This window comes from Anomaloglossus baeobatrachus (genome assembly GCF_048569485.1).
Source record: "Anomaloglossus baeobatrachus isolate aAnoBae1 chromosome 5 unlocalized genomic scaffold, aAnoBae1.hap1 SUPER_5_unloc_2, whole genome shotgun sequence".
Lineage (NCBI taxonomy): Eukaryota > Metazoa > Chordata > Amphibia > Anura > Aromobatidae > Anomaloglossus > Anomaloglossus baeobatrachus.
This window is the reverse complement of record NW_027441795.1, coordinates 1056587-1195763: the sequence shown is the minus strand read 5'-3', so window position 1 is coordinate 1195763 and position 139177 is coordinate 1056587. Positions and strand designations below refer to the sequence as shown.

The following is a 139177-nucleotide window of genomic DNA, read 5'->3' as shown; positions in this document are numbered from 1 at the left end:
AGGACCGAGCGCAGAAAGGGGCCGAGGACCGTGGGCAGAAAGGGGCCGAGGACTGAGGGCAGAAAGGGGCCGAGGACGGAAGGCAAAAAGGGGCCGAGGACCGAGGGCAGAAAGGGGCCGAGGACCGAGGGCAGAAAGGGGCCGAGGACCGAGGGCAGAAAGGGGCCGAGGACCGAGGGCAGAAAGGGGCCGAGGACCGAGGGCAGAAAGGGGCCGAGGACTGAGGGCAGAAAGGGGCCGAGGACCGAGGGCAGAAAGGGGCCGAGGACTGAGGGCAGAAAGGGGCCGGGGACTGAGGGCAGAAAGGAGCCGAGGACTGAGGGCAGACGGGTTTCCTCACTTCCGGCCTCTCATAGTTGGGGCGTCTGTATCTATCAGGGGAAAAGGAACAAAAAAACCTCACGATTCATAGAAATCAGAGAGAGAAAAACACCAAGAAAGTCTCAGAGCTGAAGGGGTTAATGCCGCCTGCCCCAGTAATGGGGAATCTCCACACACCTCCACCTGCAGAGCCGCACACTAGATCAGGGGTGGGGAACCTCCGGCCCGCGGGCCGCATGCGGCCCGCCATGACCTTTTATGTGGCCCCCGGGCAGATTCCCGGGGGAGGCAGTGCTGGTGCTGTCACCGCAGTTTGCTGCCGCCGGCCCTTTAAATCCACACATTGCTGTTTGTGCTGCAATGTGTTCTCCCGTCGGCCAGTGCCAATTGTGGGCGGGTCCACAGCAGCCTCATAGCTTCCAGCGTTGTGTGTCCGCCCCCTGCCCTCCGGAGATCAGTGCCTGCCTTCTCCTTCTGATGCAGTGTGTCCGGCTCCTGCACTCCGGTGATGTGAATGCAATGCTGCTGTGAGTCCAGTGCTGACCCTCTGCTGCTATGTGCCCTGCCCAATGCTTTGTGCCTCCCCACACCAGTTCTGTAAACCCTCTCCCCCAGAGTTGCATGAAACTCTCAGCGCAGTGTGGCCCCCAATATCCTGTGTGCACCCCTCCCCCAGTCCTGTGTGCAGCCCCCCAATGTCCTGTGTGCAGCCCATCACCCAGTAGTCCTGTTTGCACCCCCCCAATCCTGTGTGCACCCCTCCCCCAGTCCTGTGTGCAGCCCCCCAATGTCCTGTGTGCACCCCCACACAATCCTATGTGCAGCCCATCACCCAGTCCTGTGTGCACCCCCAGTCCTGTGTGCACCCCCAGTCCTGTGTGCAGCCCCCCCCAGTCCTGTGTGCAGCCCCCCCAGTCCTGTGTGCAGCCCCTCCCAGTCCTGTGTGCAGCCCCCCCAGTCCTGTGTGCAGCCCCCCCCGTCCTGTGTGCAGCCACCCCCGTCCTGTGTGCAGCCCCCCCCCAGTCCTGTGTGCAGCCCCCCCGTCCTGTGTGCAGCCCCCCCCGTCCTGTGTGCAGCCCCCCCGTCCTGTGTGCAGCGCCCCCCAATCGTGTGTGCAGCCCACCCCAATCGTGTGTACAGCCCCCCCCAGTCGTGTGTACAGCCCCCCCAGTGATGTCTGTGCCTCCCCCCAGTGATGTCTGTGCCTCCCCCCAGTGATGTCTGTGCCTCCCCCCCAGTGATGTCTGTGCCTCCCCCCCAGTGATGTCTGTGCCTCCCCCCCAGTGATGTCTGTGCCCCCAGCCCCGCGTGTGGTGTCTGTGCCCCCAGCCCCGCGTGTGGTGTCTGTGCCCCCAGCCCCGCGTGTGGTGTCTGTGCCCCCAGCCCCGCGTGTGGTGTCTGTGCCCCCAGCCCCGCGTGTGGTGTCTGTGCCCCCAGCCCCGCGTGTGGTGTCTGTGTACCCAGCCCCGCGTGTGGTGTCTGTGCCCCCAGCCCCATGCCCCCAGTTAATTAATTGCTTCACCCAATATAGCAGGGTCATTTAAACATTGATAATTTTGTGCAGCCCCCGAAGGTTGGTAGAAATTTCCAAATGGCCCCCCCGACAGAAAAAAGGTTCCCCACCCCTGCACTAGATATATGGCTGCTCTGTGCTTACAGGACCTGTGATGATGTCACATGGAGGGGAGGAGTCTGGGGTCACATGATCAGCTCCTCAGTGTAGTCCTATATTGTTGTGCACACTGGATGAGGTGCGGTGTCAGTGGATGGTTATAGTAAACCACTGTTGCGTATGTATGTGACCCCTGTTGCGTATGTATGTGACTCCTTCACACTCATTTCAATCTTTGCTAAATTGAATTATTTATTGATAAGTTCAGGTGAGGAGAAGATTTGTTGAGCGACTTTAGAAGAAAATTGTTTGGACCTGATCGGTCTTGAACACAAGTCGCTGAAAATATGTGTATGACGTATATGGAGCAGAGTCGCATGTGTACGATGTGTACGGGACAGTGCTGTGTGTGTATGATATCTACGTAGAGGAGCTGTGTATGTAACAGAGCCGTGTGTGCATGACCCCTATGTAGTGGAGCCGTGGGTGCATGATATGTATGTAGCAGATACCTTCTTTTCCCAGTTTATTAATCCCCAAAACACCCGTGCAGGTCCAACATAATCCACACGAGGTCCCACGACGATTCAAGCTCTGCTACATGTAGTCATAGCACGCGATCGTGGCACATGACTGTCCGCTGTGAGGTTCAGGCAGAAACTGAGCAGCGATCAGTTGTGACGTCACTCAGGTTAGTCGCGGACACAGCTTGAGGGTCTCCACCTGTGACCGCTGGTAACTTGACCTCAGATGACTTCAGTGACCTCACCGGAGTTCATTCACCGCTCATCACACGGCTCATTTAGTCTCTGCCTGAACATTACAGTGTACGTAGGAAATACTGTGGATAGAAGCGCAGAACAGGGTCTTATCAGGTAAGGTAACAAATAAGCCAAGGTAATTTCATTCACCTATAAGGGTTGTGCCAGTCACAACTCCTAAACGTACATAAAAGATGGTGAGAGCCGCAGCCCTGGAAAGCGAATTCAGTCATAACGTGGGAGAGATCGGGTGTATGCCGCGCTATCACCAGAAAATCAGATGTTGATTATTTCTTTATGCTTTTATTCAGGTTGATGCGTTTCAGAGAACTCTGTCTCCTTCATCAGGACATCAAGGAAAGATCAACAGTCTACTACAGAGGAAAGAACCTATATATATATATATATATATATATATATATATATATAAATACATACAGATAAGTCAGAGGACCGCCTGCTGTATTTCAAATACTGGAGGGACAATCGACTTATGAAATAACGGCAACGAGATTTAAAGCATAATGTATTAAAAGATGACTTTAAAAGTCCTGGAAGTAACAAATATCGCAACAATATAGAAATTACAAAACAAAAGGAGAAAATGAATAATGCAAAAATATTTCTTGGAAATATAACAGAATGCTGAGAGTCTAGAACTGTGGAATTTACTGGGGATCGTAGTAATACACTGGCTGGAGGCTCTATCCACAGCCCTATATAGGGGATCAGGATAAACAATGGGAAGAGAAGAAAGGTTATGGTATTTATTGAGTTAAAAAATGGGAGGGGGGTTGTGCTGAAAAACGAAATTGATGATGATATTACAGAGATAGAAAAAAATAAATAAAAATAATTTAAAAGTGGAATCTCACAATCGTGTATTATTTATTAAAATGAAAAAGGAGAAAACTGAAGAAAAATAAAAAATTGCGTGTGTATAGTGACGGGTTGTGCAAACATTGATATGCAGTGCGACTGTTCAGAGACCGCGATCAGGAAAATCCTTATGGGTAAGAAGTGCTGAGAGGTTTCATATAGTAGTGCAGACATAATATACAGTGTGTGTGCAGAGACCGCGTGCGGCAATCGTACATATGAGGTTAACGTACGAGAAGGAGTTCATATAAGCAAATAAAGCAATATGTGTGAAAATTAAACATTTTCTTATATAAGGGCCCTAAACAGACCCAGTTAGAAGCCATGGAGGTGGCGGTCCGCCTGCGGGTTTTAATGTGCAAATACAGATGAAGCCGCTCAGGAACCAATGAAGGAAAATCCATGGAGGAATGTACCGTATTTTTCGCTTTAAAAGACGCACCTAATTATAAGACGCACCCCCAAATTTGGTGAAGGAAAAGAGAATTTTTTTTTTTTTAATGTTAAATGGGGTCCATCTTATAATGCCAGTGTCCCTCTAACAAATCATATAGGGTATATGTCCGTCATAGCCCCCCATCCTAAAATTAGCCCCCTTAATTTGGATATGGCCCCCTTATATTGACTATAGCCCCCTTGTGATGGCACACGTTCCTCTGTGCTGCCTATGGTCCCCTATGAATTGCACACGTTCCCCTGTGTTAGATAGCGCCCCCATGCTGCCCATGGCCCCTATAGATCGCACAAGTCCCCCTGTGTTAGATATCGCCCCCATAGTGCTGCCCATGGCCCCTATATAGATCGCACAAGTCCCCCTGTGTTAGATATCACCCCCATAGTGCTGCCCATGGCACCTATAGATCGCACAAATCCCCCTGTGTTAGATATCGCCCCCATAGTGCTGCCCATGGCCCCTATAGATCGCACAAGTCCCCCTGTGTTAGATATCGCCCCCATAGTGCTGCCCATGGCCCCTATAGATCGCACAAGTCCCCCTGTGTTAGATATCGCCCCCATAGTGCTGCCCATGGCCCCTATATAGATCGCACAAGTCCCCCTGTGTTAGATATCGCCCCCATAGTGCTGCCCATGGCCCCTATATAGATCGCACAAGTCCCCCTGTGTTAGATATCGCCCCCATAGTGCTGCCCATGGCCCCTATAGATCGCACAAGTCCCCCTGTGTTAAATATCGCCCCCATAGTGCTGCCCATGGCCCCTATAGATCGCACAAGTCCCCCTGTGTTAGATATCGCCCCATAGTGCTGCCCATGGCCCCTATAGATCGCACAAGTCCCCCTGTGTTAGATATCGCCCCATAGTGCTGCCCATGGCCCCTATAGATCGCACAAGTCCCCCTGTGTTAGATATCGCCCCATAGTGCTGCCCATGGCCCCTATATAGATCGCACAAGTCCCCCTGTGTTAGATATCGCCCCCATAGTGCTGCCCATGGCCCCTATATAGATCGCACAAGTCCCCCTGTGTTAGATATCGCCCCCATAGTGCTGCCCATGGCCCCTATATAGATCGCACAAGTCCCCCTGTGTTAGATATCGCCCCCAGGCTGCTGCCCATAGTAAAATAAAACACTTTCCTTACCTCCTCCAGCGCTGATCTCCCTCCTGTCTCCCTCCGTGCTTCTCTTCCTTACTTCCTGGTTCTCGGTGCGGTCATGTGATCGGCACAGCAGACTGAGATCTCTGCGTGTCTGATCACAGTGGAAGCAGGAGACCGGTGAGAAATGCTGCAGTAGGTAAGTAAAGCTTTTTTATTTTAGAATGAGCAGCAGCCTGGGGGCCAAATCTAACACAGGGGGGGGCATGTGCCATCACAGGGGGACGCAGAGACATATAATATGCACCGCTCCCCAGCCCATCACTGTGGTGCGATTTCAGCACCACCGCAGATGGACAGCGGCTGTGCATATTATATGAGCGGGAGCAGGAGATCAAACGCTGCCGCCGCAGCGTTCACCTGCGCTCCAGAGCTGCCCCCACCTCCCCTGGACCCTGCAGTGTACATATATATATATATATATATATATATATATATATCTACACCCCCCCCCGTATCCCCATATATTCGGCTTATAAGACGCACCCCCTACTTTCCCCCAAAATTTGGGGGAACAGAAGTGCGTCTTATAAAGCGAAAAATACGGTAATTAATGAACATTTCTTCAGTTTTAAAAACAAAAAGCAATGTTAAAATAATTAATTTTAATAGCATTAAAGAATATTAGTTATTGGTGGGGAGTGTTGATTATTACCATATATTTATATTCCTAAAGACCCTGTTATACGCAACATCATATCTAACGATATTTCGTCGGGGTCACGGAATTCGTGACGCACATCCGGCGTCGTTAGCGACGTCGTTGCGTGTAACAGCTCCGAGCGAGTGTCAACGATCAAAAATACTCACCTTATCATTGATCGTTGACATGTCGTTCATTTTCAAAATCTCGTTGGTGGTTGTGGACGTAGGTTGTTCGTCATTCCTGAGGCAGCACACATCGCTACGTGTGACACCCCGGGAACGACGAACAACAGCTTACCTGCGTCCTCCGGCAATGAGGTGAGCATGTCGTTAATGCGGCTGTTCTCCGCCCCTCCACTTCTATTGGTCGGCTGCTGTGTGACGGCGCACGAACCGCCCCCTTAACAATGAGGTTGTTTGCCGCCCACAGCGACATCGCTAGGATGGTAAGTACGTGTGACTGTTGTTAGCGATATTGTGCTCCATGGGCAGCGATTTGCCCGTGACGCACAAACGACGGAGGCGGGTGCTTTCACGAGCGACATCGCTAGCGATGTCGCTGCGTGTAAAGCCCCCTTTAGTATAGTGATTCTAGCTGTGAAGGTTCAGAAAGCGAGTGCCAGAGCAAAGCATGAGTGCGCATGCGTGAGGGGTAACAGGTAAATCCAAAAGAGAGTTATTTGCCGCACCACCCCCCGTACACATCTGTTAGGACAAATCCAGGATCTGGACAGGGATCTCCATGTGGCTGGTACCACGGTGCCTGTCCGCAGCAAGTATGTGCTCAACGAAGAAGTCCAGATAAATAAACAGACGGCACTCACCGGAATCCAGCTAGAACATTTATTTAGTACGGTGCATAAAAAGGCAGGAGTAGAGCAGAAATCGAGCCCCCTCACGGACGACGGCCGTTTCGCATATGAATACGCTTCCTCGGGTCCATGTGGACAGGCATAGACCGGCGCCTTATGAGAGGGCTGTATCAGGTCTATGTCACTGCCATTAAAAACAGGTAAGGAGTGCAGTGAACAAATAGTGCAAAAAATTGACATACATACATATTATGTCAAGCAATAAAATACAATATGTTACAATTACAATCAATGCACAAATACAAACAATACATAAGGACATCTAGAGATGTACAATATACTTTCATAGAAAAACTGAGAGGTGATTCCTGTCATTCAGACCAAGGCTCCCCTGGGATTCATACTTTATAATGAGCCTAGCATCAGTCTATAGTAAGAGCCTGTGTAAATCACCCCCTTGAGGGGGGAGGAATACCCTCTCCATCCCTGCAAATCTCAGACTATTGGGGTCACTGTTATGTATACTACAGACATGCTCAATAAGCCGAGCGGAACCCTTTCCGGATGTTACAGAGTTAAAATGTTCCTTGAACCTTACATACATTGGTCTGATAGTTTTACCGATGTAGAAATGACCGCAACTACTTAGAACCGATTTTTATCGGATTGCCCGTATAATGTAAGTGACAGAACCTACACTGGCCGCACTTACAGTTACCGACTGGAGTGCTTTATTCCAGCCATGTGGCAGGCTGGGTTATCCTGTTTTTAACCAGAATATCTTTAAGATTATTGCACCTGCGGTAGGTAACCAGAGGTTTTGCAGCAGTCATTTCTCTTAGATCACAGTCCTGTTCTAATATGTGCCAATTCTTATACAGGGCAGTGTTTATTACTGAATCTAGGGGGCCAAACTTAAAATTAAAAATAAACCTACGGGGTTGTGTTTTCCTGTCTGAACGGTCAATGTAGCCACGGTCCCTTTCACGAGCATAATTCACAACACACTTATCAAAGGCGGTCTCTACTATCCTATCCGGATATCCTCTCTTTTTTAACCTCAACTTTAGGTCAGCCGATTGCTGCAAAAAAACCGCATCATTTAATAAGCCACAACCGAAGAAACTGGCTGTACGGCAATGCGTTTTTAGTATGGTTGGGATGGGCACTGTCGAAATGGAAGAGAGTATTTGAAGCTGTAGGTTTTCGGAACACCTTGGTTTGAATTACCCCCTCTACAATAGAAACTGTTACATCCAAAAAATTCAGGGACTGATCACCCAAATCATACGTGAACGACATATTCATTGCGTTGGTCCCATTTAAGTGAGCTACAAAATCAGCAAATTGTGTGGATGAACCATCCCACACAATGAATATGCCGTCCACGTAACGCAGGTAATATTTAATATGGCAGAGAAAGGGACTGGAAACGGCAAAAACATATTGGCTTTCAAAATACTCCCAAAAATGGGTTGGCGAGGGCACATGCGACGGGCGTACCCATCGCAGTGCCCCCGCATTGCAAAAACCATTTATCCAAGAAAGTAAAGGCGTTTTTGCTGAGTATAAAGCCCAAAGCTTCCTCCACAAATTTGCAGAATGTTATGCTTTTTCCACATTTTTTTAGAACTTTAACCACGGCCTCCACTGCCAAGGTCTGTGGGATGCGAGTGTACAAACTCTCCACATCGATGGAAGCAAGTGAAAAACCCTCCTGCCAGGTATATCCTTTTAACATAGAAATAAAATCCCCAGTAAGATGGTATATTAACCAATCCTGGATGTATAAGCCAGTCCACAGAGTGCGACAAAGGCTCCGTTAAGGAGCCTATGCCTTCCACTATGGGATGGCCAGGATGTTTTTCCTTGTTTTTATGTACCTTGGGAATGAAGTACCAATGGGGTTTGGTAGGGAATGTGGGAAGCAGCCTTTCCGCCAATCTAGGAGTCAAAAAGCCCAAGTGTAATGCCTGCTTTACACGGGACGACCGATCGTGCAATTTCACGATCGATCGTACCCGCCCCCGTCGTTTTGTGCGTCATGGGCAATTGATTGCCCGTGGCGCTCAAAGTCGTTAACCCCCCGTCACACATACTTACCTCCCGTGTGACGTCGCTGAGGGCGGCAAACATCCACTTCCTGGAGTGGGAGGAACGTTTGGCGTCACAGCGATGTCACACAGCCGCTGGCCAATAGATGCGGAGGGGCGGAGATGAGCGTGATGTAAACATCCCGCCCACCTCCTTCCTTCCACATAACCGGCGGGAGCCGCGGGACGCAGGTAAGATGCTGTTCATCGTTCCCGTGGTGTCACACGGAGAGACGTGTGCTGCCACGGGAACGATGAACAACCAGAGCAAAGTAAAATAAACGATTTTATGAAACCTAGCAACCAGTACACGACTCACGATTTGTGAGCGATACTGCCTCGCTAGGAGGTGTCACACAGGCCAATGTCACAAGCGATGCCGGATGTGCGTCACAAAAACCGTGACCCCGACGATCTATCGCACGATAGATCGTCTGGTGTAAAGCAGGCATAAGTATTTTTCCAATAACCGCTGCAACTGCTTTTTGTAACCTGTGGTGGGATCAAACAAAAGAGGGGTATATGTAGAGGTGTCCGATAGTTGTCGACGTGCCTCTTCTATGTAGTAAAACCGAGTAAGGAGAACAACATTGCCCCCCTTATTGGCCTCACGAAAGACGGTGTCCTCCCATCCCTGCATAATCTGGACGGCTTTCCATTCAGCTCGGCTCAGGTTATGTGCCAGTTCTGGGTGAATTAACGCACTGCGTCCTGAAAGAGATCGACCAAATTGCCCTGTGAGGACGGAGGACAAAAATTAGACCTAATCCCTTTAGAAAAGGGAAGAGAGGGAGTAGGATGGACATCGCCCATTTGGTCGGAATCTTGTTCTGTCAAACTTAAAAGGACCCTGGTGTCATTGATCGTGTCAGCTCCAAAAGCCTCAGTACAATCAAAAGTCGGCCGGTCAAGCCCCGCGGGTAGAAGAACCTCCGGGACGAGATCGGTGACTGAGGATTGAAATTTAAAATGCTTATAAAGGTGAATTTTCCTAATAGCTTTGAAAAAATCAACCCTAAAGATGGTATAATCAGGGGTAATAGGGGTAACAGGAGTTCAGGTCCGTGGGAGCCACACTGCGCATGCGTGGGGGTTAAAAGACTTCAGACCGTGGGAATTACCTCACAGCGTCTGCGCAGATTACGGAAAGTTCCCAAGCTTCAAACGAGAAGCCCTCCTGCATGACTAGTGCGAAGGACAGTGCCGGAATAACCACACACAGGACCCCATAATCACGCACCCCTTCCCTCAATTAGAAACATGAATCATTAACATCACTCATATACAATTTATAGTTATATAAATGTATAAATATAAACATTATTAAAATGAATCATACGGTATTTAAAAGTCGAGATCTGAATTAAAATAATATAAAATTAATATAATATAAATAAATAATAGAAAACCAAGAGATCTATTAAATTGAATAAAAATATATTGATGAAATTATATTTATAAAACAGATCTGTCACCTCATTTAAACCTATAGGCTTCAAAGTTTTTAATTTGTATATCCAGAATGTTTCTTTTTTATTTAATACCTCCAATCTATTAGGGGTATTAGGAGTGATCTGTTTGCTGGGGTCACCCTTAAAGCCATATTTTTTATTATGCACTACTGTACAATGCCTAGAGAGTCTGTGTAGTAAAAAACAGTTTTAATATTCTGCCTGTGGGAATGAAGTCTGTTGCAGAGTGTCTGAGAGTTCCTGCCCACATACTGTTTATTACACTCGCATGCAGTCTTTGAGAGGTCCTGCCCACATACTGTAATTACACTCGCATTCTATCAGGTATACAATAAAATAAGACTGGCATCTGAGACGGCCCTTTATCAAAAAATCTTCCGAACCAGAGGAAGAGCAAAAGGATTTCCTCTTATGTTGGATTGACTTACAGAATAAACAGTTTTTTGCAAAGCATCAATATCAGCCTGCTTGCAACACAGAGTTCACTGTACCTGTGGCGCCCCTGCAGCTTCAGGCACCACAGGGTACTGCACCTCATCTAGGGTGCAGTATTCATCTTGGATACAGAGGAGGTCATCACCGGTAAACCACCATAACACATCCAACACATAACATGGGAGATCTTTCACTGGCACTGGGCAAGGGTAGGTGCCGGGGGTGGCCATCATGAGGTATGGGACCTCCTGCCTACTAGTTCAGCAACCCAGGAGGCGGGGCACCTTTAGGGGAAGTTATGAGCTATCTCACACAGAATTCAGTTAGGCTGCTGTCACACATCCGGTTTGAGCCGTGCGGCTCAATCTGACTGTGAAACCTATGCAACGGATGCGGTGAAAACACCGCATCCTTTGCATAAGTTTTTTACATGCGGCCCGTCCGGTTTTTGGCGCTTGCGGCATGCTACTGAGCATGCGCAGTGGCAAAAACCGCATGCGGCGGCCGGATGCGGTTTTTGCCACATCGCGCCGCATCCGGCATCCATAGGGATGCATTGGGAAAAGCGCCGCATCGGCCAGATGCAGAGCAATGCGTTTTTTTTGCCGGAGCAAAAAACGTGCCAGGGAACGTTCCATCCGGCTGCCGCATCGGCTAAATCTACCGCATGCGGCAAAAAGTGGACGGAACGCAAGCCCATGCAGCACAATGTGGTGCCAATGCAAGTCAATGCTGGAAAAAACGAATCCGGCGGCAAAAAAAACGGTTTCGTTTTTTTCAGCAGAGCGCCGGATTGTGCCGCACTGTTACAGCCGGATGTGTGAAAGCAGCCTTAGCTGCAGGTCGGCACCCAGTAAGGGGGTCGAGAAGGCATCAGGTAGAGACGTCAGGAAAAAATGACAGAATAGAAAGGGGCCCATGGTCCGCAGCGGGAGGCACAACCCAGGTTCTTAGGAAGAAGGGGAATCCCAGGGTTCGCCAGGAGTGCAGGAACCACCTGTGATCCGTTCCATGGCCCAGAAGCTGGGGTGGAGGAAAGACCACTAAAAAGGACACACAGAAGGAAACACCAGCCTTGACCTCCGAACTATCCTGGATCGGCTGGAGCCCATACCAGCACAGCACGGCGCTCCAAAGGCGGTGTAATCTCAGTGAGTAAAGAACTTTGACTTCAACCTCTGTGTTGTTCCATCACTGCTGGCACTTCCATCATCGCGCCCCTGCGCCATAGGCTGCAGCCTTGCAGCATTGGGGTCCTGGGTTCTAGTCCCACTAAGGACAACATCTGCAAGGAGTTTGTATGTTCTCCCCGTGTTTGCGTGGGTTTCCTCCGGGTTCTCCAGTTTCCTCCCACACTCCAAAAACATACAGATAGGGAATATAGATTGTGAGCCCCAATGGGGACAGTGTTTCCAATGTATGTAAAGCGCTGTGGAATTAATAGCGCTATATAAATGAATAAATATTATTATTAATTATTATTATTATTATTATTATTATTAGGCGACTACTACTCCCAACATCCTCCCTGGGGCCTGAGCTCTGTCTGTGGAGAGCTGTACCATCCGAGCTACATGATCATCCGCCCCAAAGAAGACCTCCTGCAGCGGCGGCTAATACTTGGCCGTATGCCACAGGTATCACACAGGTACCACACAAACTCCACACACCATCCCCACTATTATTGACACCGCCGGGGTCACGGAACGGGGCCCGGCCGCTGTGACAACCCAAACCGACACCGGCCCAGTGACGAGTAATCCCCAAGAACCCGTGGGCATGTCATACCCGTGGAACTTCTCAACCTGCGGGGCGCTACAATATTTCTCAGGATTAAATTAACAAAGCTCCATAATACCTTTATAGTCATAACTGCGGTCAGAGTGCCACCATTGGGTCACACGCCGCAAGCACAAATTCCATATAAACATACAAAAAAAGGAGGAGAGGGAATTAATTGTGCAGAATATTTTATTTTCAAAAGCGGGGGAACAAAGGGGGTTCAGGTGAGAATATATAAAACATTGAGTGATTAAAAACATACAAAAATGGGAGCTGGGTGTGGGCATATAAAATGCATGATTCGCAAGGCTATACTGATAAAGGATGGGTAGATATCAAAAAAGTACTATGAAAACTGCAGGCAAGATACTAATTAAAGTGACAGATGACATCCAAAGTATTTCAATTAGGAAATAGGCAGTAAAATACCTGCATGTAAGACAATGATCTCTAAAGTGTTAAATGCATAAGTAGCCTAAGATACAGGGCATAATAGCCACCATTCAAATATGAATACCCACCAATAAAGTGCAGTTTTTGTAGATGTCAGTGATCGCGATTCTCCCTCCCTGATGAAGCTAACGGGGTGCACTTGTGCCCTGACAGCGAAACACGTGTTGGTGGGTTGGGGGGAACCTTTCTTCTGGGACCTGGCTGTTTGAGCGCTCATCACTGACATCTACAAAGGCAGATAGAGTTTGGAAGTGAAAGGGAGAGGAGTGAAGTGGCAGTTGAGGAGCCTGAAGTTGGTCCGGGTGTGTGGCCCGGACGGATCAGCAAGGTTGGCAGACGGTGGTGACCGACTGCAGGAGTGGCCTATTGGAGCTAGCCGTAAGGACCGTGGACGAGCGGTGGCCCGGCGGTACCGGACCGGTACACAAAGAGAAGCCAGCACCATCCGGCAGGGGCTTACGGACCCCGACAAGGCTAGGAGTCGCCGTGCAATTTGTCAAATCCGTTAGCGAAGGGAACCTCCTGGGTTTCCCAGCAGCCAAGTCCCGACAGAAGGCAACAGTCCAACCGAGAGAGGGAAACACAGTCACCGCCAAGGCTAAAGTTCCCAGGGCCAGAGCCTGCGGGCAAAAGGGGCTCCTTCAGCACATATCTAAGCTGGGGAGCGGGTTACCGGTGGGAACCCATTGGAACCGTACACATGACACAGGTGCAGGGAAAGGCAGTCACCATCAACCTGCCGGGAGGAGAAACACCGCAGCCGTCTGTGGGACCCGTCCATCCAGCCGTTTGTTTTACCGGAGCCTCTGTGTTCATCATTGGCTGAGTGAGTACCACCGTGCCGTGTGGCACAGCGCTGCCCGCGCGACCCTGCACCTCACCAGGCCCCGTAGCCCGCCTGCAATCCATCCCTACCCCCTCACCGGGCCCCGGGACAACCAACCTCTCTACCCACGGAGGGGAGAACCAACATTAAAGCTGCTCCCTGTCATCGCTCCCGGGATCCCCGTCCAGAGCAGCGGTGGTGTCACCAATCGCACCACAACCGTGGGTGGCGTCACGGCCAATATCAAATCCCCCTTTTCACTCACGGGCGAGGAACGCCGCTTGAGTCCCCGGGATCCGGCCCACCGCTCGAGCCACCACCGAGCAGCAGCCGCAGCAGCCGGACCCGAGCAGTGGGAGAGCGCAGCGTCCCCTTCTACGCCCGCGACAACTTGGCGTCACGAACAGGATCTTACCGCTCTGCCATCTGGTAGAGGTGCGCCTTGTGACCGCCGGAGGTGTCCGGCCGAAAAATTTGAGAAGCCATCTTGGCTCTGCCATCTCTAGCAGTGGAGGCGCAAAAGCCGAAACCCCGCCCCTGTAGAGGAGGAGCCGGAAAAAGACTAAGGGGGACTGAGGGCGTCTGGCCGCATGTAGCTCGCGGCTATACGAGCAGGGACGCCGGGACCCCGCGATCTGCTGAGCCCTGCAAAGGATGTCTGCCTCACCTAGCTATGCGGAGGCTACCGAGCCGGTGCCTGGAACAGCGGCATGGCTGAGGGCCCGAACGGCAGGGATCTGCCGACACTACCGAAGTCAGATATGCATACTGATGGAACAGTGGACCGCGGAGGTGGAAGGGGTAGCTGCAGTCGCCCGGGTGTATGGAATCGAAGCAATGATGGAGGAGCTGGTGAGTGACCCACGCCCCTGTGTCCCCGAGGGACCGGCCGTTGCGGCTGAGGGACCCGGTCTACCCCTGGCCCCCATGCCGCCTCCGTCTTCCTTGCCCGTGCACTGTGCTGCGCCTGGTCCGTCTGGCGTGCACCCCTTCATGGCAGTGGCTGAGAGAGTGGCGAGCCCAGAGGCTGCGGCAGCTGGCGGCGACCCGCCTGGCACAAGAACGGATGATAGCGACTCCGGACCGGACACAGAGCCTGTTTCCGAGGAAGACGAAGGGGTCGTTGCCCTGTGTGACATGGAGGCCACTTACATCCCCCAGAGCGGAAATAATGGGTACCGTGCGGCCCTTCCCCGTCGCGCCTGCTATGCGCTGGAGGGACTCATTCCCGTGTTCCTCCACCCGGGGCCAGCTGAGGATGATGAAAGCGAGCAGTGAAGTCGGCGGTCCTCCGCCTAAAAGTTGTCCCCGTTGGGACCACCAAAGTACCGTTTAAAAGTTTTGAAAATGATAAGTGAATGATTACCGAGATGTTACCTGATTTAAACCCTGATTAGCACCGGTCGTTGCCGGCAACTGTTGTCCCCGTGGGGACTGTGTGCAAGTTATGCGTAGGAACTACTACGGACAAGCCCGAGAACTGGCAGGGCAACCATGAACTTGTGGTCTGTAAATAAAAATGTTTTTATGGCTAAACCGTAACCGCCTCCGGAGAGGCTGATTTGGAGGATGGGCCTGGAGGGAAGTGATGGCCCAGACCCGCCACTATCGCATCCGGTGGCGATCCTCCGGGGGTTTCAGGGGTTCCCCATGGACGTGGGTCCCCTGAGAAGGACAGAACCCGCTCGGGTAACTTGTGCTGGACTGGGGTCAAGGGGTGCTGCCCATTTGCTTAGGGGCAGCATCAGGGCCAGGTTGCTTGGGTGGGAGAGAGCGGAAGCCATTACCGTTAGCAACGTTTAAGTATGTGCCTCCCGATGTGGGAAGATTGAAAAATGTTTTTATATGTTTTACCGTTTATCTTTTTCAGTTGTGAAAATAAAACCGGTGATGGACGGGCAGCCCGCGGACGGTCTGCATTTTTACTAAGGGGGAATGTGGCGCCCTGGGCAAGCCAGGACATCACAAGCACTACACCAACACACCCCACACTCCCGGTCAGGCACACCAAAGTCAGACAAAAACCCTTGTTGCCTTCCTCCAGGGGCTGATGTCCACACCAGGGGGTGGGCCAGGCGGTTGGTCCCACCCACCAAGGAGTTCACAGTCCTGGAGGCGGGAAAAGCAGGCAGATAGAGTTTGGAAGTGAAAGGGAGAGGAGTGAAGTGGCAGTTGAGGAGCCTGAAGTTGGTCCGGGTGTGTGGCCCGGACGGATCAGCAAGGTTGGCAGACGGTGGTGACCGTCTGCAGGAGTGGCCTATTGGAGCTAGCCGTAAGGATCGTGGACGGGCGGTGGCCCGGCGGTACCAGACCGGTACGCAAAGAGAAGCCAGCACCGTCCGGCAGGGGCTTACGGACCCCGACAAGGCTAGGAGTCGCCGTGCAATTTGTCAAATCCGTTAGCGAAGGGAACCTCCTGGGTTTCCCAGCACCCAAGTCCCGACAGAAGGCAACAGTCCAACCGAGAGAGGGAAACACAGTCACCGCCAAGGCTAAAGTTCCCAGGGCCAGAGCCTGCGGGAAAAAGGGGCTCCTTCAGCACATATCCAAGCTGGGGAGCGAGTCACCGGTGGGAGCCCAGTGGAACCGTACACACGACACAGGTGCAGGGAAAGGCAGTCACCATCAACCTGCCGGGAGGAGAAACACCACAGCCGTCTGTGGGTCCCGTCCATCCAGCCATTTGTTTTACCGGAGACTCTGTGTTCATCATTGGCTGAGTGAGTACCACCATGCCGTGCGGCACAGCGCTGCCCCCGCGACCCTGCACCTCACCAGGCCCCGTAGCCCGCCTGCAATCCATCCCTACCCCCTCACCGGGCCCCGGGACAACCAACCCCCCTACCCAAGGAGGGGAGAACCAACATTAAAGCTGCTCCCTGTCATCGCTCCCGGGATCCCCGTCCAGAGAAGCGGTCGTGTCACCAATCTCACCACAACCGTGGGTGGCGTCACGGACAATATCAAATCCCCACAATCAAATCCCCCTTTTCACTCACGGGCGAGGAACGCCGTTTGAGTCCCCGGGATCCGGCCCACCGCTCGAGCCACCACCGAGCAGCAGCCGCAGCAGCCGGACCCGAGCAGTGGGAGAGCGCAGCGTCCCCTCCTCCGACCGCGACATATTCTCACCTGAACCCCCTTTGTTCCCCCTCTTTTGAAAATAAAATATTCTGCACAATTAATTCCCTCTCCTCCTTTCTTTGAATATTTCTCAGGGTAGGGGCCCTTCTAAAAGTGATACCCGGATGAGTAGGCATAACTTCCTTTAAAATAGGATAATTTAATAACATGTTCCAATGTTTTTCCAAAAGTTTTCTAATAAAAACACAGTCATTACTGTATGTGGTAATGAAATTTGTTGTGAAATCATGTGAATTACTGGATTCAAAAGAAGCCGTTCTGGGTTTAAATTACCTTGGTTTATCTGTTACCTGGTAAGACCCTATTCTGCGCTTCTATCCACAGTATTTCCTACGTACACTGTGATGGTCAGGCACAGACTGAATGAGTCGCGTGATGAGCGGTGAATGAACTCAGGTGAGGTCACTGAAGTCACCTGAGGTCAAGTTACCTGCGGTCACAAGTGGTGGACCGTGGGAACCTGCAGCTGTGGCCGCGGCTAACCTAAGTGACGACACCACTGATCGCGGCTCAGTCTCTGCCTGAACCTCATAGCGGATAGTCATGTGCCATGATTGTGCGTTATGACTTTACAAGTAGCAGAGCTTGAATCGTCGTGGGACCTCGTGTGGATTTTGCTGGACCTGCACGGGTGTTTTGGGGATTAATAAAGTGGTAAAAGAGGGTATCCACTACATACACTTTGTGCACACATAGCTCCGTTACATACACATCATGCACACACGGCTCCGTGTGAGGGCCAGGGAGGACTGGTAGGCCCAGGAGGTGGATCCACTGGACCGAGCACCCCACCTGGAGGGCAGGGTACACGGTAGCTGGAGCACTAACATGGCAGGAACGAGGAGAACCAGGTCACCAGAGTCACGGAGTCCTGTAGGACAGTACAGGAACAGGTACAGGTACCAGGTAGCAAAGACAGGACCAGGTCACTAGGGTCACAGGGTACTTTAAGGCAGTAATACAGGAAACAGGAACAAGAGGACCTGAGCACCTAGCTCACAAGACAAGGCATAGAAACACATGTGATGATCAGGCCCCGCCCACATGGAAATGCCAGTCCTATATAGCCAGCACAGCTTCAGGTCATTTCCTGTTGCAGCAGTGCTGGGCCTATAAGACCAGGTGAGTGGGCGCGGCCCGGTCCTATACAGAGGCATCAGTCAGAGTCAGACTCCTGAGACCTGGAACAGGACTCAGGGGAGCGGGAGGCGTGACCGGTGGACGCATGGACTGGACCAGTGAGCAAGGAGCGGTGGTGCGATGGCGAGACTGGATCAGTGGGCATGGAGCGGTGCAATGCAGGTGCGACCGGATCAGTGGGTACGGAGCGGTGCCTGGATGGTGAAACCGGCTGAGTAGGTAAGGAGCGCTGCTGGGACACCGGGAGCGTGACAGTACCCCCCCCTTGAAGCCCCCCTCTCCGCGGACATGAAGACGCGCCGAAGAGAGGCAGCAACGTACTTCCGGGACAACCAGGACCGGGCCTCAGGACCGCAATCCACCCAATCGACCAGGAAGGACTGCTTACACCGGACCGTTTTCATGGCCACTATGTCCCGTATCGGGGAACTTTGAACCCATGTCAGCGGCAAGGGAGGCAACGGAAATGGAAGGACAGTCAGAAGCATGACTGGAATCTTGGACGACCGGGTCGAGCGTCTCGGACCGGGTACAGGATAGTGTCTCATCCTCAGTAGCCGGTGGACTCAAAGTCTCAACTCCAGAAGGCGGTGGAATCAATGTCTCAGATGCCTGGGGCAGTGGAACATCACTGGATAGCGTCGTCTCTTCTTCAGGATCCTGCAGCTTGACTGAGTCAAGTGCTAGGGGCTGAGGAACAGGCTGCAAGCAGGTTTTGTGGATCACATAGAAGGTGATGGTCTCTGTATGCGAAGTGCAAAACCTGGAGGTTCACGGGCTCGGTGGTATACCGGACAGGCTCGTAGAGCGGTTTGCCGTCTACGGAGGCGAACCAGACGGGTTTCTTCAGTGGAGTGACAGGGACCTGGTATTTGTCTACCGTGGCCTGGTGGATAAAGTTGCCTGCTGCCCCGAAATCGATGTGGGCCTCTGCCGAAAACCGGGTCCCCTCTGTCGTCACCTGAACCATCTGTTTAACTCGGACTGAAGGGATTCCGGTGGCAAGGGTGGCGGTTCCCACCATCCCTTGGACCTGGGGTCTACCAGGTTTCTCAGGGCATGTTCGAAACATATGTGACCCGTCACCACAATAGAACCACAGGCCCCGGGCGACCCGTTCTGCACGGCGTTGCTTGGCTTGGGTCAGACGGTCCACTTGCATGGGTTCTGGTGACGATTCGCGGAAAGGCAGGGACGAGGGTGCGGTAGGTTTCTGTGGGGGCAAGACGTGGCGAGGTGGTCGCTTCTTCCGGACTACCTCCTGGGCACGCTCCAGAAAACGGAGGTCAATCCGGGTGGCCAGGGAAATCAAAGCGTCCAAGGTGCGTGGAACGTCACGGCCGGTGAGTTCGTCTTTAATACGACCAGAGAGACTCTCCCAAAAGGCCGCCGTTAAGGCCTCATTGTTCCAGCCCAGCTCCTAAGCAAGCGTGCGGAACTGTATGGCACACTGGCCGACTGTTTGGGTCCCTTGGCGTAGCCGGAGGAGCGTAGAGGTCACTGCAGTAGTCCGTACGGGTTCGTCGAAGGTGCCCCGGAAGGCTCGTAGGAACTCCTGGATATCGGTGGTCATCGGGTCCTCGTTCTCCCACAGAGGGTTAATCCAGGCCAGGGCTTCACCTTCCAGGTGTGACATCAGGAATGCCACCTTGGCCTGGTCTGAGGCGAACAAGTGCGGGAGCAACTGAAAGTGCAAGGAGCACTGGTTCAGGAAGCCTTGGCAGGACTTGGGATCCCGTGCGTAGCGAGGCGGAGCAGCAAGGCGAAGTTGCGAGGCCGTGGAGACAACTGGTTCGGACCTGGAGACTGGTTGCTGTGTGTACTGAGATGAGGAGGCGGTCTGCAGTGCATATAACCGGTGGTCCACGGACGTCATGAACTTCAGCATCCGGTTCAGGGTTTCGCGCTGTTGCGCCAGCTCCTGGCGCAGCTCAGCAAGCTCTGATTTCTGTGCTTCAGCGGAATCCATGGCCTGATCATACTGTGAGGGCCGGGGAGGACTGGTAGGCCCAGAAGGTGGATCCACTGGACTGAGCACCCCACCTGGAGGGCAGGCTACACGGTAGCTGGAGCACTAGCGTGGCAGGAACGGGAAGAACCAGGTCACCAGGGTCATGGAGTCCCATAGGACAGTACAGGAACAGGTACAGGTACCAGGTAGCAAAGACAGGTCCAGGTCACTAGGGTCACAGAGTACTTTAAGGCAGTAATACAGGAAACAGGAACAAGAGGACCTGAGCACCTAGCTCACAAGACAAGGCATAGAAACACATGCGATGATCAGGCCCCGCCCACATGGAAAGGCCAGTCCTATATACTCAGCACAGCCTCAGGTCTCCTGTTGCAGCAGTGCTGGGCCTATAAGACCAGGTGAGTGGGCGCGGCCCGGTCCTATACAGAGGCATCAGTCAGAGTCAGACTCCTGAGATCTGGAACAGGACTCAGGGGAGCAAGAGCGGGAGCAGCAGGCGTGACCGGTGGGCGCATGGACTGGACTAGTGAGCAAGGAGCGGTGGTGCGATGGTGAGACTGGATCAGTGAGCACGGAGCGGTGCAATGCAGGTGCGACCGGATCAGTGGGTACGGAGCGGTGCCTGGATGGTGAAACCGGCTCAGTAGGTAAGGAGCGCTGCTGGAACACCGGGAGCGTGACACTCCGTTACATGCACAGCTCTGCTCCATATATGTCGTACACACATTTTCAGCGACTTGTGATCAAGACCGATCAGGTCCAAACGTCTTTATTTAAAAGTCGCACAACAAATCTCCTCACCTGAACTTATCAATAAAGAATTCAATAAAGCAAAGATCGAAATAAGAGTGTGAAGGGGTCACATACATATGCAACAGGGGTCACATACATATGCAACAGGGGTCACATACATACAAAACAGGGGTCACATACATACGCAACAGGGGTCACATACATACGCAACAGGGGTCACATACATACGCAACTGGGGTCACATACATACGCAACAGGGGTCACATACATACAAAACAATAGTTTACAATAACCATCCACTGACACCGCGCCTCATCCAGTGTCTGCACATTTAATATAGGACTACACTGAGGAGCTGATCATGTGACCCCTGACTCCTCCCCTCCATGTGACATCATCACAGGTCCTGTAAGCACAGAGCAGCCATATATCCAGTGTGCGGCTCTGCAGGTGGAGGTAGGTGCAGGGTATTATATATCTAGTGTGCGGCTCTGCAGGTGGAGGTAGGTGCAGGGTATTATATATCTAGTGTGCGGCTCTGCAGGTGGAGGTAGGTGCAGGGTATTATATATCTAGTGTGCGGCTCTGCAGGAGGAGGTAGGTGCAGGTTATTATATATCTGTGTGCGGCTCTGCAGGTGGAGGTAGGTGCAGGGTATTATATATCTAGTGTGCGGCTCTGCAGGTGGAGGTAGGTGCAGGGTATTATATATCTAGTGTGCGGCTCTGCAGGTGGAGGTAGGTGCAGGGTATTATATATCTAGTGTGCGGCTCTGCAGGTGGAGGTAGGTGCAGGGTATTATATATCTAGTGTGCGGCTCTGCAGGTGGAGGTAGGTGCAGGGTATTATATATCTAGTGTGCGGCTCTGCAGGTGGAGGTAGGTGCAGGGTATTATATATCTAGTGTGCGGCTCTGCAGGTGGAGGTAGGTGCAGGGTATTATATATCTAGTGTGCGGCTCTGCAGGTGGAGGTAGGTGCAGGGTATTATATATCTAGTGTGCGGCTCTGCAGGTGGAGGTGGGTGCAGGGTATTATATATCTAGTGTGCGGCTCTGCAGGTGGAGGTAGGTGCAGGGTATTATATATCTAGTGTGCGGCTCTGCAGGTGGAGGTAGGTGCAGGGTATTATATATCTAGTGTGCGGCTCTGCAGGTGGAGGTAGGTGCAGGGTATTATATATCCAGTGTGCGGCTCTGCAGGTGGAGGTAGGTGCAGGGTATTATATATCTAGTGTGCGGCTCTGCAGGTGGAGGTAGGTGCAGGGTATTATATATCTAGTGTGCGGCTCTGCAGGTGGAGGTAGGTGCAGGGTATTATATATCTAGTGTGCGGCTCTGCAGGTGGAGGTAGGTGCAGGGTATTATATATCTAGTGTGCGGCTCTGCAGGAGGAGGTAGGTGCAGGGTATTATATATCTAGTGTGCGGCTCTGCAGGTGGAGGTAGGTGCAGGGTATTATATATCTAGTGTGCGGCTCTGCAGGTGGAGGTAGGTGCAGGGTATTATATATCTAGTGTGCGGCTCTGCAGGTGGAGGTAGGTGCAGGGTATTATATATCTAGTGTGCGGCTCTGCAGGTGGAGGTAGGTGCAGGGTATTATATATCTAGTGTGCGGCTCTGCAGGTGGAGGTAGGTGCAGGGTATTATATATCTAGTGTGCGGCTCTGCAGGTGGAGGTAGGTGCAGGGTATTATATATCTAGTGTGCGGCTCTGCAGGTGGAGGTAGGTGCAGGGTATTATATATCTAGTGTGCGGCTCTGCAGGTGGAGGTAGGTGCAGGGTATTATATATCTAGTGTGCGGCTCTGCAGGTGGAGGTAGGTGCAGGGTATTATATATCTAGTGTGCGGCTCTGCAGGTGGAGGTAGGTGCAGGGTATTATATATCTAGTGTGCGGCTCTGCAGGTGGAGGTAGGTGCAGGGTATTATATATCTAGTGTGCGGCTCTGCAGGTGGAGGTAGGTGCAGGGTATTATATATCTAGTGTGCGGCTCTGCAGGTGGAGGTAGGTGCAGGGTATTATATATCTAGTGTGCGGCTCTGCAGGTGGAGGTAGGTGCAGGGTATTATATATCTAGTGTGCGGCTCTGCAGGTGGAGGTAGGTGCAGGGTATTATATATCTAGTGTGCGGCTCTGCAGGTGGAGGTAGGTGCAGGGTATTATATATCTAGTGTGCGGCTCTGCAGGTGGAGGTAGGTGCAGGGTATTATATATCTAGTGTGCGGCTCTGCAGGTGGAGGTAGGTGCAGGGTATTATATCTAGTGTGCGGCTCTGCAGGTGGAGGTAGGTGCAGGGTATTATATATCTAGTGTGCGGCTCTGCAGGTGGAGGTAGGTGCAGGGTATTATATATCTAGTGTGCGGCTCTGCAGGTGGAGGTAGGTGCAGGGTATTATATATCTGTGTGCGGCTCTGCAGGTGGAGGTAGGTGCAGGGTATTATATATCTAGTGTGCGGCTCTGCAGGTGGAGGTAGGTGCAGGGTATTATATATCTAGTGTGCGGCTCTGCAGGTGGAGGTAGGTGCAGGGTATTATATATCTAGTGTGCGGCTCTGCAGGTGGAGGTAGGTGCAGGGTATTATATATCTAGTGTGCGGCTCTGCAGGTGGAGGTAGGTGCAGGGTATTATATATCTAGTGTGCGGCTCTGCAGGTGGAGGTAGGTGCAGGGTATTATATATCTAGTGTGCGGCTCTGCAGGTGGAGGTAGGTGCAGGGTAATATATATCTAGTGTGCGGCTCTGCAGGTGGAGGTAGGTGCAGGGTATTATATATCTAGTGTGCGGCTCTGCAGGAGGAGGTAGGTGCAGGTTATTATATATCTAGTGTGCGGCTCTGCAGGTGGAGGTAGGTGCAGGGTATTATATATCTAGTGTGCGGCTCTGCAGGTGGAGGTAGGTGCAGGGTATTATATATCTAGTGTGCGGCTCTGCAGGTGGAGGTAGGTGCAGGGTATTATATATCTAGTGTGCGGCTCTGCAGGAGGAGGTAGGTGCAGGGTATTATATATCTAGTGTGCGGCTCTGCAGGTGGAGGTAGGTGCAGGGTATTATATATCTAGTGCGCGGCTCTGCAGGTGGAGGTAGGTGCAGGTTATTATATATCTAGTGTGCGGCTCTGCAGGAGGAGGTAGGTGCAGGGTATTATATATCTAGTGTGCGGCTCTGCAGGTGGAGGTAGGTGCAGGGTATTATATATCTAGTGTGCGGCTCTGCAGGTGGAGGTAGGTGCAGGGTATTATATATCCAGTGTGCGGCTCTGCAGGTGGAGGTAGGTGCAGGGTATTATATATCTAGTGCGCGGCTCTGCAGGTGGAGGTAGGTGCAGGGTATTATATATCTAGTGCGCGGCTCTGCAGGTGGAGGTAGGTGCAGGGTATTATATATCTAGTGTGCGGCTCTGCAGGTGGAGGTAGGTGCAGGGTATTATATATCTAGTGTGCGGCTCTGCAGGTGGAGGTAGGTGCAGGGTATTATATATCTAGTGTGCGGCTCTGCAGGTGGAGGTAGGTGCAGGGTATTATATATCTAGTGTGCGGCTCTGCAGGTGGAGGTAGGTGCAGGGTATTATATATCTAGTGTGCGGCTCTGCAGGTGGAGGTAGGTGCAGGGTATTATATATCTAGTGTGCGGCTCTGCAGGTGGAGGTAGGTGCAGGGTATTATATATCTAGTGTGCGGCTCTGCAGGTGGAGGTAGGTGCAGGGTATTATATATCTAGTGTGCGGCTCTGCAGGTGGAGGTAGGTGCAGGGTATTATATATCTAGTGTGCGGCTCTGCAGGTGGAGGTAGGTGCAGGGTATTATATATCTAGTGTGCGGCTCTGCAGGTGGAGGTAGGTGCAGGGTATTATATATCTAGTGTGCGGCTCTGCAGGTGGAGGTAGGTGCAGGGTATTATATATCTAGTGTGCGGCTCTGCAGGTGGAGGTAGGTGCAGGGTATTATATATCTAGTGTGCGGCTCTGCAGGTGGAGGTAGGTGCAGGGTATTATATATCTAGTGTGCGGCTCTGCAGGTGGAGGTAGGTGCAGGGTATTATATATCTAGTGTGCGGCTCTGCAGGTGGAGGTAGGTGCAGGGTATTATATATCTAGTGTGCGGCTCTGCAGGTGGAGGTGTGTGGAGATTCCCCATTACTGGGGCAGGCGGCATTAACCCCTTCAGCTCTGAGACTTTCTTGGAGTTTTTCTCTCTCTGATTTCTATGAATCGTGAGGTTTTTGTTCCTTTTTCTCTGATAGATACAAACGCCCCAATTATGAGAGGCCGGAAGTGAGGAGACCCGTCTGCCCTCAGTCCTCGGCCCCTTTCTGCCCTCGGTCCTCGGCTCCTTTCTGCTCTCGGTCCTTGGCCCCTATCTGCTCTCGGTCCTTGGCCCCTTTCTGCTCTCGGTCCTTGGCCTCTTCCTGCTGTCAATCCGCGGCCCCTTTCTGCCCTCATTCCTCGGCCCCTTTCTGCCCTCAGTTTTCGTCCCCTTTCTGCCCTCAGTTTTCGGCCCCTTTCTGCCCTCAGTCCTTGGCCCCTTTCTGCCCTCAGTCCTCGGCCCCTTTCTGCCCTCAGTCCTCGGCCCCTTTCTGCCCTCAGTCCTCGGCCCCTTTCTGCCCTCAGTCCTCGGCCCCTTTCTGCCCTCAGTCCTCGGCCCCTTTCTGCCCTCAGTCCTCGGCCCCTTTCTGCCCTCAGTCCTCGGCCGCTTTCTGCCCTCAGTCCTCGGCCGCTTTCTGCCCTCAGTCCTCGGCCGCTTTCTGCCCTCAGTCCTCGGCCGCTTTCTGCCCTCAGTCCTCGGCCCCTTTCTGCCCTCAGTCCTCGGCCCCTTTCTGCCCTCGGTCCCCGGCCCCTTTCTGCCCTCGGTCCCCGGCCCCTTTCTGCCCTCGGTCCCCGGCCCCTTTCTGCCCTCGGTCCCCGGCCCCTTTCTGCCCTCGGTCCCCGGCCCCTTTCTGCCCTCGGTCCCCGGCCCCTTTCTGCCCTCAGTCCTTGGCCCCTTTCTGCCCTCGGTCCCCGGCCCCTTTCTGCCCTCGGTCCCCGGCCCCTTTCTGCTCTTGATCCGCGGCCCTTTTCTGCCCTCAGTCCTTGGCCCCTTTCTGACCTCAGTCCTCGGCCCCTTATTGCCCTCGGTCCCTTTCTGCCCTTGGTCCTCGGCCCTTTTCTCCCCACACAGTATTATGTTCCCCCAGAATGTTCTCATTCTATGTTTCCCCTTATTATCTCAGGTCCCTACAATATCGGATCCTCTCAGTGGAGATCTTCTATAGAAGAGAATCCTCCTGATTGCCCCGTGAAGGATGGATATGGACAGGGACAAGATGGCGGAGAGGATATTACACCTCACCCTAGAGATGCTCTTCCGGCTTACTGGAGAGGTGAGAGATTCTGATGACGTCACATTACACCATTCTTATCTATGGGAATAACAGATGGACAGAACTGGAGAGGTGAGGACTCTGGAAATGTCTGGAGTGAGATTTCTTACTGTGTCTCTCCATAACCAGGATTACACAGTAGTGAAGAAGACCTCTAGTGAGCGCTGTCAGGCCCCTGTGTCTGAGGGATGGGGAAGACCCCTGAGCCCAATCACGGGGCCTCCACCTCACCCCCCGATACATGAGGACATCAATGACCAGAAGATCCTAGAACTCACCTACAAGATGATTGAGCTGCTGACTGGAGAGGTGACACTGCTGGGAATGCTGGGACATTATACAGTAACGCTATGAAGGGATCGGGGGTGACGGTATCATTGTATGTGTCAGGTTCCTATAAGGTGTCAGGACGTCACCGTCTATTTCTCCATGGAGGAGTGGGAGTATTTAGAAGGACACAAAGATCTGTACAAGGACGTCATGATGGAGGTTCCCCAGCCCCTCACATCACCAGGTAATAGACAGAACTAAATACACACGGCCTATAATTATCTGTATGTAAGGAATGAATTCAGTCCCTGTATGTGTCTCCTCCAGGTCTATCCAGTAAGAGGACAACACCAGAGAGATATCCCCGTCCTCTTCTCCCACAGGACTGTAAACAAGAAGACCCCGATGTTCCTCAGGATGTGTTTCCTCCAGCTCTATCCAGTAAGAGATATCTACTCATGTACTTTCTGCACTAATTTTGTGATTACATTTTTAGGTTTTCTGCTCTGTTTTTTTCAGCTGTATTTTCTTTGCTTCTGCTTCTTCTGCTGTTTGTTTCTAGTGCCTTCTCTATGTTGTGGTGAAGGCAACTCAAAGACCTGCAGAGGGTTCATGAATACCCTGTTTCCTCAAAAAGACGACCTACACCAAAAATAAGATCTAGCATGATTTTATGGGATTTTTGGCGAATGCTTGAAATATAAGCCCTACTCCAAAAATAGTTACTGTCAGGGCCAAGGTTGGGAAGAGTCAAACTGCACAATTTCTCAGGAACCCCATTTTCTTAGGGTCCCCATCAGTTGTATTCTGAAGTTGATTGTTTAAGGACCTTTGATGACTTCAGAGTCATGTGACATGAGGTAACCAAAGGTCTCTTAATTGCAGGAGTCTAAATTAATTGAATAGAACACAGGCTGGCATGCAGGACTGGCATTAGGGGAAATGGAGAGCAAACTGGGCAATTTCACGGGGCCCCCATTCTCTTTGCAGCCCCAGTGTTTATATACCGATTATAGGACTGCTTAAGGACCTTTTTGACATTACGTCATGTAAGCAAAGGTCTCTTAATTAATAAAGTCTAAAGCTGAAGAGGAGACAGGCCGGTGTGTGTGTGTGTGTGTGTGTGTGTGTGTGTGTGTGTGTTCATGCCAATTTTAACCAGCTTTGCCAAAATGGGCAGAGTTACAGCCGCACACTGAAATGCAAACGTTTTCAACTACTAAAGAAGATGTAATAAAATTATTGCTGTAGAGAATGTGAACTTCTGGCAAACTACCCTGGAAGGAATAGAGTCACCTACAGAAGGAGATTTGACACCCAGACCCTGATTCATCAAAGCAATTATGTCAGAATTCTGGTATAAATCACTTCAAAAGTTCTCAAAAATGTTTGTGCAACACAGAGTTGTGAAAAAAATTGTGCGACTTTTGGAGGTTTCACGCCAATTTTAACCAGATTTGCCATAATGGGCAGAGCTTGGCCAGAAGAAGGGTGTGATGCCACCGCTTCTCTAATTCATAACAAACTGTGGTTTTCCCTATGCCAGAAATCTCACTCCAGTCCCTGATGTCATTTTTCAGTGTACATCGTCGGTCTTGATGAATTGGAGCCCTAATGTTTTTCTGCACAGACTGCAAGACCCTGCTACCTGCTTTGTTTACAAAGCCTTAAGGTGACTTTACACGCTACGAGATCGCTAAAGCGATCTCGTTTGGGTCACAATATTTGTGACGCACATCCGGCGGCTTTAGCGATGTCGTTGCGCATGACACCTATTAGCGATTTTGAATCGTTGCAAAAACGTTCAAAATCCCTTATCGGTGACATGCCCCCCTCTTCCTAATTATCGTTGCTGCTGCAGTAACTATGTTGTTCCTCGTTTCTGCGGCAGCACACATTGCTACGTGTGACACCGCAGGAACGAGGAACCTCTCCTTACCTGCATCCTGCCAGCAATGAGGAAGGAAGGAGGTGGGCGAGATGTTCGTCCTTTGATTGGGCGGCCGCTTAGTGACGTCGCTGTGACGCTGAACGAACCGCCCCCTTAGAAAGGAGGCAGTTCACCGGTCACAGCGACGTCGCAGAGCAGTTATGTGCGTGTGACGCTGCCGTAGCTACTGCTGTAGAGGAGAAAGTATCGTTCGCTCCCCTTCTGCATATGCTGGCTGGACTATTTCATTAATGCCAGCTATAGTTTACCTATACAGGTCTGGTGAGGTGTTGTAATCCAGACTTAATGGTGGTTGTTGTGCATTATTACTGTGAGCTGTTGTGGTGTTAACCCTTGTTGTCTTTTTGTTGCTGCATTTCTGCTCTTGCTTTTCTCCTTAGTCTCTCACTGTTTATTTCTGTGAGTTTGCAATGTGTCCCATTTGTCATAATCTGTATTTCCATCAATCATACTCCTGCCCCTTCCTTTCCCGGGGGTGGGGGGTGGGTGGGTCAGAGATTAAATCTGGTAAGGAGAATAGTAAGGTACAGGACTCTGGCATCTCCACCTTCAGGGGTAATCCAGAGGTTAGGAATAGCTTAGGGTCCCCTATCGTGAGGGAAAGTATAGGAGCCCCTGTCCCTCATTATCCTGAAGTCACATTGTGAAAATCTATCAGATTATTTGTAATAGCACATTCCAGAGAACTGTTGCTAGTAATGGGAGATCCGAATTAATGAAGATGTAACTCTAAAGGGGGCTTTAAATGCAGCGACATCACTAGCGATGTTGCTCGTGAAAGCACCCGCTCCCGTCGTTTGTGCATCACGGGCAAATCGCTGGTCGTGGCGCTCAATATCACTAGGCCCCGTCACACGGACTTACCTGCCTAACGACGTCGCTGTGGCCGGCGAACTGCCTCTTTTCTAAGGGGGCGGTTCGTGCGGTGACACAGCGACGTCACACGGCAGCCGTCAAATTGAAGCGGAGGGGCAGAGACTAGCCGCAGGAAAGTGACGCCCACCTCGTTGCCGGAGGACGCAGGTAAGCTGTTGTTCGTCGTTCCTGGGGTGTCAAACGGAGCGATGTGTGCTGCCTCAGGAACGACAAACAATCTACGTCCACAACGACCAACGAGATTTTGAAAATTAACGACATATCAACGATCAACGATAAGGTGAGTATTTTTGATCGTTAACACTCGCTCGGAGCTGTTACACGGAACGATGTCACTAACGAGGCTGGATGTGCATCACGAATTCCGTGAACCCGACAACATATCGTTAGATATGTCATTGCGTGGAACGGGGCCTTTAGATGTCAAAATTGGAAAACAGATTCAGAATACATTTTTTCCTGATTTAATTTCTGATGTTATGATTTAAAAAATAAATGTACTTTCATTACATCATTAAAAAATAATAACATGCTGTTTATTTTTAGCAGATGACTGTATCGGGAGTTCAGATGGAAATAAAATATGTTCAGAATTTGTAACAGATGATGAAAGTATCACACATGATACATATGAAGAGCATGCTGTTGTCCCAGATATACCTCCAGTCCTTCCTCAGATGATAGATCTTTCCGATCTTTTCAAACAAGTCCAAAATTCTGATTTATCACAGAATTGTGAGCAAAATAAAAGTTACAGAAAGGATGTGGAACATGAAACTGCTCCTACAAGGGAGAAACTATTTTCGTGTTCAAAATCTGGGAAATGTTTTACCAGGAAATCACATCTTAATATCCATCAAATAATTCACACAGGGGAGAAGCCATTTTCATGTTCAGAGTGTAGGAAATGTTTTATTCGGACAGCAGACCTTGTTAGACATCAGAAAATTCACACAGGGGAGAAGCCATTTTCATGTTCAGAGTGTGGGAAATGTTTTATTCAGAAATCAGACCTTGTTGAGCATCAAAGAATTCACACAGGGGAGAAGCCGTTTTCATGTTCAGAGTGTAGGAAATGTTTTATTCGGACAGCAGACCTTGTTAGACATCAGAAAATTCACACAGGGGAGAAGCCATTTTCATGTTCAGAGTGTGGGAAATGTTTTATTCAGAAATCAGACCTTGTTAGACATCAGAAAAATCACACAAGGGAGAAGCCGTATTCATGTTCAGAATGTGAGAAATGTTTTATTCAGAAATCACACCTTGTTGTTCATCAAAGATCTCACACAAGGGAGAAGCCATTTTCATGCCCAGAATGTGGTAAATGTTTTACTAGTAAATCAGGTTTTGTTTACCATCAAAAACATCACAAAATAAACCATTGAATGTGGAAAATGTATTTCTTAGAAATCAGATCTTGTTAAACATGTGAAGAAGCCGCACAGGGAAGGAACCTTTTTCATGCTGTGAATAATTGAAATGTTTAACTGGTAAATCAAGTCTTGCCGACATCAGAAAACCAACAGAGCGGAGCAGCCATTCTTGTTTTCAGAATTTGGCAAATTTTTTTTATCATTAATCAGGTTCTGTTGTCAGATGATTCAAAGGGTTTTATTTAAAAATTGGCTATAATTGCTCAAGTAAGAGTTGGTGAGAGAACTATTTTCTCTCTTTTTAAACTTATCGTATTTTTCAAACCATAAGAATGTGGTCATGTCGCACTGTTAGGCCGGCTTCACACTTGCGATTAACTCGCATGAGTGCAATGCGAGAAATTCTCGCACTGCACTCGGACCAATGTTAATCAATGAGGCAGCTCCCATCTGCTATTTTTTTTCTCAGTCCAAATCGGACTGAGAAAGAAATCGCAGCATGCTGCATTTTGGTGAGTTTCCCGCGCGAGTCTCTCCAATGCAACTCTATGGGAGCGGGTAAATAAGCGGATGTCACAGGGACGGCACACACATCATCCTAGTGACATCCGTTTTTCTAAATACATTTATCGCATGTTTCAGAAAACACTGGTAAATGAGTGAGGTCTGACAATGTCGGTCAATCTATCTCTGTCAGTCGGTGTCTCCCTCTCGGTCTCTATTCTCTTTGTCGGTCGGTCTCTCGCTCTGGCTCGATATCTCTCTGTCCATGTCGGTCTCTCCCTCCCACCCCCTCTCTCATACTCACCGATCCACGATCACCAGCGTGGCGCTGCACGGCGTTCACACTGGCGGTTTCTCTTTTGAAAAAGCCGGCCGCTCATTATTCAATCTCGTATTCCCTGCTTTCCCTGCCCACCTGCGCCTATGATTGGTTGCAGTCAGACGCCCCCACGATGAGTGACAGCTGTCTCACTGCAACCAATCACAGCTGCCAGTGGGCGGGTCTATGTCATGAAGTAAAATAAATAAATAATTTAAAAAAAACGGCGTGCGGTCCCCCCAATTTTGATACCAGCCAGGGTAAAGCCACACGGCTGAAGGCTGGTATTTTCAGGATGGGGAGCTCCACGTTATGGGGAGCCCCCCACCCTAAAAATATCAGCCTGCAGCCGCCCGGAATTGCCGCATCCATTAGATGCGACAGTCCCGGGACTGTACCCGGCTCATCCCGAATTGCCCTGGTGCGGTGGCAATCGAGGTAATAAGGAGTTAATGGCAGCAGCTCATAGCTGCCACTTAGGTGGGCTTTGCACACTACAACATCGCAGGTGCGATGTCGGTGGGGTCAAATTAAAAGTGACGCACATCCGGCATCACATGCGACATCGTAGTGTGTAAAGCCTAGATGATACGATTAACGAGCGCAAAATCGTCGTAATCATATCATCGGTGCAGCGTCTGCGTAATCCATAATTACGCTGATGCGACGGTCCGATGTTGTTCCTCGCTCCTGCGGCAGCACACATCACTGTGTGTGAAGCCGCAGTAGCGAGGAACATCTACCGGCGTCACCGCGGCTTCCGTAGGATATGCGGAAGGAAGGAGGTGGGCAGGATGTTTACATCCCGCTCATCTCCGCCCATCCGCACCTATTGGCCGCCTGCCGTGTGACGTCGCTATGACGCCACACGACCCGCCCCCTTAGGAAGGAGGCGGGTCGTCGGCCAGAGCGACGGTCGCAGGGCAGGTGAGTGCATGTGAAGCTGGCGTAGCGATAATTTTCGCTACGCCAGCTATCACACGATATCGTACCTGCGATGGGGGCGGGGACTATCGCGTGTGGCATCGCAGCATCGGCTTGCGAAGTCGCAACGTGCAAAGCCTAAGACACAAAATTATTGAACAAGGGCACATCTCGCATCAAAATCTACGCCACTCCATAAAGCACAAAGAAAAACAAAAACTGGAGCATTCAAAGGGCTGATTATAAAACATCAGATTCTCTATTGAATATAAATATTAAAAATAGGTTTCAAATTATTGCAAATATATAATGGTGCTAATAAGAGGCAAAGGTGAAAGACCACATAATGATGGGGAGCAGAGGTAAAAACCACCATAATAGAGAGAAATAATCTGGACGGGGACCAAGTAAAATGAAGGAATAATCATAAGTGGCTAGCAGGTGAGGCGCCTCTATCCTGGCGTGGTATATAGAAAAACGTACAAGCCAAATCAGCATCCCACAATTAGAACAGGGCAGAGGCACTAAAAACCGCTAGTCACATGATACAGAGTAAATACAAGTCCCAGAACTTACACATAATAATGAAGGTGGTCACCAGAGTGTCCCACACCAGTAAAAAACGCCCTCCTACGCGCGTTTCGCAATACAGGTTGTTTATAGCTTCATCAGGGAAGGTGTGGAATAATGCCGTTCAAGGACCTTAAATAGGGAGTCACATGACCCCATTGGACCTGCAAGGACCTAGGAAATGCGTTCCAGCCAATCGGATCCCTGCTCGGACGCATGCGCACCACACGATAAGCATCACACGCCCCCCGGCCGCCCAATGAGAAGGGAAGCCCGGAGCCCAGAATGATCTGGACGCCAGGCCACCCCCACCCATCAGAAGGATGGCCAGGGGGCGGGCGAGGCCAGCGAGCGGCGTGCACGGGTCACAGGGATCAGAGGGCGGAACACAGCTCCACAGCTCCAGGCTGCAAAGCCTGCCTAAGTCCTAGGTTAATCATGGCAGATGTCTCCCCAAGATAACTTCCATGATTAACCTGTTAGTTAAAGAAAATAAACACACACATCCAAAAATCCTTTATTTGTAATAAATGACAAAAAACAACAACCTCTTTCACCATTTTATTAAAGTCCCCAAATAACCCTCCATGTCCAACGTAATCCACAGAAGTCCCACGACGCTTTCAGTTCTGCTACATCGGAAGCTGACAGCGGTCACAGACCACGACCGCTCTCTGTGAGCTCCCCGCAGCGACTGAAGTGAGTCGCGCTATCAGCGATGACGTCACTCAGGTTACCCGCGGCCACAGATCTCAGCGGGAGGACTTCTGCTGTGGCCGCGGGTAACCTCAGTGATGGCACCGCTGATAGCGGAGATCACTGCAGCCACTCACCGGTGACCGAAAATCTGGCCATGACACACAGACAGAGCCGCGGGATGACAGTGAAGTCGGGTGAAGTTCATCCGATTTCATTCTGATTGCGCGGCTCTGTCTGTGTCTGCTGTCAGCGGCCATTCAGCTCTGCTACATGGCTCTGTCTGTGTCTGCTGTCTGTGGCCATGTAGCAGAGCTGAATGGCAGATGACATAGCTGCTGAGAATACAAAAAGGAACACATACGCATCAAACACGGATTGCACACTGACTACAATCAAATGAAAAATCACAGAATCGCATTGCAGTTGCATTGCACACTGATCATAATGTGAACAGAGCTCATGCTACTTTCTAGCATGAGACTCGGACCGATTTTACACACATAAGTGTGATTCCAGCCTTATAGGGGGTTCTGCTGCTGACTCTGTTACAAGGGTAATATCCCCCAGTTTCTAGTGCAATGTGTTAGATGACTTTCCCTCTAAATAGTGCTTATAATTAGTGATGAGCGAGTATGCTTGTTACTACTCGGTACTCGCACGAGTATCACTGTACTCGGGCTACTCGGCGGGTACCGAGTAATTTCGCGATACTCGTGCTGTACCAGCCCTCATGCAGGGATTGGCTGGCAGACCACTGCAATGCCACAGCCCTGTTAGTTGTGGAATTGCAGTGATTGGCCGGCCTGCACAGCGTGACCGAACCTTTATACCGGCGGGCGCGCTGTGCTCTGCACACAGCCATCTCATATTCCATGCTTTCCACGCCCACAGGCGCCTATGATTGGTTGCAGTGAGACACGCCCCCACGCTGAGTGACAGGTGTCTCACTGCACCCAATCACAGCAGCCGGTGGGCGTGTCTATACTGTGCAGTAAAATAAATAAATAAATAATTTAAAAAACCGGCGTGCGGTCCCCCCAATTTTAATACCAGCCAGATAAAGCCATACAGCTGAAGGCTGGTATTCTCAGGATGGGGAGCCCCACGTTATGGGGAGCCCCCAACCCTAACAATATCAGTCAGCAGCCGCCCAGAATTGCCACATACATTATATGCGACAGTTCTGGGACTGTACCCGGCTCTTCCCGATTTGCCCTGGTGCATTGGCAAATCGGGGTAATAAGGAGTTAATGGCAGCCCATAGCTGCCACTAAATCCTAGATTAATCATGTCAGGCGTCTCCCCGAGATACCTTCCATGATTAATCTGTAAATTACAGTTAAAAAACACACACACCCGAAAAATCCTTTATTAGAAATAAAAAACACTAACAAAGTCCCTCATCACCAATTTATTAACCCCGACAAACCCTCCATGTCCGGCGTACTCCACAGTCCTCCAGCGTCGCATCCAGCTCTGCTACATTCAGGTGACAGGAGCTGCAGAATACACCGCCGCTCCGGTCAGCTTCACACAGCAACTGAGGTGAGTAGCGCGATCAGCTACTGTCAGTCAGGTAACTCAAGGCCACCGCTGGATCCAACGGTGCCGCGATTAACCTCAGTGACAGCAGCTGATCGCTATACTCACCTCAATTGCTGCATGGAGCTTACCGGAGCTGCGGTGAGTAGCGCGATCAGCTGAGCTGTCACTGAGGTTACCCGCGGCCACCGCTGCATCCACCGCTGGATCCAGGTAATCTCAGTGACAGCTCAGCTGATCGCTATACTCACCTCAGTTGCTGTGTGAAGCTGACCGGAGCGGCGATGTATTCTGCAGCTCCTGTCACCTTCATGCAGCACAGCTGGACGCGACGCTGGAGGACCGTGGATTACGCCGGACATGGAGGGTTTGTCGGGGTTAATAAATTGGTGATGAGGGACTTTGTTAGTGTTTTTTATTTCTAATAAAGGATTTTTCGGGTGTGTGTGTGTTTTTTAACTGTAATTTACAGATTAATCATGGAAGGAATCTCGGGGAGACGCCTGACATGATTAATCTAGGATTTAGTGGCAGCTATGGGCTGCCATTAACGCCTTATTACCCCGATTTGCCAACGCTCTAGGGTAAATCGGGAAGAGCCGGGTACAGTCCCAGAACTGTCGCATCTAATGTATGCGGCAATTCTGGGCGGCTGCTGACTGATATTGTTAGGCTGGGGGGCTCCCCATAACGTGGAGCTCCCCATCCTGAGAATACCAGCCTTCAGCCGTATGGCTTTATCTGGCTGGTATTAAAATTGGGGGGACCGCACGCCGTTTTTTTTAATTATGTAATTATTTATTTCACTGCACAGTATACACACACACACCGGCTGCTGTGTTTGGGTGCAGTGAGACACCTGTCACTCAGCGTGGGGGCGTGTCTCACTGCAACCAATCATAGGCGCCGAAAAGCAGGAAAGCAGGGAATACGAGATTGTTTAATCTCCGGCTTTTTCAAAAGAGGAAAAGCCACCGGAGTTTAGTGAACACAGCTGTGCAGCGCCGCGGCAGTGATCGGGGAACGGTAAGTAAGAGAGAGGGGGGAGAATGACCGACAGACTGTGAGAGGGGGACAGACAAGACAGAGAGAGACCGACAGAGCGAGACCGACTGACGGGAGATAGAATGAAAAAAAAAATGACCGACATCGCTAGTAAAAAGCACAAAACGTGCGTTTTGGACATCGGAGTGCCACACGATGTTTTACGTAAAATCTTTCATGTATTAATCTCAAAAAGTAACATACACCAGCTCTATCTCACTATTGGGTATGTGCCCTTAACATTTCCGCCATGAAAATTAATTTTGGTGTCATTTTGGAAGGTTTTCTGGTGAGTCCGTAAAAATGGCGTAAAACGCGGACAAAATTGTTCACAGCTGTGACTTTTGAGTGATAAATGTTTCAAGGGGTCTTCCCCATGCTGTTGCCATGTCATTTGAGCACTCTTCTGAGACTTTTGTGACATTTTTAGGGTTTCTACATGCTGCCGGGGGTCATTTCAGAAAAATACTCGGGTCTCCCATAGGATAACATTGGGCTCGGTGCTCGGGCCGAGTACACGAGTATCTTGGGATGCTCGGCCCGAGCCTCGAGCACCCGAGCTTTTTAGTACACGCTCATCACTACTTATAATAAATCTGTGGCTGCCTTTATTATTTTCTAAAACAGTGAAAAGTCGCAGATTAGTGAATTTTTTAAATATAATCCAGTACCAAAACTTTTTGAAGTGTCCCTAATGTCCCCCAAAAGGAACTTCTAGATTGTGAGATCCCACAACCCTCAGTGATCACCCTCACAGTGGAAGAGTGAGCTCTACGACCCCAGCTCTGCGGCATCCTTCTTAAGTACTTCAGTAAAACCTTAAAAAAAAGTTTGTGACAGCCCTGGATTAGTTGACAGAGCTACTTCTTGTGCTTAGAGCAGCCGCAGAGATTTGTGGGATCCCGCTCTACATACTAAGATCCCACAAAGTGGAAATTCGAGCTCCACTTTGCTAGTAAGTTGGGTATTTTGAGAGCCTTTATTAACATTTGTGAAAGGTTTTGATACTGGATTATATTTAGATAATTCACTAATCTCAGGTTGCCCACTGCTTTATTTACTACAAAGCGCAGCCCCAGATTGGAGATAGGAACTCTGAAGTATATCATATTGTATCTAATTGCATTTCAAAACTTGACTTTGTTAATAAATGCTTGTAAATGTATATTCTTCATGCCTGTCTTTCTCTATTGTTTAGATGTGATGATTTTGCCTGTGAACCTCTGGAGTTGAGTCAGAGCTGTAGGCATTTAGCACAAAAATAGTGAGGGGATGTCACAGAGTTGTCACGGCCGGCAGAGAATCCAATGGCAGAAGTGTTGGAAAATCCCAAAAATTTGCAGAACGTGTTGTTAACTGACAGTTCTCTGTTTCTGCAGCAGCGGACTCTATGACTCTGGAAAACTGTCAGTTTTTTTCTCTCTCAGTTGTGAGCCTCTGACTTCCTTTATAAACCTCACCCTTGGGTGCTTTGGGTGAGGTTTATAGTTGATCCTGTCTGTGATTTGCAGCAGTTGTCTCCTCTTTTTGTTCTACAGACTTCTGTGGTAACTACTCCTAAGATAAGTGTTTGAATTTTGCTATGTACCTGGGCTCAGGTGGTAGCATTTGTGTCTCCCCTGTATTGTTTCCTTTTGTCTCCCTTAGCGTCAGTTTGATGAAGAGCTCATACCTGCCATTCTTACTTAGGCCCAGATCAGGGTTTGCCTAGGGTGAGGTATTGCTGCTCGGCGATAGGTGCAGAACCTGTATAGGGTTGGTGAGGGCAGTGAGGGTGAGCTGTATTGTCAGGGGTCACCACTTCACTCTTTCCCTAGTGATAGGACATTATTTTCCCCTTCCCTTTGTATTGTAATATACAGCTGGTATAGCTTCTGTCCCCTGCCGTGACAGCGCAGAAGTGAATCGCATTCTGCATCCTAGATATGTGAAAGTTGTTAAGACAGTCTGGTCCCAGTTTATCAAAGCTTGTATGCCAAAAAAAAGTTACAGAAGCTGTGAAAATTCCCATAAATTTGGATCAATTCATAGTTCTCAAATTTTGGCAGATTTTGCCATTTCACTCCAAAATTGGCAGAGTTTGGGTGGGACGGGGGCATGACACCACAGCTCCTTAAATTCATGACGAGCTGTGGTGTTCCTATGCCAGAAATCTCACTCCAGTCCCTGATGGGAGTAATATTTCTAGCATAGCACAAGGAGGCACATGCTATTCTCCAAAATTGCAAGGAAAAAAAAAAAAATGCACGGTTTCGCTGCGCTGCTCAGAAAGGTAGTGATAAGGTTATTTGGGATGTAGATTTATTAATTATTTACATGCCACTACGCGTTTCGGGGGTACAACCTCCCCCTTCCTCAGGTAGCAGTAAAATGCAGGAAAATCAAATCTTAAATACACAAACTGGATGAAGAGAAAAAAAAAAAGAGAATCCTTATTCCCTTAATCAGATTGATTCCCCATCGGGGTGGGATCATTCAGACAATTAGTTGATTAGGAAGGCTCTCCCCTAGAAGATACCAATCTTTTGCATTCATAAAAAAACAATGGTATATACGGTTTTACAAAAAACAACAATACATAATGAAATAAAATGTGCATTAAAAACATTGATAAAAGACAATAAATGTGCATTTTGCCTCCATTTGGTGCAATGCATGTGTGATGCCATATTGGCAATATGGGGAGTGACTAAAAAACAGGAAGGTTACTGTTAGTTAAAAAAGCGATGATATAAAATCAATATAGAGACCCAACTGATTTTCCATGTGAATTTTCATAAAAAAGACTGTTTTGGATAAAAAATTCTTTCGGAAAGATTAAAAAGCTATATATGTAAAAATAAATTGGAAAGGAACTTTTGATAAAAATGTTGTTCCCCATCGGAGACTAAATTAAATTATTTGACTGGAGCTGACATACCAATATACGTTAAAAATAGGGTAAATTCATATGGAGAAAATTATATGGAGAAAATTATAATTAGTATAAGAATATAAAAGGGGTAAAATGGAGGATTGGAAAAGGAAGGAAAGATGAATCCAAAAGATGGAAAGAGGAAAAAAAAATAAATAAATATGAAACCAAAAAAGGGGAAGGAAAATGAAAAAAAAAAAAAAAAAAAGAGGAAAATGAAAACAGTTTGAAACCAAAATAGGGAAAAAAAAAAAAGGGGGAAAAAAAAGGGGAAAAAAGAGGAAAATGAAACCAAAAGAGGGAGAGAAAAAAAAGAAACAAAAACAAAAAAAAGAGGTATAATAAATAGTTCATTCCCTATGCAACAATGTGGGGATTGGGTGGTTAAATATTGAATTAATGATTTTCAAATATGAGTTTTCAAATTAAGGTTTCTTCTGTAATGGTATTCTGATCCCTCTTATTTAGACCTATTTTACTCGCTCCGTCATTATATTTAGACCTTCAGGATGTAGGGTGGCTAGTTTAAATATCTATATATATCTATCTATAATATATTTATACTAACTAATTATAATTTTCTCCATATAATTTTCTCCATATGAATTTACCCTATTTTCTATACCCTATACTCCCCATATTGCCAATATGGCATCACACATGCATTGCACCAAATGGAGGCAAAATGCACATTTATTGTCTTTTATCAATGTTTTTAATGCACATTTTATTTCATTATGTATTGTTGTTTTTTTGTAAAACCGTATATACCATTGTTTTTTTATTAATGCAAAAGATCGGTATCTTCTAGGGGAGAGCCTTCCTAATCAACTAATTGTCTGAATGATCCCACCCCGATGGGGAATCAATCTGATTAAGGGAATAAGGATTCTCTTTTTTTTTTTTTCTCTTCATCCAGTTTGTGTATTTAAGATTTGATTTTCCTGCATTTTACTGCTACCTGAGGAAGGGGGAGGTTGTACCCCCGAAACGCATAGTGGCATGTAAATAATTAATAAATCTACATCCCAAATAACCTTATCACTACCTTTCTGAGCAGCGCAGCGAAACCGTGCATTTTTTTTTCCTTGCATCTTTATCTCCCTTTGGGAGCTCACGGGGCTGCTGCAGCCAGAACCAGGATCGTACTATCCGTTTGAATCTAACACCAGGGGCCGGGGAATCACCGCATCTGTGATCACGGGACCATCCGACCCGGAGGAGGAGCTGCTATCAGACGCCGGTCCGGCGGCTGCACACTGCACGTGGAAACCCCGATCGTGTGAGCAGAGTCCTGCGGAGTCAGGAGGACTGGATCCCTGCTGACAAGGAGCGGTGAACTTGCGATCCCCCTTCAATACTACTATCAGTGTTGTACCTGACGTACAACACTATCAGGTGAGTGTGCACCTCACATTGTACATACCTCGGTACATTAAGATCCCACACAGGAGCGCCCGCTCTCTCTTTTTTCATTTCAGTTACAGGCTCTGCCTGAGGATCTGGGTATCCAAATTTTTGGAGGAGCAGCAAACTGTGTGGAAGTGCACCATTATCCTAATCTTCCAAGTGTGTGCACTGTGGAGGAGAATTACTGACTATTAACCCCTTCACGACCGCGGGCAGTAAAATTACGTCCTATTTTAACGTGACTTAACGACCAGGGACGTAATTTTACTGCCTAAACTTCATTTGATTGCCGTGGCCATAGCAACGGCTTTCAAATGATGTCCCCTGCTGTTTCTTACAGCAGGGGACCTTTGCTTGACCCCAGGGGGGGCGGCATCGCCACCCCCTATCGACGATCGATGTGATTGGCTGTTCAAATCTGAACCGCCAACCACATCGATCGCACTAATTTCGGCAAAAATAATGCCCGAATTAGTGCGATCCTGTGAGATCCAGCTATGAGATGCCGCAGCTGCAGCAGCATATCATAGGTGGACCTCAAACATGCCGCCCCCAGCCCCTGCAGCACTGATTGGAGCGATCGTGCTATGACGCGCAATCGCTCCAATCAGTGTGCAGTGGGGCGGTCTGATCTGCCGGTGGCCGCCCTCCCCAGGCCTGTGCTGGCCTGTGAGCCCTCCCCCAACATGTCTGCAGCGTGCAGTGGCTGGTACTTGTACTTGGTACCGCTGCTGCCGCCGATGTCACCGCCGCTCCGGCTCCACGTGAGTATTGCGCGCTCCCGTGATGGCCCCTGCATGCTCCCTGATGTGCCGCCCTGCTGCGATCTGCCTCCTGCTGCGATCTGCCCCCTGCTATGTGCTTCCCTGCTGTGATCTGCCCCCTGCCATGTGCTTCCCTGCCGCGATCTACCCCCTGCCAATGTGCTTCCCTGTTGCGATCTGCTGCTGCTGCACGTGAGTACTGTGCTCACTGTGCAGCCCGTGCGCGCTCCCGTGGTGCCCCTGCGCGCTGCCGTGATAGCCCCTGCCGTGCCCCCCCCCCGATCTGCTCCCCCCAACCACCCCCCCCCCCCCGACATCCCGATCCGCTCCCCCCGCGATCTGACTGCCTCCCCCATTATCTCTATTCTGCTTCTGCAGCTCCCTCTCCGGTCTCCCCCTCTGCTCTCCCCCCTCCCCCTCTGCTCTCCCCCCCCCCTCTCCCCCTCTGCTCTCCCCCGACGTCCTCTTACCTGTCTTCACCGGCCTGATCACATCTGCGTCCATTGCTGGGTCCTTCCTGGGCATTCTGCTGATCTGCCTGCTGCTCCTGTAAAGCTGTCCATCTCTCTGCCATCTGTTCCTCTGCAGCTCTTCTGGTCAGTGATCCTCCTGCTAGTCCTCTGGGTACTGTGAGTATAACTTTTTTTTTTTTTCCGTATCCCCTGTCCATTTTTACACCTCATCCGTCCGTGCGTCCTGCCAAGCGCTGATCAGGGATGCAGATAACGGATCGGCATCCCTGCTCAATTTTTGGCGTGACTTTTTTTTCCGTATCCCCGACGCTTTTTGTATCGCATCCGTCCGTGCGTCCCGCCAAGCGCTGATCAGGGATGCAGATAACGGATCGGCATCCATGGTCAATTTTTGGCGTGACTTTTTTCCGTATTCACGACGCTTTTTGTATCGCATCCGTCCGTGCGTCCCGCCGAGCGCTGATCAGGGATGCAGATAACGGATCTGCATCCGTGGTCAGTTTTTGGCGTGACTTTTTTCCGTATTTGCGACGCTTTTTGTATCGCATCCGTCCGTGCATCCCGCCAAGCGCTGATCAGGGATGCACATAACGTATCTGCATCCATGGTCAATTTTTGGCGTGACTTTTTTTTTTACGTATCCCCGACGCTTTTTTTTATCGCATCCGTCCGTGCGTCCTGCAGCGGCCGATCAGTGCACTGCGTCTGTGCGTTTGAAAAGTCAAATGGCGCTCCTTCTCTTCTGAGCCCCGCCATGCGCTCAAACAATTACTTTCCACCACATATGAGGTATCTGCGTACTCAGGAGAAATTGCACAATACATTTTATGGTGCATTTTTTCCTGTTACCCTTGTGAAAAAAAAAGCTACCTAGTTGAAGCAACCGTTTTGTGGTAAAAAAAAATTTTTTTCTTTTCACGGCTCAACGCTATAAACTTCTGTGAAGCCCTCAGGTGTTCAAAGTGCTCACCAAACATCTAGAAAAATTATTTGAGGGCTCTAGTTTCCAAAATGGTGTCACTTGTGGGGGAGCTCCACTGTTTAGGCACCATAGGGGGTCTCCAAACGTGACATGGCGTCCGCTAATGATTCCAACCAATTTTGCTGTCAAATGGCGCTCCTTCTCTTCTGAGCCCCGCCATGCGCCCAAACAATTACTTTCCACCACATATGAGGTATCTGCGTACTCAGGAGAAAATGCACAATACATTTTATGGTGCATTTTTTCCTGATAGCCTTGTGAAAAAAAAGCTACCTAGTTGAAGCAACCGTTTTGTGGTAAAAAATTTTTTTTTCTTTTCACGGCTCAACGCTATAAACTTCTATGAAGCCCCCAGGTGTTCAAAGTGCTCACCAAACATCTAGAACAATTATTTGAGGGCTCTAGTTTCCAAAATGGGGTCACTTGTGGGGGAGCTCCATTGTTTAGGCACCTCAGGGGGTCTTCAAACCCGACATGGCGTCCGCTAACAGGTGCAGCTAATTTTGCACTCAAAAATTCAAATGGCGCTCCTTGCCTTCCGAGCACTGCTGTGTGTCCAAACATTTGATTTCCACCACATATGAGGTATCTGCGTACTCAGGAGAAAATGCACAATACATTTTATGGTGCATTTTTTCCTGTTACCCTTGTGAAAAAAAAAGCTACCTAGTTGAAGCAACCGTTTTGTGGTAAAAAAAAAATTTTTTCTTTTCACGGCTCAACGCTATAAACTTCTGTGAAGCCCCCAGGGGTTCAAAGTGCTCACCAAACATCTAGAAAAATTATTTGAGGGCTCTAGTTTCCAAAATGGGGTCACTTGTGGGGGAGCTCCATTGGTTAGGCACCTCAGGGGGTCTTCAAACCCGACATGGCGTCCGCTAATGAGTGCAGCTAATTTTGCGTTCAAAAATTCAAATGGCGCTCCTTCCCTTCCGAGCTCTGCCGTGCGCCCAAACAATTGATTTTTACCACATATGGGGTATCAGCGTACTCAGGAGAACATGACAATAAATTGTATTGTGTACTTTCTCTTTTCTCCCTTGTAAAAATGAAAATTTTATGGCTCAAGTAACATTTTTGTGTTAAAAAGTAAAATTTTCATTTTTTCCTTCCCCATTGCTTTGGTTCCTGTGAAGCACCTAAAGGGTTAATAAACTTATTGGATGTGGTTTTGAGCAGTGTGAGGGGTGTAGTTTTTAGAATGGGGTCACTTTTGGGTATTTTCTGTCACCTAGGCCTCTCAAAGTCACCTCAAATGTAATGTGGTCCCTAAAAAAAATTATTTTGTAAATTTTGTTGGAAAAATGAGAATTTGCTGATGACCTTTGACCCCTTCTAACTTCCTAACGGAAAAAAAATTTGTTTCGAAAATTGCGCTGGTGTAAAGTAGACAAGTGGGAAATGTTATTTAGTAACTATTTTGTGTGACATATCTCTCAGATTTATGGGCATACATTTTCAAAGTTTGAAAATTGCGAAATTTTCAAAATTTTCGCCATATTTCCTAAATTTTCACAAATAAACGCAAAAAATATCGGCCTAAATTTACCACTGACATGAAGTACAATATGTCACGAAAAAACAATCTCAGAATCGCCAGGATCCGTTGAAGCGTTCCAGAGTTATAACCTGTCAAAGTGACACTGGTCAGAATTGCAAAAAATGGCCCGGTCATTAGGGTGTTTTAGTGGCCGGGGGTGAAGGGGTTAAACCGGACAGAGAACTACTATTCAGAATGGAATTCTGTAATAACAGGGATTCCATCAGGCATGTTCTCATTTCCAAATTTATCGGGTCCTGCGATCCTGAGCCACAGAATAGACTCATTTCAACGGACTCTGGTCTCTCTAAAGTATCTTTGATTATTATGACTGATCTCTTTCTCAAATTTGAGGACCAATCCAAAATTGAGATAATCCAAAAAATAGACACGTTATTCCTTAAACAGTATTTAAAGGAAAAAATTATACCCAGGGGTCTTAGAATGCCATTCACTTCATCATTTCCCCATGATGACAGCTTCACCAAGGAATGGGATGGATATATGTTGGATTGTTCTAGTGGCATGTTAAAACTCCTGATCTCCAAAAGGGATAAATTAGCTGGGACCGCAATGATCAATATTTTAAAAACCAAGGAGGAACTCATAGAATACTCTAACACACCTGAGTACAAGGGAATGAACTTAGCCTTAACAGAGAGACTAACTAAATTTGAGGGGACCTGATATCTAGAAAGGCAAAAAAACTAAGTAGGGATAGGCAGGACTATAAATCCCCTCAGGCACCTCCCTGGGACCACAGTAGAAAGTACATCAAAACTAATCCTAAGGTGGGACAGGGGGTCAAGGTCCCCAATGATGCACCCCAAAACAAAATTCCCTGGGTTCCACAGGTGGGGACAAGGAGGGGTAATTTTAGTAATTCTAATAATTTTAATAATCACCCGAGACACAGTGGTCCTCGTCACCCACCAAGGTTTAATTTTCGAAACTACAATAACTCAGAAACTAACGTCACACCAAATAGGGTCCGAACCCCCAGGGTCTCCCAGGACACTGTGTTGCCCAGGGCATCTGGGTTAACCATGGCCCACCTACCGATCGATGGGGGCGAGGAGAACACACCTGTATTAACCAGAGTGTTCTTAAATTCCAACAAACACAAAACCACTAATAATAATTTGAGGAACCATAATGTACCTATGAGACCCACTTACAGTAACATAGCGAAGGAACTACCAGATACATCAGAAACGGATGAGGCGGGAATTGACCCCGAAATTGTGGATCTAATGAATTCCTCCATCTTAACCGTTCATGGTACCCAAGAACTAACCAGTTCTGATTCCTCAAATTCCCAGAGAAATCAAATCTCTACCAATAGCGTTATACCCTCCCTATCCTTAGAGGATCCTATTCGGGTGCAGAGAGAACCAAACCACAGCACCATAGGAATAACCCAAATTAACCCAGGGGAACAAATTACTAAACAGAACCTCAATGTGTCCATCACCTCCCAGGGGGCCACCAATAAAAAGATTACTGAGTTTTTTCAATCAATACCATCAAAAGTTCGAATAAAAAGAAAAACAAGAGAAGAGGCTGCCGAGGGGGAGGTGGGAGTGAAATTAGGGATAAATCCAACCCCAATGAAAAAGCCAGCAACCCAACCCATATAGATCAACAGGACAAAGGGATTTTCAACCTTTCCAATTACCAGTTAAATCAAGGGGAAATCACACTATTGAAAAGAGGACTATCATTTTGTCCATCCAGCAACACCAAAAAATTTCGCCTTTTTCTGGATATAAATGAGTTTGTGCGAAAACTCACTCTACAGAGACACTTTATGATTCAATCCAAACAGAAGGGCCCAACTAAGAAAAACACTGATGGTGAAATATTGGACACATATGTACATGTACAGGTCAAAGGTCAAAGGGAACAGGAACTTCTATCCTCACCATCACAGGGGGAACAATATAGAAACGTTCCAGCAGCTATTACTCAAAGACATCAGAGAATTCCGCTGCCATTACAAACGAGACAACCTATCAGGGGAGGAAAGGATGGCTATAAATTCCCTCAAAAATAACCATAATTTGGTCATAAAGAGTGCAGACAAAGGGGGTGGGGTGGTGTTGATGGATAGAGACTGGTACATTAAGGAAGGGACAAAACAGCTGGAGGACAGTAAATATTATGAAGCCCTAGAAAAAGATCCATCTTGTGAGTATTTTCATCATTATAAAATCATGATTAAAAAGGCAAGTGAGGAGAGGATCCTAAACAAGAGAGAGAAGCAATATTTAGAGATCAAACACTACTCCTTACCTCATTATTATTTTCTCCCAAAAATTCACAAGTCCCTAACCAACCCACCGGGCAGACCAATAATATCTGGAATCAACTCCATCACGGCAAACTTATCACATTACATTGATTTATTTTTACAAAAATATGTGGGCCGACTAGACTCCCATCTTAGGGACTCTTTTCATTTAATCAGCCTTCTTAAAACACTCCCCGCAACTCCCAACTGCCTGTTCTTCACCCTAGATGTATCCGCACTATATTCAAATATAGACCATGGGCTTGGGTTGAAGAGTGTGGACTCCTATTTGGCTGCGGATAACACCCTCCCATCTCCACAGAGGGAGTTCATTCTACAATCTATTGAGTTCATACTAAACCATAACATTTTCACTTTTGAGGGCAATATTTACCGTCAGTTGAGGGGCTGTGCGATGGGGACGAGATTCGCCCCGAGTTATGCTAATTTATACATGGGGTGTTTCGAGTCCCTCCACATCGCACGGTCCCCTCTAGCCATGGGGAACATAACCTTCTATCGCAGGTTCATAGATGACCTGTTTTTTATTTGGTCAGGGTCCGAGGAGAGTGCGGTAACCTTCATCAACTCACTAAACCAGAATGAGTGGGGACTAAGTTTTACAGCCACCATCTCCCGAGACTCTATCCAATTCTTGGATCTAAATATCCAATTCAATGAAACATCCACCATTGAAACTTCAACTTTCTTTAAAAAGGTGGATGTCAACAGTTATCTAGAGTTTTCCAGCAGTCACCTTCCCACCTGGATCAGGAATATTCCGTACGGCCAATACTGGCGTATTAGGAAGAACTGTACGAATGTGGAATCCTTTAGAGCCGAAGCCAAAATATTACGGACCAGATTTAGGAGCAAAGGCTATCCTAGTAAAATATTGGCTGATGCCTTTCAGAAAAGTTCGAAATTGGATCAGGACAAGTGCCTGTCCAAGATTGAGGAAAGGGGCCTGGAGGAGAGTAGGGCAAACACTGGTTACAAGAGCTGCCTGGTAACCACTTACATTGATTCATACAGAAAGGTAAAGGAGCTGGTAAGCAGATATTGGTATATCCTGAAAAATGACAAAATTCTCTCGGAGATCCTACCCAATAAACCGAAGGTAGTGTTCCGTAGAAACAGAAATTTAAAAAGCATGATCCGAGTAAAATATTTAATGAGAAATCTACCGTGTCCCTGAAGGAGTCAGACATCAAAAAACCAGTAGGGAATTTCCGCTGTGGCCAACCAAGGTGCCTATGTTGTAAAACACTGAAACAAGGTACACATTTATTCAAGTCCAACATCACGGGGGAAGCATTTTCTATAAAGCAACACCTTACCTGTACCACCTCCTATGTGATCTATCTGTTGGAATGTCCCTGCGGCCTACAATACGTAGGTCGTACAACACAAATGTTACACAACAGGCTAAATGGTCACAGATACAACATCCACCATGGTCTACTTACACACAGTCTATCAAAACATTTTTTTGTGTGAACACAATAAGGACAGTGACACCTTTAAAATAATAATCTTTATTTCTATAGCGCCAACATATTCTGCAGCGCTTTACAATTCAGGAGGAACATATACATATCATATACATAAACATATACAGACAAGTAACAATTATAGAGGATACAATATTTAAAAGGAAAAATGGCAACCCTGCTCGTGAGAGCTTACAATCTACAATGAGATGGGGGGGAGGGGCAAGGTACAAGTATTTATTTAAAATGACAATCCAGCCAGCTCATGGGGGATAGATGATGGCTTCCTGGACCAGTTGGCCAGAGCCTTGAGATGCATTTGGGTGCCATGGAGTTTGACGTGGGGTTATGTTCTGAGAAGTTGTAGAGGGATTAGGTGAAATTAGTTTGGCTAGGGAGTGTGATAGGCCACCCTAAAAAGATGCGTTTTTAGGGAGCGTCTGAAGCTGAGTAAGTTGTGATTTGTCCTAACTTCTTGGGGTAGAGCGTTCCAGAGGTTTGGTGCAGCTCGGAAGAAGTCTTGGATTCGGGAGTGGGAGGTTCGAATTAGTGTGGATGTTAGTCGAAAGTCATTTGCAGAGCGTAGAGAACGGGTGGGATGATAGACAGAGAGGAGGGTGGAGATGTAGGAGGGTGCTGCACTGTGGAGAGCTTTGTGGGTGAGAACAAGCAGTTTGAATTGGATCCTGTGATATATGGGCAGCCAGTGCAATGACTGGCACAGAGCAGAGGCATCCGAGTAGCGGTTGGCCAGATAGGTGACCCTGGCTGCTGCATTAAGGATGGACTGTAGAGGGGAGAGTCTAGTTAGGGGGAGACCAATTAATAGAGAGTTACAGTAGTCAAGGCGAGAGTGGATCAGGGCCACGGTGAGGGTTTTTGTCGTTTCCATAGTGAGAAAGGGGCGGATTCTAGCGATGTTCTTGAGGTGCAAGCGGCAGGTGCGGGCAAGAGATTGTATGTGGGAGGTGAAGGAGAGATCAGTGTCAAGTATAACCCCCAGGCAGCGGGCTTGCGGCCTAGGACTTATCGTTGTGCCACACACAGAGAGGGAGATGTCAGGGTTAGGAAGGTTGGGAGATGGAGGGAAAAGCAGAAGTTCAGTTTTGGAAAGGTTAAGTTTCAGATAGAGAGCAGACATGGTGTTGCAAACTGCAGTCAGGCAGTCACTTGTGTTCTGTAGTACAGCGGGGGTGAGCTCAGGGGAGGAGGTGTATAGTTGTGTGTCATCAGCATAGAGATGGTACTGGAAGCCAAATCTGCTGATGGTCTGTCCAATTGGGGCAGTGTAGAGGGAGAACAGAAGAGGGCCAAGGACTGAACCTTGAGGGACCCCAACAGTGAGAGGGAGAGGAGAAGATGTGGAGCCAGCAAATGATACACTGAACGAACGGCCAGAAAGATAGGAAGAGAACCAGGAAAGAACAGTGTCCTTTAGGCCAATAGAATGGAGCAAAGAGAGAAGGAGATGGTGGTCAACAGTGTCGAAGGCTGCAGAAAGGTCAAGAAGAATAAGCAGAGAGTGGTCACCGTTACGTTTTGCTGTCAATAGGTCATTGGTCACTTTGACAAGGGCAGTTTCTGTTGAGTGTAGAGGGCGGAAGCCAGACTGTAAAGGATCTAGAAGAGAGTGAGAGGAGAGGTAGCGGGTGAGGCGAGAGTACACCAGGCGCTCCAAGAGTTTAGAGATGAAGGAGAGATTGGAGACTGGTCTGTAGTTGCTTGTGCAGGACGGATCAAGGGAAGGTTTTTTTAATAGTGGAGTAATAATAGAGTGTTTGAGGGAGCAGGGGAAGATACCTGAAGAGAGAGAGAGAGATTGAAGATTTTAGTTAGGTGAGTGGTGACTACCGGAGAGAGTGTCTGGAGTAGGCGTGAGGGGAAGGGATCAGTAGGGCAAGTGGTAGGACGAGAAGAAGAGAGGAGCCTGGAGACTTCCTCCTCTGTGACTGGGTCAAATGTGGAAAGTGAGCTGGATGGGATGTGGCGAGGGATGGGATTCACAAAGCTTGGTGACTGGGAGCTGATCTCTTGGCGGATGTTTTCTATTTTCTCTGTGAAATACGAGGCCAGGTCATCAGCATGAAGGTCTGTGATAGGGGTCTGTGCTTTGGGACTGTAATCATTGAAGAAATCATGACAGATAATATGGACAGATACTGGAAGCTAGTGGAGCGGGAATCCTTTTGGATATTTAAACTAGCCACCCTACATCCTGAAGGTCTAAATATAATGACGGAGCGAGTAAAATAGGTCTAAATAAGAGGGATCAGAATACCATTACAGAAAAAAAACTTAATTTGAAAACTCATATTTGAAAATCATTAATTCAATATTTAACCACCCAATCACCACATTGTTGCATAGGGAATGAACTAGTTATTATACCTCTTTTTTTGTTTTGTTTTGGGTTTTTTTCTCTCCCTCTTTTGGTTTCATTTTCCTCTTTTTTCCCCTTTTTTCCCCCTTTTTTTTTCCCTATTTTGGTTTCAAACTGTTTTCATTTTCCTCTTTTTTTTTTTTTTCATTTTCCTTCCCCTTTTTTGGTTTCATATTTATTTTTTTATTTTTTTTTTTTTTTTTCCTCTTTCCATCTTTTGGATTCATCTTTCCTTCCTTTTCCAATCCTCCATTTTACCCCTTTTATATTCTTATACTAATTATAATTTTCTCCATATAATTTTCTCCATATGAATTTACCCTATTTTTAACGTATATTGGTATGTCAGCTCCAGTCAAATAATTTAATTTAGTCTCCGATGGGGAACAACATTTTTATCAAAAGTTCCTTTCCAATTTATTTTTACATATATAGCTTTTTAATCTTTCCGAAAGAATTTTTTATCCAAAACAGTCTTTTTTATGAAAATTCACATGGAAAATCAGTTGGGTCTCTATATTGATTTTATATCATCGCTTTTTTAACTAACAGTAACCTTCCTGTTTTTTAGTCACTCCCCATATTGCCAATATGGCATCACACATGCATTGCACCAAATGGAGGCAAAATGCACATTTATTGTCTTTTATCAATGTTTTTAATGCACATTTTATTTCATTATGTATTGGTGTTTTTTGTAAAACCGTATATACCATTGTTTTTTGATGAATGCAAAAGATTGGTATCTTCTAGGGGAGAGCCTTCCTAATCAACTAATTGTCTGAATGATCCCACCCCGATGGGGAATCAATCTGATTAAGGGAATAAGGATTCTCTTTTTTTTTTTTCTCTTCATCCAGTTTGTGTATTTAAAATTTGATTTTCCTGCATTTTACTGCTACCTGAGGAAGGGGGAGGTTGTACCCCCGAAACGCGTAGTGGCATGTAAATAATTAATAAATCTACATCCCAAATAACCTTATCACTACCTTTCTGAGCAGCGCAGCGAAACCGTGCATTTTTTTTTTTCCTTGCATCTTTATCTCCCTTTGGGAGCTCACGGGGCTGCTGCAGCCAGAACCAGGATCGTACTATCCGTTTGAATCTAACACCAGGGGCCGGGGAATCACCGCATCTGTGATCACGGGACCATCCAACCCGGAGGAGGAGCTGCTATCAGACGCCGGTCCGGCGGCTGCACACTGCACGTGGAAACCCCGATCGTGTGAGCAGAGTCCTGCGGAGTCAGGAGGACTGGATCCCTGCTGACAAGGAGCGGTGAACTTGCGATCCCCCTTCAATACCACTATCAGTGTTGTACCTGACGTACAACACTATCAGGTGAGTGTGCACCTCACATTGTACATACCTCGGTACATTAAGATCCCACACAGGAGCGCCCTCTCTCTCTTTTTTCATATTCTCCAAAATTGGCAGAGTTTGGGTGGGACGGGGGCATGACACCACAGCTCCTTAAATTCCTGACGAGCTGTGGTGTTCCTATGCCAGAATTCTCACTCCAGTCCCTGATGGGAGTAATATTTCTAGCATAGCACAAGGAGGCACATGCTATTCATCAAACGCTCCAGATTCATGAAGAGGCACTTCATCCATCAAGAGTGGTCCCCGCATAAACTGGGCTCTTTATATTATAAAAACAATCCCTTTTGCAAAAGATAATTGTTGTAATAAAAAAAAAATGGAAGGATTGTATATGTCTAATATCCAAAGGGATTGTTTTTTTTGTGGGGCTACCCACAAATAGAGATGAGCGGACCCGTTGAAGTTCGGGTTCGGCTTTTTCAGTCGGACTTTATTTAAAGTTTAGTTCGGAAACCAGACTTGACCTGAACCCCGTTGGAAGCCACTGATTGGGCAGTTCGGGTCTCCGCCCACATGTAACTGGCCATTAACAGAGTATTTATTACAGGGGGAGGGATGACGGAGTTTTTTTCCTTGTACACAATACACCTATAACAATGTTTTTACCTCCCCGTGAAAGCCATTCACACTCTGCAAGCGGCTCGCACTGGGCTGAGCACTGAGTGTACCCGAGCACACCGATGCTAGATCAAGTGGTTAGGATACATAAAGCACCCGAACTCCGAACTCTAACACTGATTTTTTTACAAAGGCTGTATTTGGTACAAACACTGAACTTTACTATTCAGGTTCCCTCATCTCTGCCCACAAACCTTTATTACAGTTTAGATTATGGGTGTAGAAGAGACCAGAACTGAAAGGGGCCTATCTCTTGGTGGAGAGGAAGTAACATTTATGATACCTATGCTGGGGTTTTGTGAATTTAATGAGATTCTGTCACTAACTGTTTACTACTTAATTAAAAATCAGAATAATGTAAAGATAGTGTCACGCTAGGTACGGGGAAGTACCAAGTGAATGGCGAAAGGGAAACCCTGTGCCTAGGGAAGGGGGAGATTGTTACATAGTTACTTAGGTTGAAAAAAGACCTAGGTCCATCTAGTTCAACCTTCCTCCACCAGTTCTACATTTAGTCACTAAGTCATTTATAACCAACAATGTTGTGTGTACTGAGGAAATCATCCAGCCCTTTTTTGAAAGCTGTTATAGTATCTGCCATTACTACCTCTTGTGGTAGGGCATTCCACAATCTGACTGCTCTAACTGTACAGAACCCTTTCCTATTTAGGTGTCGGAATCGCTTTTCTTCCACTCGCAGTGAGTGCCCCCTGGTCCTTAGTATTGTTTTTGGAAGAAATAAGTCATGTGCCAGTCCTTTATATTGACCACACATGTATTTATACATATAAATGAGATCTCCTCTGAGACGTCTTTTTTCTAAGCGAAACATATCTAACTTTTTCAACCTGCCATCATATGGGAGGCCTTCCATTCCTTGTAATAGTCTAGTTGCCCGCCTTTGAACTGACTCTAACTTCTGAATGTCCTTTTTTAAAATGTGGAGCCCAAAACTGGATCCCGTATTCCAGATGTGGTCTTACAAGTGATTTATAGAGGGGTAACAATACATTGGGATCACGGGATCTAATCTCTCTTTTTATACACCCTAAAATCTTGTTTGCTTTAGCAGCTGCTGCTTGACATTGAGTGCTGCTGCTCAGCTTATTTGTAATGAGAATACCCAAGTCCTTCTCCTGTTCTGTAGTCCCGAGTTTACTTCCATTTAATGTATACGCAGCTATAGGATTACTCCGTCCTAGGTGCATTACTTTACATTTATCAACATTAAATCTCATTTGCCAAGTATCTGCCCATTCTGACATCTTATCCAGATCTTTTTGTAATATTGTACTATCCAGGTCAGTTTTTAATATCCTACATAGTTTGGTGTCATCGGCAAAGACTGACACTGTACTATCAATCCCATCCACAAGGTCATTAATAAAGAGAGTAAAAAGAATCGGTCCAAGCACAGATCCCTGCAGCACCCCACTGCTGACTATAGCCCATTTAGAGAATGTACCATTTATTACTACTCTTTGTTTCCTATCTTTTAGCCAGTTCCTTACCCAGTTGCATATTGTGTCCCCTAGTCCTTGCTTCTGGAGCTTTAGTATAAGGCTATTATGTGGTACAGTATCAAATGCCTTTGCAAAGTCCAAATAAATCACATCAGCTGCATTACCAATATCCAGGTTTGAACTTACCCCCTCATAGAACCCCAACAGGTTGGTTAGACACGATTTATCTTTCATGAATCCATGCTGTTTGTCAGTTATCATATTATTTTCTGCAATATATTTTTGCATGTCATCCCTTAAAATGCCCTCAAAAACTTTGCATACTACTGATGTCAGGCTTACTGTACGGTAGTTGCCTGGATCTACCCTCTTACCTTTCTTAAATATCGGTACCACATCAGCAATCCTCCAATCCTGAGGCACCAACCCCGTTACGAGTGAGTCTAAAAAGATGAGATACAGCGGTCTGTCGATTACGGAGCTCAATTCCCTCAATATTCGTGGATGAATGCCATCTGGCCCTGGGGATTTGTCAATGTTTAATTTACTCAGACGTAGGCGTACTTCATCTTGTGTTAAATTAATTATATCGGGTGGTGGACTTTGATTTTTCACTTGTTGAATGATCCCTGGTACAGTCAGTTCCTTGGTGAATACAGATGAGAAATGCCTATTTAATATCTCAGTCTTTTGTTTGTCCTCTATAACTAACTTGTTATTATATTTTAAGGGTCCGATACTATCCTTTGTTTTCCTTTTGGCATTAATGTATTTATAAAAGATTTTGGGATTTATTTTAATGTCATTGGCGAGTTTTGTTTCAGTAGCTAGTTTTGCTTGTTTGATTTCTTTTTTGCATTGCCTACTGATATCTTTATACTCCTGCAATGCTATTTCTGTATTCTCAGCCTTTAAGATTTTAAACGCCCTTTGTTTTTGTTTTATTATACTTTGTACAGTCTTATTTATCCATAGTGGTTTCTTTTTATTCCTGGACATTTTATTACCAGAGGGTATACGTTTTTTACAGGACTCTAGTAGTATATCCTTAAACTTACCCCATTTATGTTCGCTATCCCCAGTTACCATGACTCTGTCCCAATCTACACATTTAAGCTCTTCCCTTAATTTGTTGAAATCAGCTTTCCTAAAATTCCAGGTTTTAGCATTCCCCCTTTGAAATGTTCTATTGAATATTACGTTGAAGCTTACCATATTATGATCGCTGGTGCCCAAGTGCTCCCGGACCTGTAGATCTGAAATTGTATCCGGTCTATTTGACAGGACCAGATCTAGCAAATTATCTCCCCTGGTCGGTTCATCTACCATCTGAGAGAGGAAATGGTCTTGAATGGTAGATAAGAACTTACAGCTTTTAGCAGAACCAGAAGATTCTATGTCCCACTGTATGTCTGGATAGTTGAAATCCCCCATAATAAGAACCCGATTATTATTATTAGCTGCCTTTTCAATTTGTTCCAGCATTTCACCCTCTATTTGTTCAGGTATGTTAGGAGGCTTAAAGCAAACTCCAATTAGCATTTTTCCATTATTCCCCTCCCCATGTACATTTACCCATACTGACTCTACATTGTTGCTGTTCCCCTCAATGTCATCATACAACACAGGTTTTAGGTTAGATTTGATAAATATACACACCCCACCACCTTTTTGGCCTTTCCTGTCCTTCCTAAATGTACTATAACCCTGTATGTTTGTCACCCAGTCATGGCTTTCATCCAGCCAGGTTTCCGTAATGCCCACCACATCATAATCCATGGTTGACATAAGAGTCTCCAATTCATTCATTTTGTTTGCAAGACTTCTTGCATTTGCCAGTAGACATTTAATCCTATTAACACCTTTATTACTCCTAGCCTCCCTATGTTCCTTGTATGTCCCATCCCCCCCTAATCCTTCATTGACCCCTACCGTTTCCCTGTCTCTATCTGCTCTATCTATCCCCTTATTTGCTCCACTACCCTCCCTCCCCCCCGATCCTAGTTTAAAAGCTCCTCCATCCGTCTGACCATTTTCTCCCCCAGCACAGCTGCACCTTCCCCATTGATTGTGACTCCTGACTTAAGCCCGCTTTACACGCTGCGATCTCGCTAGCGAGATCGTTAGCGTGCGTGCCCACCCCCATCGTTTGTGCGATACGGGCATATTGCTGCCTGTCGCGCACAAAATCGCACACCCCCGTCACACATACTTACCTGCATAGCGACGTCGCTGTGACCGGCGTACCGCCTCCTTTCTAAGGGGGCGGTTCGTTCGGCGTCACAGCGACGTCACTAAGCGTTCACCCAATCAAAGCGCAGGGGCGGAGATGAGCGGGACGTAACATCCCGCCCACCTCCTTCCTTCCTCATTGCTGCCGGGACGCAGGTAAGGTGAGGTTCTTCGTTTTTGCGGTGTCACACATAGCGATGTCTGCTGCCGCAGGAATGAGGAACTACATCGTCCAAGCAGCAGCAACGATAATTGGGAATAGGGGGGCATGTCACCGATGAGCGATTTTGAACGTTTTTGCGATGATTCAAAATCGCTCATAGGAGTCACATACAATGAGATTGCTACAGCAGCCGGATGTGCGTCACAAATTCCTTGACCCCAACGAGATTGCTGTAGCGAAATCGTAGCGTGTAAAGCCACCTTTAGTCTACCCTGGGATCTGAATTCCCTCACCACCCTAGATAGATTCCACACCTATGCGCGGAGCCGGATACCTGACTCTAGCCTGACCCTGATCTTAGCCCTAAATAGGGAAAGGATGGGATGAGCTCTTCGTCAACACCACTAAGCACTAAAGGACACACAGAGATAACAAACAAGGGAAAACAACAAACAACTTATCTCTAGACGACTCAGTAAAAAGTTCAGTAAAGTGCAACAATGAACCTTCTGATGCGTGCAAGCCACCTGCTTGCATCCAGAACTTGTGAATGAACTGAATATCACCAGCACAAGTCCAGGGAACATGAGAGTATTTAAACCCAAGGGAAAATACAGCTTATTAGCAACTGAAGGGAAGAAGAGTTCCCTTAGGTCCTAACGGGAAAAGGATGAAAACCCAACAGAGCAGATACCTAGTACAATGAATACTGATAGCAGGAAAAATAGAAAGTCAGGGAGCATTTTACGCAGCCAAACGCTGTGACAGACAGGGACTCTGAAGTGTCATTTACTGGGCTGCTTTCTGTAGTTTTAATAAAATCACTGTATTACCACCAAGGGATTATCACTAGAGAACTAGTAAACCTTCTACCATGTATCGTCGATCTCCATTAGCTCTGTATAGCCCTGCCCCACCCATGATTGGCAGCTTTCTGTCTTTGCTTATTGTACACAGCTGCCAATCAGTGTTGTGGGTGGGTACACAGCAGCATTTCAAGAACTGGTAGATCTTAAGCAGATAAAACTGATGTTTATCAAAACTTCAGCAAGCAGCCAAGGAAGTGACACATCGCTGAAACCAGGGTCTCTGCCCCTACATCATGCTGTTCTGAGATGAGATAGCAAAACCCAGTGACAAATTCCATTTAAATGACTGCCAGATAAACATCTATTTAGCTAAACTAAGGAAAAAAATTAAGTCAGCTAAATGACAATAATAATCGTGCTAATTTTTTATTTATTTTGCTATTAACTTTTGGAAATGTAGTCTTTTGTGCTATCTATAATACTCTTCATTTGTCCCACAAATACCATAGATAAATACTCCTTATTCATGGACCTTCACACAATCATATGTAAATTAGCCCCTAAATTTCACAATGGTCCATAGTCCCCCAAACAGAAAAACGTTTGATACAAAACAGCACGCTGCTGCCCCCAATTGTCAAGATAATTATGCAATTGACCGACGCTTAACGGAAGAGGCCATGTCTGTTTCCACTACTAGGCCGATTATTGGGGAGCTCACAGTGAGGGTATAGGATATATACAACCTTTTCTATCTCATGGAATATATCTACATCTTGATACAGTCACTGCCAACTCCACAATAACAAAAGGAACTTTTGCTAGCTGCCACCACCAATCGCTTATACAGGCCAATTGGACACACGTTACAGGTAGCGTATGGCTTTGGGATGCAATATATAAAGTAAGAGGAATGAAGCTATTACATTTTAGCTAATTAATCGGAAAAGTAAGCAGTGTTCATAAAATATACAAAAGATATTACAAAGGGGAACAAAACAATACAGTATATACAATTACATAAAATTAAAGGGAATAACGAAAGAAAATTATAGAACCTGGGTCACAAAAATTGGCTTCAGATTTATGGAGGGAAGGACTCCAATGGAACGTGGAGCAATCCTACATGGCAATATTCCTTTCATTGAACGAGGATCATAATTGGCATTAGCTTTTTATTAACACAAGTTACACCCACATACTTCCCTTCTGGTGACTCATAACAGGGCTGGACTTCAGATAATTATAGGATGTATCTAAGTCTTAGAAAATTATGAGGGTCCCAACATTCTGATATCTTTGCCCCTGGAGGTCCCATTCGGGAGATATTACAATCATCTTTCCTATCACGATTCTATCTGTTCATAGATAGATAAAAATATCTATGCAATGTCTCCTATCTGGCCGATATCCTATTGGCGGGACCCCGGCAATCACCCATAGATGCGGAACGATGCTTTGTGTTCTCCACTATATCACAAATTTCAAAATATGACTTTCCTATCTATTATATTGATGCAGTTCATAAAACCTCAATTCATATTTTCTATAAGGAGAAACACAAGATTTTAATTTCTCTGCTATTTTTCTGTTCAACTGCTACTCTTATCTCTACCGGTCATAAATCTGTCCTTTTCTACATTCTTGTGCATTCAAGATGAGATTGGCCTTACATCTGCTAGAGGATTCTTTTTAGTTACCTGTTTTCAAAGGAGGGGGTCAGCTGCATAGGGGTCTTGTTGAGTCTTTATGGATTTTATAATTTCTATATGACACTGGACTACATATTGATGTTTTTCCAAAATCAAGCTTTTACCTCTTGAAAGCCAAGGTCATTTTTTTGGACACATTCCTCGACTTGGTGCTTGAAGAGTTCAATAAAATCGTGAAAATTACTATCATGATTCACGTATGACTCTGCTTGTGGAAAGCAATTATGTGTGTTTGTTTTACTGCTGTCTTTATTCTCCAGGGTTTGGTCTGATGGGAGGAGCCTATTCTGTTGTGCCTCATTCCGGGGGTCATTCTTCCTTATCTTGGAACTGTTTTCCTTGGTACGCTTACAGTGATAGTTCCTGCTCTGCAGTGTGCGCTTTTGGTTCCTGTGAGTCTGTTCTGATCCTGCCCACTACCCAGTACTCCTTTCCCTGACATTTGTCCTTCCCGTCTTGTCTTACCTACCTGTCTCCCTAACCCGCTCTCTGCTTTGTTATCCCGTCTCCACGCCCTCTATACTAACTTGTCCTCTCGGTTTATGACCCCGGCTTGCTATCTGACTATGGCTCTGCTCCCCTCCAGCTGCTGACGATACCTCCTGGCTTTCCGACCCTCGGCTTTCACTTGACTCCAGCTCCGCTTATCCCTCTGTACCTATGTGACTTCCTGGCACTGATTTTCGGCTTGATCGACCATTCTATTGCATCATTCTGCAGATGCTAGTGATCTCTAGTGGGCTTGCGCCTAACTACACTTAGAAGCACTACATTCTGCCTCAGTATTGGTTCCCCCTGGTGGTAGCATCACATTTACACTCCCATATACCCCAAATAACCTAAATAAAAAGCAAAAAGTTGCCCTAAAATCTTTATGAAACTATTAGCAGACAAGGGGGATGGAATAGTCATGCAAAACAGGGATGACTTTAAGGAAGCTGAGATTAATCTCTCCAACCCCATACACTAAAGCCCACTTTACACGCTGCAATGTATCTTACAATGTGTCGGCGGCGTCACATCGTAAGTGACGCACATCCGGCATTGTAAGGTACATTGCAGGGTGTGACAGCTACGTGCGATTGCGATTGAACGTTTAAACGTTCATCGCACACACGTCGTTTATTCCGCATGTATTGCGCGTCGGGTTGTTCATCGTACCCGGGGTAGCGCACATCGCAGTGTGCGACACCCCGGGAACGATGAACAGATCTTACCAACGTCCTGCGGCTCCCAGCCGGCAATGCAGAAGGAAGGAGATGGACGGGATGTTTACGTCCCACTCAGCTCCGCCCCTCCGCTTCTGTTGGCCGGCTGCCGCGTGATGTTGATGTGACGCCGAACGTCCCTCCCACTCCAGGAAGTGGACGTTCGCCGCGCACATCGAGGTCGTATGGAAGGTAAGTATGTGTGACGGGGGTTAATCATTTGTGCGGCACATTCAACAAAATTGAACGTGCCGCACATACGATGGGGGCGTTGCAAATCGCATACGATATCGTATGCGAAATTGCAACGTGTAAAGCTGGCTTAAGGGATTACAACTATAGATCCTTTTTCAGCATTTAAAACAAAATAGGCTCTCCTCATAACAAAAGCTTTTGAGAAAGGAATCTTAGAGAGAACCAACCACCAGGATTTTGCTATGTGTGTTTAAAATATTTTTATAGGATAATTTGAACATAAGGGTATATACAATACAGTACAATACAGTACATTACCATAAAAAAACAATTAAAAGTTTCCAATAACTTAGTTACTTACTCATATCTATATATATATATATATATATATATATATATATATATATATATATATATATATATATATATATATATATATATATAATTGCCTTATTCTGTCTGTCTTGCTCCAAAATTGTGTCCTTACGGTGACAAACAGCGGATTGGCCGCTCGCCTCGGCTCCTCCCCCCGCACGGATTGGCCGTTCGCCTCGGCTCCGCCCCCCACATGGATTGGCCGCTCGCCCAGGCTCCACCCCCACACGGATTGGCCTCTCGCCCTGGCCCCCTGCACGCATTAGCAACTCTGCTACGCCCCGCCCCCCTCACGCATTGCACGCTCGCTCTGGCCCTGCCCCCTGCACGCATTCCCCGAAACGACACGGAGCCCCGACTCCCAGGTGAGTGCTGTACCCCCGGGAGCCCACATCAGCGTACGCCGGTGTGGGCTCCCGTGCGAACGGGGGGCGGGGTACGCTGGTAACCATGTAATATTGTGTTGCATGGTTACCAGCGTACACCGGCTCCCAGGTGAGCGCATCAAGGTCCTGCAGCGGCGGAACACGCACGCACACACATAAGAACAGACACACACACACACACACACAATCAGATCGCATCCACACACTCACGACATCCCGTGATATCACTTGCTTCTCGGCGGCGATCCTGTGCGTTCAGTGACCTTCCAGGACCTGCCGGAGGATCACATGGCCAGAAGCATGTGGTATCTCCGGATGTTGTGAGTGTGAGCGCGTATGTGCGATATCCTCAGTGTGTGTGTGTGTGTGTATGCGATAGGATGTGTGCGTGTATGCGATAGGATGTGTGCGTGTCGGTAGAAGGCAGAGGAGCACGGCGTGCAGCACAGCTGCTGGGACTGCCCACCGGAGGGCACAGGCAGAAGTGGGGTGTGAGTGTATGCGATCAGATGTGTGCGTGTATACTGTCTGATGTGTGACTGTGGACCACGATGGGGGATGGAGCACGATGGGGGGTGCGCAGCACGGGGGATGGAGCACGATGGGGGGTGCGCAGCACGGGGGATGGAGCACGATGGGGAGTGCGCAGCACAGGGGATGGAGCACGATGGGGAGTGTGCAGCACGGGGGATGGAGCACGATGGGGGGTGCGCAGCATGGGGGATGGAGCACGATGGGGGGGTGCGCAGCATGGGGGATGGAGCACGATGGGGGGGTGCGCAGCATGGGGGATGGAGCACGATGGGGGGTGCACACCTCCCCCCAAAACACACACACACGGAACCAAAAACACCGCCGCACACACACCCACAACACCCAACACCCAAACACCGCGGCACACACAAATATACGCACATGCCGCACAACACACACATTGCACAAATCATACCTCCCACCAAAACACACACACACACACACCCCACACACACACAACGCTACAGACACACAGCGCTCCACAAACAATGCAACACACAAACAACACCGCTCTCACCCCCCGCCACACCCAGAACATGTACAGCGCCCTACACAAACACTTGGTAACTACACACAACAACATCATATATATATATAACAAAAATCATACATTAACTACACAATACATAAATTCTAGATTACATTATAATTCAGTTCTTGGATAAGTCGTGCTAAATATTAATGCGTAGAGTAAGTAGCAGAGGATTATGTAAAGTCTTGAATATAACTTTCTAAAGGTAGAGTACGGTATAATATATTCCTTGGAGAAAGGTCAACAGCTAGAAGGGGATAAAAAGTTATGTTAGTAATACATATCAAGCAATATTTAGCTCCCAATGTTTATTACGCTTGCCCAGGTCGAGATTAAACCTCAACTATGGGGTGTAACGATGTGGGGCCCCGAGTATATGGGGGCCACACGTCAGGTATCGGGATTAACGCACACCGGAACAATTTGTCTCTTTAACAGACCATATGGTTTATTAACAGCTCAAATAAACCATGCTAGGTCCCATAACAGAAAGATGCCATGCCTTGGCTTTATCCTCAAAGTCCAACACATAACGTAAAGTCCACACACTCTTGGACTTCCTCACACGTGTCACTGACCCTTGTCAGTACTTGGCTTTATCCTTAAAGTCCATTCCGGGTTACCTTCCTCAGAAGACGGCTAGTGTCCTTACCAATTTCCTCCTGGCTCCAGCCAGGCTTTGCACATGAACCTAAAAGCCCCTTCCTTCAGGAGAAGGTCTCCTGAGCAGAGCAAAACACCCTGCTTCTGCTCTCCCCGTCTCCAGCACACACACTGGAAGTCTAGAGTCAGTCTCTATCTAGACTGCCCTAGACACACTCCACCTAGGTTCAGAGACAGGATTGCTTTAACCCCTGGAGCCACACCCACAGGTGGTAAGGAGTGTGTAATCAGCATCACACACCCTTCCATGGCTCTGCATGTAATGCAATCCTGTGGAACCACAGTTCCCAGCCAACTTCACATTGAAGAGCACCCATGCTTCTGCAAAACATACCGGCCCTTTGTAATACAGCCGGTTGATACGTCACAGGGGGAAGAGAGTCCGGCCTTCAGGTGAAACGAACAGTTCCTGAATTAAGGTCCTTATTCCACCATTAAATGAAGAAGTACTAAAGGAAATTCCAAGAAAGAGTAGTGGTTCCAAAGTATAAAGTTAGTGGTGGAGTATCCATTGTAATCCTACAGTAGCCTTATAACTGGTAGATCCAGTAGGGCTGAAAGATTTAGTATTCTTTTCAGTTAAAAACTCCTAAGATTAAGATCCATATTTTCAGACTACAACTGATCAGAGACCATGTAAAAAGAATTCTTAATCAAGTGGAGCAGATATGATGGCCATTCTGATCAATGTTTATGTGAAAGCGTTGAAGTAACTGAAATCCTTCCTCCTGTGATGAAACAAAGGACTTGTTGTTTAAACATAGTTTGATAGTTGCGGACTGTGACCATTTATATTTTATTCCACTGTTGATAAGTTCTTTTGTGAAGCCCTAAGGCTATGTGCGCACAGTGCATTTTTCGCGGCGTTTTTCGGGTGTGTTATTGGGCTCAAAACTGCATGACTTTGCTTCCCCAGCAAAGCCTATGAGTTTTCATTTTTGCTGTCCACACACAACGTTTTTTTTAAGCTGTGTTTTTCAGCTTAAACAAAATGGACATGTCAATTTTTTCCAGCGTTTTTCTGCGTTTTCCCCCCATGCAATGCATTGGAAAAACGCAGCAAAACGCAGCTAAAAATGCAGCAAAATGCGATAAAAACGCATGCGTTTTTACCGTTGCGGTTTTTGCGCATTGTTGCAGCGAATGCGTTATTATGCGTTTTTAGCGGCCAAAGACGCAGCGTCAAAAAAACGCAGCGTGCGCACATAGCCTTAGAACGTTTCCTAGCTTGTAAAGTTGACTTACAAAGGTCTTTGAATAATGAAATAGAGTCGAAAGGTCTTGGGAGCTTCATTGAGTGTCTTGTTAGTGACAGTAATTTATTCCTTTCATAGAGAGAGGAGAAGGTGACGATTATATCCCTTGGGGTCTCCTTGGGGAGGTAAGAAGGTTTTGGAATTCTATAGGCATCAGACACAAGTTCGTTATTTGAAAGATCTGGAATCAGTGTGCTTGTCATTGTCTTAAGGTAATATTTTAAGTCAGATGGGATTACCATTTGTGGAAAGCCTCTTATTTTCAGATTTTTTCTTCTAGCATAATCCTCAGAATTTGCCTTTTGCATTTTTAAAGTTGAAATGTCTTTACGTATTAAATTGATGGAATTATTTAAATCTTCTTTTTCTTGTTGTATAACCAGAATTCCATTATCCATATTTTCAGTTTTCCTTTGGATATTATTAATTTCCATAGATAAACCTGTAATCTGTAGGGCAAATATTTGTTTGATAGAGGCCAGCATTTCATTGAATATTTTCTTAGCAGATAATTCTGTGATGTGGCTGTCTGAGCAGTCGGCATCATCACAGTCCAGTATTATTGAATCCACAGTACAATCGCTTGGAGGGTAATTACCATCCTCTGCAGACAATCCTGATATATAAGTGTTTGGAGAGTTGACATCGTCTTCTGTACAATTGCTTGAGGGGTAATTATGATTTTCAGCAGACAGTTCAAACCTGTGTGTCTGTGCAGTAGGTATCATCACAATCCAATATTTTACAGTCTTTTGTACTATTGCTTGAAGGGGAATTAAAATCCTTACCAGACAATTCAGAAATATGGGTATCTGGGCTGTAGGCATCATCACAATCTAGTATTTTAGAGTCATCCGTAATGGAGTCTTTGTCTGGGTTGATGGTACGTTTAATTGTATCGCTCATGTTTTTGAGATGTTTATCTATATTGTCATGAAAGGCTTTACATAACTTTATTAAATATGATCTGGTGATTAGAGAGTTAGCAGCAGGGATATTACTTAATGATAGAGTCTTTTTCCCATAAGGAATCCTTTGAACTCATAAAGCCGTCTCTTGTGAATTGAAGATTCTCAGAGCTATTAGATGCAGTTGCATTTCCTTCAGATTCATCAACTGGTGAAGGGGTGGAAATTTCCCTATTAGTCTTGGGTTCCTCTATGTTAGCTGCATCAGATATATTAGTGTGGTAAACTAGTTTTGTATATTTGTCGTCTTCTTCTGAAGTTACTCTTGCAGGAAGAAAAGGAGCTATCTCCTGTAGATGACAGCCCATCCAGTGGTCCTCTCCTTGTATTTGAACACTATCATTATTTTCCTCATGGGAGGGTGAAGCTATTTTGATCTCCACAGCTTTTATATCTGCAGCCACTGACTTGTGTTTTTGTATATCTATTTCCTGATGCAGGGGTGTTGTAGGCTTGGAAGGAGATAGTACTGAGCCTCTTGGTGGATTTTGTCTCCAGGGTATCTTATAATCCTGGTTTTGGGTAAGTACCGCATGTTTTTCTGTTTTGCGTTGACTGCACTTTTGTTCCAATGTCATCGATTTAGTATCTGTGTTACATGCTGTGGACGTGGATCAAGAGTTCAAGACTTCCTTACAGGTCTTAGATGAGAGCCCAATTTTTGCAAGTGCAGGAGGGTCCGAAGGGCTATGCCCTAAAAAATTAGATGCTTGTTACTGCCTGCTTTTGTCATTTTGATGAGGCACAAGAGGGGTATTTGTTTTATGTGTAGTGTTTCTTCTATTTAAGGTGGTTTTATTATTTTTCGAAACCCCAGGCATTTTCTTTAAGTTGTTCAGTACCACATATGTTAATGTAGTACTCTTTAGTTATCTATATAACTTAATTTGGAGGTAGAGCAGGCATTTAGAAGATACTGGTCTGCTCCGGTTCCTCACAGGTAAGGAGCCTCCTGTATATAAGAGGATTTCTTCAGTTGTCTCAATCAGAACAGCCTCCACTGAGGATCGTATAAGTACGGCACCACAGATCCACTGCCATGTTACAGCAGCAGGTATAATGTGTGAGGAGTAACCATGGCAACCTCAGCACAGCAGCCCGGCCTCTTCCTCTTCCTCACACCCCGGATGCTGTTCAGTCACAAATTCCTTAATGACAATTTATTAGGAGATTCTTATTCTTTTGGTGTGAAATGAATAAAACTTTTATGTGCTTGAGCTTGGTGACCGAGTGATTTATTTGGTGTTACAGCCCTCACATACTCTATGATGACAGGAGTCCAGGGATATCAGCGGTGCTGCAGCTTCCCTCACTGCCTGGAAAGATGATTGATATCTAATCTATTCCATATCAGAAACAGTTGGTTTTAGGGTCTTCAGATCCCCCAACAGTGAATCAAAGATTAGCAGTAGTGAGTTTCTCCTATAAGGTCCCTGAGGACCAATTCATTGGGGGAATCAGTATTCTTCAGTGCTTTCGCTTTCAGGGGACTCCCAGGCCTTGAATTGTGTCACAGACCTGCCGGGAATAACTCCCTATATCTTTCTTATCTACCTCAGGAAATTGATGAGGCTAGTCTCTAAATGATCACAGGATATTCCTATGTCTGATGAAAAAGGATTTGATCAGTGTTTTCTTCTTTGGGTAGATTTATTTATCACTTGAACTTACTGACTCATAGAGCTCGGTCACCTAGCGTCCATCTTGAACGGCCGCAGGCTACGCCCCATTCAGGATTTTGCTATATGAAGTAAAGGCAGTGCCATACTGGCACTAGGATGCTGTATCCCAAGCAATGCCCAGGGTTCATTAACCAATGCACCCTGCATTTTAAGCTGTTGGGTCAATCGTTTTCTTCAGACTAGTCCAAAGTGGTGTTTCTGATTTCGCACCTCGGTGGAGAAGCTGTCTCCTGGGTCTGTACCTTGTGGGGAAAAAATAAGCCAATTACTAATGACGTCATAGAATTTCTGGAGCGTTTTTGAGGAACTGACGCAGGTCATCTCGTCTCCACCCTTTTGAATTAAGACGGAATGATCAGGCACTGGCGAACACCTTTTGGGAAGGTTTTATCTAAGAGAACCAATGATGTACTGGCTGGTCTTGATATACCTACTACCCTGGATGATCTTATCTCCTTTGCCATACGTTATAGGAATGTTCCAAGGAAGTCTTCTGTGTGAAGAAAGCTATCCGCCTGGCTCCATCCTTCCAAAGGCCATTTGATTCTCAGGTTCCTGTTTCTGCTCCTGTTCCTGAGCCTACAAAAGTAATCAGTATCAAAACATCTGATCTACATTGTGAAAATCTCCAAATCGTGGTACTGTGTTTAGGAGCAGAGCACCTTGTCCAAACCTGTTCTTTGAAGCCGGAAACCTATTACCTGGAATTGGAAGGAGGGATTACCCTCGGCAAAAGCAAGCCTTCTTCCTATTCCTCGTTCCAGTCCATGTCTGCATCGTTTGGAGACGTTCAGCTCCCTTAGACTGCTCATCTGGACTCCAGTTCTATTGGGAATTTTGTTCAGCGAACTGTGGTGGAGCGTTAGCAGATACCAATTCGACACCTTCTGAAGGCCTTGTTGGTGTCATGCGTGGATGGAATGCTCCTATCCGAACCCAGATGCTTCATTCCTCAGCAAGTGTAATTATGCATTGGAGATAAACATTCGGAGAAGATCCACTTTCTTGTGCTTCCAAACTTGTCTTTTTTCTAGGTCTGCCTAGCTCCATGCTCTTGAGTCTCGTCTTCCAAATTACGATCCTTATCCATTTAGCTTAACATTGCAATGGCCTTCTGTTCGGAGAAGAATCCTTCAGATCCATTAAACATTGTAAATATATTAGAGTAATTATGACCTGAAAGATTTCTATCCTTATCAAAAAAATGCCAGGGACAAAATTTAAGCCTCTGGCCAGGACATTAATCTGCTCAACTGATGAAACTGTGGGTGTCAAAACCAAAATATTACGTCACGTCAAAGCCTACAGATGCTCAGTGTGCAGCATAACAAAAAGGTAACAACGGAAATGGTAAAAAAGGAAGGCCCTGATGATGAGGAGAGGGGTCCTCCTGCAACTCGCATGAATCTGTACCCTACGCTCCCTAACATCTTTATACGGGTCCTCCCCCACCCGACATCATCACGTGCCTAGACCTTCGCTCGCCCTGACCTCACCATGGCTAGTGAGAAGGCCGACGAAAACAGTAGTCTCACCACTGCACTAATACAACACAAGGTAAAGGAGACAAAGGGAAAATAGAAACAAAAAGGAAAAACACTTCAAACTCTTCCAATGCAGCTAAACATCACAGCTGCAATAGTCAGAACTCCTCAGCTTCATCCAGAGACAGACTCCTTCCATAAAGGTCAGCATAAAATGAGAAGCTATAACCGGTGTCAGGTGGTAAGATACATGAATATTTCTAACAAAGGGGAGTGGTCACAAAAGAGATGAACCTGAGATTAAGGCTACAAAAGGACAGCCAGAATGGAAAGAGTTCTTAACTCCTACAGCACTAAAAAAAAAGTAGATTCGCTCAAATCAAGTTGTACACCTATGAACAACCGGTGCTGTGACCTTCTGATCCCAGACTCACCAGAGGTCTCCCCAGAGCGGGACACTCTCATGACACATTATCCATAAATTCATTCATATTCAAGTTCATTTTTTCTTGTTCCGTATTGGATATCTTGTCATATCCTTCTTATTGGTTCTCCTTCCTCCTCTTCATTGTCTGATTCTGAAATTCTCTGAATGACGTATTAGAATGAACATTTTCTCTTCGATAATCACATTTATCAGGATTACAGTCTGAAGATTCCAGATCTGTAGATCTTTGCAGCGTCCGTGCAATAGTTATTGTGAGGGATTTTCTATAAGATTTACAGAACTTTTGTGAAAGAAGGTGTTTGCCCGACATTGCGCTATGGGCCAAATGTCTATCATGGTGCAAAGAAAGGCGGCAATCGATGTCCCCTAGAAGTGGGACTCCTGGGACAAACAGGGGACAAATTTGGAGTTTGAAAATGTGTGATCAGTGTTGGACAGAAATAAACTCCATTTTAGTATAGGTTATTACTTATGTTGTGCTCTGATCTGGAGGAACAGGAATTGTGAGCACTTTGGGAATGTCACAGAATGGATTGATAAAGGTATAACTAGATTGTGCCCATTATTTAGAGGAATGTGATATGTGCATTGTGTAATGTTCAGCAGAGATTTGGGTAACAGAAGAATGACTTTCACTATCTGCAATTATTATTTTACTTGATAAAGGATAAAAATAAATGGTATTCACTGATAAAGGGGAGAATAGATCAATAGAGAATTAATCAATAGATGTAAGGGGAAGAAAGATTCAGAGTTGTCACAATTTTATCCATCATTGTTGGATATTTGGATGACATCATCCACTTGTTACACGCCTGTCCCGTGTCTGGGATCTGCTCCCTTCCCCCGCTCTGCTAAACTTTCCTGTGCTCCACGTTGGGCTTTGTAAGTAGCCGGACACGCTCCATGTGCTGAGCTTAACTGGCCTATATAAGACTACCAAGATACACCCCTGTGTCCTGGTATTAGGACTATTAGTCTGTGCACAGCGACCTGTCTGCAGTCTCCAGAACATCTCCAGACTATCTGTGGCCTCCAGCACCTCAGCTACCAATCTGCCTGTGGCTTCCAGTATGTCTGCCCCTGTCTGAGGTCTCCAGGACGTCTGCGGCTTCCAATACCTCAGTTACCTGTCTGCCTGTGGGTGTCAGTACCTCTGCAGCCTGTCTGCAGTCTTCAGGGCTTCTGCTGTATGCCTGTGACTGGTAGTGCCTCTGCTACTCGTCCCAGGTCTTCCAGGATATCTGCTCCATGTCCGTCCACTGCTTTCAGTCTCCTGTCTGCCTACAGCTTCCATTACCTCACTTTGTGAGCCTCTGACAGAATCCAAGACCATGGTTCCCAATGGCGCAGCTATGAACTGTTTTGGGGGGAGTCCGTTTGAGGGGGTCCTGTCACACCCCTGTCCTGGGTCGGGGCTCTACTCCGTACACCCCGGTCTGCTAAACCTTCTTGTGCTTCACATTGGGTTTTGCCAGTATCCAGCGTGCTTCATGTGTGGAGCTTCCGAGGCCTATATAAAGCCGATCAAGACATAATCCTGTGCCTTGTAGTAAGACTGTTATTATGTGCACAGCGACTGTCTGTGGTCTCCAGGACGTCTCCTGCTGCGGCTTCTTCTGCTCCTCGTCCCCGATCTTCCAACAACTCTGCTACATGAGCCCCTGACAACACTTATAAATGCAATTAAAACTGGGAACACATCAGACATCGTACACACATGGCTCCACTCCGTACACCTCGTACACACACATTGCTCCGCTCCGTACACCTCGTACACACACGGCTCCACTCCGTACACCTCGTACACACACGGCTCCACTCCGTACACCTCGTACACACACATTGCTCCGCTCCGTACACCTCGTACACACACGGCTCTGCTCCGTACACCTCGTACACACGCGGCTCTGCTCCGTACACCTCGTACACACGCGGCTCTGCTCCGTACACCTCGTACACACGCGGCTCCGCTCCGTACACGTCGTACACACACGGCTCCGCTCCGTACACCTCGTACACACACGGCTCCGCTCCGTACACCTCGTACACACACGGCTCCACTCCGTACACCTCGTACACACACGGCTCCACTCCGTACACCTCGTACACACACATTGCTCCGCTCCGTACACCTCGTACACACGCGGCTCTGCTCCGTACACCTCGTACACACGCGGCTCTGCTCCGTACACCTCGTACACACGCGGCTCTGCTCCGTACACCTCGTACACACGCGGCTCTGCTCCGTACACCTCGTACACACGCGGCTCCGCTCCGTACACCTCGTACACACGCGGCTCCGCTCCGTACACCTCGTACACACGCGGCTCCGCTCCGTACACCTCGTACACACGCGGCTCCGCTCCGTACACCTCGTACACACGCGGCTCCGCTCCGTACACCTCGTACACACGCGCCTCCGCTCCGTACACCTCGTACACACGCGCCTCCGCTCCGTACACCTCGTACACACGCGGCTCCGCTCCGTACACCTCGTACACACGCGGCTCCGCTCCGTACACCTCGTACACACGCGGCTCCGCTCCGTACACCTCGTACACACGCGGCTCCGCTCCGTACACCTCGTACACACGCGGCTCTGCTCCGTACACCTCGTACACACGCGGCTCTGCTCCGTACACCTCGTACACACGCGGCTCCGCTCCGTACACCTCGTACACACGCGGCTCCGCTCCGTACACCTCGTACACACGCGGCTCCGCTCCGTACACCTCGTACACACGCGGCTCCGCTCCGTACACCTCGTACACACGCGGCTCCGCTCCGTACACCTCGTACACACGCGGCTCCGCTCCGTACACGTCGTACACACGCGGCTCCGCTCCGTACACCTCGTACACACGCGGCTCCGCTCCGTACACCTCGTACACACGCGGCTCCGCTCCGTACACGTCGTACACACGCGGCTCCGCTCTGTACACCTCGTACACACACGGCTCCACTCCGTACACCTCGTACACACGCGGCTCCGCTCCGTACACCTCGTACACACGCGGCTCCGCTCCGTACACCTCGTACACACATGGCTCCGCTCCGTACACCTCGTACACACATGGCTCCGCTCCGTACACCTCGTACACACACGGCTCCACTCCGTACACATCGTACACATCGTACACACGCGGCTCTGCTCCGTACACCTCGTACACACACGGCTCCACTCCGTACACCCCATACACACACGGCTCCGCTCCGTACACCTCGTACACATACGGCTCCGCTCCGTACACATCGTACACATACGGCTCCGCTCCGTACACATCGTACACATCGTACACACGCGGCTCCACTCCGTACACCCCATACACACACGGCTCCGCTCCGTACACCTCGTACACATACGGCTCCGCTCCGTACACCTCGTACACACACGGCTCTGCTCCATACACCTCGTACACACACGGCTCCGCTCCGTACACCTCGTACACACACGGCTCTGCTACATCCACACTGTAAACCCCTCCTGACCCCACACATAAACTTCCCCTCATCCAGCACCATGACAACCAGCACAGCAGAGTCCTGCATACACTGAGGAGCTGACCATGTGACCCCTGACTCCTCCCCTCCATGTGACATCATCACAGGTCCTGTAAGCACAGAGCAGCCATATATCTAGTGTGCGGCTCTGCAGGTGGAGGTAGGTGCAGGGTCTCTATTATTTTGGGGTCATCATCATCATTATTATCATTAACCCCTTCATGTCCAGTTCCAGACCAGTTTACTCCGGTTCTTGATCAGGCACATTTTCATAGGAAAGGGGAGGAGTCAGCACTGCTTGATCAGACATGTCAGTTGAGAGATAAATCCATGTGACATCAGATGTGACAGAAAAGTCCTCCCCAGGTCCAGCTTAGTCACCCCCTGTCACTCCCCGGTCCTCCCCCGGTCCTCCCCCGGTCCTCCGATACCTGCTGCTGCTCCGGTCCCCGAGATCCCTCTTCATCCTCTCACCCGGCCCCCTGCACACAGTGACACTGAGCTTACTGCAGCTCACACTGCTCTCGGCTGGACCCGTGGAGTGTGAGTGCAGTATTCTCAGGTCACAGCTCACATGGAGGGTCTGCTCTTCCAGAAAATGGGGGAAAGGGTTAAATGACCTTGGTCACTAATCTGACCCCACCATTATATAGTGATGTCTCTCATCAGATTCAGGTCACTCCAGCCCGGCCCAAATGGGTTCTGGGCATCAGAACTGGCAGCAAAGTGAGCAAATATCACCCAGATGTGAATGAGTAACTGGGGTTCTGTAAAGTTCTCTTCCGGCTGATGTAAATGGGTTTCTGGCTATAATTAGTAATCACAAAGGGAAAGCCGCCATTGTTCTCTGATTTCAGTCTATTCTCACATTATTATGGCTTTACCTATACAGATCAGTGGCCCAAGGACATTTAACCCTTTCCATAACGCCCTTCACATCCGAGCTCCGCACTGCAGGGGATTAGATTTTTGTCATTTTTTATCTTTGTTGCTAAAAACCATTTAAAATTTTTTTTAAAAAAATTGACAAATAAGAAACCGACTTCAGCCTCGTCATAAAATCAAACAAACAATAAAGACGACGACAAGAACATGAAAATAAAGCAGAGGAGATCACGAAAAGACACAGAAATTACTTGAATATCCGTCAAGGAAAACTATTTTCCCAGATCTTTAACCCCTTTATGACAGCCTTACGGATTAAAACGGCGGCAGAAAAAGGAACTTATTCTGATCCGCTGTTTTAAAATGGCGGCAAGAAAAAGAGTGTATACCGCCCCCCAGCGTCTGAAAATCTCCGGGGTTTCAGCTGCTGGGGACCGTAGCAGAGACCCTGGAGATCAAGATTCAGACTGTTTTTTCCGCTCCCCGGTCACGTGATCACTGGTATACGCTGGAGAATCGTGATTACATTGTAGAAAAAAGAAGGGTCGGTAAATAATGATTTATCTCCCACCTGATCGAACATGTCACATGAGAGATAAATGTCCTCCCTCGCTGCCCCAGTGTGGCAAAGTGCCCCCCACCCTCGGTCCACCTCGCCCTTCCCCCTCATGATCACCTAACATGTCCACCACACGTGTTGCACACCGGCTTCACGCGTCCTCCTCCACTGATTTCTGACTCATCTGACATGTCCCCAGTCCCCGGACATATCAGATGAGGCAGAAAAGTCATCCCCAGGTCCAGCCAGTCCATCCCCGGTCCCCTCGGTACCTCTCTTGCAATGTCGATCTCCCGCTACTCCTGCTTCTCCTTGTTATCAGAAGAAATGTCAGCCGCATGCGCAGAGCAGCTCTCAGCCATCTCTGCACACAGTGACCCTGAGTTTACTGCAGCTCACACTGGCGGATTGTGGGAGTGTGAGTGCAGTATCCTCAGGTCACTGCAGCCACGCACCTCACATGGAGTGCCTGCACTCCAAGAAAATGAAGGATACGTTCACTGAGTGTGCCCCCTATATTCTGGAATGAGGTTACTGCAGGTCACTCTGTTGGACCGGTGTAGTATGAGTGCAGTATTCTCAGGTCACTGCAGCCACACTACTCACATGGAGTGCGGCTGCTCTTCCAGAAAATGGTGGATACCTTTCCTGAGCAAGCCCCCCATATTCTGGAGGGTCCAGAGTCATCATGGAACCTCCAAAATGGATTACGGCTGACCGGATTTTTTTTTTTGTTTCAATAAATTGGTGAAAGAGGGAATGTATTGGGAAGTGTTTTTTCAAATTATTTTTTTGGGTCATATTTATTTTGTTACTGACTGGGTTCATAATGTCGGTTATCTAACACTTTGACATCACTAACCGCTGGGCTTGATGCCAAGTAACATTACACAGCTGGTGTCAACCCAATTTACCACCGCACCAGGGCAACTGGATGAGCCTGGTCAAAGCGCCAGGATTGGAATATCTAATGGATGCGCCACTTCTGGGGCGGCTGCGGCCTGCTAATTTTAGGCTGGGAATGGACAAATAACCTTGGTCCTTTCCACCCTGAGAATACCAGACCACAGCTGTCCACTTTACCTTAACTGGTGATCCAATTTGGGGGGGACCCCATATTTTTTTTTATTATTTATTTATAAATAATTTAAAAAAAAAACTGTGGGGTGACCTCCAAATTGGATCACCAGCCAAGGTGAAGCTGAGAGCTGGAGTCTGCAGGCTGCAGCCGTCTGCTTTAGCCTAGCTTTTTTTTGTTATTTATATTCTCATATATATATATAATATATATATATATATATATATATATATATATATATATATATATATATATATATATATATATATATATATATATATATATATAACAGAGGGAACCCCACGTTGTTTTAGCAAATTTTTTTTTTGGCTAAATACAAGGTTAAACATTAGGGATGAGCAAATATATTCGCCACTATTCGGTATCCAGCGGATAATGGGGTATTCGAGGTATTCGGTATCCGACGGCTAATATGGTATTCGCTCCGTTACTTTCATTTTCATTTATGGACTTCCTGGTGCCTTTTTCCAGCCAATGAACACATCTGACGTTGCTTGCCCTCACAGTAACGCCGCAGCCATCTTTGTTGTGGTGTTACTGTGATTGGCTTGGCCGCACAGCGCCATAGGGGCTATATAAGGCTGCGACCATTTTGTGAACACGCATTAATTCCTGAGCTGCCGGTGTAGCTAGACTGTACTGTGTGCGTGACAGCGTTTCTCCAGCCAACTAATACTAGTCCTTCTAAGGGCTGAAGATATTTAGCATTAGCTGCTAGCGGCTGTGTAAATCATAGAAACAGGTATAGGGACAGTGCAGTGCGTTCTATGAGATAGTGTTCCTGCTGCATAATCCAAAATAGTCTTTGTAAGGGCTGAAGACAGTGTCCACTGTGTGCTAGCAGCTGTGTAAATCATAGAACACGGTATAGGGACAGTATTACTGCATTGCTTAGGTGACAGCCGTTCCTGTTTTAAACTGGCAAAAAAAAAATCCTCTTATTAGTGGTGCATACAGTCTGTTACTGCAGTGTGTGATATAGGGAGAGCTTATTCACAGGCAGGGAGAGATTTAAAGCTGTCCTGACATCTGCTACTAATAATCAATAATCTCAGCACTGCTACATCCCTTGTGTCTGTTATACTAGCAATAGGTATTACAACAAGGTCCCAAAATTGTAAAAGCAACGTATTCAGCTGTAGTAAAGTGCCTGTCAGCCACCATCTTAATTCACAGTCTGAGTGTTAAGGGTACTTTACATGCTGTGACATCGCTAGCGATCTCGTTCGCGATGTGAAATTCTAGATCACAAGTGTGATCTTTCGAGATCGCACATGCGTAAAATGACCTATGTGCGACCTCGAAAGATCGCACTTGCGATCTAGAATTTCACATCGCGAACGAGATCGCTAGCGATGTCGCAGCATGTAAAGTACCCTTTACCAAATTTTAATTAATACTAGGTGTCAATGGCACTACTTCTGCCTGAAGCAAAATACTGTTATAGCACCATCCTGGTGGTGGTGTCTTCAGATCTTACAGAACCTACATAGTGTCCTGCTCTTTCTAAAACACAGTCTGAGTGCCAAAAACCAATACTAAAAAAAAATGTTGTCAAACCCTGTTTTCTTTTGGGGCTGAAAGACATTCACAACATCTTTGTCGACTCCTCCAAGTGGTACTTTGTCCAATAAAGGTATCTTGCGGTTTTTAGACTTACAGAATCAGCCAACGTGGGAAACTATTAACACAAGTTTAACAACCCGGCATCAGTGTTGTTCCACTGCCTGTAGAAAAGGTCACGTTACAGTATTCACCTTCAAATAATCAAACCAAAAAAATGGGAAATAGAGGGGGTAAGGGCCGTGGATGTGGTGGTAGTGACAGTGGTGGTCGCCCAAGCAGTGTGATCGAGCCAAAGAAAAAGGTTCCTGCTTTATCTACTTACTGCTGCCTTCCTATCCCAATTTACTTGTCCACGTGGGAAAGCACTCTTGGGCCCTGAACAGTGCGAACAGGTAACGAGTTGGCTAGCAGAAAATGCCTCCAGTTACTTGTCGAGTAGCTAATCCCAAGGGTCCACACAGACAGACTTGAGTAGCCCAGAGGCTGGCCCATCGAATCCTCAGCCTGGTCCTCCTTCCTCACAACATCAGTATTCTAAGGAAACATATGACATCAAAGCAGGTTAGTCTGAGGAACTGTTTACGGGACCCTTTGACCTTTCTTGCCTCTCACCGCGCAACACCACTAACGCAGGTGAGGTCGTGGTGTGCATTGATGCACAGATCTTTGAGCACCCAAGACCAGAAGAAAGCCATGTTGTTGGCCGTGACATGCTGTGCAATCAGGTGGAAGTGTTGGAGGATGATGAGACACAGTCGTCCTCAGGTCAGCCTGAAACCTCCATTCCCGAAGATGTTGACCTTTAGGAATTTGGAGACGACCTGGTCGATGATGAGGTGACTGATCCAACATGGACAGGTGGCATGGATTGCGAGAGCAGCAGTGCAGAGGAGCATGCGCCCATATTCCACAAAAAGGCTGTAAGACAAAGGGTTTTGACCACTGCCAGAAGTCAATCAACTGTGCACATGACACCACCACCTATGGCATCTCAGAGTCCAAGGGTCTGTGCACCACCTCAGCCATCTCAGAGTCCAAGGGTCCGTGCTGCGATTGTGTGGGAGTTTTTTTTCCAAGAGTCCTTCGGACCAAGTGGTTGCCATTTGTCAAATCTGTCAGACCAAGCTTAGCAGAGGCAGAAATACTTCCAGCTTGGGTACCTCCAACATGAGAAACCATATGTTAGCCAAGCACACCACTAGGTGGTTGACAGCTCAAGGTGAAAAACACGATTTCCAGACTCAAAACTCTGCCATTTCCCCTGGGCTGCCAGCTTCCCAAACTGGTGTGCAAGAAGGTGGCGCTGATGCCTCTTTCTCCCAATCTGATGTTGGCCAAACTCAATCATCAACGACCACATCCTTCTTCGGTGTCCCAGCGTTTTATTCAGTTGTCCATACCACAGACCTTCGAAAAGAAGCGAAAATACCCCGTTACGCACCCAAGGGCAGAAACCATAACTGTACACATTGCACGATTGATAGCCCTTGAGATGTTGCCATATCGGCTTGCGGGAACAAAGGCTTTCTGCGACCTTTTGGCGGTGTTAGAACATCGGTACTCTGTGCCTAGCCACCACTATTTTTCTCGTTGTGCCGCCCCCGCGCTCCACAGTCACGTCCGTAAACATCAAATGGGCTCTCACCAATGCCATAACAGGAAGGTCCACTTAACCACAGACACGTGGACAAGCGGAAGTGGACAGGGACACTACATCTCACTGACGGCACACTGGGTGAAACTGGTGGCGGCTAGTACAGAGTCTGAGCCGGCAACATCCCATATAGTTCCCACACCAAGAATAGCGGGGCCCACTTCAATCACAGTTTCAGTAGTCTCCTACACAGCAAAAACTCCCTCCTCCTACTCTTCATCTGGCTCCTGTGCATCCTCCTCAACATCCGCCGGTGGCCAACCGCTGACATCATTCCCCAGCTGGGATCTCTGCAGCACTGCCTCGGCTAAACGGCAACACGCTCTACTGAAGCTCATCTGTATCGGTGACAAATCGCACGTTGCACCTGAGCTTTTGAAAGCAATAACTGAGCAGACAGATGAGTGGCTTCAGCCGTTGGACCTCCGTCCAGGGATGGTAGTGTGCAATAACGGTCGTAATGTGATGGCGGCTTTAAAGCTTGGAAAGCTTGTGCACGTTCCTTGTATGGCCCATGTTGCCTGGCACGGTTTTTTGTGCGGCAAAAAAAACCGCATCGTGCCGCATCCAGCCAATGCGGCGCATTTTTCAATGCATGCCTATGGACGCCGGATGCAGCGCAATGCGGCAAAAATCGCATCTGCCCGCCGCATGCGGTTTTGTCTACTGCGCATGCTCAGTAGCATGCCGCAAGCAGCAAAAACCGGACGGGCCGCATGTAAAAAACTTATGCAAAGGATGCGGTGTTTTCACCGCATCCGTTGCATAGGTTTCACAGCCGGATTGAGCCGCACGGCTCAAACCGGATGTGTGAAAGCAGCCTTAGGGAGACAGAATGTATTCTTAGCAGTGACACACAAAGGTTCCCAGTTCAGAGTCTGGGACACATGGCACAGTTCATGTCACACTGCATTTCTCATGACTGTCGGTTAGTCCACATTTTGGCAGACAACAAATACTGGTTATGTACCTTCCTTGACCCACGCTACAAAGACAAATTTGCTTCGCTACTTGTGGAGGCAAATAAGGATTCTACTACGGAAACATTCAAGAGGGCTGTAGTGGAGCAGTTGATGAAACGATTACCCTCAAATCATGCTGACGTCAGAGGTAGCGTGTCATCTCACACAACAGGATTACAAGAGAGGGCTACGCATAGTAGGAGCAACACAGGCGGGGGACTAATGTGCAAAAACTGGTCCATGTTCCACAAACCGTCAACTTCGAATCAGATAACGGTTGGGGGAACTATGACAAGGAGGGAACAGTTAAGTAAGATGGTGAGGGACTATGTAGGTGACCATATTATCGTGCTTTCTGAGTCTACAGTTCCCTTTAACTATTGGGTTTCCAAGCTCAACACTTGGCCAGACCTCGCCTTATACGCTTTGGAAGTGCTAGCTTGCCCTGCTGCGAGTGTGTTTTCAGCTCAACGGGGTCAATAATAACAGATAGTCGCACACGACTATCCACGGAAAGTGCAGACAGCTGGATGATAGTCGGCCAGGGGCGGGTAGTACTTCAACTAATGGTGCCCAGAGTCGCTGCATGCACAGATGGATATCTCAGCTCAAGCTCTCATTAGCGCAGGCGCCGACTCTGGCCGCCATTTCTTTGAAGGCCCAGTGCAGAGGAGAGCAGAGCCCAATGCCCCAGGACAGAGCAGAGCCCAGTGCCCCAGGAAAGAGCAGAACCCACAGTACCAGGACAGAGCAGCACCGCAGCCCGCAGTGAGTATCTGGGTCTTCCTCTGAACCACTGCAGCATCGCCTACTCCAGCACTGCCCCTGCCTCCTGTGACCACCACTGCCACTCCCCTCTGGGAAGACACCACCGGATTATAAAACGGACCCTATGTTTTTTTTTTCGTTTTTTTTTCTCTAAATTTGGGGTGCGTCTTATAATCCGGTGTGTCTTATAAAACGAAAAATACGGTATATACCCTGCCCCCCCTACAGTGACTGACAGGCGCTCAGCATTAGAACCTGCTGTCAGCCATGACCGAGAGCACGTATACAACCACAGATCACTGTATACTGAGCAATAACTAAAACCTCAACGGAGCCATCTGTATGACTGAAAGCCGGACACTATTATATTATATATTTATGACCACATGTAAATATTTCTTAGCTATTTTGTAACACTTATTATTTTGTATATGTGGCTGTTTTCTTTACCTGATTGGAGCTAATAAGATTTGGATTGACAGTGGTATCTTCCTATATTTCACACATTTGGGGGGTAGCGGGCTAGTTCTGTATTTAAGTATTTGTTATTTTCATCTTACTTCCTTTATAACTGGGGCTGATATAATGAATCAGCAGTGGAGATGAGCGTTGTTTGAGGTTCGCCAATTTCATGTTCGAGTGATTTTGGGGGTGCTCGAGATCGAACTCGAACGCTCGACAGCTCGAGTTACGTTCAATAACGGTTCGATCAGCAAAAAGCCTAGCTAGTTACTAGCTGGCTTTTCACTTTAATAGTGTGAGTCACTCTGTGATTCACACTATTATCAAATTTTAGCGTATAGTGTGCGGGGGGGACGCGTTTAGATCTGTGCTGCTGGGAGAATGGCGATCGCCATTTTTTTTTTTTCCTAAGCGTGCGTGCAGTGGGGCGGCCCAGCATGTCAGCCAATCCCAGACACACACACAGCTAAGTGGACTTTTTGCCAGACAAGCAAGGGCATGTGTCATAGGTTGTGAATGTCACATGTCCTTGCATTATAAATACGGCCATTTTCCCTCACGGCGCCATTATCTGCCTTCTGCGTGTGGGTGACAGTCACCGCTCACGCAGCTCCTGTCGCCGCTTCTGCAGTGTACGCTACACACACAGCGCTGTACAGATTAGGGACAGAAGTTTATTTCAGCCCTTTTCAGGGATGATTTCCTGGGGCTCAGAGCCATAGCTGACTGGCAGGTCCGTGGAAATGCTGTATACAGCTTTAGATAGCATCTGTGTACCTAAGCTCAGGGAATTCCTTGCTGCATTTCATCATTAGGAGGGATAGAAAGTGAGGCTTCCTTTCCTGTCCACTGACCCACAGAACCCAGCCACTGTACCCACCTGCCCACTTTTGCCACGCTATTTTTATAGCAAACAGTGCTGAAACTTAGTGGCATTCAAAAAGTGGCTGCTATACTCCATTGTTGTCCCACTGATGCCAAGCAAATTCCAGCACCTCTGCATTCTACCCTCCTGCCCATGTTTGCTACGCTATTATAATAGCAAAAAGTGCTGAAACTTAGTGGCATCCACAAAGTGTCTGCTATACTAATTTAGTGTCCCACTTGTGCCAAGCAAGTCCCACCACCTCTGCATTCTACGCTCATGCACATTTTGCTACGCTATTTTTATAGCCAACAGTGCTGAAAATTAGTGGCATCTGCAAAGTGTCTCCTATACTAAATTAGTGTCCCACTGGTGCCAAGCAAGTTCCACCACCTCTGCATTTTACCCTCATGCACATTTTGCTACGCTATTTTTATAGCCAATAGTGCTGAAATTAGTGGCATCCGCAAAGTGTCTCCTATACTAAATTAGTTTCCCACTGGTGCCAAGCAAGTTCCACCACCTCTGCATTCTACCCTCCTGCGCATTTTGCTACACAATTTTTATAGCAAACAGTGCTGAAACTTAGTGGCATCCAAACAGTGTCTGCTATACTAAATTAGTGTCCCACTGGTGCCAAGCAAGTTCCACCACCTCTGCATTCTACCCTCATGCACATTTGCTACGCTATTTTAATAGCAAGCAGTGCTGCCAGTTTTAGGGCCATAGTTGCATTGTCAGGGATAGTCAGTGTTGGTTCTTCAGCTGTCAATAAAGCTAGACCACCTCTGCAATCTACACCACCTCTCAATTTTTGCTACCACATTTTAAGTGGCTAATCTTGTTGCTATCAAAATGAGTGGCAAAAGGACAGATGCTGGTGGAAAGGGGAACAGGCGTGTTGGAAAAGGAAAAAAAGTTTGTGTCCGTGGGGAAGGTGGCAAAGCTACATTAACATCTGCTGAAGATAGGCCATCTACCAGCAAAAGTAAGATGTCTACTACTTTCTGTGGACAATCCGATGTGCTCCCTTTTTTACGGACCCGAACAACTGCAACAAAGGTAGATGATGCACAAAAAAAGAACATGCTTGAATGGATCTCAAGTGCCCTCTCTTCCACCTCAACTATCACATCAATAAAAAAAAATAGTCCTCTGAGTTGTCATCCCAATCACACTTGCTTTCTCCCAGCTCTCAAGTCTCCACCCTCCCTGTACAGTATGGTGTAACTGAGATGGCTGAGTCTGCAGAGCTATTCAGTCACACTATAGCCTGGGAATCAGAGGTCTGCTCCCAAGCTACAGTGAGTACAGACCAGGAAATGTTCTACAGTGATGCCCAGAAGCTTTGTGACTCAGATTCAGGCCCTGATGACCAAGTTTCTGAGCATAATGTAGACCCTTATTCACAAACTGTAACACCTGTTGGTGGAGACAATGAGGAACATACTGATGACGATGAGACGCAGATACCAGATTGGGATGACAACTTAAATATTCGGTCAGGGCAGGAAGAGGCTAGGTCTGAGGGCGAGGGGAGTGCAAACAGAACGCTTGATGATGAAGTTCTAGATCCCACTTACTGTCAACCCACAGTCAGGCACTTGAGGAGGTCAACAGAGGCGGTGGAGGAGGATGCAACTGACGACAAAGTTATCTTGCGCCTTCCTGGACAGAGTCAAAGTACTGGTAGCACATCTACAACTGCATCCTCAGCCACCACTCTGCCTCTGAGCACAAGTCGGGGTGGCTCTGCAGGTCGCATGTCCTCTAAGCCTTGCCTAGCCTGATCCTTTTTTGACCTTGCAAAGGATCTCCCAAATCATGTGATCTGTAAAATTTGTCGGGAATCTATACGTAGAGGCAAAAAGCTCACCTGTTTGACAACTTCTTCCATGAATCGTCACATGAATACCAAGCATAATTCCCAGTGGGAAGCTCACTGTGCTGCAATGCGGCGTAGCGTAGCGGGCCAACCACCGCCTGCCCCTTCCAGTGCATTTGTGCACTCTTCATCTTCTATGACTGTGGGGACAGCTGTCACACCTGGTTTTCCACGCACTCCTTCCACCACTGTAACCGCAACAGGCAGTTTGCTTGGTAGGTCGTCAGTTGGTTTGGAAGGGTAAACAAGTGCGGGTGTACAGCTCTCTCAGACATCGATAGCTCCAACTTTGGATGAAGGCAACATCATGTCTCCACCTGCACTTTCCTCACAAACCTGCATTTTTCCAGGGACACACTACTCACCACCGTCTCCACTTAGCAGCGAGATCTCTGTCCCTCAGATGTGGACAAATAAAAGGCCATTTCTTCCAACCCATGACAAAGCTAAGAGGTTGACTTTATCCCTCTGTAAGCTCTTGGCTACCGAAATGCTGCCTTTCCGCCTGGTGAACACAGAGGATTTTCGAGACCTTATGTCCGTCGCTGTGCCCCAGTACCAGATGCCCAGTCGACACTACTTGTCTAAGAAAGGTGTGCCTGCGCTACACCAGCATGTCGCACACAACATCACCGCTTCCTTGAGAAACTCTGTGTGTGAACGGATGCATTTCACCACCGATACTTGGACCAGTAAGCATGGACAGGGGCATTACATGTCGCTGACTGGGCACTGGGTAACTATGGTGATAGATGGAGAAGGGTCTGCTGAACAAGTCTTGCCGTCCCCACGACTTGTGCGTCAATCCTCTGTATGTAGAAGTTCCTCCAACGCTTCTGCCTCCTCAACCTCGTCTGGGTCCTCCACCTCCGCCCCAAGCCTGCCCGGTCAGGCCACCAGCGTTATAACTGCGCAGAAGGAATCACGCACACCTCCTTACTATGCTGGCAGCAGAGCGCAACGGCATCAGGCGGTCTTTAGCTTGAAATGTCTTGGAAATAAGAGTCACACAGCGGCTGAGTTCTGGGCAGCTCTGCGGTCCGAGTTTCGTAAATGGTTGTCTCCACTCAACCTGCAGCCAGGTAAGGCCGTGTGCGACAATGCTGCAAACCTGGGTGCGGCCCTTCGCCTGGGCAAGGTGACACACGTGCCTTGTATGGCTCACGTGTTGAACCTTGTTGTCCAGCAATTTTTAACACACTATCCTGGCCTAGATGGCCTTCTGCACAGGGCACGAAAACTGTCTGCTCACTTCCGCCGTTCAACCGTCGCAGCTGACCGACTTGCATCACTCCAGAAGTCTTTCGGCCTGCCAGTTCATCGCCTGAAATGTGATGTGGCGACACGCTGGAATTTGACTCTCCACATGTTACAGCGACTGTGGCAGCACCGCCGAGCACTGGTGCAATACGTCATGACATATAGCCTGGGCCAACGAGATGCAGAGGTGAGGAAGATCACCCTGATGGAGTGGTCTCAGATCAAGGACCTATGCACGCTTCTGCACAGTTTCAACATGGTGACGAATATGTTTAGCGCTGACAATGCCTTTATCAGCATGACAATTCCAGTCATTTACATGCTAGAGCACACGCTAAACACTATTCGGAGTCAGGGGGTGGGACAACAGGAAGGGGAGGAAGTACAGGAGGATTCATATGCGCAAGGGATAACAACATCACCAAGGTCCAGACGTTCATCATCACCAAGGCGGCAGGCATGGGAAGATGGGGGAGAGGGATTAACAAGGGCGCATGGTAGCAGGCAATATGTTGAGGAAGGTGCAGGAGAACATGAAGAAATGGAGGACGAACTGTCCATGGACATGGAAGACTCAGCAGATGAGGGAGACCTTGGTCAAATTTCAGTTGAAAGAGGTTGGGGGGAGATGTCAGAGGAAGAAAGAACGGATAGCACCTCTATGCCACAAACACAGCGCAGACTTGATCCGCATGGATGCGCAAGACACATGAGCGCCTTCTTGCTGCACTACCTACAACATGACCCTCGGATTGTCAAAATTAGAAGTGATGATGACTACTGGGTTGCCATACTATTAGATCCCCGGTACAAGTCCAAATTTGGTGAAATAATTCCAGCCATAGAAAGGGACGCACGTATGCAGGAGTATCAGCAGAAGCTGTTACTCAATCTTAGCTCGGCTTTTCCACCAAACACCAGTGGTGCACGGCGTGAATCTCCCAGTTGTCACTTGACAAACATGGGACTGTCTCGTCATCAACAATCAAACCGTGCCAGCAGCACCGTATCTGTTGCTGGTAACAGCAATTTTATTGAATCGTTTCATAATTTTTTTAGACCATCCTTTGCAAGGCCAACAGAGACAAGAAGTCTGACACATAGTCAATGGCTGCAGAGGATGATACAGGAGTATCTCCAAATGAACATCGATGCCATGACTTTGCAACTGGAGCCTTGCTCATTTTGGGCTTCAAATCTTGAAAAATGGCCTGAGCTCTCCACTTACGCCTTGGAGATCTTGTCATGTCCAGCTGCCAGCGTTGTCTCAGAACGTGTCTTCAGTGCTGCTGGGTGTGTGCCGACAGATAAGCGCACACGTCTGTCCAGTGACAATGTGGACAGACTAACGTTCATCAAGATGAACAAGTCATGGATCCGCAAGGACTTTACTACCCCTGTGTCATCCTGGGGAGAGTAAAGGCTTGTGGATTTGGAATGTGCTTGATGCAAATGTACCTGTCAAGTTTGCAACTGGGGCACAAGTTATGCCACTAAAGGGGTGTCTGTGTGGCCCAATTTTTGGAAAAAAGGGAGACTCTGCTTGGAGTAACCTTTGCTGTGTTTTTAAAAACGAGCCAAGATGAACAAGTCATGGTTCAGCAAAGACTTTGCTACCTAGGCCGGTGTCATCCTGGGGACAGCTAAGGCTGGCGTATTTTTGAATGTGCTTGATGCAAATCGACCTGTGAAGTGTACAACTGGGGCATAAGTGCTGCCACTGAAGGGCTGTCTGTGGGGCCCAATTTTTGGAATTAAAGGAAACTGTGCTTGGAGTCCGCTTGCTTGCATTGCTTTTAAAAATGATCCAAGATGAACAGATCTAGGATCTGCAAAGACTTTGCTACCTACCCCCAATATCAGTCAGCAGCCGCCCAGAATGGCCGCATCCATTAGATGCGGCTGTTCTGGGACAGTACCCGGCTCTTCCCGATTTGCCCTGGTGCGTTGGCAAATCGGGGTAATAAGGAGTTATTGGCAGCCAATAGCTGCCAATAAGTCCTAGATTAATCATGTCAGGCGTCTCCCCGAGATACCTTCCATGATTAATCAGTAAATAAACACACACAACTGAAAAATCCTTTATTAGAAATAAAAAACACTAACAAATTCCCTCGTTCTCCCATTTAATAAGCCCGACATAGCCCTCCATGTCCGGCGTAATCCAGGATGGTCCAGCGTCGCTTCCACCTCTGCTGCATGGAGGTGACCGGAGCAGCAGCAGACACCGCCGCTCCTGTCAGCTACACGCAGCAAATGAAGACAGCCGCGCGATCAGCTGATGATGTCACTGAGGTTACCTGCGGCCACCGCTGAATCCAGCGGTGGCCGCGAGTAACCTCAGTGACAGCTCATCTGATCGCGCGGCTCACCTCATTTGGTGGCTCTGGCAGCTGAAAACATCGATTTTCCCCTCTTGCTGCCGCCGCTGATAGACCCGTCCTCCACGTGTTCCCCGAAGTACCGTGTCCCCAGCGTGCACGCACAGGGGAGATGATGGACCCCTCTCGCTGCCGCCGCTGATAGTCCCGTCCTCCACATCATCTTCCCTGTGCATGCACGCTGGGGACAGTGGTACTTCAGGGAACACGTGGAGGACGGGACTATCAGTGGAAATTTTGGAAATATTCTTACCAATTCAATCAGCTTCCTTACATTAATCTGCATACGTTGATACCAGGTCATGTCTTGTGCTGCACTCCAAAGTACTGCTTTTACACTATTTAGCATGGAACAATGGGGTTTCCACTTGCCTGTTACCTCACTTCCTGACAAATCACCTGCTTTTTTGGTACCAAAAATGCAGGTAAAATGCACCACTTTTGATAGCATGCATTTTTCCTGCGTTTTTGATGCCCTCATTGATTTCAATGGGTGACAAATGTTGACAAAAACGCAGGAAGAATGAACATGCTGCATTTTTTTTGTCACAAACTTTTGACAAAAAAAACGCTGACAAATAAACTGCAGTGTGCGCATGACAAATCTGACTTCTCATAGACTTTGCTGGGAAGTCAAATGTCAGAAAGTTCTGCTGACAAAACTGCAGCCAAAAAAGCAGCAAAAAAGCAGCAAAAAAAGCAGCGTGCGCATGTAGCCTAAGGCTGGCGTATTTTGGAATGTGCTTGATGCAAATGTACCTGTCAAGTTTGCAACTGGGGCACAAGTGATGCCACTGAAGTGGTGTCTGTGGGGCCCAATTTTTGGAAAAAAGGTGCGACTCTGCTTGGAGTCCCCCCTGCTGTGTTTTTAAAAACGAGCCAAGATGAACAAGTCATGGTTCAGCAAAGACTTTGCTACCTAGGCCGGTGTCATCCTGGGGACAGCTAAGGCTGGCGTATTTTTGAATGTGCTTGATGCAAATCGACCTGTGAAGTTTACAACTGGGGCACAAGTGCTGCCACTGAAGGGCTGTCTGTGGGGCCCAATTTTTGGAAATGAAGGAAACTGTGCTTGGAGTCCGTTTGCTTGCATTGCTTTTAAAAATGATCCAAGATGAACAGATCTGGGTTCAGCAAAGACTTTGCTACCTACCCCGGTGTCATCCTGGGGACAGCTAAGGCTGGCGTATTTTGGAATGTGCTTGATGCAAATGTACCTGTCAAGTTTGCAAATGGGGCACAAGTGCTGCCACTGAAGTGGTGTCTGTGGGACCCAATTTTTGGAAAAAAGGGAGACTCCGCTTGGAGTAAAGCTGGGTTCACACATAGCGACAGCGACAATGACATTGCTGTTACGTCACCATTTTCTGTGACGTAACAGCGACCTTGTAAGTCGCTGTTATGATCGCTGCTTAGCTGTCAAACACAGCGACGCAGCAGCGATCATAACGTCGCTACATGTGCAGAGAGCAGGGAGCCGCGCACACTGCTTAGTGCTGGCTCCTTGCTCTCCTAGCTACAGTACACATAGGGTTAATTACCCGATGCGTACTGCAGCTACATGTGCACAGAGCAGGAGCCGGCACTAGCAGCAAGAGCGGCGGAGGCTGGTAACGAAGGTAAATATCGGGTAACCAGGGAAAGGTCTTCCCTTGGTTACCCGATGTTTACAGTGGTTACAGCTTTCCGCAGCTGCCAGACGCCGGCTCCTGCTCCCTGCTCGCTTCATTTCGTCGCTCTCTTGCTGTCACACACAGCGATGTGTGCTTCACAGCGGGAGAGCGACGACGAAAAAATGAAGCAGGACATTCAGCAATGAGCAACGACCTCACAGCAGGGGCCAGCTCGTTGCTGGATGTCACACACAGCGACAGCGACGGGACATCGCTGCAACGTCACAGAAAATGGTGACGTAGCAGCGACGTCGTTGTCGTCGTCGCTGTGTGTGACACCACCTTTACCCTTGCTGTGTTTTTAAAAACGAGCCAAGATGAACAAGTCATGGTTCAGCAAAGACTTTGCTACTTAGGCCTGTGTCATCCTGGGGACAGCTAAGGCTGGCGTATTTTTGAATGTGCTTGATGCAAATCTACCTGTTTAGTGTACAACAGGGGCACAAGTGCTGCCACTGAAGGGGTGTCTGTGTGGCCCAATTTTTGGAATAATATTAGACTCTGCTTGGAGTCCGCTTGCTGTGTTTTACATGATTTTAGAAGGGCATGCCATGCCTATATCTGTGCCTCGTCCTCTTTTTCCTTGTCCAGCTGTTTTGTTTTCGCAGGAGTATATGTCCTTGTCAGTTTCCCATGTGTTTGTGTTTTCTTGGGAGTTGTTTGTCACCTTTTGGACACCTTTGAGGGTGTTTTCCAGGTGTTTTTAGGTGTTTGTTATTGCCTCCCATTGTTTCCTAAGAGGTTCGAGAGGTTCGTCGAACGGTTCGTTGAACGGTTCGTCGAACGGGGCACCGCTCGACAAACCGAACCAAACTCGAACTCTAGGGGGGTGGCTCATCTCTACTCAGCAGTTACCACATAACCTCTGTGTATGGGGGAGAAGGCACCATCAGCTTTTTCTACCCTGTTTCCATGAAACCCTGAAAATAAGCCCTAGTAGGATTTTGGGGGCTTTTTTGAGTATACTTAAAATATAGGCCCTTGTTCTGTCCTCCCTACAGGGGCGCTGAGGTGTGTGAAGCTTGACAGGCAGGTAAACCTTTATCTACCATAGGTTAATAAGGAGACTGTTTCTTGAAGTCTGTTTTTATTAAGCATTGCTAAATGTGTTTGGTGAAACTAGAACCTGAACTTGACATAAACTTAATTTGAAGTCATTAATTGGGCAGATCGCGTCTCCACCCACATGCAGCACATTTCATGTAGAAATTTGTTTCCTACTCAAATGATATCTTACCTCCATTATTATCTGCAGTATTTTACATATCGGCCAATATCCTTTCCATTTAGGTCCTTATAATATCGGATCCTCTCAGTGGAGATCTTCTATATAAGAGTATTCTCCTGATTGCCCCGTGAAGGATGGATATGGAGAAGAACAAGATGGCAGAGAGGATATTACACATCACCCTAGAGATCCTCTTCCGGCTTACTGGAGAGGTGAGAGATTCTGATGACGTCACATTACATCATTCTTATCTATGGGAATAACAGATGGACAGAACTGGAGAGGTGAGGACTTTGGAAATGTCTGTAGTGAGATTTATTACTGTGTCTCTCTATAACCAGGATTACACAGTAGTGAAGAAGACCTCTAGTGAGCGATGTCAGGCCCCTGTGTCTGAAGGATGGCAAAGACCCCTGAGCCCAATCACAGGGCCTCCACCTCACCCCCCGATACATGAGGACATCAATGACCAGAAGATCCTAGAACTCACCTACAAGATGATTGAGCTGCTGACTGGAGAGGTGACACTGCTGGGAATGCTGGGACATTATACAGTAACGCTATGAAGGGATCGGGGGTGACGGTATCATTGTATGTGTCAGGTTCCTATAAGGTGTCAGGACGTCACTGTCTATTTCTCCATGGAGGAGTGGGAGTATTTAGAAGGACACAAAGATCTGTACAAGGACGTCATGATGGAGGTTCCCCAGACCCTCACATCACCAGGTAATAGACAGGACTAAATACACACGGCCTATAATTATCTGTATGTAAGGAATTAATTCAGTCCCTGTATGTGTCTCCTCCAGTTCTATCCAGTAAGAGGACAACACCAGAGAGATGTCCCCGTCCTCTTCTCCCACAGGACTCTAACCAAGAAGATCCCGATGTTCCTCAGGATGTGTTTCCTCCAGCTCTATCCTGTAAGAGATGTACTCATGTACTTTCTGCACTAATTTTGTATTTACAGTGCCTACAAGTAGTATTCAACCCCCTGCAGATTTAGCAGGTTTGATAAGATGCAAATAAGTTAGAGCCTGCAAACTTCAAACAAGAGCAGGATTTATTAACAGATGCATAAATCTTACAAACCAACAAGTTATGTTGCTCAGTTAAATTTTAATAAATTTTCAACATAAAAGTGTAGGTCAATTATTATTCAACCCCTAGGTTTAATATTTTGTGGAATAACCCTTCTTTGCAATTACAGCTAATAATCGTCTTTTATAAGACCTGATCAGCCGGCACAGGTCTCTGGAGTTATCTTGGCCCACTCCTCCATGCAGATCTTTTCCAAGTTATCTAGGTTCTTTGGGTGTCTTATGTGGACTTTAATCTTGAGCTCCTTCCACAAGTTTTCAATTGGGTTAAGGTCAGGAGACTGACTAGGCCACTGCAACACCTTGATTTTTTTCCCTCTTGAACTAGGCCTTGGTTTTCTTGGCTGTGTGCTTTGGGTCGTTGTCTTGTTGGAAGATGAAATGACGACCCATCTTAAGATCCTTGATGGAGGAGCGGAGGTTCTTGGCCAAAATCTTCAGGTAGGCCGTGCTATCCATCTTCCCATGGATGCGGACCAGATGGCCAGGCCCCTTGGCTGAGAAACAGCCCCACAGCATGATGCTGCCACCACCATGCTTGACTGTAGGGATGGTATTCTTGGGGTCGTATGCAGTGCCATCCAGTCTCCAAACGTCACGTGTGTGGTTGGCACCAAAGATCTCGATCTTGGTCTCATCAGACCAGAGAACCTTGAACCAGTCTGTCTCAGAGTCCTCCAAGTGATCATGAGCAAACTGTAGACGAGCCTTGACATGATGCTTTGAAAGTAAAGGTACCTTATGGGCTCGTCTGGAACGGAGACCATTGCGGTGGAGTACGTTACTTATGGTATTGACTGAAACCAATGTCCCCACTGCCATGAGATCTTCCCGGAGCTCCTTCCTTGTTGTCCTTGGGTTAGCCTTGACTCTTCGGACAAGCCTTGCCTCAGCATGGGTGGAAACTTTCAAAGGCTGTCCAGGCCGTGGAAGGCTAACAGTAGTTCCATAAGCCTTCCACTTCCGGATGATGCTCCCAACAGTGGAGACAGGTAGGCCCAACTCCTTGGAAAGGGTTTTGTACCCCTTGCCAGCCTTGTGACCCTCCACGATCTTGTCTCTGATGGCCTTGGAATGCTCCTTAGTCTTTCCCATGTTGACCAAGTATGAGTGCTGTTCACAAGTTTGGGGAGGGTCTTAATTAGTCAGAAAAGGCTGGAAAAAGAGATAATTAATCCAAACATGTGAAGCTCATTGTTCTTTGTGCCTGAAATACTTCTTAATACTTTAGGGGAACCAAACAGAATTCTTGTGGTTTGAGGGGTTGAATAATAAATGACCCTCTGAATAAACTTTTCACAATTTAAAAAAAATAAATAAAAAAAGAAATAACATTCATTTTTGCTGCAGTGCAATTCACACTTCCAGGCTGATCTACAGTCCAAATGTCACAATGCCAAGTTAATTCCGAATGTGTAAACCTGCTAAATCTGCAGGGGGTTGAATACTACTTGTAGGCACTGTACATTTTTAGACTTTCTGCTCTGTGTTTTTCAACTGTATTTTCTTTGCTTCTGCTTACTCTGCTGTTTGTTTCTAGTCCCTTCTCTATGTTGTTATGAAGGCAAATCAAAGACCTGCAGAGGGTTCGTGAATACCCTTTTTCCCTGAAAATAAGACCTACCCCAAAAATAAGCCCTAGCGTGAATTTGCAGGATTTGTGGAGAATACTTGAAAAATAAGCCCTAGTCCAAAAATAAGCCCTAGTTACAGTCAAGGCCAACAATTTTTCAGGAACTCCACTGTCTTAGGAACCCCATCAGTGTTATTCTGAGACCTCTGATTCCTTCAAACTCATGTGACATGATGTAGCGAAAAGTCTCCTAATTGCAGGAGTCTAAAGAACTGAAAAGAAGACTGGCTGGCATGCAGGACTGGTGTTTAATTGAAAGGGAGAGCAAACTGGGCAATTTCACAGGGCTCCCATTTTCCTAGGGGCCCCAGTGTTTATATGCCGATTATAGGACTGCTTAAAAACCTTTTTGACATCACGTCATGTGAACAAAGGTCTTAATTGCAGGAGTCTAAAGGTGAAGAGGAGACAGGCTGGTGTGTGTGTGTTCACGCCAATATTAATCAGCTTTGCCAAAATGAGCAAAGCTCAGCCAGAACAAGGGTGTGATGCCACCGTTTCTCTAATTCATACCAAACTGTGACATTCCCTATGCCAAAAATCTCACTCCAGTCCCTAACTTAATTTTTCAGTGTACATCGTCACAATTGTTGTCCCGGACAACCCCGTTATATATCTGGCATCTGTCTGTAACTATTTTATTTTCGGAAAAAAAATCTCTTTGAAAATGTCTATGTTGTGGATCAATGTTGCAAGGAGATTTCTGCAGGTTTTGCCAACTGTCATGGCGGCGTCAGGATCTATGGAAATTATAGATTCTTGTACGTTGCATGTTAACTTCTCTGATGTCTGTGAGCAGCGCAGGGAGACGCAGGCGTCGAACCACAAACTTGGGCAGGCTAACAAGAGTTATTCTCTGCAGGGCTGCTTGTTAATGTCTGTGATCACATGCTTTAGAGGAGAAAGTATTATTTGCTCTCCTCCTGTATATGCTGGCTGGACTATTTCATTAATGCCAGCCATAGCTTACCTATACTAGTCTGGTGAGGTGTTGTTGTGCATTATTAGTGTGAGCTGTTGTGGCGTTAACCTTGTTGTCTTTTTGTTGCTTTTCTCCTTAGTCTTTCACTGTTTATTTCTGTGAGTTTCATCAATGTGTTTCATCTCTCTTAATCTGTATTTCCCGTCTGTCTTATTCTGTGTTTCCATTATATTCCTGCCCCTTCCTTCCCCGGGGGATTACAGATTAGATCTCATCAGCAGAATAGTAAGGCACGAGCCTCCAGCATCTCCATCTTCAGGGATAATCCACTGGTTAGGAATAGCTTTGGGTCCCCTAGCGTGAGAGACAGTATTGGAGCCCCCTTTCCCTCATTATCCTGCTGTCACATTGTGACAATCACATTATTTACTGTAGCACATTCCAGAGAATTGGTACTAGGAATGGGAGATCTGAATTAACAAAGAAGTAACAGAAGACAAAATTGGCCAACAGATTAAGAATACATTTTTTCCTAATTTAATTTCTGATGTTATGGTTTAAAAAAATAAATGAACTTTCAAGATAATACATTAAGAAATAATAACATTGTGTTTATTTTTAGCAGATGACTGTATTGGGAGTTCAGATGGATCTCTGATATCTTCAGAACTTATAACAGATAAGGACTGTATCACACATGATACATATGAAGAGAATGATGTCCCCAATATACCTCCAGTCCTTCTTCGGAAAGCTCTATCATCCGATCTTTTCAAACAAGACCAAAATTCCAATCATCAAAAAACTCTCACTGGGAAGAAGCCATATTCATGTTCAGAATGTGGGAAATGTTTTATTCAGAAATCACACCTTGTTTTGCATCAGAAAATTCACACAGGGGAGAAGCCATTTTCATGTTCAGAATGTGGGAAATGTTTTATTCGGAAATCATCCCTTGTTACACATCAAAAAATTCACACAGGGGAGAAGCCATTTTCATGTTCAGAGTGTGGGAAATGTTTTATTCAGAAATCATCCCTTGTTACACATCAGAAAATTCACAAAAGGGAGAAGCCATTTTCATGTTCAGAGTGTGGGAAATGTTTTATTCATAAATCACAGCTTGTCATGCATCAGAAAATTCACACCGGGGAGAAGCCATTTTCATGTTCAGAGTGTGGGAAATGTTTTATTCATAAATCACACCTTGTTTTGCATCAGAAAATTCACACAGGGGAGAAGCCATTTTCATGTTCAGAGTGTGGGAAATGTTTTATTCATAAATCAAACCTTGTTTCGCATCAGAAAATTCACAAAAGGGACAAGCCATTTTCATGTTCAGAATGTGGGAAATGTTTTATTCAGAAATCACGCCTTGTTTTGCATCAGAAAATTCACACAGGGGAGAAGCCATTTTCATGTTCAGAATGTGGGAAATGTTTTATTCGGAAATCATCCCTTGTTACACATCAAAAAATTCACACAGGGGAGAAGCCATTTTCATGTTCAGAGTGTGGGAAATGTTTTATTCAGAAATCATCCCTTGTTACACATCAGAAAATTCACAAAAGGGAGAAGCCATTTTCATGTTCAGAGTGTGGGAAATGTTTTATTCATAAATCACAGCTTGTCATGCATCAGAAAATTCACACCGGGGAGAAGCCATTTTCATGTTCAGAGTGTGGGAAATGTTTTATTCATAAATCACACCTTGTTTTGCATCAGAAAATTCACACAGGGGAGAAGCCATTTTCATGTTCAGAGTGTGGGAAATGTTTTATTCATAAATCAAACCTTGTTTCGCATCAGAAAATTCACAAAAGGGACAAGCCATTTTCATGTTCAGAATGTGGGAAATGTTTTATTCAGAAATCACGCCTTGTTTTGCATCAGAAAATTCACACAGGGGAGAAGCCATTTTCATGTTCAGAATGTGGGAAATGTTTTATTCGGAAATCATCCCTTGTTACACATCAAAAAATTCACACAGGGCAGAAGCCATTTTCATGTTCAGAGTGTGGGAAATGTTTTATTCAGAAATCATCCCTTGTTACACATCAGAAAATTCACAAAAGGGAGAAACCATTTTCATGTTCAGAGTGTGGGAAATGTTTTATTCATAAATCACAGCTTGTCATGCATCAGAAAATTCACACCGGGGAGAAGCCATTTTCATGTTCAGAGTGTGGGAAATGTTTTATTCATAAATCACACCTTGTTTTGCATCAGAAAATTCACACAGGGGAGAAGCCATTTTCATGTTCAGAGTGTGGGAAATGTTTTATTCATAAATCAAACCTTGTTTCGCATCAGAAAATTCACTAAAGGGACAAGCCATTTTCATGTTCAGAATGTGGGAAATGTTTTATTCAGAAATCACGCCTTGTTTTGCATCAGAAAATTCACACAGGCGAGAAGCCATTTTCATGTTCAGAATGTGGGAAATGTTTTATTCGGAAATCATCCCTTGTTACACATCAAAAAATTCACACAGGGGAGAAGCCATTTTCATGTTCAGAGTGTGGGAAATGTTTTATTCAGAAATCATCCCTTGTTACACATCAGAAAATTCACAAAAGGGAGAAGCCATTTTCATGTTCGGAGTGTGGGAAATGTTTTATTCATAAATCACAGCTTGTCATGTATCAGAAAATTCACACCGGGGAGAAGCCATTTTCATGTTCAGAGTGTGGGAAATGTTTTATTCATAAATCACACCTTGTTTTGCATCAGAAATTTCACACAGGGGAGAAGCCATTTTCATGTTCAGAGTGTGGGAAATGTTTTATTCATAAATCACACCTTGTTTTGCATCAGAAAATTCACACAGGGGAGAAGCCATTTTCATGTTCAGAGTGTGGGAAATGTTTTATTCAGAAATCAAAACTTGTTATGCATCAGAAAATTCACACAGGGGAGAAGCCATTTTCATGTTCAGCGTGTGGGAAATGTTTTATTCAGAAATCACACCTTGTTTCGCATCAGAAAATTCACACAGGGGAGAAGCAATTTTCATGTTCATAGAGTGGGAAATGTTTTATTCGGAAATCACAGCTTGTTTTGTGTTGTAGGGATAGCACCGATATTAATTAGTATTGCCAATAAGCAGGCTTGCTAATAATGTAATATGAGCTAACACCTGATATTAATTATAATTATCAGATTTGACTAACAATAATTAATATATGACTTAACATAAAAACCCACTTAATGTTATCTATTTTTTTTGCTATATAATATTATATATACCCTCGGCGACTAACTGAGATGAAACCGTGTACTAATAAACAATATTTATTAAACACACTCAAAAGTCTACAGTATATATATATTGCTACTCAGTACCGCCACAAAAAGCACAATATCCAATAACACAAAACCCACAATATTCTATAAATTTCCACCCACGTCACACATACAGAAATGTCCACCCGAATTCCTATCACTAACTATCCCTTTGGAGATATGGAGATTTTTTTTGGCTAAATACAAGGTTAAACATTAGGGATGAGCAAATATATTCGCCACTATTCGGTATCCAGCGGATAATGGGGTATTCGAGGTATTCGGTATCCGACGGCTAATATGGTATTCGCTCCGTTACTTTCATTTTCATTTATGGACTTCCTGGCGCCTTTTTCCAGCCAATGAACACATCTGACGTTGCTTGCCCTCTCAGTAACGCCGCAGCCATCTTTGTTGTGGTGTTACTGTGATTGGCTTGGCCGCACAGCGCCATAGGGGCTATATAAGGCTGCGACCATTTTGTGAACACGCATTAATTCCTGAGCTGCCGGTGTAGCTAGACTGTACTGTGTGCGGGACAGCGTTTCTCCAGCCAACTAATACTAGTCCTTCTAAGGGCTGAAGATATTTAGCATTAGCTGCTAGCGGCTGTGTAAATCATAGAAACAGGTGCATACAGTCTGTTACTGCAGTGTGTGATATAGGGAGAGCTTATTCACAGGCAGGGAGAGATTTAAAGCTGTCCTGACATCTGCTACTAATAATCAATAATCTCAGCACTGCTACATCCCTTGTGTCTGTTATACTAGCAATAGGTATTACAACAAGGTCCCAAAATTGTAAAAGCAACGTATTCAGCTGTAGTAAAGTGCCTGTCAGCCACCATCTTAATTCACAGTCTGAGTGTTAAGGGTACTTTACATGCTGCGACATCGCTAGCGATCTCGTTCGCGATGTGAAATTCTAGCTCACAAGTGTGATCTTTCGAGATCGCACATGCGTAAAATGACCTATGTGCGACCTCGAAAGATCGCACTTGCGATCTAGAATTTCACATCGCGAACGAGATCGCTAGCGATGTCGCAGCATGTAAAGTACCCTTTACCAAATTTTAATTAATACTAGGTGTCAATGGCACTACTTCTGCCTGAAGCAAAATACTGTTATAGCACCATCCTGGTGGTGGTGTCTTCAGATCTTACAGAACCTACATAGTGTCCTGCTCTTTCTAAAACACAGTCTGAGTGCCAAAAACCAATACTAAAAAAAAATGTTGTCAAACCCTGTTTTCTTTTGGGGCTGAAAGACATTCACAACATCTTTGTCGACTCCTCCAAGTGGTACTTTGTCCAATAAAGGTATCTTGCGGTTTTTAGACTTACAGAATCAGCCAACGTGGGAAACTATTAACACAAGTTTAACAACCCGGCATCAGTGTTGTTCCACTGCCTGTAGAAAAGGTCACGTTACAGTATTCACCTTCAAATAATCAAACCAAAAAAATGGGAAATAGAGGGGGTAAGGACCGTGGATGAGGTGGTAGTGACAGTGGTGGTCGCCCAAGCAGTGTGATCGAGCCAAAGAAAAAGGTTCCTGCTTTATCTACTTACTGCTGCCTTCCTATCCCAATTTACTTGTCCACGTGGGAAAGCACTCTTGGGCCCTGAACAGTGCGAACAGGTAACGAGTTGGCTAGCAGAAAATGCCTCCAGTTACTTGTCAAGTAGCTAATCCCAAGGGTCCACACAGACAGACTTGAGTAGCCCAGAGGCTGGCCCATCGAATCCTCAGCCTGGTCCTCCTTCCTCACAACATCAGTATTCTAAGGAAACATATGACATCAAAGCAGGTTACTCTGAGGAACTGTTTACGGGACCCTTTGACCTTTCTCGCCTCTCACCGCGCAACACCACTAACGCAGGTGAGGTCGTGGTGTGCAGTGATGCACAGATCTTTGAGCACCCAAGACCAGAAGAAAGCCATGTTGTTGGCCGTGACATGCTGTGGAATCAGGTGGAAGTGTTGGAGGATGATGAGACACAGTCGTCCTCAGGTCAGCCTGAAACCTCCATTCCCGAAGATGTTGACCTTTAGGAATTTGGAGACGACCTGGTCGATGATGAGGTGACTGATCCAACATGGACAGGTGGCATGGATTGCGAGAGCAGCAGTGCAGAGGAGCATGCGCCCATATTCCACAAAAAGGCTGTAAGACAAAGGGTTTTGACCACTGCCAGAAGTCAATCAACTGTGCACATGACACCACCACCTATGGCATCTCAGAGTCCAAGGGTCTGTGCACCACCTCAGCCATCTCAGAGTCCAAGGGTCCGTGCTGCGATTGTGTGGGAGTTTTTTTTCCAAGAGTCCTTCGGACCAAGTGGTTGCCATTTGTCAAATCTGTCAGACCAAGCTTAGCAGAGGCAGAAATACTTCCAGTTTGGGTACCTCCAACATGAGAAACCATATGTTAGCCAAGCACACCACTAGGTGGTTGACAGCTCAAGGTGAAAAACACGATTTCCAGACTCAAAACTCTGCCATTTCCCCTGAGCTGCCTGCTTCCCAATCTGGTGTGCAAGAAGGTGGCGCTGATGCCTCTTTCTCCCAATCTGATGTTGGCCAAACTCAATCATCAACGACCACATCCTTCTTCGGTGTCCCAGTGTTTTATTCAGTTGTCCATACCACAGACCTTCGAAAAGAAGCGAAAATACCCCGTTACGCACCCAAGGGCAGAAACCATAACTGTACACATTGCACGATTGATAGCCCTTGAGATGTTGCCATATCGGCTTGTGGGAACAAAGGCTTTCTGCGACCTTTTGGCGGTGTTAGAACATCGGTATTCTGTGCCTAGCCACCACTATTTTTCTCGTTGTGCCGCCCCCGCGCTCCACAGTCACGTCCGTAAACATCAAATGGGCTCTCACCAATGCCATAACAGGAAGGTCCACTTAACCACAGACACGTGGACAAGCGGAAGTGGACAGGGACACTACATCTCACTGACGGCACACTGGGTGAAACTGGTGGCGGCTAGTACAGAGTCTGAGCCGGCAACATCCCATATAGTTCCCACACCAAGAATAGCGGGGCCCACTTCAATCACAGTTTCAGTAGTCTCCTACACAGCAAAAACTCCCTCCTCCTACTCTTCATCTGGCTCCTGTGCATCCTCCTCAACATCCGCCGGTGGCCAACCGCTGACATCATTCCCCAGCTGGGATCTCTGCAGCACTGCCTCGGCTAAGCGGCAACACGCTCTACTGAAGCTCATCTGTATCGGTGACAAATCGCACGTTGCACCTGAGCTTTTGAAAGCAATAACTGAGCAGACAGATGAGTGGCTTCAGCCGTTGGACCTCCGTCCAGGGATGGTAGTGTGCAATAACGGTCGTAATGTGATGGCGGCTTTAAAGCTTGGAAAGCTTGTGCACGTTCCTTGTATGGCCGATGTTGCCTGGCACGGTTTTTTGTGCGGCAAAAAAAACCGCATCGTGCCGCATCCAGCCAATGCGGCGCATTTTTCAATGCATGCCTATGGACGCCGGATGCGGCGCGATGCGGCAAAAATCGCATCTGCCCGCCGCATGCGGTTTTGTCCACTGCGCATGCTCAGTAGCATGCCGCAAGCAGCAAAAACCGGACGGGCCACATGTAAAAAACTTATGCAAAGGATGCGGTGTTTTCACCGCATCCGTTGCATAGGTTTCACAGCCGGATTGAGCCGCACGACTCAAACCGGATGTGTGAAAGCAGCCTTAGGGAGACAGAATGTATTCTTAGCAGTGACACACAAAGGTTCCCAGTTCAGAGTCTGGGACACATGGCACAGTTCATGTCACACTGCATTTCTCATGACTGTCGGTTAGTCCACATTTTGGCAGACAATAAATACTGGTTATGTACCTTCCTTGACCCACGCTACAAAGACAAATTTGCTTCGCTACTTGTGGAGGCAAATAAGGATTCTACTACGGAAACATTCAAGAGGGCTGTAGTGGAGCAGTTGATGAAACGATTACCCTCAAATCATGCTGACGTCAGAGGTAGCGTGTCATCTCACACAACAGGATTACAAGAGAGGGCTACGCATAGTAGGAGCAACACAGGCGGGGGACTAATGTGCAAAAACTGGTCCATGTTCCACAAACCGTCAACTTCGAATCAGATAACGGTTGGGGGAACTATGACAAGGAGGGAACAGTTAAGTAAGATGGTGAGGGACTATGTAGGTGACCATATTATCGTGCTTTCTGAGTCTACAGTTCCCTTTAACTATTGGGTTTCCAAGCTCAACACTTGGCCAGACCTCGCCTTATACGCTTTGGAAGTGCTAGCTTGCCCTGCTGCGAGTGTGTTTTCAGCTCAACGGGGTCAATAATAACAGATAGTCGCACACGACTATCCACGGAAAGTGCAGACAGCTGGATGATAGTCGGCCAGGGGCGGGTAGTACTTCAACTAATGGTGCCCAGAGTCGCTGCATGCACAGATGGATATCTCAGCTCAAGCTCTCATTAGCGCAGGCGCCGACTCCGGCCGCCATTTCTTTGAAGGCCCAGTGCAGAGGAGAGCAGAGCCCAATGCCCCAGGACAGAGCAGAGCCCAGTGCCCCAGGAAAGAGCAGAACCCACAGTACCAGGACAGAGCAGCGCCGCAGCCCGCAGTGAGTATCTGGGTCTTCCTCTGCACCACTGCAGCATCGCCTACTCCAGCACTGCCCCTGCCTCCTGTGACCACCACTGCCACTCCCCTCTGGGAAGACACCACCGGATTATAAAACGGACCCCATGTTTTTTTTTCTTTTTTTTTTTCTCTAAATTTGGGGTGCGTCTTATAATCCGGTGTGTCTTATAAAACGAAAAATACGGTATATACCCTGCCCCCCCTACAGTGACTGACAGGCGCTCAGCATTAGAACCTGCTGTCAGTCATGACTGAGAGCACGTATACAACCACAGATCACTGTATACTGAGCAATAACTAAAACCTCAACGGAGCCATCTGTATGACTGAAAGCCGGACACTATTATATTATATATTTATGACCACATGTAAATATTTCTTAGCTATTTTGTAACACTTATTATTTTGTATATGTGGCTGTTTTCTTTACCTGATTGGAGCTAATAAGATTTGGATTGACAGTGGTATCTTCCTATATTTCACACATTTGGGGGGTAGCGGGCTAGTTCTGTATTTAAGTATTTGTTATTTTCATCTTACTTCCTTTATAACTGGGGCTGATATAATGAATCAGCAGTGGAGATGAGCGTTGTTCGAGGTTCGCCAATTTCATGTTCGAGTGATTTTGGGGGTACTCGAGATCGAACTCGAACGTTCGACAGCTCGAGTTACGTTCAATAACGGTTCGATCAGCAAAAAGCCTAGCTAGTTACTAGCTGGCTTTTCACTTTAATAGTGTGAGTCACTCTGTGATTCACACTATTATCAAATTTTAGCGTATAGTGTGCGGGGGGGACGCGTTTAGATCTGTGCTGCTGGGAGAATGGCGATCGCCATTTTTTTTTTTTTCCTAAGCGTGCGTGCAGTGGGGCGGCCCAGCATGTCAGCCAATCCCAGACACACACACAGCTAAGTGGACTTTTTGCCAGACAAGCAAGGGCATGTGTCATAGGTTGTGAATGTCACATGTCCTTGCATTATAAATACGGCCATTTTCCCTCACGGCGCCATTATCTGCCTTCTGCGTGTGGGTGACAGTCACCGCTCACGCAGCTCCTGTCGCCGCTTCTGCAGTGTACGCTACACACACAGCGCTGTACAGATTAGGGACAGAAGTTTATTTCAGCCCTTTTCAGGGATGATTTCCTGGGGCTCAGAGCCATAGCTGACTGGCAGGTCCGTGGAAATGCTGTATACAGCTTTAGATAGCATCTGTGTACCTAAGCTCAGGGAATTCCTTGCTGCATTTCATCATTAGGAGGGATAGAAAGTGAGGCTTCCTTTCCTGTCCACTGACCCAGAGAACCCAGCCACTGTACCCACCTGCCCGCTTTTGCCACGCTATTTTTATAGCAAACAGTGCTGAAACTTAGTGGCATTCAAAAAGTGGCTGCTATACTCCATTGTTGTCCCACTGATGCCAAGCAAATTCCAGCACCTCTGCATTCTACCCTCCTGCCCTTGTTTGCTACGCTATTTTAATAGCAAAAAGTGCTGAAACTTAGTGGCATCCATAAAGTGTCTGCTATACTAATTTAGTGTCCCACTTGTGCCAAGCAAGTCCCACCACCTCTGCATTCTACGCTCATGCACATTTTGCTACGCTATTTTTATAGCCAACAGTGCTGAAAATTAGTGGCATCTGCAAAGTGTCTCCTATACTAAATTAGTGTCCCACTGGTGCCAAGCAAGTTCCACCACCTCTGCATTTTACCCTCATGCACATTTTGCTACGCTATTTTTATAGCCAACAGTGCTGAAATTAGTGGCATCCGCAAAGTGTCTCCTATACTCTATTAGTTTCCCACTGGTGCCAAGCAAGTTCCACCACCTCTGCATTCTACCCTCCTGCGCATTTTGCTACACAATTTTTATAGCAAACAGTGCTGAAACTTAGTGGCATCCAAACAGTGTCTGCTATACTAAATTAGTGTCCCACTGGTGCCAAGCAAGTTCCACCACCTCTGCATTCTACCCTCATGCACATTTTGCTACGCTATTTTAATAGCAAACAGTGCTGCCAGTTTTAGGGCCATAGTTGCATTGTCAGGGATAGTCAGTGTTGGTTCTTCAGCTGTCAATAAAGCTAGACCACCTCTGCAATCTACACCACCTCTCAATTTTTGCTACCACATTTTAAGTGGCTAATCTTGTTGCTATCAAAATGAGTGGCAAAAGGACAGATGCTGGTGGAAAGGGGAACAGGCGTGTTGGAAAAGGAAAAAAGTTTGTGTCCGTGGGGAAGGTGGCAAAGCTACATTAACATCTGCTGAAGATAGGCCATCTACCAGCAAAAGTAAGATGTCTACTACTTTCCGTGGACAATCCGATGTGCTCCCTTTTTTACGGACCCGAACAACTGCAACAAAGGTAGATGATGCACAAAAAAAGAACATGCTTGAATGGATCTCAAGTGCTCCAACAAGTGCCCTCTCTTCCACCTCAACTATCACATCAATAAAAAAAAATAGTCCTCTGAGTTGTCATCCCAATCACACTTGCTTTCTCCCAGCTCTCAAGTCTCCACCCTCCCTGTACAGTATGGTGTAACTGAGATGGCTGAGTCTGCAGAGCTATTCAGTCACACTATAGCCTGGGAATCAGAGGTCTGCTCCCAAGCTACAGTGAGTACAGACCAGGAAATGTTCTACAGTGATGCCCAGAAGCTTTGTGACTCAGATTCAGGCCCTGATGACCAAGTTTCTGAGCATAATGTAGACCCTCATTCACAAACTGTAACACCTGTTGGTGGAGACAATGAGGAACATACTGATGACGATGAGACGCAGATACCAGATTGGGATGACAACTTAAATATTCGGTCAGGGCAGGAAGAGGCTAGGTCTGAGGGCGAGGGGAGTGCAAACAGAACGCTTGATGATGAAGTTCTAGATCCCACTTACTGTCAACCCACAGTCAGGCACTTGAGGAGGTCAACAGAGGCGGTGGAGGAGGATGCAACTGACGACGAAGTTATCTTGCGCCTTCCTGGACAGAGTCAAAGTACTGGTAGCACATCTACAACTGCATCCTCAGCCACCACTCTGCCTCTGAGCACAAGTCGGGGTGGCTCTGCAGGTCGCATGTCCTCTAAGCCTTGCCTAGCCTGATCCTTTTTTGACCTTGCAAAGGATCTCCCAAATCATGTGATCTGTAAAATTTGTCGGGAATCTATAAGTAGAGGCAAAAAGCTCACCTGTTTGACAACTTCTTCCATGAATCGTCACATGAATACCAAGCATAATTCCCAGTGGGAAGCTCACTGTGCTGCAATGCGGCGTAGCGTAGCGGGCCAACCACCGCCTGCCCCTTCCAGTGCATTTGTGCACTCTTCATCTTCTATGACTGTGGGGACAGCTGTCACACCTGGTTTTCCACGCACTCCTTCCACCACTGTAACCGCAACAGGCAGTTTGCTTGGTAGGTCGTCAGTTGGTTTGGAAGGGTAAACAAGTGCGGGTGTACAGCTCTCTCAGACATCGATAGCTCCAACTTTGGATGAAGGCAACATCATGTCTCCGCCTGCACTTTCCTCACAAACCTGCATTTTTCCAGGGGCACACTACTCACCACCGTCTCCACTTAGCAGCGAGATCTCTGTCCCTCAGATGTGGACAAATAAAAGGCCATTTCTTCCAACCCATGACAAAGCTAAGAGGTTGACTTTATCCCTCTGTAAGCTCTTGGCTACCGAAATGCTGCCTTTCCGCCTGGTGAACACAGAGGATTTTCGAGACCTTATGTCCGTCGCTGTGCCCCAGTACCAGATGCCCAGTCGACACTACTTGTCTAAGAAAGGTGTGCCTGCGCTACACCAGCATGTCGCACACAACATCACCGCTTCCTTGAGAAACTCTGTGTGTGAACGGATGCATTTCACCACCGATACTTGGACCAGTAAGCATGGACAGGGGCGTTACATGTCGCTGACTGGGCACTGGGTAACTATGGTGATAGATGGAGAAGGGTCTGCTGAACAAGTCTTGCCGTCCCCACGACTTGTGCGTCAATCCTCTGTATGTAGAAGTTCCTCCAACGCTTCTGCCTCCTCAACCTCGTCTGGGTCCTCCACCTCCGACGCAAGCCTGCCTGGTCAGGCCACCAGCGTTATAACTGCGCAGAAGGAATCACGCACACCTCCTTACTATAAAAAGGAAAAGAACTGGAGCATTCAAAGGGCTATTAATAAAACATCCAAAACTTTATTATAAATGAATATTAAAAGTAGGTTTCATTTATTACAGTATGTATAAAGGTGCTATTAAAGAACAAAGGTGAAAGACCACATAAGTATCGGGAGCAAAGGTAAAAAACCACCCTGATAAAAATAGACGGGGACCAGGAGTAGTAGGTGACCTTCCCTGATGAAGCCAGACATAACCCGTGTTGCGAAACGCGCGTAGGAAGGCTCCTTTTTCCTGGTGTGGGATGCTTTGGTGACCACCTTCATTATTATGTGTAAGTTTTGGGACTGTAATTTACCTTTTTTCATGTGATTGGCTGTGTTTTGGTGCCTCTGCCCTAATCTATGGGTCTGACGCTGATTTGGCTGTATATATTTTCATATACTGTGTCAGGAGAGAGGCGCCATACCTGCTGGCCACTTATGAATATCTACCTACTACTCCTGGTCCCCGTCTATTTTTATCAGGGTGGTTTTTTACCTTTGCTCCCCATACTTACGTGGTCTTTCACCTTTGTTCTTTAATAGCACCTTTATACATACTGTAATAAATGAAACCTACTTTTAATATTCATATATAATAAAGTTTTTGATGTTTTATTAATAGCCCTTTGAATGCTCCAGTTCTTTTCCTTTTTATGTGTCTCATGGAGTGGCGTTGATTGATGCGAGATGTGCCCTGGTTCAATGATATTGTGTCTTACACCTCCTTACTATGCTGGCAGCAGAGCGCAACAGCATCAAGCGGTCTTTAGCTTGAAATGTCTTGGAAATAAGAGTCACACAGCGGCTGAGTTCTGGGCAGCTCTGCGGTCCGAGTTTCGTAAATGGTTGTCTCCACTCAACCTGCAGCCAGGTAAGGCCGTGTGCGACAATGCTGCAAACCTGGGTGCGGCCCTTCGCCTGGGCAAGGTGACACACGTGCCTTGTATGGCTCACGTGTTGAACCTTGTTGTCCAGCAATTTTTAACACACTATCCTGGCCTAGATGGCCTTCTGCACAGGGCACGAAAACTGTCTGCTCACTTCCGCCGTTCAACCGTCGCAGCTGACCGACTTGCATCACTCCAGAAGTCTTTCGGCCTGCCAGTTCATCGCCTGAAATGCGATGTGGCGACACGCTGGAATTTGACTCTCCACATGTTACAGCGACTGTGGCAGCACCGCCGAGCACTGGTGCAATACGTCATGACGTATAGCCTGGGCCATCGAGATGCAGAGGTGGGGCAGATCACCCTGATGAAGTGGTCTCAGATCAAGGACCTATGCACCCTTCTGCACAGTTTCGACATGGCGACGAATATGTTTAGCGCTGACAATGCCATTATCAGCATGACAATTCCTTTACATGCTAGAGCACACGCTAAACACTATTCGGAGTCAGGGGGTGGGACAACAGGAAGGGGAGGAAGTACAGGAGGATTCATATGCGCAAGGGATAACAACATCACCAAGGTCCAGACGTTCATCATCACCAAGGCGGCAGGCATGGGAAGATGGGGGAGAGGGATTAACAAGGGCGCATGGTAGCAGGCAATATGTTGAGGAAGGTGCAGGAGAACATGAAGAAATGGAGGACGAACTGTCCATGGACATGGAAGACTCAGCAGATGAGGGAGACCTTGGTCAAATTTCAGTTGAAAGAGGTTGGGGGGAGATGTCAGAGGAAGAAAGAACGGTTAGCACCTCTATGCCACAAACACAGCGCAGACTTGATCCGCATGGATGCGCAAGACACATGAGCGCCTTCTTGCTGCACTACCTACAACATGACCCTCGGATTGTCAAAATTAGAAGTGATGATGACTACTGGGTTGCCACACTATTAGATCCCCGGTACAAGTCCAAATTTGGTGAAATAATTCCAGCCATAGAAAGGGACGCACGTATGCAGGAGTATCAGCAGAAGCTGTTACTCAATCTTAGCTCGGCTTTTCCACCAAACACCAGCGGTGCACGGCGTGAATCTCCCAGTTGTCACTTGACAAACATGGGACTGTCTCGTCATCAACAATCAAACCGTACCAGCAGCACCGTATCTGTTGCTGGTAACAGCAATTTTATTGAATCGTTTCATAATTTTTTTAGACCATCCTTTGCAAGGCCAACAGAGACAAGAAGTCTGACACATAGTCAACGGCTGCAGAGGATGATACAGGAGTATCTCCAAATGAACATCGATGCCATGACTTTGCATCTGGAGCCTTGCTCATTTTGGGCTTCAAATCTTGAAAAATGGCCTGAGCTCTCCACTTACGCCTTGGAGATCTTGTCATGTCCAGCTGTCAGCTGTCCAGCTGTCAGCGTTGTCTCAGAACATGTCTTCAGTGCTGCTGGGTGTGTGCCGACAGATAAGCGCACACGTCTGTCCAGTGACAATGTGGACAGACTAACGTTCATCAAGATGAACAAGTCATGGATCCGCAAGGACTTTACTACCCCTGTGTCATCCTGGGGAGAGTAAAGGCTTGTGGATTTGGAATGTGCTTGATGCAAATGTACCTGTCAAGTTTGCAACTGGGGCACAAGTTATGCCACTAAAGGGGTGTCTGTGTGGCCCAATTTTTGGAAAAAAGGGAGACTCTGCTTGGAGTAACCTTTGCTGTGTTTTTAAAAACGAGCCAAGATGAACAAGTCATGGTTCAGCAAAGACTTTGCTACCTAGGCCGGTGTCATCCTGGGGACAGCTAAGGCTGGCGTATTTTTGAATGTGCTTGATGCAAATCGACCTGTGAAGTGTACAACTGGGGCATAAGTGCTGCCACTGAAGGGCTGTCTGTGGGGCCCAATTTTTGGAATTAAAGGAAACTGTGCTTGGAGTCCGCTTGCTTGCATTGCTTTTAAAAATGATCCAAGATGAACAGATCTAGGATCTGCAAAGACTTTGCTACCTACCCCCAATATCAGTCAGCAGCCGCCCAGAATGGCCGCATCCATTAGATGCGGCTGTTCTGGGACAGTACCCGGCTCTTCCCGATTTGCCCTGGTGCGTTGGCAAATCGGGGTAATAAGGAGTTATTGGCAGCCAATAGCTGCCAATAAGTCCTAGATTAATCATGTCATGCGTCTCCCCGAGATACCTTCCATGATTAATCAGTAAATAAACACACACAACTGAAAAATCCTTTATTAGAAATAAAAAACACTAACAAATTCCCTCGTTCTCCCATTTAATAAGCCCGACAAAGCCCTCCATGTCCGGCGTAATCCAGGATGGTCCAGCGTCGCTTCCACCTCTGCTGCATGGAGGTGACCGGAGCAGCAGCAGACACCGCCGCTCCTGTCAGCTACACGCAGCAAATGAAGACAGCCGCGCGATCAGCTGATGATGTCACTGAGGTTACCTGCGGCCACCGCTGAATCCAGCGGTGGCCGCGAGTAACCTCAGTGACAGCTCATCTGATCGCGCGGCTCACCTCATTTGGTGGCTCTGGCAGCTGAAAACATTGATTTTCCCCTCTTTCTGCCGCCACTGATAGACCCGTCCTCCACGTGTTCCCTGAAGTACCGTGTCCCCAGCGTGCACGCACAGGGGAGATGATGGACCCCTCTCGCTGCCGCCGCCGCTGATAGTCCCGTCCTCCACATCATCTTCCCTGTGCATGCACGCTGGGGACAGTGGTACTTCAGGGAACACGTGGAGGACGGGACTATCAGTGGAAATTTTGGAAATATTCTTACCAATTCAATCAGCTTCCTTACATTAATCTGCATACGTTGATACCAGGTCATGTCTTGTGCTGCACTCCAAAGTACTGCTTTTACACTATTTAGCATGGAACAATGGGGTTTCCACTTGCCTGTTACCTCACTTCCTGACAAATCACCTGCGTTTTTGGTACCAAAAATGCAGGTAAAATGCACCACTTTTGATAGCATGCATTTTTCCTGCGTTTTTGATGCCCTCATTGATTTGAATGGGTGACAAATGTTGACAAAAACGCAGGAAGAATGAACATGCTGCATTTTTTTTGTCACAAACTTTTGACAAAAAAAACGCTGACAAATAAACTGCAGTGTGCGCATGACAAATCTGACTTCTCATAGACTTTGCTGGGAAGTCAAATGTCAGAAAGTTCTGCTGACAAAACTGCAGCCAAAAAAGCAGCAAAAAAAGCAGCGTGCGCATGTAGCCTAAGGCTGGCGTATTTTGGAATGTGCTTGATGCAAATGTACCTGTCAAGTTTGCAACTGGGGCACAAGTGATGCCACTGAAGTGGTGTCTGTGGGGCCCAATTTTTGGAAAAAAGGTGCGACTCTGCTTGGAGTCCCCCCTGCTGTGTTTTTAAAAACGAGCCAAGATGAACAAGTCATGGTTCAGCAAAGACTTTGCTACCTAGGCTGGTGTCATCCTGGGGACAGCTAAGGCTGGCGTATTTTTGAATGTGCTTGATGCAAATCGACCTGTGAAGTTTACAACTGGGGCACAAGTGCTGCCACTGAAGGGCTGTCTGTGGGGCCCAATTTTTGGAAATAAAGGAAACTGTGCTTGTAGTCCGTTTGCTTGCATTGCTTTTAAAAATGATCCAAGATGAACAGATCTGGGTTCAGCAAAGACTTTGCTACCTACCCCGGTGTCATCCTGGGGACAGCTAAGGCTGGCGTATTTTGGAATGTGCTTGATGCAAATGTACCTGTCAAGTTGGCAAATGGGGCACAAGTGCTGCCACTGAAGTGGTGTCTGTGGGACCCAATTTTTGGAAAAAAGGGAGACTCCGCTTGGAGTAAAGCTGGGTTCACACATAGCGACAGCGACAATGACATTGCTGTTACGTCACCATTTTCTGTGACGTAACAGCGACCTTGTAAGTCGCTGTTATGATCGCTGCTTAGCTGTCAAACACAGCGACGCAGCAGCGATCATAACGTCGCTACATGTGCAGAGAGCAGGGAGCCGCGCACACTGCTTAGTGCTGGCTCCTTGCTCTCCTAGCTACAGTACACATAGGGTTAATTACCCGATGCGTACTGCAGCTACATGTGCACAGAGCAGGAGCCGGCACTAGCAGCAAGAGCGGCGGAGGCTGGTAACGAAGGTAAATATCGGGTAACCAGGGAAAGGTCTTCCCTTTGTTACCCGATGTTTACAGTGGTTACAGCTTTCCGCAGCTGCCAGACGCCGGCTCCTGCTCCCTGCTCGCTTCATTTCGTCGCTCTCTTGCTGTCACACACAGCGATGTGTGCTTCACAGCGGGAGAGCGACGACGAAAAAATGAAGCAGGACATTCAGCAATGAGCAACTACCTCACAGCAGGGGCCAGCTCATTGCTGGATGTCACACACAGCGACAGCGACGGGACATCGCTGCAACGTCACAGAAAATGGTGACGTAGCAGCGACGTCGTTGTCGTCGTCGCTGTGTGTGACACCACCTTTACCCTTGCTGTGTTTTTAAAAACAAGCCAAGATGAACAAGTCATGGTTCAGCAAAGACTTTGATACTTAGGCCTGTGTCATCCTGGGGACAGCTAAGGCTGGCGTATTTTTGAATGTGCTTGATGCAAATCTACCTGTTTAGTGTACAACAGGGGCACAAGTGCTGCCACTGAAGGGGTGTCTGTGTGGCCCAATTTTTGGAATAATATTAGACTCTGCTTGGAGTCCGCTTGCTGTGTTTTACATGATTTTAGAAGGGCATGCCATGCCTATATCTGTGCCTCGTCCTCTTTTTCCTTGTCCAGCTGTTTTGTTTTCACAGGAGTATATGTCCTTGTCAGTTTCCCATGTGTTTGTGTTTTCTTGGGAGTTGTTTGTCACCTTTTGGACACCTTTGAGGGTGTTTTCCAGGTGTTTTTAGGTGTTTGTTATTGCCTCCCATTGTTTCCTAAGAGGGTCGAACGGTTCGTTGAACGGTTCGTCGAACGGGGCACCGCTCGACAAACCGAACCAAACTCGAACTCTAGGGGGGTGGCTCATCTCTACTCAGCAGTTACCACATAACCTCTGTGTATGGGGGAGAAGGCACCATCAGCTTTTTCTACCCTGTTTCCATGAAACCCTGAAAATAAGCCCTAGTAGGATTTTGGGGGCTTTTTTGAGTATATGTCGCGGGCGGGGAGGAGGGTGTCAGCACACCGCGCTCACCCCTTCTGCTCGGGTCCGGCAGCTGCTCAGTGGTGGCTCGAGCGGTGGGCCGGATCCCGGGGTTTCTCGAGCGGCACTCCTCGCCCGTGAGTGAAAGGGGGTTTTGGGATGTTGGGATAATGTCCGTGACGCCACCCACGGTTGTGGTGATGTGTAGCACCACCGCTGCTCAATGCGGGGATCCCGGGGATGGTGATGGGGAGCAGCCAGGTGTTGTGTTGCCCCTCCGTGGGTAGGGGTTGGTGATCCCGGGGCCCGGTGATGGCTTGGGAGGTGCAGGGCTTGGTGGGCGCAGGGACGCGGGGACAGCGCTGTGCCTTGCGGCACTGTGGTACTCACTCAGCCTGAGACTTGGACACAGTTTGTACGGTAAACCAAACGGCTGGTAGGACGGTCCCACAGACGGCTGCTTTGCTTCCCCGGTAGGTGACGGTGATGTCTCTCTTCCTTGCACCTGTATGTACGGTTGGTTGCGATGGGTCCCCACCGGTAACCCGCTCCCCGGCTTCAAGCTGGGCCGGAGGAGCACTACACTTTGCCCGCAGGCGCTGGCCCTCAGAGACTGGTGCCCTGGCGGTGGCGGTGCCTCTGTTGTACAGGTTGGACTGTTGCCTTCAATCGGGACTTGGTTGTTGGGGGAATCTACGTCCCCTTCACTGACGGATTCGGCAAATTTGGCGACTCCTAGCCTTGCCGGGGTCCGAGAGGCCCCTGCCCTGGTGCTGACTGTCCTTCGGAACACTGCTCCAGACCACCGGGCACACAGCCAACGGGGTCCTTCCAGGAACTTCCAAACGGTCCCCCTCCGGACAGTCACCGCCGTCGCTGACCTTGCTGTTCTAGCCCTACACAAAGCTGGGCTCTCAGGCTTGGCACACTCTCTGCTCTGTCACCACTTCTTGCTTTCCTCCTTTTCCACTTTTCTTTCCTTCACTTTCACTTCTTTGTTTACTCTAGCCCTGCCTGGGCTACTCCTCCACTCCTTCCACTTCCTCCTCCCTGAGCTTTCTGCCTGATAACTTCCTGCCTCCAGAACTGTGAGCTCCTTGGTGGGCGGAGCCAACCGCCTGGCCCACCCCCTGGTGTGCATCATCAGACTCCTGGAGGAAGGCAACAAGGATTTTTGGTTCAGCTTAGGTGTGCCTACCTGGGATGTGGGGTGTGGTGGTGTTGTGACCTGTGACCCCTGGCTTGCCCAGGGCGACACATTCCCCCTTAGCAAAATGCAGACCGTCCGCGGGCTGCCGTCCTACACCGGTTTTATTTTTCTGTAAAAAGGGGATAACAGGGTTAAACAAACAATATTCACATTTTTAATAACTTCTTCCCAAGACGGGAGGCACATTTACTTTTAACGTTTCAACGGTATACGGTCACGGTTTCCGCTCTCTCCCACCCAAGTAACCTGGCCCTGATGCTGCCCCTAAAACCCATGCAGCACCCCTTGACCCACAGTCCAGCACACGGTACCCGAGCGGGATCTGTCCTTCCCTCCAGAGGGTAGCCACCGGTTCCTTTGGTGGCTGGGCCCTGGCCTGCTCTGCTCAGGGCCCTCCCTCCAACCTGCCTCTCCGGAGGCGGCATGCGGAAACGGTAACGGTACCCAACATATTTACAAGCCACTAACGTTTGTGGTTGCCCTGCAAAGTTCACGGGCTTGTCCATGGATAGTTCCCATGCATTTTTAAACGGTCCCCACGGGGACAACGGTGCCGGCTTCAGCCGGTTACAATCACACGGTGAATCAGGTGAAAACTCGGATAATTATCATTTTCATTTATCATTTTCAACTTTCAAACTTTGCAAACAAACAACCACTCCTTTACATTTGCGGACCCCTTTTACTCATAGAACGGTCTCCCTGTACCTAAGTGGGGGCCTACCTAGGTTGGAACGGGTGGACCTTCGGAGCCCGGTGTCAGTGGTGCTAGATAGTGGGGTAGAGGGAACAATCGGTTCCTCCTCCCTGCTATAGTGTGGAGCAGGCGGAGGTGCAGGGGGGCTGGGTGCAGGTTCATCCCTGGGCACTGGCATTGGTTCTGGCTCACGGTTGACCGCTTCCACTACTTCTTCATCCACGGGTTGTGGGAACAGTATCACTGGAAGGATCACCGCGCCGTTCTGTGTAGGCCAGTTTGCTGGGAAGTCACTCATTACAGTGTGGATTACCTCTGCTGCCTTCTCCACTGGTGGAGGAACCGGTACTTCAGCCTCTGCCTTCAACGCTGGGGGGCATTTTTTTAGATGGTCCCGGGAAACTGTGGCCAGGGTGCCCCCTTGGTCACGACTGATCTGGTAGGTCTTCCCATCTCCCCATTCGGTGGGTTGTATGACGTAAGGGACTTGCTCCCACTGATCATCCAGCTTGTGGGCTTTTCTCTTTCGTTTCAGCACCACATCTCCTGGCTGGAAAGGACTTGCGGGCGCCTTCTGATTGAACCGGTGCTCTTGCTGTTCTCGACTTCGACTGAGGTTTTTCTCCACATACTCCTGGATTTGCCGGTACTGTGCCCTCCTCCGACTTTCCCACTCTGCCGTTGAAGGGAGTGCTTCCGGGGCCTCCAACCCCATCTCCAGATCCACCGGCAGGCGGCCAGGCCGAGCCCTCATCAGATACGCTGGGGTGCACTTCGTCGAGCTGGACGGGATATTATTGTACATGTCGACCAAGTCGGGCAACTTTTCCGGCCACATGTTCCGTTCTTCCAGCGGCAGCGTCTTGAGGAGTCCCAGGACCAAGTGGTTCATTTTCTCGCACATGCCGTTGGTTTGGGCGTGGTACGGGGTGGTCCGAATCTTCTTGCAGCCGTACAACTGGCAGAATTCGTGAAACACTTCTGCTTCAAAAGCCGGGCCTTGGTCTGTCAGCACCTTCTCGGGGTACCCGTGGGGTCGGCAGAAATAAGCCTGGAACGCTCGAGCAGCGGTTCGACCAGTTAGGTCCTTAACGGGGACGACCACCATAAATCTTGAATAGTGGTCTACCATGGTCAATGCATAGGTGTACCCACTTCGGCTAGGGGTGAGCTTGACATGGTCCAGGGCGACCAGCTCCAGCGGCTGATGGGTAACGATGGGATGTAATGGTGCCCTCTGGCTAGTCTCGTCCTTTCTCCTCAGTGTACAAGGACCGCACTCTCGGCACCAGGCTTCCACCGATTCCCGCATCCCACTCCAATAGAACCGCTCCCTCAACAGCATCTCCAGCTTTTTCCACCCGAAGTGGCCAGCACCATCATGGTATGCCCGCAGGACAGTAGCGACCTCAGCTTGAGGAACGATCAACTGGCATATTTTCTCATGGGTTTTTGGGTTGATCAGCTCACGGCACAGCCTCCCTTGGTGTAGGTAGAGCCGTTTTCGTTCTTTCCACAAGCGTTGGGCTTCGGCTGGAGCGCTAGGGTCCATTCCCATGGCGCCCTGTTCCACCAGAGTCTTGACAAGGCGGACAGCCGGCGCTTGGTCCTGGGCGTTCTGCCACTCTTGACTGGGCCGCGGGTCCAGATCCACCCTTTGCTGACATACTTGTACCCTCTCAGTAGGCGGCTGGTGAAACGCAGGCAGCTCAATCTCCTCGAGGTCGTCATCCTCACACCCCTCTTCTGACAAATGGGGCATCCGGGAGAGTGCATCTGCATTGATGTTGACACGACCAGCTCGGTACTTTATGGTGAAATCATAGTTGGCTAACCGGGCTACCCACCGCTGCTCCAGCGCGCCCAACTTGGCCGTGTTCAGGTGAGTCAGCGGATTGTTGTCCGTGAATGCGGTGAACTTTGCTGCCGCCAAATAGTGCCGGAACCGCTCCGTGATAGCCCACACCAACGCCAGTAGCTCGAGCTTGAAAGAGTATAGTTCTCAGGGTTCCTTTCAGTCGGCCGGAGTTTTCGGCTGGCGTAGGCAATCACCTTCTCCTTTCCATCCTGAACCTGGGAGAGGACCGCTCCTAGCCCCACGTTACTGGCGTCCGTGTGGAGGATGAATGGGCGCCCGTAGTCAGGGTACGCCAGGACCTCTTCTCCGGTCAGGGCCGCCTTCAGCTGGCAAAAGGACTCCTCATGCTTGTCCTCCCACGACAGTGGGGCTCCGACGGGTTTGCCACCTTTGGTCTGTCCCACGAGGAGATCTTGCATGGGGGCGGCCATCTTCGTGTACCCCTTTATAAAGTGCCGATCGTACCCCACCAGACCCAGAAACTGCCTTACTTCTCTCACTGTAGTGGGCCTCGGCCAGCTTTGGATGGCAGTGATCTTCTCAGGGTCGGGGGCGACACCATCCGCACTCACCACGTGCCCTAGATATTGCACCCTGGGTTTCAGCAGGTGGCATTTTGAGGGCTTCAACTTCATCCCGTACTTGGCAAGGGACGCGAACACCTCGGCCAGGTGGTCCAGATGGGCTTCATACGTCTGGGAATAAACAATCACATCATCCAAATACAGCAGGACGGTCTCGAAGTTTAAATGTCCCAGACAGCACTCCATCAGCCGTTGGAAGGTCCCGGGGGCATTGCACAGCCCAAACGGCATGCTATTGAATTCGCAGAGCCCCATCGGGGTGGTGAAGGCGGTCTTCTCCCGGTCCTCTGGGGCCACGGCCACTTGCCAGTATCCGCTGGTGAGGTCAAGGGTCGAGAAGTAGTTTGCAGTTCTTAGTGCAGCCAAAGATTCTTCAATACGAGGCAATGGATAGGCATCTTTATGGGTTATCTGGTTGATCTTCCGGTAGTCCACACACATCCGCATGGTACCATCCTTCTTCTTGACCAGTACCAACGGAGCGGCCCAGGGACTACAACTGTCCCGAATAACCCCTGCCTCCTTCATATTTTTCAACATATCTTTGGCACACTGGTAATGTGCAGGGGGAATAGGTCTATACCTCTCTTTGATAGGGGGATGGTCACCCGTGGGAATGTGGTGTTGGACCCCCTTGATCTGCCCAAAGTCTAGGGGGTGCTTACTGAAAACCTGTTCGTACTCCTGCACCACCCTGTGTACCCCTGCCCTGTGATGTGTAGGGGTATCATCAGTGCCCACATGTAGCTGTTGGTGCCACTCCTTGGTGTCCCCCTGGGGTGGGGAAGTGCTGGTGGTAGGTGGGAGTGTGGATGGACTGGCTTCCTGGATAGTGTGAGGGTCCAGGGTGAGCAGCTTGGCGATGGTGGCATACCGGGGGAGCCTGACTTCTTCCTCCCCACAGTTCAACACTCTCACAGGCACTCTCCCTTTCTTCACATCTACCACCCCTCGGGCGGCTACTACAGTGGGCCAGTGCTCGGAAGGCATGGGCTCCATCATCGCAGGGTAGTCACGCCCCTGAGGCCCTACACCAGATCATCATTTCACTCCTAGGGGGCACAGTCAATGGAGCAACATCCATCACTCGCACTCCACCAATCTCCCCTCCGGTTGAGCTTACATGCTGGCGGTACATCAGGGCGCGGATCTCACGCTGCACAGCCCTCTGCCGGCTCCCCGCCGCCGTGGCGGCTAGCTGTTGCAATAGGTTCAACACATCAGCTATGCAATGTTCCATCACATTGGTTCCCAGCACTATTTTCGGGTTATGATCACTAGGTTCATTCATGATCACAATCATACCCTGGTGCTGCAGTTCAGCTTGCCCCACTGTCATAGCCACCTGTTTATACCCCACCTGGGTCAATGGAAGTCCATTAGCGGCAATCAAATTTATACTATTGTCTGGCGGCGCCAGCTCGTCTGTGGCCCAATATCGCTGATACAACGTGTACGGTATGGTAGTTACCTGTGATCCAGTGTCCAAGAGAGCCATCACTGGTATGCCGTCCACAGCCACGGGGATGATGGGGCGGGCCCCGACATATCGGTCTCGCCAGTCCGGGGGGCCACGGTGTTCTACTCCTGAGGATTGGCCCGGGGCCCCAGGGGTTGCTCGTTTAACGGGCACTGTCGGTAATAATGGCCCGGCTTACGGCACTTGTAGCAGATTGGAGGTCTGCTCCGCGGGTTGTTAGCGCTTCTCCGCTGCATCCAGGGAACATCTTCAGGACTGTCAGCAAGCTGTATCTGTGCTGGAGGCTGAGATCTGGTCAGAGGTTGTAGCGCAGCAAGGATCTTGGCAAGGTCTCCGTCCAGGCGACGGACCTGGGCTGCCAGTTCTTCCACTGTGCTGCTCGAGGCTGCAGGTATTAAGGAGGTTGGTTTGGCTGGGGCCGCCACAACGGGAGCTGTCTCGACGGGCCACGGGACGGGTTCCAGAACTTCAGCAGCTGGGGGCTGTAGTGCTTTGATAGCCCGCTCCTTTAACACAGCAAAGTCCACATCAGGGTGTTCCAGGGCCCACAGCCGGAGTTGTTTACGATCCTCAGGGGACCTCATCCCCTGCGCAAATTGCTCCACTAACATCTTGTTGCTATCCACCTCATTAATAGGGTTCACCCGCTTCAGCGTGCGGAGGGCGGTCTGCAGACGTAGAGCATAGTCCCGAATGCTATCCCCAGCTCGCTGCCGGCACTGGTAAAACTGCATCCTCAGCTCGGCTTCAGTCCGGGTCTCAAAGGCAGTCTGTAGCTTCTCAAAGATGGTCGCTACAGAGAGCCGGTCCCCCTCGGCCCAGGTCTCCGCTTCCTGCTCCGCCGCACCGGTTAACTGGCCTAGCACTATCGCTGCACGTTGCTTATCAGTCAGGGGGTACAGCTCTAGCAACGGGTTAAGCTTTTTCCGGAAGGCCTGTAGGGCATCCGGTTTCCCATCATACTGCGGTAGCCAGGCAGCTCCGGGCGCATAGGGCAAGGAAAACGGCATGACCTGAGCGAGCGCGGGGGCCGCGGCACCTCCCGCCGGTACGGCTGGGACCTGGGCAGGCCCATTCCCATCCGCGGGTGCCGCTGCGGCTGCGACCACCGCTCCTCCAACGGCTCCGTCGGGCGCAGACATCTTGTTTCCGTCCCCCTTAGCTCTTTCCGGCCCCTCCTCTCTCGGGGCGGGGTTCTGGCCTTCGCGCCTCTACTGCTCGAGAAGACGCTCGAGCGGGAACTTTTCGCGCCAAAGATGGCGGCTTCTGAAATTTTTCTGCCGGATACCTCCGGCGGTAACAAGGCGCACCGCTACCAGACGGCAGAGCGGTAAGATCCTGTTCGTGACGCCAAGTTGTCGCGGGCGGGGAGGAGGGTGTCAGCACACCGCGCTCACCCCTTCTGCTCGGGTCCGGCAGCTGCTCAGTGGTGGCTCGAGCGGTGGGCCGGATCCCGGGGTTTCTCGAGCGGCACTCCTCGCCCGTGAGTGAAAGGGGGTTTTGGGATGTTGGGATAATGTCCGTGACGCCACCCACGGTTGTGGTGATGTGTAGCACCACCGCTGCTCAATGCGGGGATCCCGGGGATGGTGATGGGGAGCAGCCAGGTGTTGTGTTGCCCCTCCGTGGGTAGGGGTTGGTGATCCCGGGGCCCGGTGATGGCTTGGGAGGTGCAGGGCTTGGTGGGCGCAGGGACGCGGGGACAGCGCTGTGCCTTGCGGCACTGTGGTACTCACTCAGCCTGAGACTTGGACACAGTTTGTACGGTAAACCAAACGGCTGGTAGGACGGTCCCACAGACGGCTGCTTTGCTTCCCCGGTAAATGATGGTGATGTCTCTCTTCCTTGCACCTGTAAGTACGGTTGGTTGCGATGGGTCCCCACCGGTAACCCGCTCCCCGGCTTCAAGCTGGGCCGGAGGAGCACTACACTTTGCCCGCAGGCGCTGGCCCTCAGAGACTGGTGCCCTGGCGGTGGCGGTGCCTCTGTTGTACAGGTTGGACTGTTGCCTTCAATCGGGACTTGGTTGTTGGGGGAATCTACGTCTCCTTCACTGACGGATTCGGCAAATTTGGCGACTCCTAGCCTTGCCGGGGTCCGAGAGGCCCCTGCCCTGGTGCTGACTGTCCTTCGGAACACTGCTCCAGACCACCGGGCACACAGCCAACGGGGTCCTTCCAGGAACTTCCAAACGGTCCCCCTCCGGACAGTCACCGCTGTCGCTGACCTTGCTGTTCTAGCCCTACACAAAGCTGGGCTCTCAGGCTTGGCACACTCTCTGCTCTGTCACCACTTCTTGCTTTCCTCCTTTTCCACTTTTCTTTCCTTCACTTTCACTTCTTTGTTTACTCTAGCCCTGCCTGGGCTACTCCTCCACTCCTTCCACTTCCTCCTCCCTGAGCTTTCTGCCTGATAACTTCCTGCCTCCAGAACTGTGAGCTCCTTGGTGGGCGGAGCCAACCGCCTGGCCCACCCCCTGGTGTGCATCATCAGACTCCTGGAGGAAGGCAACAAGGATTTTTGGTTCAGCTTAGGTGTGCCTACCTGGGATGTGGGGTGTGGTGGTGTTGTGACCTGTGACCCCTGGCTTGCCCAGGGCGACACATATACTTAAAATATAGGCCCTTGTTCTGTCCTCCCTACAGGGGCGCTGAGGTGTGTGAAGCTTGACAGGCAGGTAAACCTTTATCTACCATAGGTTAATAAGGAGACTGTTTCTTGAAGTCTGTTTTTATTAAGCATTGCTAAATGTGTTTGGTGAAACTAGAACCTGAACTTGACATAAACTTAATTTGAAGTCATTAATTGGGCAGATCGCGTCTCCACCCACATGCAGCACATTTCATGTAGAAATTTGTTTCCTACTCAAATGATATCTTACCTCCATTATTATCTGCAGTATTTTACATATCGGCCAATATCTTTTCCATTTAGGTCCTTATAATATCGGATCCTCTCAGTGGAGATCTTCTATATAAGAGTATTCTCCTGATTGCCCCGTGACGGATGGATATGGAGAAGAACAAGATGGCAGAGAGGATATTACACATCACCCTAGAGATCCTCTTCCGGCTTACTGGAGAGGTGAGAGATTCTGATGACGTCACATTACATCATTCTTATCTATGGGAATAACAGATGGACAGAACTGGAGAGGTGAGGACTTTGGAAATGTCTGTAGTGAGATTTATTACTGTGTCTCTCTATAACCAGGATTACACAGTAGTGAAGAAGACCTCTAGTGAGCGCTGTCAGGCCCCTGTGTCTGAGGGATGGCAAAGACCCCTGAGCCCAATCACAGGGCCTCCACCTCACCCCCCGATACATGAAGACATCAATGACCAGAAGATCCTAGAACTCACCTACAAGATGATTGAGCTGCTGACTGGAGAGGTGACACTGCTGGGAATGCTGGGACATTATACAGTAACGCTATGAAGGGATCGGGGGTGACGGTATCATTGTATGTGTCAGGTTCCTATAAGGTGTCAGGACGTCACTGTCTATTTCTCCATGGAGGAGTGGGAGTATTTAGAAGGACACAAAGATCTGTACAAGGACGTCATGATGGAGGTTCCCCAGACCCTCACATCACCAGGTAATAGACAGGACTAAATACACACGGCCTATAATTATCTGTATGTAAGGAATTAATTCAGTCCCTGTATGTGTCTCCTCCAGTTCTATCCAGTAAGAGGACAACACCAAAGAGATGTCCCCGTCCTCTTCTCCCACAGGACTCTAACCAAGAAGATCCCGATGTTCCTCAGGATGTGTTTCCTCCAGCTCTATCCTGTAAGAGATGTACTCATGTACTTTCTGCACTAATTTTGTATTTACAGTGCCTACAAGTAGTATTCAACCCCCTGCAGATTTAGCAGGTTTGATAAGATGCAAATAAGTTACAGCCTGCAAACTTCAAACAAGAGCAGGATTTATTAACAGATGCATAAATCTTACAAACCAACAAGTTATGTTGCTCAGTTAAATTTTAATAAATTTTCAACATAAAAGTGTAGGTCAATTATTATTCAACCCCTAGGTTTAATATTTTGTGGAATAACCCTTGTTTGCAATTACAGCTAATAATCGTCTTTTATAAGACCTGATCAGCCGGCACAGGTCTCTGGAGTTATCTTGGCCCACTCCTCCATGCAGATCTTTTCCAAGTTATCTAGGTTCTTTGGGTGTCTTATGTGGACTTTAATCTTGAGCTCCTTCCACAAGTTTTCAATTGGGTTAAGGTCAGGAGACTGACTAGGCCACTGCAACACCTTGATTTTTTTCCCTCTTGAACTAGGCCTTGGTTTTCTTGGCTGTGTGCTTTGGGTCGTTGTCTTGTTGGAAGATGAAATGACGACCCATCTTAAGATCCTTGATGGAGGAGCGGAGGTTCTTGGCCAAAATCTCCAGGTAGGCCGTGCTATCCATCTTCCCATGGATGCGGACCAGATGGCCAGGCCCCTTGGCTGAGAAACAGCCCCACAGCATGATGCTGCCACCACCATGCTTGACTGTAGGGATGGTATTCTTGGGGTCGTATGCAGTGCCATCCAGTCTCCAAACGTCACGTGTGTGGTTGGCACCAAAGATCTCGATCTTGGTCTCATCAGACCAGAGAACCTTGAACCAGTCTGTCTCAGAGTCCTCCAAGTGATCATGAGCAAACTGTAGACGAGCCTTGACATGATGCTTTGAAAGTAAAGGTACCTTATGGGCTCGTCTGGAACGGAGACCATTGCGGTGGAGTACGTTACTTATGGTATTGACTGAAACCAATGTCCCCACTGCCATGAGATCTTCCCGGAGCTCCTTCCTTGTTGTCCTTGGGTTAGCCTTGACTCTTCGGACAAGCCTGGCCTCGGCATGGGTGGAAACTTTCAAAGGCTGTCCAGGCCGTGGAAGGCTAACAGTAGTTCCATAAGCCTTCCACTTCCGGATGATGCTCCCAACAGTGGAGACAGGTAGGCCCAACTCCTTGGAAAGGGTTTTGTACCCCTTGCGAGCCTTGTGACCCTCCACGATCTTGTCTCTGATGGCCTTGGAATGCTCCTTAGTCTTTCCCATGTTGACCAAGTATGAGTGCTGTTCACAAGTTTGGGGAGGGTCTTAATTAGTCAGAAAAGGCTGGAAACAGAGATAATTAATCCAAACATGTGAAGCTCATTGTTCTTTGTGCCTGAAATACTTCTTAATACTTTAGGGGAACCAAACAGAATTCTTGTGGTTTGAGGGGTTGAATAATAAATGACCCTCTGAATAAACTTTTCACAATTTAAAAAAAAAAATAAAAAAAGAAATAACATTCATTTTTGCTGCAGTGCAATTCACACTTCCAGGCTGATCTACAGTCCAAATGTCACAATGCCAAGTTAATTCCGAATGTGTAAACCTGCTAAATCTGCAGGGGGTTGAATACTACTTGTAGGCACTGTACATTTTTAGACTTTCTGCTCTGTGTTTTTCAACTGTATTTTCTTTGCTTCTGCTTACTCTGCTGTTTGTTTCTAGTCCCTTCTCTATGTTGTTATGAAGGCAAATCAAAGACCTGCAGAGGGTTCGTGAATACCCTTTTTCCCTGAAAATAAGACCTACCCCAAAAATAAGCCCTAGCGTGAATTTGCAGGATTTGTGGAGAATACTTGAAAAATAAGCCCTAGTCCAAAAATAAGCCCTAGTTACAGTCAAGGCCAACAATTTTTCAGGAACTCCACTGTCTTAGGAACCCCATCAGTGTTATTCTGAGACCTCTGATTCCTTCAAACTCATGTGACATGATGTAGCGAAAAGTCTCCTAATTGCAGGAGTCTAAAGAACTGAAAAGAAGACTGGCTGGCATGCAGGACTGGTGTTTAATGGAAAGGGAGAGCAAACTGGGCAATTTCACAGGGCTCCCATTTTCCTAGGGGCCCCAGTGTTTATATGCCGATTATAGGACTGCTTAAAAACCTTTTTGACATCACGTCATGTGAACAAAGGTCTTAATTGCAGGAGTCTAAAGGTGAAGAGGAGACAGGCTGGTGTGTGTGTGTTCACGCCAATATTAATCAGCTTTGCCAAAATGAGCAAAGCTCAGCCAGAACAAGGGTGTGATGCCACCGTTTCTCTAATTCATACCAAACTGTGACATTCCCTATGCCAAAAATCTCACTCCAGTCCCTAACTTAATTTTTCAGTGTACATCATCACAATTGTTGTCCCGGACAACCCCGTTATATATCTGGCATCTGTCTGTAACTATTTTATTTTCGGAAAAAAAATCTCTTTGAAAATGTCTATGTTGTGTATCAATGTTGCAAGGAGATTTCTGCAGGTTTTGCCAACTGTCATGGCGGCGTCAGGATCTATGGAAATTATAGATTCTTGTACATTGCATGTTAACTTCTCTGATGTCTGTGAGCAGCGCAGGGAGACACAGGCGTCGAACCACAGACTTGGGCAGGCTAACAAGAGTTATTCTCTGCAGGGCTGCTTGTTAATGTCTTTGATCACATGCTTTAGAGGAGAAAGTATTATTTGCTCTCCTCCTGTATATGCTGGCTGGACTATTTCATTAATGCCAGCCATAGCTTACCTATACTAGTCTGGTGAGGTGTTGTTGTGCATTATTAGTGTGAGCTGTTGTGGTGTTAACCTTGTTGTCTTTTTGTTGCTTTTCTCCTTAGTCTTTCACTGTTTATTTCTGTGAGTTTCTTCAATGTGTTTCATCTCTCTTAATCTGTATTTCCCGTCTGTCTTATTCTGTGTTTCCATTATATTCCTGCCCCTTCCTTCCCCGGGGGATTACAGATTAGATCTCATCAGCAGAATAGTAAGGCACGAGCCTCCAGCATCTCCATCTTCAGGGATAATCCACTGGTTAGGAATAGCTTTGGGTCCCCTAGCGTGAGAGACAGTATTGGAGCCCCCTTTCCCTCATTATCCTGCTGTCACATTGTGACAATCACATTATTTACTGTAGCACATTCCAGAGAACTGGTACTAGGAATGGGAGATCTGAATTAACAAAGAAGTAACAGAAGACAAAATTGGCCAACAGATTAAGAATACATTTTTTCCTAATTTAATTTCTGATGTTATGGTTTAAAAAAATAAATGAACTTTCAAGATAATACATTAAGAAATAATAACATTGTGTTTATTTTTAGCAGATGACTGTATTGGGAGTTCAGATGGATCTCTGATATCTTCAGAACTTATAACAGATAAGGACTGTATCACACATGATACATATGAAGAGAATGATGTCCCTAATATACCTCCAGTCCTTCTTCGGAAAGCTCTATCATCCGATCTTTTCAAACAAGACCAAAATTCCAATCATCAAAAAACTCTCACTGGGAAGAAGCCATATTCATGTTCAGAGTGTGGAAAATGTTTTAGTCAGAAATCATATCTTGTTACACATCAAAAAATTCACACAGGGGAGAAGCCATTTTCATGTTCAGAGTGTGGAAAATGTTTTATTCCAAAATCAAACCTTGTTTTGCATCAGAAAATTCACAAAAGGGACAAGCCATTTTCATGTTCAGAATGTGGGAAATGTTTTATTCGGTTGTTACACATCAAAAAATTCACACAGGGGAGAAGCCATTTTCATGTTCAGAGTGTGGGAAATGTTTTATTCAGAAATCATCCCTTGTTACACATCAGAAAATTCACAAAAGGGAGAAGCCATTTTCATGTTCAGAGTGTGGGAAATGTTTTATTCATAAATCACACCTTGTTTTGCATCAGAAAATTCACACAGGGGAGAAGCCATTTTCATGTTCAGAATGTGGGAAATGTTTTATTCAGAAATCACGCCTTGTTTTGCATCAGAAAATTCACACAGGGGAGAAGCCATTTTCATGTTCAGAATGTGGGAAATCTTTTATTCGGAAATCATCCCTTGTTACACATCAAAAAATTCACACAGGGGAGAAGCCATTTTCATGTTCAGAGTGTGGGAAATGTTTTATTCAGAAATCATCCCTTGTTACACATCAGAAAATTCACAAAAGGAAGAAACCATTTTCATGTTCAGAGTGTGGGAAATGTTTTATTCATAAATCACAGCTTGTCATGCATCAGAAAATTCACACCGGGGAGAAGCCATTTTCATGTTCAGAGTGTGGGAAATGTTTTATTCATAAATCACACCTTGTTTTGCATCAGAAAATTCACACAGGGGAGAAGCCATTTTCATGTTCAGAGTGTGGGAAATGTTTTATTCATAAATCAAACCTTGTTTCGCATCAGAAAATTCACTAAAGGGACAAGCCATTTTCATGTTCAGAATGTGGGAACTGTTTTATTCAGAAATCACACCTTGTTTCGCATCAGAAAATTCACACAGGGGAGAAGCAATTTTCATGTTCATAGTGTGGGAAATGTTTTATTCGGAAATCACAGCTTGTTTTGTGTTGTAGGGCTAGCGCCGATATTAATTATTATTGCCAATAAGCAGGCTTGCTAATAATGTAATATGAGCTAACACCTGATATTAATTATAATTATCAGATTTGACTAACAATAATTAATATATGACTTAACATAAAAACGCACTTAATGTTATCTATTTTTTTGCTATATAATATTATATATACCCTCGGCGACTAACTGAGATGAAACCGTGTACTAATAAACAATATTTATTAAACACACTGAAAAGTCTACAGTATATATATATTGCTACTCAGTACCGCCACAAAAAGCACAATATCCAATAACACAAAACCCACAATATTCTATAAATTTCCACCCACGTCACACATACAGAAATGTCCACCCGAATTCCTATCACTAACTATCCCTATGGAGATAAAGGGGTTAATACCGCAATGCAATCTGGAGGGAAGCAAAGCAAATGTTAATGATACTTAGTCTTCAGGACTGGCATCAGCTGCTCCTGATGATGGGACAACTGCAGAATAGGTAGCAAGAGAGAGATATAGAGAGAGGGAAAGAAAGAGTGAGAGATATATGTACAGTTAGGTCCAGAAATATTTGGACAGTGACACAATTTTCGCGAGTTGGGCTCTGCATGCCACCACATTGGATTTGAAATGAAATCTCTACAACAGAATTCAAGTGCAGATTGTAACGTTTAATTTGAAGGTTTGAACAAAAATATCTGATAGAAATTGTAGGAATTGTACACATTTCTTTACAAACACTCCACATTTTAGGAGGTCAAAAGTAATTGGACAAATAAACCAAACCCAAACAAAATATTTTTATTTTCAATATTTTGTTGCGAATCCTTAGGAGGCAATCACTGCCTTAAGTCTGGAACCCATGGACATCACCAAACGCTGGGTTTCCTCCTTCTTAATGCTTTGCCAGGCCTTTACAGCTGCAGCCTTCAGGTCTTGCTTGTTTGTGGGTCTTTCCGTCTTAAGTCTGGATTTGAGCAAGTGAGATGCATGCTCAATTGGGTTAAGATCTGGTGATTGACTTGGCCATTTCAGAATGTTCCACTTTTTTGCACTCATGAACTCCTGGGTAGCTTTGACTGTATGCTTGGGGTCATTGTCCATCTGTACTATGAAGCGCCGTCCGATCAATTTTGCGGCATTTGGCTGAATCTGGGCTGAAAGTATATCCCGGTACACTTCAGAATTCATCCGGCTACTCTTGTCTGCTGTTATGTCATTAATAAACACAAGTGACCCAGTGCCATTGAAAGCCATGCATGCCCATGCCATCACGTTGCCTCCACCATGTTTTACAGAGGATGTGGTGTGCCTTGGATCATGTGCCGTTCCCTTTCTTCTGCAAACTTTTTTCTTCCCATCATTCTGGTACAGGTTGATCTTTGTCTCATCTGTCCATAGAATACTTTTCCAGAACTGAGCTGGCTTCATGAGGTGTTTTTCAGCAAATTTAACTCTGGCCTGTCTATTTTTGGAATTGATGAATGGTTTGCATCTAGATGTGAACCCTTTGTATTTACTTTCATGGAATCTTCTCTTTACTGTTGACTTAGAGACAGATACACCTACTTCACTGAGAGTGTTCTGGACTTCAGTTGATGTTGTGAACGGGTTCTTCTTCACCAAAGAAAGTATGCGGCGATCATCCACCACTGTTGTCATCCGTGGACGCCCAGGACTTTTTGAGTTCCCAAGCTCACCAGTCAATTCCTTTTTCCTCAGAATGTACCCGACTGTTGATTTTGCTACTCCAAGCATGTCTGCTATCTCTCTGATGGATTTTTTCTTTTTTTTCAGCCTCAGGATGTTCTGCTTCACCTCCATTGAGAGTTCCTTCGACCGCATGTTGTCTGGTCACAGCAACAGCTTCCAAATGCAAAACCACACACCTGTAATCAACCCCAGACCTTTTAACTACTTCATTGATTACAGGTTAACGAGGGAGACGCCTTCAGAGTTAATTGCAGCCCTTAAAGTCCCTTGTCCAATTACTTTTGGTCCCTTGAAAAAGAGGAGGCTATGCATTACAGAGCTATGATTCCTAAACCCTTTCTCCGATTTGGATGTGAAAACTTTCATATTGCAGCTGGGAGTGTGCACTTTCAGCCCATATTATATATATAATTGTATTTCTGAACATGTTTTTGTAAACAGCTAAAATAACAAAACTTGTGTCACTGTCCAAATATTTCTGGACCTAACGGTATCTAGGAAGAAAGATAGATTAGAGCAGCAGGGGTAGGAGAGATAGAGGAGTGTAATGCAGACAGAGTGGGTCGAGCAGAGACTCCGAGAGAGAGCAGTCTTAAGGTACCGTCACACATAACGAGATCACTAGCGAAATCGCAGCTGAGTCACGGTTTCTGTGACGCAGTAGCGATCCCATTAGCGATCTTGTTATGTGTGACACCTACCAGCGATCAGGCCCCTGCTGTGAGATCTCTAGTCGTTGCAGAATGGTCCAGGCCATTTTCTTCAAAGGCGATGTCCTACTGGGCAGGACACATCCCTGTGTTTGACACTGTGTGACAGGGTCACAGTGACTGCTGAGATCGTTATACAGGTCGCTACTGCTACCTGTATCGTTTCTGCATCGTTGGTAAGGTCTGACTGTGTGACATCTCACCAGCGACTTACCAGCGATCCCTATCAGGTCGCATCATTTTCGGGATCGCTGGTAAGTCGTTGTGTGTGACTGGGCCTTTATAGTAGAGAGAAACCTAATGTTATCTGATGGGTACAGTTGTCCATACACAGAGGTAGATCTGCATATCTGATGGACAGTTGGCCATTTGTTTGGTTATCTAAAGTAGCAAACAAAAGAGGCTTGGATTTTAATGACTCAGGTGACAAAGGCAGACCTGTAAAGGCCCAGTCACACACAACGACTTACCAGCGATCCCGAAAACGATGCGACCTGATAGGGATCGCAGGTAAGGGGTGCTTCACACACAGCGAGATCGCTGCTGAAATCGCTGCTACGGCACGGTTTTGGTGACGCAACAGTGACCTCATTAGCGATCTCGCTGTGTGTGACACTGAGCAGCGATCTGGCCCCTGCTGCGAGATCGCTGCTCATTACACACAGCCCTGGTTCGTTTTCTTCAAAGGCGCTCTCCCGCTGTGACACACAGATCGCTGTGTGTGACAGCGAGAGAGCGACGAAATGAAGCGAGCAGGGAGCAGGAGCCGGCATCTGGCAGCTGTGGTAAGATGTAACCAGGGTAAACATCGGGTAACCAAGGTGGTTACCCGATATTTACCTTAGTTACCAGCCTCCGCAGCTCTCACGCTGCCTGTGCTGCCGGCTCCGGCTCTCTGCACATGTAGCTGCAGTACACATCGGGTTAATTAACCCGATGTGTACTGTAGCTAGGAGAGTAAGGAGCCAGCGCTAAGCAGTGTGCGCGGCTCCCTGCTGTCTGCACATGTAGCTGCAGTACACATCGGGTTAATTAACCCGATGTGTCCTGTAGCTAGGAGAGCAAGGAGCCAGCGCTAAGCAGTGTGCGCGGCTCCCTGCTCTCGCGGTTATGATCGCTGCTTCGGCTGCTGTGTTTGACAGCTAAGCAGCGATCATAACAGCGACTTACAAGGTCGCTGTTACGTCACAGAAAATGGTGACGTAACAGCGACCTCGTTGTCGCTTTCGCTTAGTGTGAACCAGCCCTAAGTCGCTGGGAGGTCGCAGGTGAGATGTCACACAGTCAGATCTTACCAGCGATGCAGGAACAATACAGGTCGCAGTAGCGACCTGTATAACGATCTCAGCAGTCACTGTGACCCTGTCACACAGTGTCAAACACAGCGATGTGTCCTGCCCAGCAGGACATAGCCTTTGAAGAAAATGACCTGGACCATTCAGCAACGACTAGCGATCTCACAGCAGGGGCCTGATCGCTGGTAGGTGTCACACATAACGAGATTGCTCACGGGATCGCTACTGCGTCACCAAAACGGTGACTCAGCTGCGATCTCGCTAGCGATCTCGTTATGTGTGACAGTACCTTAAGGGGTACTTCTCACATAACGAGATCGCTAGCAAGATAGCTGCTGAGTCACAGGTTTTGTGATGCAATAGGGGTCTCACCAGTGATCTCGTTATGTGTGACACTAAGCTGACCTGGCCCCTGCTGTGAAATTGCTGATCGTTACACACTGAATTTCACAATGAAAAAATTAACCAATCTATTTTTTCAGAAGGGAGACAACAAATCCAATACTATTCATAAATGTATTTATTGTAGAAAATAAAAATAACAAACAACAATACCAACACCATTAAAATTGAGATGTATGCAGAGTCTTAATGTAGAAATAGGACAAACAGCATCCAGATTAGTACATAAAAATTTCATAACCAATCATATAAAGTGATAAGTGCTACAAGCTTGCTAAAAAGTCACTAAAGGCAGAACCTGCCATGTAGAGAATCCAAAGTGCAAAGTGCAATTGCACATAACCCTATGGACAAGGTAAAACTGCTCTGTAACCTGCAGCTATAAGAGCATGAAGTCCACCATAATGAAAGGTATACTGATGAACACGTGCTGCCACCCGGTAAACAAGATCACACTGCCATATAATGGCCAAACTAAACATGTGCTAGCTGCGGTGCGCAGCACGATCACGGTGCAAAGATGTGAATATTCAATCGCATACCGCTGGCGAGCACAATAAATATGGTAAATTACCTGGGTGTAGGAGTATATAAGTGCTGTAGTCCTATACGTCCCTATACACACTGGTCTGGTTTATTTTCTTCAAAGCCGAATATCCTGCTGGACAGGACCCATCGCTATGCTTGACACCTACCAAACAGCCTCCTATACAGGTCGCTCATTGTTATACAGGTCACTGATCGTTACTGCATCGTTGGTAAGGTCTGACTGTTTGACATCTCACCAGCGACCTCAATGTGACTTAAGGGGGCTTTTCACGCTGCGACATCGCTAATGCGGAGTCGTTGGGGTCACGGAATTTGTGACGCACATCCGGCCGCATTAGCGATGTTGCTGCGTGTGACACCGATGAGCGATTTTGCATCTTTGCAAAAACGTGCAAAATCGCTCATCGGTGACATGGGGGTCCATTCTCGATTATCGTTACTGCAGCAGTAACGATGTAGTTCGTCGCTCCTGCGGCAGCACACATCGCTATGTGTGACGCCGCAGGAACGAGGAACCTCTCCTTACCTGCCTCCCGGCCGCTATGAGGAAGGAAGGAGGTGGGCGGGATGTTCCGGCCACTCATCTCTGCCCCTCCGCTTCTATTGGGCGGCCGCTCAGTGACGTCGCTGTGACGCCGCATGGACCGCCCCCTTAGAAAGGAGGCGGTTCGCCGGTCACAGCGACGTCGCCGGGCAGGTAAGTATGTGTGACGCGTCTGCGCGATGTTGTGCGGCACGGGCAGCGATTTGCCCATGTCGCACAACAGATGGGGGCGGGTACCCACGCTAGCGATATCGGGACCGATATCGCAGCGTGTAAAATAGCCTTTACCAGCGATCCTTATCAGGTCGCATTGTTTTCTGGATCGCTGGTAAGTCGGTAAATGTGACAGGTGCTTAAGACAGGTAATGTTTGGGGTATGTATTGTGTGAAGGAATGAAGTGTCTGAGCCTGAGATAATCTAATTTATCTGCATGCAATGGATTGTAAAGGGACATTCTACACTTCACAGAGATATTTTGTGGGAACTCATGCTCAGATGAAATCTGTCCCAGCATCTTTATATACACACACAAACACACACACATACACACACATACAGTATATATATATATATATATATATATATGTATATATACATACACACATATACATACATACACACATACTGATATTATTGGGTGACACTTCCCTCTACAATCCCTCTGTTGTTGGTATTGGTGACCCGACAAAGTATAATATGAGGGAGGTGTAGGAATATATTTGTCCACTCAACTTTATCATTGATAACCGTTCAGGATGGAATGAAGTAAAATATTGCACTTAGGTATATAGACATCACCCATCGCATCTCTTTCCTGCCGTTCACCAGAATCTACAGTCTCTATCCATAGAATACACAATCTTTGTCTTTCTGGATCTTCTTGCTCTTTCTTGGCTCAGGGATTAAACTTTTGTTGTCTGTTTACTGCTGTCTTGACTTAAGATATCCACTTATTCCAAAATAGTCTTCTTCCAACTTTGACTGGTCAGACTTTGGAGTGGCTTCGCTTTAACAGTCTATAGGAGGGCTCACATCTTTTATACACCCCTTAACCCGCCAGCATCTCTGTACTTTTACTGCAGCTTGCTTCTACAGGACTTTGGGTACATCTGGTATGATGGGGCTTTCCGGGTGTCATAATCTGTAGTCTCTTTGAGCACCTCCTTCTTGGGGTACGATCACTCGTGGAATGGCATCTTTCAGCATAGGCACAACTTTCTTCAGACACTTCTCCTGAAATCTTGATTGAAGTCTGGATCAACGTTCAGGTTCTCCCATAGATAAATAAGTAGATTTTTACTAGGCAGGTCAGAATTTCTCGGGTCGCCCATGATGTCACAATACCTAAGTTGACTGCGGGCTAGAACACAGTCTTCCTAACCAACTTTCAATCCATCCCTTACGAACATTACTAATTTAAAAGTTGGAGTATCAAACACCTTAGATTTTGCAGAAGAATCTGTCCCTAAAAACCTGACTCTTTGCCCCATTCACACAAAACAAGTCTACATCCCTCCCTCACCCAACACGCTTAAATCAATGTATGAAAAGAAAATAAAAATCATCAATATACAGTATGTTGTATCACATATCAGCAAGGTTCCAGGACTTTTGGTGTTAGGTCCTGAACCTTCTTCGGCGATTGAATTCATGACGTATTGCCTGGTTCTCCTGTATCTGGTTGGCAAGTCTTTTTACCCTCCGATAAATAACGCACAGTCCAAGGTACATCACGATAACCATAACCAGAAGAACTATCACCGGATGGATTATCAAATTAAAAAATTAAGTGGCTGTTGGGCTGTAGCCAAATAAACTTTCCCACCAGGACACCTTTGAGTCCTTATCTAGGGCATTTGTGATCTTTGTGATTTTGGTCTTGTCATGCTCAAGCTGTATAGAGGCTTGATTCTCAGTCTCTTGAAGGTTTCGTAGTATTTCGTCTTCTTCACTGAAATCTAGCAAGAGACGCTTGAGCTCACGACCAAAACCAAGAGAAATCTTCGGTAGCCTTACGGGACTGTCAGGGAGGATGTCAAGTCTCTTCTCTGGTGTTATTGGGGTTCTTCCCTGCTCTGCAACATCAAGACCTAGAACGGGACTAAGGGTACAATATGCTCCTGGGAGGAGTTTTCCTCTTTCGGTGCAATTAGTTCCATATATAGAATGTGATATTATTCCCTTGGTATCAACACCAATAACCTTGACCCATGTATTTTAGGCGAGAGGAGGGTATTGGGTTAGCCTTCATCGCACAGGAGCCCTCGGAATCCCAACACTGGTGTCTAAGCACCCGATCTTGGTTCCCTTGGCAGAGGATAGCATCCTCTTTCCTCCAACATCCCTCTATATCAAACAGATAAGGATGGCCTCCTTCATAGATTAGGAAGTCTGAGGGGAGCTGTGGATGAAGTCCTGTCCGGTTGTTCACCATAATTCCCAGGTTAATTGCACTGTACCCCTGTCTGATATAACCCGATATAGGTGCCAGGGAAGACGCAGTACAGGTGAGATTCTGGCACCCATGCCACTGAACCGCCCACCAGTTAGTGTGGTTGGCTGCAAAAGGAGAGATCAGGGAGCTTACCCTCTGTCGGAGATTAAATGGGTAGTGGCCCTTGTATAAAGAGGACACAATATGCTTCAGATTATCTGAGAGTTCACTCTGGACTTGCGTACATGCTAGGGCAAACTGAACTCTGTCTTGCACTTCCACGGGACCTGCAACTAGCCTTCTAAACTTCTCTCGTAAAGCAGAAGATAGAGAGGTAGTGGCATCAATGTGTGCATGCTGTAAACCCTCTAACACATGGTTTACATCAAGCTGAGTTCTGAACCCTTCCTCAGCATGTTGTGCAATATCGCCAAGTTTACTTCTCAGGACTTCCATATCCATAGTATTGAGGGCACCCACTCCCAAAGCACCTCCGCTCAATCCTAATTCTATTAAGTCTCTCCTCCCCCTGTATTTCCTATGTCGAGGATCATCTTTTCTCAACTCTTGCCCCGCCTCTACCCATCCTCTCATCATGTCAATTTGGTTCCTCACAAACTCCTCACATCTGTGATCCCAGTGGTCAACTCTGAAGTGATCTACGGAAATTCGCCAGGTGTATAGGACGAATTTTGTTCCCGTGATGATCTTCCATGGGGACGACAGTTGAGAAGCTATTGGATCTGCCAATTGATGAGTAGTAACGTTGCAAGAGTCCAGGTGTGGTTTAACTGGTTGGAGACCTTCAGCTTCGTACGGGACCCTTGTAATGCCCTTGTCATCTCCAGCCTGTAATGCTAGGTTCCCAATAGGTTTGGATTTGGACAGATAGACCCACTGTGTAAATGACCAACACCCTTCGTCCACCGCCTCACAAAAAGGCCACTTAAATGGACCGTCAATATTGATATCAAAGCTAATATCCCTGCCTCCGGGGTCTTTCCAATCGGAAGACACGTATCTGTTCCGGTATTCCTCATTCATAGGGGTACCATCCATACATACATCTACTATTGGGTTATCCACCCCGTTGCATACCAAATCCCACCTTCAGGGATTTGTGTTCAACATCATCATCTGTGTATCCGGTTCTCAGTGGGCATAGGTGACAAAGTAATATCCAGTTACCTCCGGTACACAGACTTCTCTCATGATTGTAATCATGAAAGACCGTATGGATGGGGACCCCTCTACCCGAGTATACCTCTGATCCTTAGCATCAGTCTGTACCTTTAAAACTGTTGCTCTATAGAAACCCTCCAGTTTTACCGGACCACTCTAATCATTCCATGAGGCCTGGCCAGAGTTGCTGCAGTTTAATTTTAACATCAGTACACTGGTCCTTAAGAAGTCTGTGGACACATGTCCCTGGGCATATTTGGATTCCCTGATGATAACCATCTGGTAATCTCTCAACATACATAGGCCTTCAGGGTGCCTTTTACAGGTAGGGGTCTGTCAAAATACCTCCTCACCCTCAAACCACCTTGACTATCCTTCCTAGTGAAGGTAGCCTGGAGAATATACCATCCGTTATACTCTGCCCCAGTGACATCTTGGTGAAAAGAACAACCACTTCCAGATTTTCATTATTTTAAACTTATCTTGCAGACTCAAAAACCATTTATATAGATCAAAAGCGAAAAACGAGTCTCAAATGCAACCACGTATTTTTTTGCAAAAATTTATCAAAAAAGTTTATTTATTGGTATAGAAGGAATATTTTACAAACATTAAAAGCACAAGTACGGTCTCAAGCAAAGAATCATGACCCAGGAATAACAGGTTCACACACCATGCTGCAGAAAAAACGTGCAAATCGCGAGTAAATCAGAAATCTCATACCATTTTCAACATATGCCGGGCTTTCAGCTGTATTAATTTGAGTTTAGGGCTATTTAAACCCAAAATGTGCAGAAAATAGGTAAATAATGACCAGTGTATCAAATTTTCTAAATATCTCCTGCACATACAAGGGTTAATCCACCATTTTATTTTGGTCTATTCAGTCTGTCCTCTGGATATATGTACACAACCATGTGTTACCAGTCAGCAAGATATCTCCTGCACACACAAGGGTTAATCCACCATTGTTTTAATGTATTCAGACTAGTCTGTAGGTGAATATGCACTGGTGTGTGTTGACAGACAGCAGTAGTGTCCCTTATGAGTTGGTAGTTTTAATCCATACTGCTTACTGCCCAGATATAAATGTAAAGTAAGTAGGTAGGTACTCCTTACTTGACTGTCATCATTCACAGGAGAAACTCTTGCACAAAAGGTCACACACATGTAAGGGCTCTACCAAAACAGTCTAACTGAAAATGCAATTAAGCTCCTCAGATGAGGGCTTGTGGATCAACAGTTCATATTTAGCCCAGTTTCCTTAGCCCACAGCATATTAAATCCATGAAATAGGTCATGATTTACCCATATTAGTCATGCAGCCCGTGGATGTGACCTCATTTGCCTCCAATGCACATTTCGCATTCACAGCTTCATCAGGGTATGGCACCCAGTGACATGTTCAGGACTCAGAACTCCTTCTTTTGTACACAACACTGAGGTGGTGGCTACCGCTTGCTTGTAGGGGTGCAAGTGGGGATCCCTAGACACCCATCTTAAAGATGTGATAGGTGTTGGATCTAAGTCTTGAAAATGTCGGTACTCCTTGAGACAAAGGGCGTGTAAGTCATGTTGTATGGCAGACACATTCTCTACAGGGGTGTAATGCTGTGTGACACTATTAGCAAAACCTTCTCTCTGGAACCCATACAGATACCACTCCCCGGGTGTGAAGGTAAAGTTGTTGTACGGTTTTAGGATTTTACCTTCTAAGCTCTCTACCATTAAGAGACCTGGTTCTCTAAGTGACATACTATGACATACTGTCACGGCCGGGCGGTCGGGCAGACCCAGGAGGTGGATCCACTGGACCGAACTCTAAGATGGAGGTAGGGAGTCCGGCAGATGAAGCACTGAAGGGCAGCAGGATAGTCCGTGCAAGTGAAGACAGCGGAGGAGTCCCTGGGACCACGGAGTCACAGAAGGTAGTCTTGGTGACGTAGCTCAGGTTCGGAGGCCGAGATGATATCAGGCGGAGTCCGGAACCTCTGGAGCAAGATGACGGGTCACCGCAGGGATCCGAGATGGCAGGTGCTGTCGGATGGCAGACGGACAGCGTGCGGGGTTCGGGATACGGCAGACTGGATGGCGAGGCAGGTACGGCTCTACAAAGAGAGATAGGTGAGTACAGGCACATAAACACCAGGAGACCTGACTCCTAGCTCAGGGAACACGAAGATCAGGCCCCGCCCCCTTGGACAAGAACCCCCTTTATACCCTGAACCTGACTAACCTCATTTCCTGTTACTGGACGCTGGCCCTTTAAGAAAGGGTCAGTGACCGCGCGCGTGCCCTAATGCGCATGCGCGCGGCCCGGGTGCCAGAAGCCAGGGAAGGAGGCTGCGAGGAGGACGCAGGAGAGCCGGCCAGGGCCTGGGAAGATGTCGGACGCCGGGATCGGCGACCAGAGGACCTATGGAGGACGGGCACCGGAGGCTGGGACGAGGGGAGCGTGGCAGGTGAGCCGGGGAGCGGAGCTGAGGACCCGGGGAGGGGAGCCGAGGACCCGGGGAGCGTGACAGTACCCCCCCCCCCCACGCCCCCCTCCCCGCAACCGGGACATGAAGGCACGGATAAGAGGAGTGCCTACGTTCTCCCTGGGCTCCCAGGACCTATCCTCAGGACCATACCCTGCCCAGTCCACCAGGAAGAACTGCCGACCTCGTACGGTCTTCATGGCCACGATATCCCTTACCGCATAGATGTCATCATCGGCAATAGGTGGAGGAGCTGGACTGGCAGCAGCGGAGAAGGGACCAAGGACCACCGGCTTGAGCAGGGAGACGTGGAACGAGTTGGGTATCCTCATCGTGGCCGGGAGCTGCAGCTTGTAGGAGACCTCATTGATCCTGGTGAGGACTTTAAACGGCCCAATGTAGCGAGGACCCAGCTTGTATGAAGGTATCTTCAGGCGGACGTACTGGGAAGAAAGCCAGACGAGGTCTCCAGGAGAGAAACACGGAGGATCCAGGCGTTTCTTGTCTGCGTGTCTCTTCATCCGCAGGGAAGCACGTCCTAGAGACACCTTGACAGAGTCCCAAATGGTGGCAAAGTCACGGGCTACTGTATCTGCAGCAGGGACATCCGAAGAGGGGGATACAGGCAATGGGATGGAAGGCTGAAGTCCGTAGACAACATGGAAGGGAGAGCTGGAGGACGACTCACTGATGTGGTGGTTGTGGGAGAATTCAGCCCAAGGTAGAAGAGCGGACCAGTCGTCGTGATGGGCGTTAACATAGTGACGTAGAAATGAGGTCAAGATTTGATTGACCCTCCCTACTTGGCCATTAGACTGAGGATGGTATGCAGATGAAAAGTCCAGAGTCACTCCCAGATGGTTACAGAGAGCCCTCCAGAAGCGGGAGGTGAACTGAGTTCCTCTGTCTGATACGATGTGTAATGGAAAGCCATGCAAGCGGAAGATGTGTTGTATAAAAGCGTCCGCGAGTTCCTGAGCAGAAGGCAGTCCAGCCATAGGAATGAAATGGGCCATTTTTGAGAACCGGTCCACCACGACCCATATGACTGTGTGCCCGGATGACAATGGCAAGTCCGTAATAAAGTCCATTGCTATGTGTTGCCACGGAATCGAAGGTATCGGCAGAGGCAGAAGGCGGCCATGTGGGAGGTGTTTGGGCGTCTTGTTTCTGGCACAAGAGGAGCAGGCAGAGACAAAGGCGGCGACGTCCGTGCGAAGAGATGGCCACCAGTAATGGCGTACAATCGCACCCCATGTTCTCTTCTGGCCTGCATGGCCGGCTGTTTTTGAGGTATGACCCCAGTGTAAGACCGTTAGCCTGTCGGTCTCTGAGACATAGGTCTTCCCAGGTGGTATCTGGGCCAGAGTGACAGGAGCCACCGGAACAATCTTGCTAGGAGAGATGATAGGCTGGATAGTCTCTTCCTCCTGTTCCATGGGCATGAGAGACCTAGACAAGGCATCAGCGCGTACATTCTTGTCCGCTGGTCGGAAGTGGAGCTGGAAGTCAAACCTGGCAAAGAATAAGGACCACCTGGCTTGCCGTGGGTTCAGTCGCTGAGCGGACCGCAGGTATTCCAGGTTTTTGTGGTCCGTGTAGATAATCACGGGGTACACCGCTCCTTCCAGGAGGTAGCGCCACTCCTCCAGAGCCAGTTTGACCGCCAGTAGTTCTCGGTCACCGATGGTGTAATTACGTTCGGGTGCTGAGAAGCTCTTAGAGAAGAAACCGCAGGTCACCATCTTCCCGGAGGAGGATTTTTGCATGAGCACTGCTCCGGCTCCTGAGGAGGAGGCATCCACCTCCAAGGTGAACTGGCGGTTTAACTCCGGTCGGTGGAGTACAGGGGCGGAGGCGAATGCTCGCTTCAAAGAACAAAATGCGGCGTCTGCCGCAGGTGACCAGTCCTTAGGATTAGCCTCCTTTTTGGTCAAAGCGGAGAGAGGAGCGGTCAAGGCAGAGAAGTGCGGGATAAACTGGCGGTAGTAGTTGGCGAATCCCAGGAAGCGTTGGATTGCCTTCAGTCCAGAAGGCGGAGGCCAGTTGATGATGGCGGAGACCTTCTTGGGGTCCATCTGCAGTCCAGTATCAGAGATGATGTACCCCAGAAAGGGGAGGGAAGACTGCTCAAAGACACACTTCTCATACTTTGCGTACAGGCGATTCTCTCTCAGTCTTTGTAAGACCAGCTGTACGTTTTCTCTGTGGGTTTGGAGGTCCGGAGAGAAGACAAGGATGTCATCTAGATAAACAACCACACAGATGTAGAGAAGGTCCCGAAACACGTCGTTCACCAGTTCTTGGAAGACGGCAGGAGCGTTACACAGACCGAAGGGCATCACGCAGTACTCATAATGTCCATCGCGCGTATTAAACGCGGTTTTCCATTCGTCACCGGAGCGGATGCGTACCAGATTGTAAGCACCCCGAAGATCCAGCTTGGTGAACACACGAGCTCCTCTAAGCCGGTCAAATAATTCGGGAATGAGCGGCAGGGGGTATTTGTTTTTCACGGTGATTTGATTGAGACCCCGGTAGTCTATGCATGG

At 47.6% G+C, this 139177-nt stretch overlaps 1 long non-coding RNA gene and 1 pseudogene across 1 annotated transcript; both read left to right on the top strand.

The window, feature by feature from the left end:
- Positions 1 to 29611: 29611 nt before the first annotated feature.
- On the top strand, positions 29612 to 125591 carry LOC142258962 (uncharacterized; annotated as a pseudogene).
- On the top strand, positions 120209 to 120660 carry LOC142258964 (uncharacterized). The gene is made up of 3 exons (XR_012727916.1): positions 120209 to 120291; positions 120373 to 120496; positions 120580 to 120660. It is a non-coding gene; the product is annotated as an uncharacterized LOC142258964 (long non-coding RNA).
- Positions 125592 to 139177: the final 13586 nt, after the last annotated feature.